Genomic DNA, 144,179 nt, shown 5'->3' with positions numbered 1-144,179 from the left:
TCCTGTGAGCAGATTCAGCTGTGAAATTAATTCTCTCCCTGCATGTCTTGACCACCTTGAAGACATACTGCTCCAATTGCACCTTGGGGGAGCTCTGCTATCACTCTAGCTGGGGTGGAAGGAAGGAAGCCAGGCAGGGAATGTTATCTGTTGGGTTAAATAACCCTTTCTTTCTGGGAAGGATACGTATAGAGGACTTCATAATTCACATGACACTTTATGAGGCAGGTTTTAACTAAGTTAAAAGTATTGGCTGAAAGTATAATAAGAACTCACGTGTAAGTTGCTAATGAAGTTGGTTTAAAATCCTATTGAGTGGCCACCATCGCAGGTAACTGTTTGGAGGGTCACACATAGCCTGAAGTATGTTGAGCTATGCCCATCTTTTGTAAGCACTCAATATATTGTGTTTCAGCTTTGGTCCTTTGAGCTAACATACTCCGACACCTGCAAATAAAGGAAGTCAACCTTAAGAAGGTTATCGCACTCCCTATTGTCATCCCCTTGCCACAGATGTGTCTGTGTGGCGGTACGTGAGATGACTTCTGTGGGGGAGAGGGAGCAGGGTTTGTGGTAAGTCTTTGCTTGGAAACCTCTCAAGCGTTCACTCCTTGTGGCACATAATTTCTTATGTGATTCTCATGTTCTTGCTTGTGCTTTTCAACAGTTCTTTTATTCTGTGTGGGGGGGAAAAAAGGGTAGGTTATAACCCATGAACTTCTGCAGTGTATGTTGGAAAACTGAAGGACCAGGAAATCGATTGTCCTATCTCTAGGGGAAAAGGATGGTTCTCTGTTTCTTGCTAAATTCTGAAAGTCAGAAGTCTAATGAAGCCACCAGAAAGACAAGAACAGGAACTAGAAAAAAAGGAAAGCTTTCCCTTGCTGTTCTCACAGGAGCTGTTTTTACTTTTGTTTTAGTTCAAAACATTTTATGCATAGAGTCCAAAAAAGTCCAAAAACACAACCAGGAGAAAATATTTGTATTAGCCAAATGCTAAAGTTAATGTGTTATAAGTAAAGTGCCAGAAACTTTCTGGGAGAACACACCCTCCAATTTCATTTGGCCCTAGCTATTTCCCAGCAGCCAGGAAGGATGCAAGAAGTAGTTTGGCTGTCATGAGCTAGGTCTCTACATGTTCTTCCCCCCGCCCCATCCTCCCCTTTTCTTGCTTGCCCAACTTTTGTTTTCAATAAAAATATTGAACATCATAATGTATCCTGAAACTTAGGCTGAATAATTGAGGGCTATGTGGTTGACCTTTAATCATGGATGTTTATAAATGTTGTTTGACATTGATCAAGAATGCATGCAATGAGAAACTGAATTTGCTCCTGACACTTAACATTCATCTTGAGCAGATGGGGGTTTGAAGCCAGTAGCATTCTTTATGTAATGGACTCCTCTCTAAATTAAACTGTTCTGCTTCCTTCTTGGAATGCTTTCCCCTTCCCTGTCTTGCAATGCCTAGGTACTGCTGGCAATTATTTGTACTAGTTATCTAAGTTTGGGGATGGTGGGAAATGATTCAGGGTAAAACCCACCAAATTTATTTATTTTTTCCAGCTGGATCAATTCCTACATCCTGTTCACTAGGCAGCCTTACAAAAACTTGTGCCAGCATAACACAAGAAGCACCAGGCAGGAGAATAGAGAAGGGAAAGGATGAGGACTGCTTTTTTAGATGAGTGTGCCAACTTTACATGTGTGTTATATTAGTTTAAGAAAATTATTCATAATAATGCTGTTTGAATTCAGGAGTCCTAGCACTGGCCAAAACTGGTGTATTGGCATGTTTTTCATCAACTTGTGGACAACTATTAATATTCTGCATTTTCGAGGCAGAAGTTGAATGTTCTCCTTCAAATCAGATATTTGTATGACAGAGTTCAAGTCCAGCCTGTGCCAGAGAATGTCTGCACTAGCTTCCTATTCATTTCATAAATGTTAATATATCCAGTCCTCATTAATTCAGAGTAAGCCAGAATTAGAGTCAATGTGCACTTTACAGGCAGTGTGGATTACACATCACAGTGGATTGCTGACTCTGAAACGAAGGGATAGGGATAATAGCATAAACCATTCCCTTGCTGAGCATTTTTACAGAAAAGTTCAGCTAAATCTGTTACTGTACAAATTAAACTGCTTCTTGTGTTCCTTGACTAGAGGACTAATCTCCAAAACAAAAGAAATGCTGATGTTTAAGGAATGAGAAACCACAGTCAATGTTGTGAGGAAAAAAAAAAAAAAAATAGAGGAAGCTTAGCATTTGCATACAAAAGCCAAATTCAATGCTTAGCATAGGAATGTTTCTTTGATTGGTCAAATAACCCATGAGAGATCCAGAAAATACAATAAATATCCGATTTTGAGTTCTGTAATCGTGTGAATGCAAACTTGTAAATAGTCTTGATGAAGCTGAGGGAGGCAGCAATGAGCCAGAAAAGGCACGAGAAGATTTGTTATGGTGGCAGCTACTTAGCAACACAAGCTGCAGGTTTTCTCGATCATTTCTCAAGACTGAAATAAGTGCGGAAGACACCGGGTGCTTCCAGTGCTAAGTTTCATCTTCACATCTGTCAGAAGTGGTTCCAGTTGGTTAATTGTGGCAGTCAGCTCCCTGCGGTGTGAATTGGGGCTGGGATCTCTGTCGCCTTCACCACCGAGTCTGGAATTACACGGTGGCTATGTACAGAGCTGAAGAGGGAGCCCTGTTATTTCAAAAAGTTTAAAATCAGACCCAAGAACAGCAGCATACCTGCTATACGTGAGAGGAATGTGTCGGGAACACTTAACCCATTCCTAGTTACTCTGTGCTGGAGCGACTGCCATCCCCCTGTCTCATTTGTGTTGTCTCTTTGGCAGCAGAGATACAATCATCAGAGCTCTGCAGATGTTAGACAGTTTTTAATGATTACCGATGAGCTTTCTTTGATGAGACGCAGCTGAGCAAGCAGCTCAACCTCTGGTGCACGACTACGGAGGAAGTTTTGGTGCGGCTCTTCCCGGGAGCCAGCAGCCCCTGTCCTGGCTGCCAAGAGCTGTTCCCTCGCGGGGAGATGCAGATTGCTCACAACATGCAGAGCCTGGGGGAAGGAGGCTGAGCCTACCTCAGATGGGAGCTTTAGATCTGGCTAGATAGGTATGCACGTATCCCTACCAGAAGTTGTTTTGCCATCATGGTAGGCTTTGTTCTTATGACTCAGTCAGCACGGGTTCTGCCACAGAAAGGCTCTTCTGGGTCAGTGTGAGGTGCAGATCACAGAAACAGAATTGTAGGGGTTGGAAGGGACCTCCAGAGATCACTGGGTCCAACCCCCCTGCCAGAGCAGGTTCCCTAGAGCAGGCTGCCCAGGTAGGCATCCAGATGGGCCTTGAATATCTCCAGAGAAGGAGACTCCACAACCTCCCTGGGCAGCCTGTTTCAGTGCTCCGTCGCCCTCACCGTGAAGAAGTTCTTTCCCATGTTGGTGCCGAACTTCTGTGCTCCATTTTGTGGCCATTGCCCCTTGCCTGTCCCCACAAACCACTGAGAAGAGGTTGGCCAAATCCCGCTGTCTCCCACACTTCAGGTATTTATAAACATACAGATCATTAACTCCCCCAGGAAATACAGCAGGTTTCACATCCAGCGTATGTATAGGTGACTCTGAAGCCCTGGGTCTGGACTGGAATTGAGAGGACTGTTGGTTTTTATCACCAATTCAGCAGGAGGAAGGCCAGGGCCTGCAGCGTGGTTGCTTCTGTAGCCACAACACCTACCTGAATGTTATTCCCAGGGGCTGGGACAAGGATGTGACAAAGTTCCCCCCCTGTTCAAAAGACTCATGGGTGCACCCATGAATGTGTATTTTCTCTGGTCTTTCCTCAAAGCCTCTGTTTCTGTGGTCCCTGAGGCCCAGTTTTTCATCTATAATAGTGAGTTTCCTGCTTAATCTTAGGTCCAAGACTTTTTCTCTCAAAGGACCAGGTTTCTGGAACCAAGGCTCCATGTGCTCCCTCCCAAGAAAATCATTCTGCACTGGAAAGCAAAGCACACCTTTACCTCACAAGCAAGTAAGGCTCCATCAGTAGAAAACCCCAATAAAAACATGTTTACCATACTAGAAGGAAAAAGGAGGCAACTCTTTAGATCTGGTGATTACATGCTTCTACCTACTAAGCATGGCACTTCCGTTTGTGTATTAATGTCTGGTTTTAATTAACAACTAAACAACATTTTCTATTTTTTATTTTGAACCTAACACTTATCCCTTATGGCAAGAAGAGTTTGATTACAATGTGCTTGGACACATGGCAGTGCAGTGTGTGTGATTGCCATCTGTGAAGGAAATGGGCACATGGTATCGATGTCTGTGTCTGGCTGAAGGAGACAACACTGTTAAAGAAATATGTCACAGCTGTTAGATTCCTGTAGCGCTGTGACTGGCTCACATATTGTTTCTGAGTACACAGGGAAAATGCTTGGCCTAGGTCTTCTTCTGTCAAAATGGAAGATGGCCTCAAGTTTGGTACTTACCAGTGAGTTGCTAAGAGCTCCCTTACAGCCTTGGACCAGTGGTTTGCCTGCTCCATGAGAACTGACATTTTTCTTGGTATGCACTATGCAAGAACGTGTGGAAATACTCCTCCATGAACTGCACTTGGCAATTCACCAGGAACATGAAATGCCCACTGGTGTTCCTCTCCCATAGAAAAATTTCCCAGCCTGTCCTTCTGGAAAACCTATTCATGGCTAACCAAGGGGAGCTCACATGAAGAACACCATGAAGGTTCTCCTATGTCTCGTCAGCTCAAGCAAGTCACAGCTGCAGAGGGAAGGCAATACTCTTTTCCCCTTCACCTGCCAGAGCTGGAAGTGAGGAACAAGGTGCCAGATGCCAGTCAATTTCATCTGCACATCACACAGATGTCCTCCAGATACTACAATGAAAAGGTACCAAGTCAGCACCAGGTTTTAGATTCAAAGAGGTAGCTTAAAATGTTACAGTAAATTTGGTACTGATATTTAAAACAAAAAATAAGGTTTTAAGGTCGATGGATCAGCCTGTCACACAAAAAAATGACTGTTGTTTGAAAACTTCAGCTTCCAATTAATGCTGTCCAAAATCATTCTGCTCTAAACAGGGTAGAGAAATCCAATTTAACCAAAAAGTACAGGTAGTAATGAGGCGTTACGTTTATGAAGTTTGCTTACAAATTGGCTCATAATTTGACAAGTCATCAGTACAATACATAGCCTGCATGTAGAAAATGTCCTCCTGTAAGGAGTTTCTAGGTCTCAGTTAAATGTAGCAGAAGTAGCTAGTATTTAAACCAGCACCTTGCAAACTACAATCTCTCTCTCTCTCTCTCTCTCTCTCTCTCTCTTTCTTTCTTTCTTTCTTTCTTTCTTTCTCCCCAATCAGCTAAATTAGATGTTTTTTTTTTTTTTTTTTTCAGGCTTATGGTTTTGAAGCACAATATAGTCTGGCAGGTATGAGTGCTTGATGAAAGCCAAGTAATGGTGGGCAAAAGGCCAAGAAATGAAGATTTAAAGGAGTTAATTTCCTGCTGACTGAAGGTTGTGTATGAGGTCACATATTTATCTTCCATCACAACTCTGTATTTCCTCCTGGAAGGAGAAGGGAACTTGTCTTCATGGCATTTCTGTGCTGCTGTTTTAATTTCAGAGGACCCCGGTGTAAAAGAAGAACCAAGAGTTTAAGTGATCCATGGAAGGGTCTTAAGTTCTTGAAATACTTAATGTAGTATGAGATGGAGACTGCACATAGAAAAATGTGATCAGCTACCTGCTGTCAGCCTAAATATCAGCCCCCATTACCACTGAGGCACCTAACCTGTTCCTTCTGTGCCTGGGTTGGTCTCACAGATCAGAAACCTTCCTCAGAAATCGTCTTTCTCAGAAATCACATTCCTAAATATTCTTTTCATGAGTCTGCAACTGTAGTCATTTGGCACTCAGTTATTTTTCTCCAGCACTGGCAATTTGTTGTTTCTCTCAAATGTTCATCTGGCTCTGTTTTGTTTAATCGTGGTGTCTCCCAAAGGTCTGCGCTAATGAGTTTCTGCATTCATACCATATGCTTTCTTTGCCATGGAGTTTAGCTGTATGGAAAACAGATTTTGAGACTCTTTCTATTCCCTTCGTCCTCTCCCCTCAAATCTGAGCGGTCTTCTAGGCAGAAAAGTCTTTGTGGGCCCATTCATCCTGCTAGTTAGGACCAGACCACATCTTAAAAGTGCTCCTGCATAATTTAGATATGTGGCAAAGCTTTGGAAGGAATTGCCCGCTTCCTTCTTGACCTGGAGTTAGGTTAACCAGCTTTTCTTGGAAGCTTCGTTTTAAATCCCAAAGGCCAAGGTCATCCACAGACTCAAAAAGTATTTGAGCAGCCCCTGGTGATTAAAGCAACCAGCTTGTTCCTGAAGGAACTGTGGTTCTCAGGGTGGCATTTACAGCCAGGTGGGCCGGAGAAGGACTGCTCCTGAGGAAGGGGAGGTGTCAGGGGGTTTCAGGAGGTTGCAGGTGGCAGAAGGTCAGTGCTGGGGCCTCTCAGGCCTTTTGGCCTCCCAGGAAAGGCCAAAAAAGCTGCCTCAGAGATAATCACAGCTAGCAAAGGGAGTCACCCAGACTCCTCAACTGCTAAAACAACCCATAAAAGCTAAATATCCTAGACAGAGAATTTAAAATCTCATTTAAAATTCTCCAGATAGGAAACTGCCCAGCAGGGAATGTTCTTTACAAGAAAATCCTTGGAGGACTGTTTTTCCCACCCTTTCTGGCAGTCGCTCTCTCTCCACTATCATAAATTCCCATCCCAGGGCACTTCTGGCACAGATCTGCTATCAACAGCAACGCTCAGCTTAGCAAAGCATCACAAATTCAGTTCCAACAGCACAGAAGAGTTCCCTCCTGCATTTTCCCTGCATAAATAACTTTATTTCAATTTTTTCTCCTGTAGATGCAGTGGAAGCTGAGTACAGATGACGTCCCACTTTTTCAGAATCTGCTCAGATTGTCCATTGAGTTGAAAGTGTACATGAGTGGTGCTTGCTTAGCTGGGTGCATGCAGGGCCCATTCCCTGCTAAAAGGACTACCCAGTGGCTGGAGCTCCAGGACATATGGGAGAAGCTGGTGGGTGCCAAGGTCCTAAGAGAAGCATCAGGAAGGAAGACAGCTCACTGCAAGACAGCTGTTGTGGGACACCTCCTGCACAGGGAGCTGTTCATGCTGTCAATGCATCAAGTGTGGGATGCACCTGAAGGGCAGAGACGAGGGCAGTGTTGCTGACACACAGCAGGTTTTGGCAGAATTGTACAGAGGAGTTCATACTGGTAGGCACTGGGAGCAAGTGGCAAAAAAAGGTTTGTTCAGAAGAATTTTGGGGAGGAACAACAGGTTACCTATAGCCAAGGAGCTTCATAGGTTTTCCCTTTCCCTTTCGCTTTCCCTTTCCCTTTTCCTTTTTTTTTATTATTATTATTTTCTTTCTTTTTTTTTTTTTTTCTTCTTTTTGTTTCCTTTATGGCACCAGGCTAACAACGTCCCTTCTATCCTTCAGATAGAAATGATTTCCTTTTCTTTTCCTGGAGGCCGTCATCTCCCGACCTGTTTGTTGCTGGAGGCTGAGGCAGGTCTGACATGCTTTGTCACTATCCCAGGGCAGCCAGCCCGCCTAGCAGTGGTGCCAGTTACAGTCCATCACAGGGTTCTGCTGCATATCTACCTTTGCATCCCTTCATGATACTGAGATGGGAATCTCAGACTACTCTTGGTGGCACGAGTCCCATCTAAGCATGTCCTGCCCTCTGCTTTACAAGCCTACTGCCAAGTCAGAAGAACATTAACAGCCGTGGCTGACATTTTGGTCTGAGACATTAACTAACTTTCAGGCAGTGGTATCAAGTCCTAAACGACTATCGAGGTGTTGCCAGAAGAGCAGAAGACAAGACTGTGATTATGTATCCAAGACGCCAGCTCCACTCTGTCTGCTGACGTTACTGCTGCTACATTATTTTCCAGCATTTGAGTGTTTGCCCAGATGTCTGTCATATGCATTTTTTTTTTCAGTTACTAAGGATTTTCCAATTGTTTAGTTTTATTTTCTTTTGTCTGGTGTTACAGACACTTCCCAGGATGCTTTAATGTAAATATTGAGCTTACCTGTAGGATGTCTCCTGATAAACTTGACTGTCAGTTATACAAGCTCAGATTTTTCACCAGCTGGCCAGACTTCTTCAAGCAGCCCAAAGAATGTTGCATTAGTGTAAGGGAAGAGGCTTAATCTACTTTTATATCCTTTTTCAATAAAACACAATTTTCTCCAAAAGATCTGCCTAAAACCTTTGTCTCCCAGCTTGAAATATATTTCTGAAAGTAATAAAATTTTCCATTACACCAGCAAAGTAGATATTAAATTTTATTTCTGTGAGTATCAGAACTTCCGATCCCTCGAGGGGTATCTTCTGTGTATCATTGCAAAACCTGATAAATGAAGTACAATGAATCCAGCTGCTGTCCCACCTTCACAGCAGGGTTATTATAAAGTGGGGGAAAATGTTCCTACAACACAATGTTCCTACAGTAAAAAGGTCTCATTGCATTCCTAGGAAATTCAGAAAGATCTTGCGAAAATTAGGACAAGGTATTTTACTCCTCTCTGTGCCTGTAACTATAAGAGGAGCTTGCCATACACTTCACTCATTTAGGGGAAACACCCCTATGATGGATGACACAGCTCTGTAAAAAATAACAGCCTGGTGATAAATTCATCATGCAGCTCTTACCTATTGTCTTCCTAATACCCCATCTCCACGGGAGTTTCTCATTTCAGGTCTCCTAGCCTCCTCAGCTGTTGCTCTGTCTTCCTCTTTTATTTTTATTTTTTATTTGTTATTATTTTATATTATTCGTTTTTATTTTCATTTATTAAACTCGGACCACGGGACAAATGGAGAAGTGTGATGTCTTGTCACATGAAACAGAAATTGGTTGAAATGCCAGCCACGCTGAAGGGAGAGGAAATTTCCCTTTGGATCTCGGTGCAGTCAGGGCTTCACCCTGGGCTTTGAGACCACGGAGCTGGGCTCCCCAGGGGACACCCTGGGGAAACGCTGGGGACCATGTCCCTGGGAGCTGGCTGTGTGTCACTGCTCTCTCTCTCTCACCTTTGGTGCTGGAAGGAGCAGAAACGGTGGCGTGGCTGCCCACTCACTTGGGGTTTCACGCGCTCCTTATTCCTCCCAGCACCAGAGAAATCTTAGTAATTTAATCCTGATATCCATCCAAGACAGCATCCGATGTTCCTCTTGAAAGGATATTTATACACACAGTAATTCACAACAAGACCAGCAAGTGACACTGTGAGAAAACAAAAAGCTGTTTTGTCAGGATTAAGGGAACTGATGGATGCTTCCTATGCTGAGAAAACACAGTTAGCATACAGGCATTACCACTACACAGCCACGTGCCAATTTGGTCAGCTAACTCACGTGCTGCCCTTTTGTTTTAGCTTTGTTTTGGGGCAGACCAAGCCAGGGCCTCCTTGCTTGACCCATGAGCCATGCCATGACTGCTCCTGGAAGCAGGAGCACGCAGAGGTTCCTCTTTCCCCTGAAACAGAAGCCTACCAAGTAACACAAATGATTGGAGCAACTACAACAGCAGTCCAGAGAAGGAAGATATTTTTTTAATTTTTGGCAGATTGAACAAGATAGTTGGGAGACATGGGCAAAGAGCTTGCTGAAAGGAAGGTTTGGGGAGCTGGGGGTCAGCCTCTTCACACAGGTTATAGGACTAGAGGGAATGGCCTCAGGTTGTGCCAGGGGAGGTCCAGGATGGAGATGAGGAGACATTTCTTCTCAGAAAGAGCAGTCAGGCATTGGGACGGGTTGCCCAGGGAGGTGGTGGAGTCACTGTCCCTGGGGGTGTTCAAGGACAGGTTGGACGTGGTGCTTAGAGACAGGGTTCAGTGGGTGACATTGGGGGTAGGGGGGTGGTTGGACCAGATGGTCTTGGAGGTCTTCTCCAACCCTAATGATTCTGTGATTCTATGGTTGAAGGGAGAGATTAGCTGCCAGGTGAGCATCACAGCTCAGTACAGACCACCAGACAGTTATCTTGTTTTCTTAAGGGTTCTCTACTATGTTTCTGTCCTCTTCTAGTTGTCTGCTAGCTGTTTCCATGCCCAGTTACAAGGTTCTCAGTTATTCTCTTCTCCTCTCAAGATATTTGATGTGGTGAAGGAGGACAAGGAGGGCACCTACCAGAAGGCTGTCCTCAAATCCCACACTCCAGATATCTTCTGATCAGCCCTGGCTGTGCTTGGAAGCAAGGTATGGGACCGAATGAGCTGGGGTTGGGTCTCCTTCTCTTAAATACCCTTCTTCCTTCTTGAAAGTCATCCTGCTCCCATCCTCCTGCCCAAGCTCCAGCCCATACCTCAGACCCTGCCTCCCAGCACCAAGCCGGGGCTGGCTCAGCTGTCCCATCTGATGGAAATGTTTCATTATTCCTGAAAAGATTTGATGAACTTGGAAGTGGGGTGCTTAGCACAGGAAGATGCACGGCAGATAGCACAGATCAAGCCAAGAGGCATACCTCACACCTACTGAGAGGGAGTCAGGAAAAAACTGCCCCTTTCCCTCTAAAATGTCTGCAGGTAACAGGGACAGGCAGCCTGAATTGTGATAGTAGTTGGGAACATTTTAAAATCCATTTGCAGGTCAGATCTCGCAGGCAGGCAGCCTGTCATCAGCTCTGGTCTTGCCATTTCATTTCCACTCGCTCTCATTCATGTGGAAAGATCCCGGAGCGCCTTGGGCTGTGATCTGCTCGGTTCTATTTTTGGCCGTCTCCTTGCTGAAAGAAGGTGATTTCTCACATGTGCTTGTTTTCCAATTATCACTTGTTGAGACATACCCCCTGGCCGTATTACAAAGAGAATCATGCGGCGAGTACATATTTACAAGCCTTTACTCGGAGGCACAGGGATGCCTTATTGATCTGCACTTCGAATCAAAGCCTTGGGGACTCTCTGGAATCACATTTTTCGCGGCTGAGTTGATCCAGCCTCCTCCTCTCTTATGGGAGACACGGGAGATTAAGGATCACCCAGTTTACTGGGTGTGTGACCAGAGGAAGGACGGTCCATTGTATAAGACTTAAAATAAGCGTCTCCTACAAGACGCTGCAAAGATCCCATTGTATTTCACATTAAACAGGCTTTTTTCCAGTTGCCACTCATGCACTGCACACTGAGCTGCAGCCCAGCTGCTTCCTTCATTTCAAAAGCTTAATCTTTTGGGTGTATAATATTAGTTTGTAAAGCACTTTATCAGGAAAGCACAGATTTACAAAGGGATGAGTGGGTGAGCTAGCAGGGCTGTGGCCTTTCTGTTTGCTCTGTCCCACTCACAAGATGCACGGGATTACCTCTGAGCTCTTTCAGCAGCGTAAGTTTGAAAACTGGGAAAAAGCGTGACGATAAATGAAATACTCCCGTTAGCAGAGAGCAGATGGACTTGTTCTGCATCAAAAATTAGCTCAAATATTGACAGTATAACATGCCGAACACAGGAAAACAAAAGCCTGCCGCTCCAGCTTCTGGCAAACTAAGCCACGGGGGGAGCAAAGGCACCTCCCTTCCTGCCACCCCTTGTCCCAGCACGGTCCCAGTGCGGATCCCACCAGTTCCCAGCACATCCCAGCACCACAAGCAGGGCCTTGTTGCGAGCAGCCCTGCCGGTGGTGGAGGATCCCTTCCGTGTGGCCGTGCAGGACCAGCATGGGCTCAGCCTCCCTTTGTCGAGCTCCCAGCAGTGGCGAAATTCCCAGTGCGAGCCGCTGAGAGGAGAGGATCTGTTTTGCTGACGCTGTAGACGTTTCATGGCTCATAACCTTTGCCTTTTCTTGGCAGCCACCCTGTCCTTTGCACCAGTGTGGTCAGCAGCTGTCTTTTCTCCTTGAAACTTGAGCGAATTTGACATTTTTTTTTTTTTTTCTGCAGTTTCTATTACTTTGGTGAGCAATTTATCCCAGGCTCTGGGATCTCTAGTATTTCTACCAGCTGTTTTCCTCTCCCAGCTGTTTACACCCATCTGAGGGAATGATTCCATTAGAGCAGCTTCAGGCTCCCTGCAGTCAATGACCCAGTTTCCTTTACAAGTTGTTGAGTTGCAGTTCGTTTTCTTGCTTGCAGTTTTGGAGACTTAAAATGAGCTGCATCAACATTCTGATAATTTCTGGTGCTTTCTTACCCTTCTTTTTCATTTAGAGACAGCCTACTTTTTCTAGGCAACCAAGACACTCGTTATCCCCCTTCCTTGTATGCACTGTTTAAATAAGAAAATAAAATTTGTGAACAATCTCATTGAGCTTTAAATCTACAGATTTACATTTTCAGCCTATGGTGACTTGTTTTGTTGCTGGTTCATCTAAGCAAGAAGACCAGATGTAAATATAATACCGGTAGGGCAAGGGAAATGGAAGCAGAACAGCATCTTCCTGGCAGTGCCAGGAGGCACACAGCAAGCGCGGGAGCTCTCTGTTTAAGAGGTGGGGACAATAAGAACAGGGGTCCTGGTCTGTGCAGCCTTGTTTTGTGCCTGTGTGTTCGGTACTGGAGATTTCTGTGAACAGCTCTCAGAAAGCCTGCTGGGAAAGATATACAAGGGATGATCACGCTGCAAAAAGCACGGGCAACTTGTTGGAAAGTTCAGTAATAGCACCAAATAGCCAGAATGGAAAATGCCCTAAAAATGTATGATTACTCTCCACACCAGAGGCTTGCAGCTGAAATTTCAGTACACTAAATGGACTATTTCCTTATCAAAAATGACAGAAGGCAAAGCAGACTGTAAGGTACTGTAGAAGTATGAACTATGACCACTATTTTAAGCCACCCTACTGAATAGTCTGATACCTGGAAATCCATCTACCAGTAAGAACAGTTATTTTATCCATGCCTAAATCATATTTCTGAGCATTTTCAATCTGTAAGTAGTTAAGTTAGAAATAATTATATGATTCAACAGTGTGTTTCTGGAAAAAATAAGCAGCATGAGAAAACAGGTCTTTTTTTTTCCCCGTTCAGCTTTGTTTTCCGTGCTCCCTTCTGTGCTGCTTTCACTCTCCAAGTATAATGTGAGGGATTCACACTAATCTGAGGGAAGAACCAAGAGGCCTGCAAATACCTTATTTTAAATTACATGTGCACTTGGGTTTCTGACCCGTGGTGCAGTCTGACAGAATATCTGGTGTGGTGGATTTCACTTAAATGGTTTTTATTGAAAACAATAAGCAAGGGAGTACATTCTTAAGGCAGCAAGGGTTAACCTGCTACAATTTTGCTAAGTTAATTAAAAATGGAACAACGCAGTGATTACATCAGGTTTCCAATTAGGGCTAAATCAATAAACCAATGGATTGAAACCATGGCATTGCTACATTAATGCAGCAGGTAATCAGACTGGAGTACGAGGCTGGCAATGCAGGGAATCGCGTGGTGCTAGCCCTGTTTCAAGCTCTCTTGAGACAAGAGACAAAATTCAAGGAAAAGCCAGCTTCCTTTCCATCTAGGGCTGCAGGCTGCACTCTAACCAGCGCATGAAATAATTTAGCCATTGAAGAATCATTTTGGTTTGAGGCCTGTGCCAAGGAGACGTGGTAATCCCATCCTGTTTCATTTTAAGGAAATGCAATTTAGGAGGTTCTCAGCGGTTCCTCTTCATGCTTGGCTGCTGCTAGCAGTTACGGGTTAACTGCTCTCTCTGAGCAGCACAACGGCTAGAAACTTCTCGGAAAAGAATCAAGACTCCTTCCATGAGCTGGAGAAGAAGGGATACGAAGAGGAGCCTGCCTCCCCCGGACCAACAGCTCTTTCCACTCCCCGGGCACTTGTTCCCATCAGCAGAAGGCCAGGTGGTGCTCGTCCAACCCCCCTGCCCTGCGGGGAGGCTGCCCCAGCACAGAGGTAAACAGATCCTGCACTAATTGCTCCACTTGGGTAGCTCTGCAATGGAAAAGTTACTTGAGATTAAAGATGCTTTTCTTTTGAGTACATCCACAACTCAACACAAATTACTCGGAATTTGTTATTCCAGAATAAAACGTCCACCAGAGTGCTGCTGGCAGACAGAAAGCCCCTCGTGTGGATGTCACGGTGCATCCTCCCTCCAGACCTTTTGGACCAAGTGCCACTGCTCCCTACCCACTAATCAGCCAACTAAGCGAAAAGAATTCAGGAGAGATTGGAATAATTATTCTGTGTTGTTGCTTGTTTTACTTAAAGTCCCTTTAACTTCAAGCTGTCTTGTTTCTCAGAAGAGAGACCACAGCCTCCTCGGTGTGGCTGCGGCTTTCTCGCTGCACTGCCTTTATCTGGGCAATTTCAGGGGAGCATACCCTGCAAAACTAAATGCTGTGCTATTTTCCAAACTCTCCTTTCAAGACAAAGTAGTACAAGGAAAACTGAGCTTTTATCTGTGGAAATTCAGTTCAGGCTTCACCCGTGAATTTTCAAGAACCAGATTTTTAAGGATGCTTTGATGCTTGAAGATACTGGCAAGAATTGCAAGACTTTTACTACTGACTTTATGGGTGATTTGTGAACTTTTGAGTTTCTAGCACTCACTGGGATCAGTGCCTTTAGAAATCAGGTTTAATGCCTAATGACTGGGTGCTATGACCAAGTGAAAAAATTGTTATATGGATTTCCCACTGCTTATAGAATATATCTGGTACTATGCAGCTAGCTGCAGAGTGGCCAGGTGGGTATCTTTTCCTATGTTTATCCATTCTGATGTACTGTTTCAGTCTACAGGGTGACCATCAGACAAATGTGGTCTTTAGGAATTCATTAGGACACTACGATAAGCACAGGATGTAATATTTTTTCTCACACAGAAAATATATTTCTGCCTTTATTTCCTTGTGCATAAGGCAGGGTAGGGGATTGGGGCCCTCCTTTGCTGTGGCTCATCATCCCCATCACACGGCAGGACAGAGGAGAGGGGCAGACCTCTCCTGGTCGAGGTGGCCCCACACGTGACGCAGCACCACAGGTAATCAGTACAACCCCTGTCTCACTGCAGGGAAGCTCCGTGTGGTCACCAGGCCATGCAGAACAGTCGGAACGGCCAAATGATTTATTCCAGCTGAAATATTTTTTAGTGTGTAATGACTGGGAGCTAAGACTGCAGAGCATAAATACATCCTATCTGGCAGGGCAGTCGGGGTTGTGCCACCACCCAGTAACTCCTGAGGGCTGGGCAGGCAGTGATCTCCCTGCCATGGACTTCTACGGGACAAGTGAAAAATACGCAGGCAGACTGGTGTGCTTTACTGGATTCAACATATTTTTAATGATTTTTTTTTTTTTTAAATCCATGGTAAATTCATTAAGGCTTTTCCATGGGGCCTCTAACCAATGTCCCACAGCCAGGATTTAAAGGTCCTGAGACAAGACGTAGAAATTTTCCCCTTGGATGAGGCCCAGAGAACGTACTGGTAAGATAAATGCACACTTCTCTCCGCATCTCCTTTCCCTCTCTGTAAAACATTTAGGCTTAGATCTTCCCTGGAGATAAATTGGCATAGTTTCACTCGCTGCAGTAGAGCTGCAATGATTTACAGAGGGCGTATGCATTTTAAATCATGTCAGTTACGGCAGAGACAGAGGGAATATTGCAAACCGCGCTCCCTTCTGGACCATCCCTTTCCCTCCAGCTCCCGGTCCCCACCTGAACGTTCTCCCCTCCTCACGTGAACACCAGGCTCCTCTTACATTTCCCCATCCATCCACTGGCCCATCAGTCCTGGCCTGGGGACAAGAAGTCCCCTGGGGAGCAGAGCTGCAAGCCCAGTTTGGGAAGCAGCGCGGTGCTTCACTCCAAGGCTCCCTGCAAGCCTTTGGGGTTTACATGTAGCAGGCCTCTGAAGTAATTAATACGGAGGGCCGTATGCTGATTCTGCAGAGCCCATTAATCACTTTTGCAGAGACAGAGGGACTATTTGCACAGAGTTCTTGGAGATTATCGCCCTGGCTCCGGGATTTGTCATGCTGCATTACAAATGGCATTTTAGTGAGCTCCTCAGGTCCCAGGGGGCCGTAACCTGTCTGAGGCAAAGTCAAATGCTGTTGAGCAGCAGAGGTTTCTCAAGAAGGAGCTTATCTGTTCCAGATTGCTTGATTATATAAATAGAACCTAGATATGAGATATAAATGCAATTAATTCCTCAAGGGTTACGTTTGATAATGGCACTGAAATTAATCTTCAGTGGCAGAAATAACACTGGGCGTTTCATGGAGTTTAAGTAAAAGCCTGTAGAAAAAGCCACTCTCCCACCAAAAACATTGAAGTATTTTCCCTTTTAAAAGCATATGATTTTATATTATTATTATCCCTTTAACCTATTGATAGTTCTTAATTTAAGATGTTTTAACAGGGATTAATTCATTAGTGATTGTCCTGTACAAGCAGCAGGCCGAGCCAGGTTTCCCAGCTTCCAGATTTGCTCTCCCAGTCCTAGTTTGGCAGAAGGATGAGCCAAGTTTGTGTCTTACAGGGTCCTTTACCATGCCTGAGTCCTGCAACGTGAGTTAGGTGCCCAGCACCCTTGGGGAGCTCATCCAAGGTAACATAACAGGTCATCTCCCAGGGTGACTGGGAAACTCCCAGGTCATTCTAAGAAATCTAAGATTCTGAGATTTCTACAAAAAAAATGCTGATCACAAAGCTGATTCTGCAAAAGTTTACCAGCTAGACAGCCAGATAAGGATACTCAAAGCCAAGGGTGTTAGGGAACAGTGAATGTTTTCAGGCTACACATTTTTCAGCTGCTTGCTTTGCTCCCAGCTCCCCCAGAGAAATTCCACTCTCAGGATTTAACTTAGCAACTGGATAAACTTACTTAAACTTAGGAACTGTTACTGTTATCAATTAATTTTTAGGTTAGATCTTATTTTCATGGCCCAGTCTACCTGGACATGTAAATGCACCCAGTGCCACCCCCAAACTTTCATCTCTACCGGGTAAGTGCTAGCTCTGCCCGGCTCACAGCCCATTACACCTCGTACGTCTGTGCAGAAGACATCTGCACCTGAATGCCACAGGTTTCTCTGTGGCTTCCAGCCAAGAGAGACCCTGGTAGGGGAAGGAGGAAAGAGAGGGGAAGAGGGGAAAAGAGATGTAAAGGTCAGGGGGATAAAGCTTTGATACAGTGATGCTGGTGCAGGGGTCCGGCCAAAGAGGAGCAGTGTTCGTGTTTCTCAAAAATACCAAACAAGTGGTGGTCACCACTTTGGAATTGAGGAGGATATGAAGAGAAATGAGACCAGGCACTGGGACACGTAGCCTTGGCTGAAGCACAGTAAAAATGATGAGAAATCCTTCCTGGGGGGGGAGCATGGCGGTGTGCGTCTAACAGAAAGAAGACACTAAAAAAAAAAAGAAAAAGGTGGAAGTAGGGCACTAGTCTTCTTCAGTACAGAGGTACCAGGTGTGTTTGTGGTGGAGGTAGGTTTGTGTACAGCAGGAGGGTGGCTGAGAAAGCCTTAATCAACTCATGAATGTAGTTTAAAAAAGCAGACATGAAAGAAAAGTTTTGTTATTAAAAAGTTTGGAGATTATGTACTTTGAGCAATCCTACCACCTGCAGCTTGAGTCAGCTAGCTACTTCAGAGACTTTGGAAGGCACAAGTGAACAGATGGTATGTTTTTGACACCATCAGGTAGTGGGCAGTGAATATTAGTAAACTGGCAAGTATCCACTAAAAATTACTCCAAAGCAGATAATTAAATAAGTTATAAATAACAAAAAGAAATCTCAACAGTTGAAAAGGAAGGAATGAGGGGAGGAAAAAGGATTTTTTCAGATGAATTATACAGCCTCATTTCTTACCTTTTTTCTAGCCCATTACACACAGAGACCAATTAAAAATCTAATAAATTAAACATCCCTCAGATATTCTACATAACTGAAACTAATTATCTACCATTTTGATATGGTCAAGCATATGTAATAACGATGTTCTAGCTCACATTAGCATTAAGAGCATAAATACAGACATGAAATCAAGTTCTCCAAGTATCACAGAGCGGTGATTTGTATGAATGTCACATCCCCATTTTAGTTTTATTGTCTTCAGTGCAGAAGCTTGGCTGGCCTGCCTGGGTTCTCGTAGTATCCTGGTCACTGATTCTGGATTTCCTGTGCAAGTTTATCTCTGTCTCAAGCTTGACACTGATGGTATTTTTCTTGTTTAGGACAGCTACAGATCTGACTTTTTTCTGCATGATGCAAAAGGAAATGCTACAATTCTGTATGCATTCTACCGATGCTGCAGAAACCTTATGTCAACCTTAAGTAATTAATGGTTAATTAATAAAAAGTATCTCAAGTAAACAAGCAGCTCTAATTCTGAAAGCTCGTTGTGGATAATGAGAGGTGAGGTCTATAAGTGGAATAGGAATACACTCACAAGACTGGGGGAAGAATTCTATTCAAACTATCATTTAAATAATAATTTTAGGATGGGGGGTACAGGTGGTAAGTGTACAGCTGAGTTTTATCAAAGATTTATCAATTGTTGGATGAAGACTGGTCTCTTACAATAGTGTTAGTCGGTTGGCTTGTGTATGCTAGTGTTCACAACCTCTGCAGAGCCTGGGAGCTCAGGGAAACCTTTACACCATCATTGCACAGGTGAGGAGCCAAGACACATCCCCAGGCAATGCACATCCAGGGGCGTACAGCTCAGGCCCCCAGGTGGCTCATGGCAAGTGAAGAAGTGAATGCAGAGCTCCTGTCCTGAGCCTCTTCTCACAAGACTCTTCTTGTCTGTGCTCTCACTCAGAGAATATCCAGCAGAAAGCAGACATGCTGGTCTTTGGGTGGGCTTGAAAAAGATGAAACTTGTTCTGTCAGGTGCTGCTGTTTGGTGGCAAGAAAAGGAAGATGCTCTGTCTTCATACCAGGTTGAAGAAGACACTTCAACCTGGAAAAGAGAAGAAAGAGGGGGAAAAACCACAGAGCTCTGTGCAGTCATGAGTAGCACGGGAAGGATGACTAAGGAATGCCTGTGTAATGTTTGATCTATTATAGAGGCTAACTAGTAAGTAGCACACTCAAAGCAGACAAAAAAAAGGTATTTTTAACAAAATATGCTCAAGTTGTGCAACTCCTTACCACAGAAAATAATAGAGGTTAAACCCTGACATGGTATCACAAGGAAAAACTGGACAAATTAGTGAAATTGAAAGCTTTTGTGTGCTGTTAAAAACAACATTTTTTTCTGGGTCAGGAACTCCCTAACAAATTGTCAGAAATTTGGAAAGTAATCTGGGGAAGTACCAAGAAACATTTTATCTGTTTTCATCCCATTCCCGGGGAACGGCTTTTGGCCACTATTGGAGGCGTGATGCTGGGCTCAACAGATTTTTGGACTGTCCCCCAGCAGGCATGCCTGTATTCCTAGGAGCTGCCGGAGGGGTCAGAGGTGGAAAGAGGGAGCCAGGAAAACTAGAAAACCGCTCTCTTCTTTATTTTTTTTCTGCAAAGCTGCCTGTCAAAACAGGTGCCAGTTCACAGAGTGAAACATATCCACGACATCCCAAAAGAGAAGCCAGCCCATAGAGTCAGACCAGTAGCATCTTTGGTCCCCATGGGTCGAACATGGCCAAAAGATCATTCTGCATCAGCGAGAAGTAAGGGCTGCAACGAAAATCTTCGAAGTCTCCCGTGGAGTTCCTGGAAGATCAGACTTTAAAAATACATACCATGCTCTGGGTCATGATTTCTGTGGCCAGAGAAGCCTGCATCTCGCTGCGAGTATCCTCGGGAGCAGTTAACTGCATAGATTCACCCCATCAGTGGTGGCACGGAGAAGGTTGCTCCTGGACATCGTATGTGCCTGCCGGGCGGCGAGCCACATGCAGCGTCAGGCTAGCTCTACACAAGAAGGATTTGGCTGCAAACCTGCCAGTGCTGCAAAGTGTAACACTGAAAAACCATAAAGCCGAGGTGCCTCTGGCACCAGGAGAGGCTTGTTCTGCTGGAAATCCAAGGCCATGAACGTGGGATCTGTGGCAGGGCTGGTCACTCCAGCTCCCTCTTTTAAGGATGCAGGAACTGAATCAGAAAAGGCAACGACTTTTTCCTAAGGGAATCAGAAAGATTTTATTATTATTATTTATTTATGGTTTATCATTTTGTTCCCTACTCTCATCTACAGCTAAGCCATTTCTGGTTCACTTTTCCCTCCTGACCAATCCTCTCCTCGGCTTAACGCCCGGAAAGCTTCACATATACATTTTCCTCTCTTCCTCGGTTTCTTTGAAATCCCAGTGACTAATTCACCGTCTCTTCTCCTCCTCCCACATCCTGGCTCTGGGTTGTTTGTGCCTGGGCCCTCGTTAGCTGCCTGGTTGTTCCCCCGCTCATGCACACAGCTGCAGACGGAGCAAGCAGGCAGCGCAGTCCCCCGAGAGCCCAGCCTCTCTCCTCCTTAACAAGCTGAAGCAACTTTTTGAGAAATGTCAGCCTCCCCGGGCAGGCGGCTGAGTTCTCCAAGATAAATTTGGGACTCGGAGTGCACAGACACAGTAATTACCCGAAATGCATCCGTTAGTCCCCCCTCAGCCATCAGGTGCCGTCTCTCTGCTGCCGCCGACGCTCTGGGTGCGAAAACCTTGCTTTCTGTCATCCTCCCTCCCTCCGCTGCGATCTTTCTCCCCGAAATTGTAAATGATAACACCTGTGGGGCTCTTATTTGTTCGTTCCCCGTATCTCTGGCTGCTCCCTGGGTGAGATATTACGCCCACGCGGAGGTATGAAATATGCTGCAGCGCGTCGGGGACCTTCTGCACGAAAGGCGCAGGGAGCGTAAGTGATGGCGGAGCGCTGGCATTCCTCATCTCGCCCCTGGCAGGACGTGTTCGGGAAACTACAGGAGCACACTAAAGATGATCAAGAAGTCATTCGCGCTGTATCAGCGTAGCTGAAAACAGATGAGCGGGACTGCTCTGGACATCCTATTTTCCTTTCAGCACCGGCGTGTGTTTATTCTTCAAGTCATGCTATATTCATATTTACTTGAATGATTCATAAACAGCCCAGGTTCCAGAAGCTTCTAATTAACTCATCTATTTAGTGCTGTTAACAGATGCTCAGGGAGTGATTTATTGTACAATACCGCATCGCACCAATGTATAAATCCAGCCAATTGAATTGGCAGGCAGGCTGGGTAAATACCTTCGGCTGCTGGTGGATGAGGCTCTCCTAAATGCAGTATTAATGCTCTGCAGGCTGTGGCTAAAGTGTGATTTTCTTCTTCTATTGCTGTGCACACGGAGCTGTACTCTGCAATGCTGGTTATTTCTCTCTTTTAGAATAAAAGATTTAGTGAGGTACTGCAGAGGATGGGGGGGTACGTATTTATCTTGTCTGAGAAAAGAATAAATCAATAGCCCCGAAGAAGTTTTTGCTCAAGCTCCTTTTCATTTACCTCTAGCTTTCTGTAGGCTCAAAAACAAAAGCAGTCTGTCCGACATGCTGCAGCAAAACAATCCTAATCTTTATCAGAAAAGTCACACCAGGGACCCTGTCTGTAGGGGAGATGCGGCCAGACCTCCAGACCATTTAAACAGCTAGGGGAACGGACCGGCCACCGTGCCTTCGGGCAGAGCACGGCGCTGGGGAGCATACACCAACTAGATGTGAGCAGCCCGACAGATTCCTCTACAGGGGCATTGTACACTGCAACTAGGGACAGTCCCAGTGATTTGCACAGCTAAGTTAGTAGGGGACCCTGGCACCGTTTCCAGCCTGGACGGGCCCCAGCCCCACCAGACCGCGCAGCCCCGCCAGTTTGGGCTGCGAACGCCCAGTACGGGCCAGTCCCTGCCAGCAGGGCTGCCTCACAGACTGCTTGGAGCGCTCCTGGTTCAATAAGATAAATACATCCCTTCGGTTTTGGCCTGGTACGCTTGTTTTACTTGGAAACTAAATTTTTTTCTTTCAAATTTCAAAATGGTAACAACACAAGGCTGACTGCCTCTGCTTGCTGCCTGGGCAGGAGCTCTCCTCCAGAACTGGAAGGCGCATTATTTACCTTGCTGGTCGGGAGCTGCTGTTATGCTGCAGACAAATTTTACAGCTTTTCTCCTAAGAGCTCACTCCCTTTTCATCCCATTTCTTCCCAATGGCATCATGACTCAGTCTGTGTTAACAAAATACTAGGGAAACAGAGATAAATATTTGTTTAAACTTCTTAAGGTAGGAGTCATTTGAGGACTGTTAAAATATTCTTTTTGCAGTAATTATGTTAATTTTTTTTTTTTTTTTGTCTGCCTAGTCTTCAAAAAGGTGTATTTAAATTTTCTGGTCCAACTGCACTGAAAGGGACTATTGTAAATAATAAGAGTGTATTTTCTGCCTTTTTTTTTTCTTTTTTCTTTTTTAAAATAAAGTTTATAGCAAAGCCATTGTTTTTAATATACTTTTTACTCAGAAGGAGATTTTAAAGATGAGCCACCTCTGATGTCTGCTCCAAACTTTACTTAAAGCAGCGCTTTCTGGAGCTGGGTTTGGGGAGGAGGAAGAAATACAAACAACACTCAAGGGGAAACAGGAAGCAAACTACATTAGCGTGGCACCGTGCCCAAATAAATGAGGAAGGGAATAGGACAGCTTGCAAAAGGTGATACACATTAAATAAACATGCTGCACTAAGGAATTTCTAGGAATTGTTGGATTTCTCTTCAGCACTCACTATTAGCAATCTGTGGAGGAACAATACCAAGATGAGTGTGACTGTTTTAATTAAAGCTTTCATCTCAGGTACATTAACCTTCCTTGCTGTTTTGATCTCTGGCAGCCAGTTCCCAAGGTGCACGTACTCTCTCATACGGAAAAATAAAAGGTGCAATGCATTCCTAACGGGAGCACGCTGTGCTGTAAGCAGAGCACATTGATAAACCTCTCCTGCATGGCCTTGAGGGAAATCTGCAGACTCCAGGGACTGACCTTGCAGTTTCCAATAAGACCGGCCAACTCCCATCACTCAGGCTGGTTTCTTAAACTCCGTGAAGCAACTGCCCTTCTGTTCTCAAAAGCCAATAGAAGGCATTGTCTGTTATGGCTGTGTGCATGTATTTAAGGATCTGTGCAGATAATGCACAGGTGAAAAATCTTTTACAAACATATGATGCACATGTTGAGGGATTGTTTACAAACATGCCTTAAACTCATATAGGGGAATACACTTTTCATTTTAAGAATTACGTATCTGTTAAGTAGAAATGCATGGAGAAGAGTTTAACAACCGATAAGGGATGGCTGGCAACAACGTAACTCTGCACCCATGCCACAATACGCATTATATCAGTACATCATATACAGATCCCTGTACTGTGTCATCTCACTTACTTCTGCCTCCTAACATTTCCAGTATGCAAGATACAGGAAAGAGCTACCCAGGTAAGTCAGATACTCAAAACATTTTTGGCAGTTCCCTCCTCCAGCGCAGTTCTGTTCTGGTTGTGACCTTACCGAACAGTGAAACAACGGCAACAGCACACGAGTCCCATCAGGGCCAGCTGGCTGCGTCTCAGGGCTCCTCCACAGCCACGCTGTGCTGTGATGGCACTAGTTACCAGTCAGAGCTTTGGTTCAGCATTTTAAATTTGCATTCTTCCCATTTAAAAATGGAGGATAAACTAGATGCTATTACAATATGTCAGGTATAACAATGCAATCACATGCACTAAAGGATCCCCTTAATAAAGATGATGAACAGACATACCAGTTCACATGGAGCTTACAAAGTAATTCACGGCCGAAGAAACTTGTTGAGGTCACCTAATCATTTTGCAGAAGTGTTAACTTTAGTAAAAGCAGATCTGCATTCAAATAATACTGGTAAATAAGGAAAGGTTGGACTTGGTGCTTAGGGACATGGTTTAGTGGGTGAAGTTGGTTGTAGGGTGATGGTTGAACCAGATGAGCTTGGAGGTCTTTTCCAACCCTAACGAAAATACTATGCTCTTCTAGGTCAATTCCACATTCTGTAACAGAACAACTGTCAAAACTAGTTTTAGTAAGAATAGCAACTTAGATTTAGAAAGAAGTCTAGTATCCTACCAAAAACCCATATGAAGTCAAAGAAATATTTCTAGAAATTGTTAATGATCATGTGAATGCTCCAGCAGGAATCACGAAGCTGGAGAGAACAACGAAACTCAAGGGCCCCTAAATATTTTGTTGCGCACCCAATTTCTAAACAACAGAATAAATTATTAGGACAATAACCTCAAAATGTTTAAAATGCAATAACAAGCAGTACCATCTCATAAAAATAAGTTTTAATATTAACAACTTAATTGCAATTATTACAGTTTAATCTCGCTTTTTGCAAAGTTCAAACAATGCTCTAGTCCTGCGCTGTTGCACAAACACGGATCTATTCCCCCTCGTTCTTCTGCACTGATTGCACAGCTTTTGTTTTAACCCTATATCGCTTTCTTCTTCTTTTCTTCTTTTCAGCCGAAGGCTCCTTGCTCTCCTGTGTTTTCTTCTTCTTTTTCAGACAGCTGAGAGGATTGGGGCCTCCTGCCCTTTTGCGTTTTCTTCTCTTTTCACCTTCTTGCTTTGTTAGTCCTTCTTTTTCTTTAAGTTGCACAATGCTTTGCTTTTGGTGCTCTGGAACAAGCTGACTTGTCTGCAACGTTTGAACAAATGCCAAAGACTTAGGAGAAGGTTTGTCTAGCACCATAGTGTTCTGAATAATAAAGAGGAGAGGAACGCCAGCCTTCTTTTTCACTTTGTTTGCTAAATCCTGGTCCTGTAAAATTAAATACTTTAGTCAATATTTTGGGATTAAACAGTATTTGCAATTCAAATACACCTACTTTTAATACAAAACTATAAAGATAAATTACATTACAAAAAAGATAAGAAACCTAATCTAGTAGATATAACTGGCAGAGTCTTTCAGAGCAATTTAAATTTAAATCTTTTGCCGTCTGATTAGCTGTACTTCTGGTGGAAAATTTATTGTTTCCTTTTTTCTTGCATGTGTAAGCATATATGGACTTTTTGAGAAAAATTCCCCGTTCACTGGTATTTAGTTCATGATTTCACAAAGAACCAACATAGGTCACTCTATACCAAGTCATTTAAAACTCTCTGTATCTTACATAGGGATAAAGAATTTTACTGTAAATCGTTTCATATCTTGCATAAATGTTACACCTACAGTCTCAATACCAGTTCTAAGGAAAAAAAAAAAAACAACAACACTTGGCTTTCTTACTTGTACACAACTTCTACCTTTATTCTTTAGTTTAAAAAAAATCCTTAAAATTGCAGTTATACGGTGTTTTAACACAGTATCATTTCACTTTTCGACTACTGTGCACAGCACTTCAGGGTTGTGGATACACACATAAGCAATAGGAAAACTGACATTCAACTTTTTTCTTACATATCCGTAGGTAGTCAGTGCATTTTCTCCACTTTCTGCTAAACTAAGTAATATGCTACTTGGCTAAAGCAAACAAGTTGTTCAAGTAATATGAAGTAATATAGAATATTCTCTATTTCATAATTAGCAGTTACATTTAAGAGTGAAGAAGGATTTACAAGATTCATTTCCACAAGCTATTTAAAGATCTCATAATTGAGGTTTCTGTAGATTTCATTATCCTTAGTTATCAAAGGATGACTTCAACTGAAATGGTGTTACGTTTCCCACGAGAATTTACCTGGGTAGCAATAAAGAAGTGATGAGGGTTGCCTTCTTCAACCATGGAAAGTAAACAGGCTGAGCCGCTCACAGGATCCTTATGGTGAGAACAGTTTTGAACTTCACATCTTTGGGCAATTAATTTTGCTCCATACAGAGGTTTCCCCAGTGATTCCAATTCTTTCAGAACACATCTAAAAAACAAAAGCAACAGTGATTTCTAAAAAAAGAAATAGCTTTTTTTTTTTTTACTACACTAAAAGGTTGACGTTATGAATTGTCACATGTGAGTTAATATGGAACGAGCAATGCCCACCTATTCAGGCTCTCTGATCTGTAAAGGGCACCCAGTAATCTGAAAGGATTAACCACCCCAAATGCTTCAGTGACACTTCCTTGGTTCCAAAGTTCACCAGTTACAACACTAAGTTATATTAAATGGATTTTAAGATATTTTGTATCAATGACAATGCTAAATCCTAACATTTATACACCTCAACTACTACTTAACAAATAACATTATTTAAATCAGCACAAATTGATTAAACATTACATGCAAGTTAAACTGCATTGGTATCCATCACCTTGCTTCAAACTTGGATCAGAATCTAACTGATTCACGAAAAAGAAGATAAAAGATTCTCCACATAATTCAAAATCTGGAAGCTTATGGCTTCACAGCATTCCGATAATACAATAAAATGCAAAGCTGAAGTCCTCCTCTTCACTCTGCTTAGAACTAATGTGGACACAGGTCAGCACAGCAGTCTATAAGGATGCTTGCTTAGATCCTAACTACATGAAATTCAGAAATGAGCAGGGGATGAAACCTAACTTACCTAACTCACTTTGGCTACTGAGTCTTACTATTACATGTGGAAAGAGGTAGGAATGTATGTACGGCCTTGACATACAGCTTTAAGAATGCGGTACCGTAGCAATTCATCACAAGCGGGCATACCAAAATACTTTTCAGATCTTTTATTTATTTTACAGTTATCTGAGAAATAACTCCAAGATATTAAACAAAAGTATTCTTCTCTCCTGAGAAGAAATTTTATCTGTTGGGGAAAGCATGGAGATTTCAGACTGTTCTTTTTGTAAAGACTCCCGCACTGAGCAAGATCATTTCCTTAGGGAAGCCACAGATGCAATAGATGTGCTTCCTCACCTACTACAGTGTGCTTACAGTAGAAGAAAATGAGTCTGTTCAGCTGTCCTAGGTAAAAACAGGTCAAAAGTACCCATATATATTGCTTAAAGAAGGACTAAGTGATACTTAAACAGTTGGAATAGTTTCAGTCAAAGTGATTTGCAAACCTGTAAAAGCTAGAGGTGTGACTTGATACTTTCAACTGTTTAGAAGCACAGGGAAGTTCTGGATGTGCTGTAGGATGGAAGAGTGGTTAATTTTTTATCCAAGGGTATACATCTTACTGATATTTTCAGTACATGCCTCTGTGATGGGCAGCGGGCTATTCCATCCACAGGTGATGGTGACTTTATAACATGCAATACTCAAAGTCAAATAAAAACAATGGCAACTTCAAGGCAACTTAGGTACACGCTCTGCTTCCACATCGTCTAGCACACCCTTGAGAGCAGCCACTCTGTGGAACGGGTTGCCCGAGGAAGTGCTGGAGTTCCTGGGGATATTTAAGGCAAGCTGGACGTGGTGCTTAGGGACATGGTGTAGGGGGTGACATTGGTGGTAGGGGGATGGTTGGACCAGATGATCTTGGAGGTTTTTTCCAGGTTTATTGACTGTATGATACCGGCAGGTTGAAATTCCAGTCCAGCACTACTTCCAACCCTCACAAGAGGCTCAGTTTGCCCTGCTGGCCTCACTTTGCCAAAACCACGCTGGGCACTAGGAGCAGCTGACCCACGTGCCACGGACACAACGGGTTACCCCCTTGCCCTCGCATCCCTTAAACAATTTCTGCCATCGGTGCGGAAAAACAAAAACAAAAATCACACAGCTGCTTCTGAAGGAAGATCCCCCCCGCTCCTCGCCCTGAGAGCAGCCCCCCGCCCTCCCAACATGGCGCCGGTGCCTGAGGAGGAGCCGGGCGCGGGCAGGCACCACCCACGCCGCGCATGCGCCGCGCTCCCCGGCCGTACCGACCGTGTGGTGCAGAGCTGCGTGGGGCCGCCCAGGTAGCCGGGCAGCTGCTCCCGGATCTGGATCTTGTTCTGGAGCGCGGCGTGGCAGAAGGTGCCGTCCAGCAGCACCTGGAAGGGCTCGCGGAACTGGAAGTTGTTCTTGTAGAAGCCCATGTTCTTCTTGGCGTGCTTCTGCCGCCGCAGCTTCATGGCGCCGCCGGCGGAAGCCGCGCTGAGCCCGCCCCGCTTCCCCCGCCCCGCCGGGTGCCGCCCGCCTCCGTGTCCGTTTTTGCCGGTTCTTCCTTGTCGCAGTCACGGAGTGGCAGAGGTTGGCAGGGACCTCTGGAGGTCACCTAGTCCAACCTCCCTGCCGAGCAGGGTTGCGTAGAACACGTTGCTCAGGATGGCGTCCAGGCGGAGTTTGGGTATCTCCAAAGGAGACCCCACAACTTCTCTGAGCAACGTGTCCCAGTGCTCTGTCACCCTCACAGTAAAAAGCGCCCCCTCGTATTGAGCCAGAACCTCCTGTGCTTCAGTTTGTACCCACTGCCTCATCCTGTCTCTGGGCAGAACTGAAAAGAGACCGGCTCCCTCCTCTCAACACCCTCCCCTCAGATATTTATACACATTGATGAGGTCTCCCCTCAGTCTTCTCTTTTCCAGGATAAACAGGCTCAGCTCTCTCAGCCTCACTTTTTCACTCCCATGTGTCTCTCCGCCTCTGGGAATATGCTGTGCCACAGGTGTAGCTGAGGAGAGCCAGCTGGGTGTCATGCCTGTGGTGCGGGCCGGCGTTATGAGGCGAGCGAGCCGCCTCAGGCACACAGCTAGCCCCTCACGCAGATTACCTGTAAACTAGTTCATTAGTCTGTGTTTTGGGGCGTTGTTCTAGCACCTACCATTTGTTAAGAGCAGAAATACGCAATATATATATATATATATACATATTTCTAAATCAGTATAATGGTTAAATCATAATTACAGTCCCAGAGAATTCAGTGTAGTTCAATCATGCATTGGCATGATTTTAGGCAGGATTATTCAATTCCTACCTATAGTGTTTGGCTGTAGTAGATATGCTTATGTATATCAAGTTCTGCGTGCACAAAATTCAAGTTGAAAAGCATGTATTCTGCATTTTAAGACTTTTTTTTTTATGACAAATAAACAATGTCATTTGACTGTGGCATGGGGAAACAGCTGTCATTCAGAAAGCTAGATGGCACAAACCTCTCCCTGTTCATCTGAAAACCTCAGCGCGCTAGACATTTGGCAGTTAACAAACTGAATTTAACGCCAGTATTTTAGGGATGCAAAGAGAATGTGATATCTTAACACCGTCGAAATGATAATTAAGAGACATCTGGCTCGGTGCAGGTACAACAGGAGACATCTTAATGCCAGGGACAACTATATTACAAGCAAGATACTGCAGGTACCTGCCAATTTGCTCATTGTAATCAGTCAGTCTGCTCTAAGGTCATTTAGGCAAATACCCACCTGTGTTGTTGTTGTTTCTGTGTTAACAAATAGGTATTGGGAACGTCTGCTTCCCAAAAAGTTACTTACTGTTAACAGAAGCTGAAAAGCAACACAATTGGTTACTGTTCTAGAAATTAAAATATTTAAATCGCATAAATTGCATAAATAAATAAATAAATAAAGTGCTTGCAAGATGAAAAGTACAAAGAACAGGTTACTGAAAGTATTTTCCATGGGATATGACTGTGCTGTTGGCAGTACTTTGCTGTTAAGTCCTTTCCAGCAGTATTCAGGGAGCAGCGCCATGTGTTCATGAGTGTCATGAGCATACATGGGTACTTGCCCTGTTCTGTGAGCTAAGTGATACACTGAATTTGTTCTTTATTACATTTAATTCACGTTGCTGACCTATTCTCATACTGGCATGGTATCACAGCTCCTCTAATTTCTTAGTTTCATTGCATAAAAACAAACAAACAAACAAACAAACAAACAAAAAAACCAGACAAAACCACTCAGCAAGAGTCCAAAGCAAAACCTTAGTAGATGAACTCTATTTTTCTTGATGTAATCTCCTCCTCCTCCTCCTTTTTCTTCTACAAAATTAACTGCCAAAGACAGGCAGTTATTGCTCATTAGGAACACTTTGCCAGCACATCACACACTAGAGGTGTCGGCTAGAATACAGAACTGCAATGATAACAGCTGCTAATACACAATGAGATAAAAAGAAAAAGCAAGTAAAGGAGAGCTTGAACTAGTCATAATTTTGAACTAAATGCAAAGGGGGATATAATCCGGAGTTGGCTGTTAAATACCATTGCAATGAGATATTTCCCACAGCTCAATTGGTAAACAGTATCATCACAGACAAGCTGTAATGCAATTGGTATGGTAAAATATGTTCAGAAGGATGGCAGGCACACCAACAGCACAGATTTCTCCTTCATTGTGTGGAAGATAGCGTTAATTGCGTGATAGACTACTTGCAATACCATTCAGTGAATTGTAACTTCAGTGCAATTATTCTAAAATTTCATTTTTGATACATTTTAAATGTTAAAAGTAGTGTTTGAAGAACACTGTAGCAGTTGAGTACTACATTTTTTTCTTCAACATCTTGATAGTATTTTATGTATAATAAAATTATATGTACAATAAAACTATATGTATAATAAAATTCAGCGTTTTCCTTTTACATTCACTTATTTTATTATTCCTGCGAGTAATCCATAGAGTGGATGTTTTAACAAGAAGCTTAAGGATCTCGTGGGAACTGCTGAATCCCGTGGTCACAAGGACCTGGGGACTGTTTCTTCCTGGCTGCTGTAGTAAAGCCATGTACATTTTGTAGGAGATGACCAGGTGGTGGACAAGTATATACACTTGCATGCACACAGAGGGGACACTGACACAGTCAGCCATACGTACAAAACTACCAGAAATCGTATATAACATAAGTCCAGATAGCAAAGTCCTGTTCTCCCTGTCTGGCTGCTCAGGATTGGAATTCCCAATTCACACCACATTGCAGATCCCGCGCACAGCGGCACAGTCCCCCAGCCCATCCAATATCCTTGCCTAGGAGAGTGAGTTTATATAGAAGAAATAGTTAAGAAAGGGTTTTAATAAGACCCTTTCTCCTCCCAATTTTCCCACACTTCCTCCTGGATCCACCCCAATCCTTCCGTTCCCTGCCTTTGGCCATTTCTGTGAAGACCCCACTGTAAATTTTACATAATCTTACAAGTCCCTGCTGATACCTCATAAAAAGTTTTGCACAGTCCCATATGCCCTCTCAAATATTTTGTAATTCTTGAGATAATAATGTTTTCCCCTTTTTATCAATGACAAAGGCTGATGCTCTTCCGTGTGTCTTTGGGCTGTTCCTTTACTGGCCCATCAGTTTATCCCTAAACAGTGCTGTTCTTCACTCTTGCCTTTGTTATCACCCGCTCAGCTGGTAATTTCTGTGCATCGGTGTGTGTGTAACATGCCACTTAAATTGTTGTTATTTCTTTTGTACTGAATTGTCCTTAACCACATTATTTAGTGAACCAAGCGCTCTCATTCATATTCCACATACTCTTAGAGAGGCTGTGTGTAGCACAACAAAACTTGTTGTAACGCTTAGAGGAAGATACCTCTTTGAAATTACTTGCTATTGTAGTCGCCTGGTTGAGAAGCTTCATCAAATATCTGTCTGCACCACTATAAGACTAAGAGCTTTATTTATTAATTTCCTTATTTACTTACTTCTTTATTTTAAAGTGAGCATTTTATTGAAGAACTGACAAATCACTTGCATTAGCAGTAGCCTGCCTTCCAGAAGTATCATTGTGGAAAAGAAGGTGAAGAGAGTGGAAGGTGCTGAGGCACTTTGTAGCTTTTGTAAGCTTTGTTAACTCACAGGAACTGTTTCTGAAAGACAGAAAACAGTCTGAAGTGTGGAACTTCTTTGTCTGAAACACGGGTCCCTGACTGCTGCCAGAATACTTGAAATAATATTAATTCCCTATGGGTAAGTATTTATGAATATACAGCATTTATGAAAATAAGCTGTCACACTAGAGTGGGAGATCTATATATCAAAAATGTGAGCAAAGCTTCATACTGAACTTCCCAAACCTGAGCAATGATAAACCCTGCTTCAGAGGGAACTGAGCTTCTCCGCTTGCACACAGAATTATGTGCACCAGAAGAGCAATAGCTCTTTGCAGAGAGGACTGTCTCTTGGCATAAACGAGTTCAACTCTTGTTTTGAGATACGAGGTAAGGCAAGAGTAGAATTAAGTAACAGAAAATTGCTGTGACATGTGGATTACTTGAAGCTATAGTTGTTCTTTAGCTGTTCGTTATCAAAAAAGCTTTGATGTAGGCCTAATAACAAAGATTTGCCTTAATAGCTGGCACTTGGCAAATGCTTGTAGCTTGGCAAGAAAAAAGATCTCAGCTCCTGATTCTCCCAAACTTGTCCTGTGTCAGACCTTTTTAATCTGAATGTGTTGCCTTTGGGCACGTGTTGTGCTCTGTGGTTATCTGCAATAAGTCCTAGCACCAGACATACTTAAATATGAAAAATGAACTGATTTACAAAAATGAAAGGGGTAGGGTTTTCATTTACAACATTTGGAATCAAAACTATCATAAATAAACACACGACAGTAAAGCATGGTTGGAATATGTCTGAAAATACTTTCCTAGGGGTATTTTAGATTTTTTTTTTTTCCTGAGGTATAAATAAGCCACAGAAGAAGATTCAGCAGCATTTAATATACTAAATTATTATTTGTCAGAATGTTTATTATTCATTGCTAGCCGCTCCTTTCATCACCTTGGGGCTGGTTTTGAGCTTTTGAATTTTACCCTTCACCATGTACATTCATCTTTTACAGTCCCTATTTTTCTATTATCTCTTGGGAATGCAGCATCTGGATTTATAATAAACACGGCTGTGACAATCCCTGTTTTTTCTTTATGGATTGGTATGAACTCAGCAGATGAGAATTTTGCATGTGATAAAGCTTTCAGAACCCTTCTGGTCCTACGGTTACTGTACTCCTTAATTGGAAATTACTTCTGGCTTAAATACCCTAACTACCCATCACAGTACATCCCACATTAACGATCTCGTAAACTGTGTATCATAAAAAGAACACATTTAATGCAGAGGTTAGGATATTTAGTTTCACTACATACTGGTGGCTTCCATGGGTAAGAAAAAGAATACAGTGGACATCTATGTGGGCTTTTAAGTGTCTGCTTAGTAGCAAATATGTGGAGAATGCTTTGGAGAACAAAGATTTCACAGGAAACTTCAGCTTTCCTACTGGGGCAGAAATAAATTAGAGGGCTGAAAATAATCAGTGGAATTCTTGACAGTTTCTCAAATGTTATCCCAGCCTTTTTATCTCTCTCTCTCTCTTTGACCTTGAGCTAAATTTCCATGGGTGCTAAACAAAATGGGTTACATCAGCTAACTAAATCTTTTATCTTTCTGAATAGATACACTAAAACACATCACTTAGGTTATGCAGCATTTTTGGTTGACGGAGCTTGTTATGATGTACCTGTACATACAAACAAAAGTTTTCATGCTGCTGCAAGTACACACGGGCATCCACTGAGAGCAGCCTTTCCTGCCGCACCGTTCAGCAAGACGTGCACTTGTTAGTTGCCATTCTGCTCCATGCGTGACATTGCAGCACCGCTCCCTCTGCACTTGCAGAGCTTGTAGACAAACTTGAGCTAAAGTTTGATATCAGAGTGGTTCAAAGTGGTACAAAGTGGTACCTATGAAAGTACCCATTATTTCATTTTGAGAAGAGCATCCCTCTTTCAGTTTTTGTGATAGAAAATAAATGTATCTGGTCCACTGTAGTTCTTTTGTACCACTGCACTCTTGTAGTTTGGAGATTGGAGGAAGTTGGAAGACATAAAATGTTTTGTATTTTTGGTATGCTTACTTCAATTTATTTCCCGATTTCTTGTTCTTCTTGAAGTTTGTTATCTTCTGCATGTGACAGCATGCGTGTCATCAACAATCAGAAGGTAGATTAGTTGATTACAAAGATAAGGCTAAACAAATTGACATCCAAAGTGAAATTATGTGGTTAATTTCTTTAATTTCTTACTTGAGATGAGGAATTAATTTTATGGCCAAAATTCTGATTTATCCGAGAGAATTCAGTTCTGTTGCATGAGATATTGAACATATCTTTTCACCCTTTCATTGATTTCAGATAGAAATTGGAAAATTGGAATCTTTAAATATGGAGAGAAATGATATATATTCCCCATACTTATATAATTTTCTAACTTGGCACTGTAGTGAGAGTTTGGATCTGCTTAGAAACTTCCAATAAGTTTGTGCAAATAACTATTTTCTTTGCTTTGCAGGCCCAAATTAGCAGTTAAAATGTCAAAGTCTTTTTTCATCAGCTAGATTTTCAATTAGGTAATTTCATTGTTAGTTTCTCTGTCATTTTTTGTATTTGTTAGTTGTATGCTAAAGGTTTTGAGGCGCTATAGTGATGATCCATGAGTAATATCACAAAGTAGCTATAAACACCCTGAATATAAAAAGAGCGGATAAGAATAGAAGGTAACTGAAAACAGTTATTGGAAAACAGTTATTGAAAGAAAGCAGAGAAAGAGTTGAGCAGTGAAAAAAAGCGTTCCAAGAGAAGAGCTCGTATTTTAAAAATGTTTCCTTCATGGGCAGAAATATATTATTATGCTACTGCCCAGAATAGCTGCTCCATTATTATTTTTTAATGTAATGCTTTTACATTTATTCAAACAAATGCTAAAAGGTTATCTGTGAGAGCATGGCTGAAACCACGTATGACCTCTGAAACCTCCATTCTTCTTGAAAAGAAATTGAATTTTCAAAGCTCACATTCTGGCCCCGGAGTTCCTTTATTGCATTTGATGTTTGTCTCCAGGGGTTTCCATGTGGCTGTAGCTCCCACCTTCACCATTGTTCTATCACTGCTGAACCTTATTACTTTCCATTTCTTATTTCAAATAAAAAATCCAATAAAACCAATTTCTTCACTTTGATTCTCTTGAAGAAAATTGGAAAAAATATGGAATGGATTTCAGTATTGGCACCAATAATGTCTAAAATCACAATCAGCCCCATGACAAGTCCTAGTATTTAGAAGTATTATTCTCTGGGACAAAATGCCTATACAATTACAGAAAGCGATGTTAAATTTTTGCATTGAGCTCCTCTGTGGGCAGCAGTAAGCACTGGATGAATACCTGACCCTTCAGAAGATTATTTACCAGTGAAACAGGCAGCTGGAGATGCTGCAGACGTAAGTATGCAAAGGGCCTGACTTGGGTGAAGGGATTTATATCTGAACACAGGGGGTGGAGAGCGCTACCTTATTTATCAGCGAGAGCCTCTGTGGAGTTGGTGTGCCAGGGAATATTTCCTTAGAATGGAAATGCTGAGGTCGGCAGAACACAAATGGCTGAAAACCGTGAATTACAGAGACCGTGCCATTTAGCACGCGGTTACGCGGAATGAGCTCTGCCCTTGTACACAGCCGCTAAGGACAGCCTTACGGTCGCTGCAGCGCTCCCAGGTACAAACCTCGCTCCACAAAGGGAAGATGTTAGATGCTGGCTTCTCTTTCAAGTGATGTACGCACGACCTAAGGCAGAGTTGGTGTTACATGTAAGGGCACATTGAAAGGGGGCAGCAGTCTGCTGGGACGTGCCAGGTGCCTGCATTCCACCGCGCTTAAGAGAAGAGGCCCGAATACCTCATCTCCTCCAGATAACTGAACTGGAAACTTCTGTGAGGGTACGAGATATTTCAAGGCAATTTTAACTCGGTGTTTGGAGAATCTGTTGCCACCGAGCTGCGGAGATTACTTTAATGCACAGTTTCTGTTTGTAGATAATTAATGTTGTTTTAGGCAATTGGAGCTATTAATGCCGCTTTGTATTCGGGGTGCTGTTGTGTCTCAATGCAAGTACAGACTGCTATCTGCATATCCTAAGTGATTTTTTTTTGTATTCCTGTACACTTTGTGATAATGAAATTAAGGCATTCATTATGCTTAGAAATATTTGGAATTGCTGAGGGTAGGGAGGAAAAAAAACAACACAGAGAATTCAGACACAACTCATTAACCAACTGGTAACAAGTCATTGCAGGCTAGCTGATCTCTGGTAACTATTCATGTGGATGGTCTTCGCCTGCAGCATGCACAAAAGTAATTCAAGTTGCTCTAGCCCTTAAGGTAAAGCCAGTCTGACGATTTGGAAGGGATTACATCTTTGAAGCCTTAATCAGATAATTTCCATTTAGCAGCGCTCCTGCTCGTTGCGCTGATACGGTGCAGCGAGGCTGTGGAGGGAGATGACACATCTGACTTCTATCAAGGTTCTTACTTAGGCAGGAGTGAGGAATAAAGGGGCTTTGTTTGGTTCCGTCTGCCTTCTGACTTAGACTATCATTTAAAAATGACTAATGGAGTTTGGGCACCACTTGAGTTTTCTAAACTATTTTGTGATGGAAGTCTTATGCTTGTGGTTTTCCTGAGTAGCTTGGGTGATGCTACTCATTTTTTTTTTTTTTTTTTTTTTTTTTTTTTTTCAGTTTGACATCCTTTTTATGTCCTCTTTTTCAAAAAATGAGTATTTTCAGTGGTGAAATTTTCTATGACCTCTTGCCTCCAGTGATGTGATGAGTTCTACATAGTAGGAAGTTGATATTTTTTCTTTCATTCTTCATGTTAATTGTAATTAACCAAATTGACTGAGCTGTTCTGGCAGTGCACTAAATAATGTGAGCCCTGTGCATGGATACGGCTATTTTATATGCCCACAGCAACGTCTTTGAACATGCTAATATTCTGTGCTGTAGATACTTTTATTTTTTTTTAATTATGTGGACTTTCTGCTTAAAAACTGATAGGCATGGATAATGAATCACATTTATGTTATGCGAGGGGTTTTCATTTCCTTTTCAGATCCCTAGGAATTTGCCGGTGGTAAAGCACTCTGTGTTTACCGATATACCGATAAAAAGCATTTGCGTGTTTTTTCTTTGTAAATACCTTTCACCAACATCTTTGAAGTAGCCCACAGATCTCCAGGAGTCCGAAGGCTGGAGCTGAGAACCACTACATTACCATAATACTGCTTCTTAATCTTAGTTTTCTTTAATTAAAGCTATTTGATCATATTTCTAAATTAAATCTGGATATGCATGTGTATGTAACAGCACCGTGAAGTATTAATATTGAATCAGGCGACTTTGTTCTCTAGAAAAACTTCAAAAGGCAATGCCAGTGGGTGTGCAACAGTCATGGAAAGCTGCTACGGGTAGGACTCCAATCTGCAACACCTACATGATGGTTGAGCTCACTGGCCACACACCACCACCGTGAAACTCCGGGTCGGTATTGCATCAGCCCTCGTGCAAAGCGTATTTTTTTCAGAACAGCACCCTAATCCTGCTGCACACGCACACTTCAGTCTCTTTGGGGCACATTTGACCTCCTTGATGCTGCAAATTCTGAACTTCACCCTCAAACTCCACTTAATGGATATCCCCCAAATGGGAAATCTGAAGTGGGCTTCTTCTCACCTACCTTCAGACATCTATTGTGATGCGCTCATGGCTAAGCCAGGCATCTATGTCTGTTGTTATCCTCAATACAGACCTTGTCAGTGATATCGGTGGCATTTAGGTTTTGATTTCCCCAGTGGGTATGTTTATTAGACGAGATTCTTTGCTTGAATCTGCTCTAGCTCTCGTGCGGGCAGCTGGTAGGAAGCATTCTCGGTGATGCTAAGCCCGTTTTATTGGAACAGACAAGTGCTGGGCCTGTCTGCTGGAAAATACAGGAAAATACAGGTAATTTTGGTATTGGCATTGGTATGTTCCCCTTCCCGTTAGAAGTTAGCGTCAATCACGCTATTGAAAAGGCTCACGGGGGATTTTTATGAGGTTACGTATCTGGCATAGCATCTGGAGAGCGTTGGGGTGGTTGGTACACCTACCTTTCACAGACAATTTAATTTTTCAACTGAATGCAGGGTTTGGAGTACTTAAAGAGGGGAAAAAAAAAAAGGCAAATCAAAAGCAGCAGTTGACTTTTAATATATCACTTAAACCCTCTCTTGAGACTAACGTGAGACGTTGATATTTCAGGGCTTCATATGTAATGTAATGTTTTTGTATCCTGCCTCATGAATTGTTGTTCACACTCAAGACAGCTATCCATGGAGCTCCATTTTTTTAAGCTAAAATCCTACACTACCAGGCCCCTTTTCTCCTGGAGGTGCTTCCCCCCTGTACTAAGCGAGCTCGCTGGCTGCACACCTTCCCCCTCAGCACAGCCCCTGCCCAGCCAGACACACAGGGGAACCTCTACGCCACCCCCAGCTCCCCGAGCTGCCCACGGGGGTGCGCTGCGAGCCGCCCCGGGTGCCCACGGAGGATCCCCAGAGCCCGGCGGGAGCCCAGCGCCGAGGAGCAGCGCCCAACGCCCCCCTCAGCCCCCCGCCGCCCGGGGGACACAAAATGGCGGCGGGGCACGCCTGAAGCCAGGCTCTTTCCCGCCCGCGCATGCGCGCCCCGCTCCCCTCCGAGGTGTTTCCGCCCGGAGCCTTTTCGCTGCGCACCGCCGCGCCTTAAACCTCCGCTTCCGGTGTTTCGGTTTTCTCTTTCCGGCCGGGGCTCGGCGAAGATGGCGGCACGCAAGGAAGGCTCCGGCGCGGCCGGCAGCGGCTTCGGCGCCGCCAAGGGCAAAGGCAAGGCCGCCGCCGCCGGGGATGCGGCCGTGAAGCAAGTGCAGATCGACGGGCTGGTGAGTGCCCGCTCCGGGGACCCTGGGGGGCAGCGGCGGCTTCGCGGCCCGGGCTCGTTCCTGGAGGGCAGCGGCGCCTCCACGGCTTTTAACTTTTCCCTTTCTCCCTTCCCTTTCTCTGCTCCAGAGCTCTTGTTTTATGCTTCCTCCTTGCGTACACAGCGCTGGGGGAAGGTGTGGGAGGTGTCGGCAAACGAGGTGGAGTTTTCTTTATCCCTTATGACTTTAACCGTCTTTGTCAGACTGGCCGGCACTTACCGTGTTTAATTAGGACGATATAAAATGCCAGAGTGAAGTTATTTAGTAGAACTGACCACACAGACCTTGGCAGAAGTGTCTGCTGAAGTTGGTTCTTGGTTTTGCTGTTGGCACTCTCTGTGTCGGTTCCTATCTCTGCAGTTGGCAGCGCTCTGAAATATCACAGAGTGGGGAGAAAAAATAATTACTTGAACGTTTAAGAGCATAGATGTTGTTTACTTCTTCGTTATCTTTGCCAGGTGTCACTGGAGCACGGTGTAGGTGAAGCACAAATGAGCGTTGGTATAATAGTAATGAGAGCAGCTCATCGTTACGGGACAAGCATTGGAAAGCTTGCTTGGCGTTAATTCGGAATAGTCCCTGTTGTTATCCCAGAGGTACAGTTTAGTTAACGCTTGGGAAGAGGAATAATGATTTATTTCTCTATACAGGTTCTTATGATTGGAAAGAGAAGATTTGAAGTAATGGCTGAGAGTATTTCTGCAGTACAGCGTTCAGTTGTTTACAGCTTTGGTGCGCGGGGCTTACCCAAAGGGGTAGCCAATACTGACCGGTCCTTATGTTCAGCCCTGAACTCAGCGGGTGACAGAGGGCTGCTGCTGTTGCAAGCAGGCTGGAACCAGATGGACTTCAGTTTGTGTGTGTAGCTTTTTGTTAACAAGTTTGAAGGAACCTTAAGAAAAAAAAAGTGAGCAGGACACAGGTTGGCACCTTTAATTCCATTTCTCTGAGTGTAGAAGCTATTTTGTCGATTTTGGGTTTAATAATAGCTGTTAGATTCAGTTTCTGTTGTCTCTATCTTAACTAAAGAGAACAGATGTTTCAAAACTGTTCTCTCTCACATGTGTAATCTGCTTCGTGAACTACTATCTGTTCACAGCAGATGCAGGTGGCCCTGGTGGTCTGCTTCTGACTGTCCAGCACATGTTCGTGAGTGCTTCTTATTTTTTACTCTTGTCTTTGTTTGTCACTCAGATATAGCGTGTTGGTGTCTCTTGTCTAGAGGTGAAGGTGGCTTCCTGAAACCACTGGAAAGCTTTCACCCTTCCACCTGCAGATGATCTCAATGGATCTTACACAGAGCTCCCTTGGGATGCTAACAGCGAGATTCAAAACCTGCAGTGATGCCTGGGGTGAAGTGAAGCATAAACTTACTCACCTTGTAACTAAGTGTCTCCCTTTGCAAGTCTTCAGAGTGTTCTACTCAAATTCTGCTAAAACTTTGCTAGCCTCTTACTGACTTAAATGTCTCATCTGTGCTCTCACAAACTAATGGGGCTTAATTAGCCTTGACCAGACTAATGACATGCCAAAACTGGGGATGAATTGGTGGGAGTCAGGCAGTCAGTGATCTATTTCCCTCCGCTGGCGCCACGTCTCCTGGCGGTGACATCAGTAATGCTGTCAGATGGAGCCGCTTTGAAAGCAAGGCACACCACGTAGGTTGGTTTGGATTTGATTAGGCAAAATGGAAGATGCATCAGTCTCTTGTGTGTGTGGGAGTAAGAAAGTACTTCCAGAAAGTAGGATTTCAGGGGAACAGTAAAGTAAAAGAAAATAGTATTAGTATTGGAGAAGTTCTAAATGTCAGTGGATGTTACCTTAAAACATAATGATGCAGCAAAAACTACTTTTCTGGCTTCCTCTTAAATTAGGCACAAGTAGGGCATTGTGTAGTTAACTTCTTTCTCATTTTAATCTGATGATTTCCTGATTTTACTACACAGTGGTGCCATTTGGATTTAGATAAGTGCAGCTTTGTTTCAGGTAGTGCGAGAGTAAATCAAAAACCACTGTCATGGCAGAAGTAAAAGCTAACAGTGGAACCCTGACTTTAAGATGGGCTAAGTCCATATAACTTTAAAAAGTGTTAACACTTGATTAGCGTGCTTCACAAAATAATGGGACAAAAGTTTAGGGAGATTCAGGAAGGTGTCACATTATAGACACTTGATAACTTGAATGAAGCACCTGAGTGCTTTTTTTACGAAGTGCTTCTGAAATGAAATGTGAACGTAATTTTCCAGCCTTCACAATTTGACAGGAAGGAGAAGAGCTCAAGTCTGTACCCTTTTCTATCAGCTTTTCTGCTAGTAGAGCCAAGAAGTCAATCGTCAAATGATAAATACGACTAGCTGCTCTACTGCAGGATGATGAGATCTAAAGTATTTTATTCTGCTTTGTTACCTTGAGCACTTTTGGTTTAGTTTTTCTTTCTGAAAGAGTTAAGGTCACCTCATTACCATTTATTGCCACTTGAGAACTGGATGCTAAACAGAACTCAGACCTGCAAAGACTAAAAATGGCCTAGATTTACGATTGGCTCTGGCAGTTGTGCACACCGTCACCTGCGGGGTGATAGCTCAGGGCAGCCAGCTCCAGATATCCAGCTGCACTTGCAGCTGATTGTAACTGCCTTTAATGGCAGGGGCATCTCTTAGAGATGGGAAGAGATGCAGTTGTGACCAGACATCTAGGATGTCTTGCCCCCTTGTAGATAATTACATGTCTCTGCTTGCCAGTTAGTGGAAAGCATGGATATATGACATGCTTTTTCTAAGCTTCATGCGTGGAACAGGAAGGGAAGCACAGACCCGGGTAGTGCATGTGTGAGGGAAGGAAGGATGCGTGGAAGAAAAGGACAAAGGCTTTCCTCCCAGTTGCTTGTGTTCAACAGATAGTCTGATCCCTTTTTTCCCTGCTGAATGGAGAAGTAGCAGCAGATGCACCAAATGTGCCGTGTAGCTTAGTACGGTTGCTGGAGACCTCTGAATTTTTGTGTAGATCGTGGTGTCCAGATACACGAGCACCGTATTCGAGCTTGAACACTTGAGTATTTCTGACAGAAGTTATGGGTGTAGTGTAGAGAAGGTTGTGCCTGACCTTGTATACCTGTATTTTTCCCGTGCTTCTAAGCTTGCTAGCTTTTCAGTTCCGTGGGTGAATGGCTCTTTGTAGCAAAGACCTCAGGTGTCACTCATGATTTGACCCCAGAGGTGTAGTCATTGTTACACGCTACTTGAAATAAATGTAAAGCAATGCCATAACTTGTTTTTTTCCTCCCCCCGAAGAGATGATGCTGGACTTTCGTTTACTGCAGCCACTCAAATTCTTTGGGGGTGCTGGTCTGAATTCTTGGAACTCAGCTGCTGTAATTAACCGGATTTGGTTCACTGACCTGATATTCTTTGCTTCCATGAGGTGCAGTAACCTTCAAGCTGTAAGCTGATGAGTTTTGGAATATTGGTAGTGCTTATTCCTATATATGGAAAGAGGCTTTTGGGCTAGCTGAACAGAGCTGGCAGTTTTCTGGTTACTCACCTGTGCAATTAAGTGGCCGATAGAAGAGATGTGTGGATGTGGGGCTTAGGGCTGTGGTTTAGTGGTGGACTTGGAGTGTTAGGTGATGGTTGGACTTGATGATCCTGAAGGTCATTTCCAACCTAAATGATTTCTAAATCTTTGTTTCCTCAATGCTAACAAACGTCATCTATCCTGTTTTTGCTTTAAGTCCTGTACTCATTTGGGATCTTACTTTTTGGTAAATTATCTCCATGACACAATTCTGTTCATGTTCAGTGTTAGGACCATACCATGAAACACTGTGTTGTCCAGGATTTCAGGTGTAAGTACAGTTGTGGAACATTGCTGGCTTCTTCAGAACGCTGTTACTGCCTTATCTTCAGGTGAGCATTTGAAATGAGAGAGATTGACAAGGAAACGCTGCATTACTGTTATGCCCACTGGGTTAATGATCAAGCTGCTTTGGTTTTCTTGACATTTAAATAAGAGCCATCATAAAAAAATAGTGTGAAGAACTGCACTTGCAGGATTTGTTCTCTCTTAAACTTTCTTTCTCAGAATGGGTGTTTTGCTCTTGCAATTGTTATTTGGGGCATGCGCTGGAATACAGCCTTTTACTGTGCGAGTGCCAGCCGTTTGCTCTTTAGGGCCTTGGCATCCTTTATCTCACACAGCAAAGTGAGTAAATGAGGCAAAGAGGACAGAGAAACTCAGGTACTAAACCAACTGCACTGTGACCGTGAGAGCAACTGGAGCAAGTTTGTCGTTAAGAAGTCCTGTGTTCCACTTGGGCACATCGCTGCAATGGAAGTCTGCAGGTGAACCGTGTTTCAAGTTTGTGGTAACTCTTCAGCATTTGCTTTGCAATATATATATATATTTAACAAAGTAATCATATGCATGCTGATATTATTTAGGCTCAATATAACACTGCTTTCCTGCCGGTAGCTAGCTGTTGGGTGACCCTGTGTTTCTTTGTTTGCATGCTGGTTTCGCATCGCTTCATAGCCTCATCTTGTGAACTTGCACTCTTGGGTAAGCTTATACAAAATGAAACTTTCAGGCATTCCATGAAGAAGCTTACAGATTGCCCAGTTTTTAATTTTTTCAGGAAGTGCTGTAGCTTTAATAAGAGATTCCAAATTGCCACCAAGTTTTGGAGCCTTTTCTAGAATGCTTTTCTTAGCAAAACTTCTAATCCTGTTCAACTAAGATTGCACCAGGGGCCTCCTATGTGCATTTCTGCACATCTCACAATTTCAGTCATAGTGTCAGGCAAGGTGCAAAGCTGCAAAAACAGGGAGAGCTGCTGTGCCACTTGGAGACATGAGATCAGGTAGCATGAATAACATTTTTGCTAGATAAGCAGGAAAGCTGATGCAATGTAGAAATTGAACTAGTAGTAAGAAACATAGTTGCTCTGTGGTTGGCTGTGGGCCGTGTCTGACCACTAGTATGGGGATAATGGGCACGTGGAAGCTTTCTTCTGCAAAAATAACAGTTGTGGGTTGGGCAATGGGGATCTTTTAGTAAGGCAAGTGTCCTGGCTGCTAGACCAAAGTGCTTTTTATTTATTACACTTACCTTCTGAGTAGTCACACAGAAACACATTGTCACTGGGAAGCTGTTTCATTTTTTGCATATCCTGCATTATGTGAGGATATTCCAGGAATAAACATAACATGAATAACAGCAGAGATTGTTTTTGCAGAAAAACAGCTTCTCAACCAACTAAATCCTTAAACGCCAATATAGGACTTTTTAATCTAATTCTAACCCACTGAATAGATACATGCATTCGAAAACTATATTCAGAGATACTTTTGGAGAACATTGTGGACTGGACAATAAGGTTTTCTCGTTTATTGCTTCTGTGTAGCAATGTAATTACAACCATAACAACACGATAATGCATTAAAATGCTAGTTGCTCTTATTACTTCATTAAAAGAAATGATATTTCCTTTTTTATTAAACCATTGTGTAGGAGTCATTTTCGCATTTATGGCCATTGTACATAGATTTTACATGTTATAGGAAGTAATAAAACTTATATAGACTTCTCGAAACTACTGTAGGCTTCTGTTCCTTTATCTACGTAGCTGTTAATGTAGAAAACCTTAATATACTAGTAACAAATTGTTACGCTGTAGTTAGTGAATATTGCCAGGGCTTTCAGCAGAAGCCTTTATGGATAGCAGCAGGTGAGGCATGCCTGAATCTTTAGGCCATCAAACTCAGAGATGAAGTGTAGAGGTACTACTATTAATACTCCAGGTGATGTTCCAGTGTCAGGTAATATTCCATCTACTTAATTTTCTGAATATGTATTGTGGCACTTTTTTTTTTTTAATTTGCATAGAACTCAAGCTAAACCTTCAGATATCCTTGTCTAGTTAAATAAAACATGAACACACGTTGGCCAAAGCGTAACTTCTAGCCATTGTCTAGACATACTTGTAGGTTTGTCTTTGTGCACTAGTGTGGCTGTAGTGTAGATGCAAGATTTGACTGATTTACTCCAAGATCGTTACTTTAAGCTTCATTACATTATCCCTGATTTGGTGATGTAGTGTGCTTAATGGTTTGTGTTCTTGTCTGTGGTATGAAGAGCTTTATTTGTTGTTTTTATTTTCTAATCTACATAAAAGCTTGCGAGTCCATCTTAAAATACAACTAAAATTATTGAGCTGTTTTTTCCGTAGTTACTTTACTTGCGGTCATGGTTTGTTTGTATCTTGTTTTCTTATTACTGGTTATTTTTGTCCTGAAAGTTTATGATAAACAGGATCATGTTCTCACCTGTTGATAAGGAAGGCCTAGGAAGTTTCTGGGGTAAGGGGCTCCTGAGGATTTGTCTGATCACAGTAAACGAAAACACAAGATCACATATTCACTGGAAAGTAGTTTTTGAGACTTATCTTCAAGCACTTTTTTAAATGAGAGCTTTTAAGATGCTCAGAAGGAAAGCAAAACACTTCCATAGCATTTGAGTATGTTTCATTTAAAATTGGTAATAAACGAAGCCTGTATTGAATTGCCTTAAAATCTTTGACAATTTATGAAGTTTTGAAGATTGTACTTTTCTGTTTTCCTTCTGGTTTCTTCCTCTCTCCTTATCCCACTTAAAGTCTTAGCAAAAATGCCCAGGCCGTGTGCTCTGCTTGCTGCTCTCTGTACAGCTCCTTGATGTTGCACAGCTGGAGGAGGGGATTTTAGGACCACTTCAGGCTGCATTTTGTTTTCTGTGTCCTTCCAAGGAAGTCCAAATGGTATTTTAAATTGACGTTTGGTCTCCTGGACTTTTCTTTGACCTGTTTACCTTAAAATGTAGGTCAGATTAAGTAGAGACAGAGTTAGTGTGTGAACTGAACTCTAGCCAGATGTCTTCCTGGAAATTTGAATGGTGAACATGCAAATGATTGGTGTTGGTTGGGTGATTTTATATATCTGTATCTATACACACACACACACTTTGTATTAATATTCAGGGATGATGAATTGCATGAATATAACCCAGAGGGGAACTGCTGACATATAAGCAGTGCTCCCATTCAGAAGGGAAAGTACTGATGCGTAGTACTGATGTGTACTACCAAGTTGAAAAGGAAAGAACCTCACTGGAATATACCTTCATTTTTTTTCAGGCTTAGTGGAAGTGTCAGTGAAATTTGGAGGCTTTTTTCCTCACCCTTTGTTCTCCAGCTGGCTAAGTTTATTGGTGACACCTTGGTAGCACTCTGTGGAAAACATTCCAAAGTGTCTGACGTGTTGGCCTTGAGAGTCAATATGTTGGGTTTCTGTGGCAAGGTTCTGGTAGTGCAGGCCTGCGGGGCTGGCCTCTGTGAGCGGAGCCCAGCAGCTGCCCCATGTCAGAGCAGAGCCAGCTCCAACAGGACCTGCTGCTGGCCAGAGCCAAGTCAGTAAGTGATGGTGTTTGTGCCTCTGGGACAGCAGATTGAAGAAAGGGGAAAAACTGCTGTGGCTGTGCTTCTGGGAGAGCGAGGAGTGAGAAGCAGCCCTGCAGCCCCCCAGGTCCAGTACAGCAGGAGGGCAGGAGGTGCTCCAGGCACGCAGCAGCAGTTCCCCTTGGCCTGTGGAGAGGCCCCTGGTGGAGCAGGCTGTCCCCCTGCAGCCCATGGGTCCCACATGGAGCAGATCTCCACGCTGCAGCCCGTGGAGGAGCCCCCAGTGGAGCAGGTGGATGTGGCCTGGAGGAGGCTGCGGCCCATGGAGAGCCCCCGCAGGAGCAGGCCCCGGGCCGGAGCTGCAGCCCGTGGAGAGGAGCCCACGCAGGAGCAGGGGGCCTGGGGGGAGCTGCCTTCCATGAGGGACCCGTGCTGGAGCAGTTTGGTCCTGGGGGATGGACCCCGTGGGATGGAGCCGTGTGGGAGCAGTTCCTGAAGAGATGCTGCCTGTGGGCAGCCCCCGCAGGCTCAGTTTGGGAAGGACGGCATCCCGTGGGAGGGACCCCACGGGGAGCAGGGGCAGAGAGGGACCGTGAAGGAGTGGTGGAGACAAAGTGTCAGGGACTGTGTGCAGCCCCCAGTCCCTTGCACCACTGAGAGAGAGGTAGAAGATGATGGATGGGGGGGCAAGGGGGAAGATGTTTTTAGTCTGCTTTTAGTTTTCCCTACTCTAGTCTGTTATTAATTGGTAATAAATCAAATTAATCTCCCTTATGCTGTGTCTGTTTCGGCCATGATGGTAATTGGTGAGTGATCTCCTGTCCCAGCCCATGAGCTTTTTCATTGTATTTTCTCCCCATCCTTCTGGGGAGGGGGAGTGAGAGAGCGGCTGCATGGTGCTTGGCTGCCTACCAGTGTGAAACCACAATAGCTAGCTTTGTCTGTTACCACAGTAACAGCCATATAAATCAAAGTGGTAGAGAGTTGAATGAAGTGTGCCAAGAATATTATCTGTGTTCTTTATTCCCCTTTTTATGTTGGCACATTCCTATTTAAAACAAACAAAAAATCTTTTTTTTCCTTTTTGTTGTTGTTTAGCTAACCTAGCATTCCTCCAGTCCTTGGTCTGTGAGTGGTTTCTTCTAGCATTGAAGAGACTTTTTCTATTTATTCTAAGCTGTTGCTCTTGCTATCAGTTTCACTCCTAAATACAGACATTATCCCCTTTGATCTTTCTTAATTTAAAATGGCTAAAGCACCTACACTGAGGTGATTTGAGGATGAAAATTTCTCTTCTCGATGGATAACAGGTATACTTGCTAACAAAGCACAAACTTTAAATGATTTGTAAGAATGCATTGGAGCACTCAGCATCTACTAAATGTCACGGTAAGTATACTCCAGTGAGGCATTTAGAACTAAAACATCTGGTATCACTTCATACTGTGAAACTAGCGTGCTGACAAAAGGAGTTAATCTAAACGTGGAGGTGGTTTAAATGTGTTGAACAGTGTTAGGCTTCAGACTTGAAGGGGAAAATATAATTTCAAAACAGCCTTTTTTTTAATGTGTGCAAGGAGAAATAATATGTTGCCCACTGTGCTACTGTCATTTACAGTCTAACTCCTTGTTGTTTGCTGTTCCTGCTATGTGCGCACAAGTCTCTTGCCTTGTACTTGTGTATGCATGGCTCTTGAAAACAGTGTTTGTGCTCTTTTGGTTCCTATTGGGCTGATTTAATATTAAGGAGAATATTGCCACCAAATATCTTGCAAATAATTCACTGTGTTTAATGATGAAGACGTTACATCAGAAACAAAAGAGCTAGTAAGCATTACCTTTGTGTCTTATTTTAGGTGTTAGTTTTGACTGAGCTGCCTAAGACCGGAGAGGAGACAGTAGCTGGGTTTGTTGCTGAGGCAGTACATTGCCCTCTTACACACTGAAGTACTGATAAACATATTCCTTTGGTCTTTGTTTTATTGTATTTAAATTAGATCTTTGCAGTTGTCATGCAGCATGGCATATAGTTTAGGGTAACGTAGAATACACAGCAGGCCATTGGCAGGAGATAGAGATGCTGAAAGGCCTTTTGTGGTATGTATAAAATGTACATCTTTTATGCTTTATTATGTGATAGGATTTTTTCTTCCACCCTTTAAACAAATCTTACAGACTTTATGAGATCTTGGAAGAAGAGGAAAAAGTCATGTTGTTTTTTTCTTGGTCTGAAAAAAGATAATGTATTTTCAATTTATTGTTGCTGGCTTCTTTCCTGTTAATCTTTCTTTGCCACAGATGTTTTTTAGATATGATTCCTGTGCATATTATTTTTCCTTGTTTACATACACACTCAAAATGTATCCTCAGTGATGGCACAGTTTGAGCATGCTTTTTTAAATCTTCAGGAAGTGTTAAGGTTACAGATGTCATATCTGCTTTAACAACAGTGCTTAGCAATTCAATTGTTACTGCATGTTACATGGTAGTGTCTTAATGGAAAGTAAATACATTTACATGTAATTGGAAAATTTCATGCTTGTGTGGTTGTCTTGTTAGTATTTTGTAGGATTATTCAGTAATCCAAAATCAAGAATGCAAAACAAAGACAATATAAGTTATTTAGCCTTGATAACGTCTTTGGTAACATGCATGTTCAAGATTTAGGAATAAGCATAGGAATACTCTCAAATTACTTCTGTGTGTATGCTTGTTTCAGATAAGCATTTTATTCATTTTTATGGCTTAATCTAATTTTAATGTTAATAAAGACAGACTTGTTGTTCACTGGAGTTTGAAGATGCACCTGAATTTTGTTGTGTATATGCAATAACAGACTAATTTTCTGCTATAAATTTTTGGTCCTTTACTGGAAAAGGAGGGTTGGGATGTTGCTTTCAGCATATAAAGCTTGTCACTTTCTGCTGCTGTTCTGCTTTAACATTATATCCTGCCTCGCTCTTCACTTGCTGTACATCCTTCCTGTTCCATGGAGCCCTGTATCTGTGCAGGATGTAATAGACATACTTTTTTTTGTTAAGCAAGTGCCTGTTTGGTGTTCAGGATCTTTTTTGGAGGTATAAGTTGCTTTTTGTCAGTATTCTTTATATGTGCAGATCTGAGGACAATAAGCAACTTCCTTTGTTAACATAGGGCTGACTTCTGAGCGCTTAGCACTCAATTATTTTTTGTTAGATTATTGATGCTGAAAATCAGCGGTCTTAGAGCTTTTAAAATTATTTTAAGATGGCATACAGAGTATTTACTTCAGCTATCATATCACAGTTCGGGGATAATACAAAGGGCCGTACTACCTTATCCATTGGTTCTCCTGGTGAGAAAATGAGAATGGTGTTTAATCTCCCTGCTATTATTAATAATATTAGCTAGTATTAGAAATGAGCTCCTTTGGAAGTGGCTTTCACACGTCCTTGTTCAGATGGAGGTACAAAAGCAAGTCTGCTCTGAATGATGGGGAAGCTGAAGGTTATGAACAATACCTTACTCTCGGTGGCTTTTTTCCTCCTGCAATTTTGTGTTTTAAGTCCACGGGAAAACTGAGTCTCAGTCCAGTCTCTGTTCTCAGGATTGCACTACCTGTTAGTAGGACAATCTTTTTCAATCTCAGTCCTTTAGTGCATAACCAAGCATTTGCCCAAAAGGGTAAGTGCTTGAACGTGGAAAACACGTTGCACGAAAGGTTATAAATGATTAAAATGTCATAAAAGCCATGTCCAGTAGGGATTTTACTGGCTACTTGAAAGCATCTGTTGAATGCACGTGGAGGTCATCTGTTTAAGACACTATCAAACAGAACTTATTTTCCAGCAGGTTATGGACTTTGCAAAGGTGGTGAAAACCGGCATGCTCTCCCCCAGTCAAGTTCTGCCCCATATCACTAGTATTTGAAGGCCAAATAGATAAGGGTGACTTGCAGTTTTTCTTCAGCTTCACAATGATAATAGTTCTGCACAATTTGATTGAAAATATTGATTAATAAAATTGGCCACTGCTGCTCGTGGCTGTCATCTTTAAATCTTTTAATAGGAAACAGCAGGAAGTCGATGCTTAAGAGTAAGTCTGCTTGCAAATGCACTGCAAGTTCAATAAACACTCTAATAATTCAACAATGGTGGTTTACTAATACACAGAATATATACGTATTGCTTGTGTGTTGAAATATAAGCGTAAGGCTCCGGTGTATCAAGCCTTGGAACTGTGCCTGCCTTCGCTATTTGTGTGTGTGCTCTACAGGAGCATGTTCATCAGCTCTCACTCTAAAAATGAGGGTTGTGTATTGAATTCATTAAAAATAATGAGTCTAAACTGTGGGGGCAGTTTAGAAAAATTGCCTAAAATACTAAATTTTCAGCTTTGAAAAGATTAGTGTCCTGTGAATCTCGTGAAATAGGAGAAATAATGCACTAAGTAGTGCTGGTGGAACGCTCTGTCCCACTTGTAACTAGTAGGATTTGGGCCGTTTATCTTATTACAGCCCTCTTGCTGCCTCCTAACAGCGTGGTAATAACATCTAATGCCCTGCTGCTCCCACGATTGAAATCCTGGGGCTGTGTTAGAGAAATGTTTCCACAAGAAAGTTATTCTGCAGTGCCCATGGCCCCGGTGGTTTCCATGGAAATGAGGATGGATCCATGTACTGTGAAATTTGTTATGAAACTTTGCATTGCAGAGAAATGTCTTACACTAGCGTGTGAACAGGGTGATGGAGGGTTTGAATGCACAGACGTAATGGTGCATTTTTACTGGCGGTGAGGCAATAATTAAAGTATACTAATGGCTTGTGCATAACCACGGGGATGGTCGTTAACCCCAACCGTTGCGCAGTCAAAAAATAAATGAAAATGTGGCGGGACAAAAAAGTCAGGAAGAGACTGGTCTATTAATTAAAAGATGCCTTGATTTACATTTGGTATGTTCTGTTTTTAATACTATTATTTTTTCCACTGTCTAATGACCGTCTCATTTGGTGCGTTGCAGTTTGTGTTTTAACTTCTTCCTCTTGCAGGAACAAGCAGCTCACTTGAACGTAAGTGAATGACTTAAACAGCTCTTTCATGGTGCCTACAAGACATTACCTGATTAACTCAAGTTCCTGAGAGAGCTGAAGAAAACCACAGTGTATGACAAACTGACAAGCCTCTACCCAGCGATCTCCCCTTCTCATGTTGTATTTGTACAGAAACAGAGTTCGTGTCTGTACTATTTCAGTTCTTCAAGCCAAATTCCACCTACCTGTTTATGTCAGCAGCATGTTTTTTTTATTTTATGTTTTAGATATTTACCAGATTTACTTCTAGATGCTAACTAATGTTTTGTTTCATGTTATATGTCTGGTTTTGAATAGAATCAGTTATTTTTATAATTTGGAGCAGCCTTTTTTATAGGCTTTATAGTCTTAAATCCCTGCAGTTTCTGAAGTGGCTGAGTAACTGAATGAGAAGCTAACACATGTGAGCAGCGGGTGGGCGTGCTTCCAGTAAATGGGTGTCTGCCAGTTCACCTGCCAGTGCCTGCAGTGAGCCCGACTTGCTCTGGGTGAATGGCCACCACCTTCGGGAGGCTGGAGGTAGGAAGGTGCAGGCAGGTTGTACTTGATGTAGAGGAAGACCTGGTTTTGTTGGCGTGGGTGTCTCCTCTTGCTTGCAGGGAAATTCCGGAGCTCCTGTACTGCAGCAGTTCGGAATTAGTGCTTGCTAAAAGGAGAAATAACATAACTGGAAGAGTGGATGCTTATTAAGTGTTTTATTTGGGGTGTTTCTTGGTGGTAGTTTAACCTTTGGTTTTCATTGAATGTGTGTGCTGGTTTTACCCAGCTGGGCAGCTGAACTCTACCACAACTGCCATCCCACTGCCCCTCCTCAGACAAAGAGGAGGAGAAGAAAGTATGCTGGAAAGAAAAAAAAGAAGTCTCATGGGTTGAGAAAATAATAATAAAAAATATTTAAAGGGAGAAGGAAGAGGGAGAAAACAAGCAAAGGCCATGTGGAAGCACAGAAAAAAATATTTCTCTACTTCCCATCAACGAGCAATGTTCAGCCATGTACCTGAGGTGCCTCAATACACGTAGTGGTTCGGGGGTGCAGACATCTTTGTAATGAGAGCCCCTGCTCTGCTTCCCATTCCTACCTTTCGTTGCTGAGTGTGACACCACGTGGAATATCCCTTTGGCTGGGTTAGGTCAGCTGCCCTGCTGATGTCCTCTCCCCACCTCTTGCCCACCCCCTGCTGGCTCTGGGGGGGCTGGAGGGAGTCCTGATGCTGTGCCAGCACTGCTCAGCAGCAGACACAACGCCGGTGTGATACCACTGCTGCTCTAGCTACAAGTGTACTGCAGCACTGTATGGGCTGCTGCAGGGAAAGTTAACATCCCAGCCAGACCCAGTGCAATGTGTTGCCGAGAGGTATTTAATCTGTGACACAAACTCCTTACGGCATGTACAGAAAGTGAAAAAGAACAGAACACCTACTTTTTCTAGACTGAGCTTCAGGGTAAATAAGGTACAGTTTTCCAACTAAGCCCCAAGAAGTTCATCTAACCAGTTAATGTAGAGGAAGAACTGATAATGTCCTTGAACTGCCACTGCTTTTGAGTTGTGCTTTGATTCAGCCACTTACTGAGGAAGTGGCAAGGTAGATTCTTCTCACTTGATGCTATGTATGGACGTATTCACCTTTTCTGTTCTGTTGATGGAAGAATAAAAGAACCCCCCCCCCCCCCCCCAATAAACAAACCCACAGGAAAGTGTTGTTAGAGGCTTTAAGCACCATATGGGGCAGGAGACGATATGGAAAGTCATCTAGATTCCTCGGGTGCCCTGTAATTCCACAGTGCTATGGTTCATGAACTACGCGGAAGTGACTCAAAATAACTGACACCAAATCAATAACCCATTACGATCTAGGTGGTTTCTTCAGCCCAATGTATGGATTATGCTGAAACTGCACTCCTTTCTGAAGACTACCGATGCTGTTCTGTAGTTAAATCTTCTGAGATCTTGAGGTTTATGAACTAAGCAGGTGATGTGGTACCAACCAATGTAATAATGCGCCCAGGGAATAAAAAGCTTTGGATACTCTTCATACATTTCCTAGTACCCAGAAGTATTCAAATAGTACAAGAATATTTAAGGTATTTTTTCAAAACCTACAGCTCAAGATCCAGTATTTTTCCATCCAGTTTCCCATCGGATGATTTGGTGCTGAGGACCTACCTGTGTGAGGCAAAACCTGCAGAGGTCTGTGATTCATAATTTTAGTATGAAAACACACGGTATTCCCTGCTTGAGGGCCACCTCTGATCAGCGTGCATTGTTCGTAGCAGCTGAATTCCAGCTCAGCTCCAGGAAACTTCCAGTCTCACATCAAAAGAGAGATTTTGATATTTGCACCTGACTGTGATGGTTTGAAATGGCACGCATCGCTTTGCTGTGCCTCCTGTGGAATTACTGGTTTAAGCACCAAATTTCTGTCAAGTTCAGAAATGAGGCTTTAACATCTGGTATTTATTAGCTGCTGAGTGACAGAAAATGCAAGCTTCCAATTCCAAGAATTGCATTTTCAAAGGCTTTGTAAATGTTGGTATTAAGGCTTTAGTCAGTCAAGATAAGGGTAAAATGTGGGCTTTTTGAGTCCTTCGATCCAAAGGACAGCTATTATGCTTCACTGTACAGCGAGGGTTGATCTCATTATATCTGAACTTGTTGCTGAACAGCAATTCAGAAATAATTTCGTTTTAAAGCTACCTTGGTTTTCAGGTCTTGCCCTTTTGGCCTTAGATTTTGTACAGTCTAATCAGATCAGGATTTTTATTTGTTACTTCTTCTAAGTTAAAATTGTGGTCTAACTGTTGTTAGAGCTTTTTATACCAACATTAAGATGGTGGAGTGGGTGGTTTCCTACCGTTCACGTTGGAAACACTGAAAAAATCTGCACTATAGAATAAGATAGTTAAAGAAATAAATCAAAAACTCTACAAATGGTCTAGAATATGCACTTAAGTGAATTTGAGGTTTGATTGTCAATACAAATAAACATTTTTCAGCATTATGATATGGAAAAATTAGTTTCACCTCACCTTCAGTTCACCTGATGGTGGTACATTGTAGTGGCAGTCTCATGTTGTGAAGATTCATGTACAGCAACTAAAAGGTCAGGACATCAACCCCTTGAGTCGTGCTTTTGACATGGTGTCTGTCCGTGCCTTCGAGGAAAAGTTTGTGTGGACTGCACAGATTAAGTTAGAGTTTTTGGTGTATGCACGTAAAGATCTGTCACCTTAACCATCCAGGAGGGTAGCATGTGTGTTAGACATGTATTGTTTTTTAAACTCTTATCCATTACAGTGGTATCCTTAATTTCTTCGGAGTTTTGCTCCTGGCAGGAAAGTTGTGAGCCTTTGTTACTGTCTTATCAAGCAGTGCCACAGCCAGGAGACTAATGAGCTCAAGGCAAGTTTCAGCTTGGTCACCTTCCAGAGCTTGTATTTTTTAAGTGTAGTATTTTTTAAGTGTAGGATAAGCACATAGCACATTGGTAAAAGCCTCAAATGACGCTCTTCAAAAACGTTAATGCTGCCCATGTTTCGCTGTATCTTCCTCTACTTTTCTCTTTATACCAACCCCCTGAACCCTCCAGGTCTTTGTTAAAGACAGTGCCATTCCATTATTACCTGAAGACTTTCAGAACTGCTTAATTAAACTTCATTTCTGCATAGCTATTTGGTTTCAGCACAACACAGATTGTGGATTTGCTACTGGTGTTGTGTGTACAGAAAAAGCAGGCAGGGCCATGAAGCTAGGGGTATGTACAACTTGGTATGTCTCCATTTGGGCATTATTTAACACATCAACTAACTCTTTTCCAGAGGTGTTATAAATTCATTTAACAGGTGTTAGGTAGGTGTCTAAATTTTAGCTTCACTGCATCACAAACATCTTTGAGTTTAGGACAGTTGAAACTCAACTGCGTGAGTTGTTAGTTTTGTTAGTTCAGATCTATCCATTTACAAAAATGTTGATGGTTTGCTCTCTTGAACTTTTTCCAGACTAGGAGTTTTAAGTCAAATTGCCATTCCTGTTTTGTACTGTTTAAGTGTAAAGGTTCATGGCTTGAGGTTTAAGCCATCATGGTTTATCATGGGGAAGGCTGCAGGACTGTGGTAGATAAAATGCATTCAAAGTAACTCAGACACTATTAGCAATAAAACCTTGTAAGACTCTTTTTTTGCCAGGCTGAATGCTGATTGCAGTTTACCTAGTGTTAAATACTGAGAGGATGGACATGTTGTGGGACCATCTGTACTTGATGACCACCTCAGTTATGGTTGATTTCAAAACAGCTAAGTAATAAATTGTTATTTACACGCTCTTGCCATCCTCTTCCCAGATGTTGGCAACTGGTGCTAGTGGTTGTGCTGATAAAGCTTTCTTGAGTGGGAAGCACTGTTAAGCACTCAAAAAGGTTTAAATACTTGATTTAAGGATGTAAATCAGCTTGTTTCATCATGTATCCAGAAGCTCTGTTTTGTTTGGTTTCATAAAATGGTGCTTAGGGACATGGTTTAGTGGGTGACTGTGGTAGTAGGGTAATGGTTAGACCAGATGATCTTGGAGGTCTTTTCCAACCTGAATGATTCTGTGATCACCAAGTCCAACTGTTAGCTTAGCACTGCCAGGTCTACCACTAAACCATGCCCATCAGCACATTTACACGTCTTTCGAAGACCTTCAGGGATGGTGACTCAACCACTTCCCTGGGCAGCCTGTTCCAGTGCCTCACAACCCTTTCAGTGAAGAAATTTTTCCTAATATCCAACCTAAACCTTCCCCTGGTGCAACTCGAGGCCATTTCCTATAGTCCTATCTCTTGTTGTGTATTTGTAAGGCAAAGCTCAGCAAAGGTATTGGAAATCTGAAAGTTTCCACATTGAATCCGTGTATGGGCCTTCAGCACTTTGATTTGGTGTTTTCTCTTTTTGGAGAAACACAAAAATGGGCATCTTAGCAGATTTGTCATTACCACTGAAGGCTCCTAGGATCTCCACCGGAGTTTAAGATGTTTTGGTTGACAGTTCGTGTTATAGTAATTTCAGTATTAAGATACAAACTTCTGAAATTAACAGCTGTGCTATTGGATTATATCCAAAGATAAAATTTGGCATCATACAGCTAAAATATGCGCCTTTGAGCATTTTAATAGTTTCAGAGTGGTTTTTTTTTTCTGTTGTATGACTTCATTTTTAATGGTTGAGCAGTGCTTTGAAGATTAGAAGCGCTGCTAAATTGCAAGCGTGTTTTTTTGGTTAATTAAGGATTAATGACTGTTAAAATCTGTCAAGTTGGCTGCTCCAAGTGATTGAGTTGCTTTGGTATTTTTGAAGACTAACTTTATAAGGCAGGGAGGACTTGGGAATATGATTTAGTAGTTTTTTGTATAACCTCTTCTAAAGAGCTGTTGTATGCCTAAATGTTTCTTACACGCTAATTGTATTTGTGAAGTTAAGCACGTGACTTGTATGTTCAGAGGTATCAGTTGAATTTTTTAAAATATATGTATTTTCATAATAAGTCAAATTACTTGATGTGTTTTTTACTTGAGTATGTAGCTGTTCCTGGCTGGCCCTGCACGTACTGTAGCTGCGATGCAGTGGCAGTAAGAGAGGTGGCTTGGTTGCTGTTTGTTCCATGTGGCCATGGCAAAGCAGTGGTGGGTCTGAGGGTATTTAAAACAGATTGTACAAAGAGGCAGCACATCTTATTGGATGAGTATGTAGATGGGAATTAGAAATAGTATTTGGAAAGTGAATCAGCATTGGATGAGAGATTGTTCATTTGGATTTCTTTGGGATATTTCTGTGTCAGTGGAAGAACTGACTTGTAGTTCAGTGTGTTGTGTTACTTAGTGCACTTCTTTTCGGACCAATTAAACCGTTCTGTTTCTGTTCTGATGAGCATAACATCGTTTTGGGAAATACCTAGGTATGAGTTAGCATTCTTTGAGGCTTACTCAATCTGAAGCATTTGTTTGTGCAGTTAGATCATGGCATTGCTGCTTGTACAGTGATCGGCTCTGGGTTAGCAAGCTTTGCATTTGGAGGGCTGCTCTTAGGACTGAAACATTTTGGTTCCTGTTTCCACATCGGTCATATGGTAGTATTTTAATGGCAGCTTTTTCAATCCAAGTTTAAGAGCATGCTCTACTAAAGGCTTGTGTGTTATGTGCTAACTGAAACTCTCCAGAACAAAGAACAAAATGAAAACAAGGATGATGTGTCATCGGGTGCATTTCTCAGACTTCACCATCATTTATCGTTTCATAAATGATTTCAGTAGCTAATGTATTTTCCAGGGCAGTCATAAACCGTAACTTCTGCAGCTTGTTAACGGGTGTGAAATCCAGAGAAGTGAGCTCATGAGCTACTTTTTTGCTACCTTTCTTAGACTCCTTTAGAAAACAACCCTGTAAGTGAGCCTAATTTGGGGTCTGTATCTGCCTGGATGAACCTAAATTGGGGTCTATATCTCTGCTGTGGTCTTCAGGTTGAAGATGGAAAACCGCTGACTTAGGTAACAGCTTTATTGTGTATGGGAGTACTTGGTTAGCATTTGAATGCCTGGGTTTATCTTCCTGAAAAATCATTGATGCTCTGTGACAGCCCATGCGCTTTTAATTTGCTGCTGCTTTCTGTGAGCAATTATTATCAGAAATGCTGTGATAAAATTGACATCATATAATGCTTCTGGAGCCGAATCAGTGGGAAAACAGGAATTATAATAATGGGGCCAGTCAATGCGCATAGAAAACTCAAGAACGAATGAAGAGAAAATCAGTGGAAAACATGAAGCTTACAGGGTAATAAAGATATTGAAAATAGTTATTCAGTAGATAGAGAGCATGCTATGTTGTAATTAATTAATAGTCTAGGATTATATTTTGGTATGGATTCCTTGACTGGGGAAGAACGAGCTTGTGCCAAATACATGGTAAAGCTTAGCTAATCTATGCTAAATACAAGCTGAATAGTTTTTATGTCAGCTCAGTGATAGAAGACATTTGGTAGGTTGAGATGATTTAGCTCATTTGCTGCTCTTTTTTTCAGTGTTTTTAAATTCTGTATCACTTCATATTTTACACCAAGAAGGTGTAAAGAATTATTTCTAATCACTTTTGATCTCCCATTTATCCCATACCGTGGCACTCTGGTTCATTAAGGGTGTTTTTAAAATTGTGATGTAGTTGTGCTAAACAACAAAGTAAAAAGCTACAGGAGAATATATAGGAACAAATATGTATTCCTGATAAGTAAATGGGCTCTCCCCCATCAGTAAATAGCACTATTTGCACCAAATCTGTTTTCAGATTGATTGAGCTGAAGCCCATTATAGTAGGGGGTTTACCAATGGACATTAGAGCAGTAGTATAACAACAGTGTGGACATCAGACATTTTCTGGTGCGTTTTGCTTGGATGGATTAGGATACAGTGAAATAAAATCCACCTATGCTGGACCAAGTATATATATATATTTTCCAAGTCTGATTTTTGTAGTTAGTGTATCTTATCTTGTTCTAGTTCTTGTTAAACAAAATTTTACTGGTGTAAAGCATTCCTAGCAAATGACTATTTTGGAGTGATGATTGTTCATACTGTTCCAATTTACAGTATCATCTCCTGGGAATCATTCATCATAGAGTTCAAATTTAGGGAAGGAAGCGAGAAATACATTATTAAAAATATAAGTAATTTGTGCTCCTATTTGCTTTTATCATTCATTATTAAATATCCTATAAAATGCACAGTTTACCGATTACAAATTACTTGAGCATCTGAGATAAAATTGCAATAAGATGTAATTTGAACACATGCATTTTCTGCCTTTTAAAAATTTCCTACTAGTTTCTGCATAATTATTTTCATGATGTTTTGGTGGTGTTTCTGGTGCAGTGTTTCCCTCAGGAGGGAGCTTATTGCCCCTGCAAGCAGCTTTTAACAGATACAGCAAGAAAGTAAAGTTCAACCCCCCAAAAAAAATCAATATTTCATTTTAGAAGGTGTTTCAGAAAATTGGTTTAGAACTGCATTTTGACTGTTCATTTAATGGTCTTTTAAATTCCCCTGTAATTTTAGAATGGCTGTTCTTTAACCTGTATTGAAGTTGCTTCTATTTTAGCCAGTAGCTTACTTGGTGTGCAGCTCCAATTTACGCAACACTTAAGACTTTATATTTGGAATTTAAAAATTGTTGGAGGAAAAAATGGTTACATATTATGAATTTCTTGTCTTTGTGTTTTTAGGTTGTGTTAAAGATCATCAAGCATTACCAAGAAGAAGGACAGGGGAACGAAGTGGTCCAGGGAGTGCTGCTGGGTCTTGTGGTGGATGACAGACTTGAGATCACAAATTGCTTCCCTTTTCCTCAGCATACAGAAGATGATGCAGACTTTGATGAAGGTAATGTTACAGTTTTGCAAAACTTGAGGTTAAAAAAAAAACCACGTGCAAAATAAGAATTTCTTTTTCCTCAGCAACTAGAAGCTTGTATGTGATCAGTGTTTTTGTCTGACTTGAGGTATAAATATCAAACCCCATCCTACATGTCCAGCTGCAGTATAAGGGAATTGATAGTGCTACTGTATTATCTTCACACACCCAAATTTTAGGGTAAGGCCGTCACACAGGAAATTATCTTAGTTTTCAGTATAGAATTCATACAGACTTCACATCTTTTTATGGAGATATCTGTGTGTTTGTGTGTGTATACACATACATGCACTTATGAATGTAGATTTCCTGCCTATGGATTTATTTGTATGTATTAAGTACTAGCTGAAAGCCTGGAGGGCAGGGTTTGGTAAGTTTGAGAAGCACCAGTTAAAATCTGTGTGTTGTTTTGCTTCTCCAAGTGAGCTAGAAGTAGCATCAGTGGTTTACATCTGGCTCAGTGTTTCCCTGCTGGCCCAGCAATGTTTTCTTATTGCCAAAGTAAGTTGATATAGTTGACTTGACAGAGAACGACATAAAATTTATAAAGTAAATTTCAGAGGCGTACAATTCTAATCTTTGTGTATGCATATCTAAGTAGAAATGCCTCTTTGTTAGAGCTTAGACAGTTTCTCTTCAAGAGTAACTAAAGAGGCAATATAATCAAAAGTAGTTGTGGTTGGAAGCTTGATTCTATCTAATTTTGGTAATTCAGTTTGAGTAAGATTACTTGATTTTTAAGTATAAACTGCTTTTTCTTGCTTGTAATAAGATTAGATATTATTAAATTAATATCTTATTTCAAAAGAATCTTAGACTCTACCTTTAAAACAGAGATTGTTTTAAAACCTGCAGCTTGGTAAGGTTTGTTAGCTGTTTATTGCTTTTGTTGTGAGATTGTACAATTCACAGTTTCAAGAATAACAAAACAAGGAAATATTAATTGTTCTAGAGTAATGTGTTGCAAGAGCTAGAACTATATTTTATGAAAGCCTAAAAGATGTTTTAAAGGCTATTTCTCTCTTCTCCAAGCCTTTGAAGAGCTATAGTAAGCTAAATTTTTAATTGCAGACTGCTTCAGTATTTTTCCTGAAGAAAAAAAAAAAAGGCTGAATTGTTTCTGTGTAGCTGATAGATGAGCAAAGAGTGAAATAATTAGTTTCTGAGATGGATTAATCTCACCATAACATGACTACCATACTGAAACTGTATGCCTGTGATGTTTCATGCAAGGTTTAGTTATTCCTGCTTGGAAGAAACAAAAGTGACTCATTACCAGTCTTTGTGTTCTCAACAAGTGGGACTTGATGATCTTGGAGGTCTTTTCCAACTTAAGTGATTCTATGATCGCCTAAGTAAGCAATGATCCTGGCATAAAGTGCAAAAGGCAGTGCTTGTGGAGCTTCCCTCACCTGGGTGCCTTAGCTTGGCAGACTTCTGTTTCCGTTTTACAGGCACAGGAAAGAAAAGCAGACTCGAGCCAGCAGAGGAAGTGCACCTATCCCAGTAATGCTGATACATGTGTCTGACAGCAGTAGGGAATTTGCAGCCACATCAGCGGGGCTTGCCTGTGCTGAACCCTATAAGGGGACAGAGAAGTTCTCTGCCTTCTTGGTAAAATACTTAAACTGACCTAACCATTCACACATCACTCTTGTTCAATCTGCATTCCCTTTACTTAGGGCCTGTTCAGCCCTTTGGCCCATGTAGTAGAGGCTGGGGAAGATGAAAACCAAAATAAAATGGCTCTTGAGGTAACCAGTTGAGCGTTTGGTTCCTTTTTAGCCTCAATATATTCGTCTTCTGTCTTGCCAATGTGGAAAAACAGCGATGTTTTGTAAATAAGCCTTGTTTGTTTTCCCTGAAGCTATGATTTCCTATTCAAGCATCCTGCCAGATCAAAACATTCTTTTTTTTAGGTGCAAATTTCCTAGCAGGAAAATCTCTTGTTATCTGCCAGAACCTTGAAATTCAGGATGTTCAAACCCAAACCAAACAAGCACCTCCCTCCCCTCAAGACTTGTAAGTTAAATCAGTGCTACGACAGGCTTTATGTCTGCACAAATTTAGGGCCAGAGATACCAAGGGAAAGAAGAAGAATCCTTTCACTTAAGTGCCCCATCACCCAGGAAGGTTCTCAGCTTTTTATTCTCGTTAGTCTGAATAATGTTACATTGTCCTTCCCTCTTGCTTAGTGTATCTTTTGAATTTTCTCTTTTCCTTTATCTAAGATACTGGAATAGAAACAATCCTATTGAGTGTGTGTTTCTGGGCCTGAAAAACATTTCCTGGCAGGCTTCAGCCATACTTGATCTTGTATTAATACAGGGACTGTAGCACAGGTTGAAGGGCTGTGTTACTCCAGCTGACCTCCTGCAGGAGGAGCAAAGAGGGTGCAGGTATGTGTTGGCAAACTCCTAATCTGCTGTGGTGAGAACTGAATTAATGCACCAGAGTTTTTCTTCTGTATCATTCTACAGGAGCTCTAGGAATGTGTCACCTGAAAAATACTCGTTTACCTTTTGGTCTTGAGGTGATCATTGTTAGGAGTATGAACCTTGCACACAAGAGGGTGATACTTGAGCAAACAAATTGTTGAGAATTTGGCAAGAGACATTAAAGCTAATGATTTGTTTTTTAAACTGAGGAAACCTAATATAAAGCACATTTATGAAGCTGCTAAGAAAATGGCCTTAACTTAAACTTGAAATAGGTACTTAAATATATAATATTTAAAAATCAGTTGGAAGAAGATAGCTGTTACTAACAACAGTTAGAGATCTATTTCTTCAAATATGCTTTTCAAAAATGGTGGCCTTTTGTCTTTTATGGCTAATGCCTGAGCTGGTACTAAGCTTTGACTATTTGCCTCAACAAAATTCCTTCAAAAATGAAATTTTGGATTTAAAAAAACACCAAAATAACCACTTTTTCTTTTGGTGTAAGAAGATTTCTGCAGAGCAGCTTGGACTGGTTCTGGAAACTGCAGAAAGCAGGACAGGGTTTTTTTTTAGGCTTCATTTCTTATAAATTTGGAAGGATTGTTTAACACTTAAGAATCCACAGTTATTTCTCATCTTAAAAGTTTCTCTTATAGTGTTATCTTCCTGAGATTCTTTTTTACAAATGTCTCTATTTTTTTTTGCAAGATTCTTCTGTCAGGGAAGTCTTAAGCGCGTACAATGGCCTGCTGTAGCATATCATTTTCTGGGGAGAGTTTCAGCCCAGCAACCTGTGTTAGAAAGCTGTATGTGAAGTTCAGTTGATGATGTGTGAGCTAATGGAGGAAAATTGCAGAACTGGTCGATGTTGTTGAGTCTTGAGCAAAATAAGCTTCAGCACAAAGTTTTTCATGTTTTGGGGCTGTACTCTAGACTCCTGTTCAGCCATTTACTTTCAGATAACTTTTTCCTGATTCCTAATGTACTTAAATGCTACCAGGTATTGAAATGATTTCTCAAAGCAGAGATCTCTTAAGCTTGAAAAGATACATACGTTTGTGTGGTTTCCCTCTCCCTGATTCAACTGTTCAGAGAACATCAGATTTCTGCTCTAATTTTTGGTGGAAGCACTTCAGTGAAATGATGCAGTACCCAAGCATGTCTTTGTGATTCTTTAGTTTTCTGAGAACTACTTTCACTTCAGGGCACTTGAAAGCTTTTCTTTGAGTGAAGTTCTGCTTTTCTTTCAGTTGAGGTTTACACAAAAGGTGTAATGCATGAGAGATTTTTTTTTTTTAGGAAGAAAATACATACTATTCTTGACTACAAATTGTGTCTCTAAGGGGCATGTTATATTCAATGTTCTTAACCCTTGCTTTTCATGCAAGGAGTATAAATTTTCTTTAAACAAGAAAAGGTACTCAATAGCAATGAACAGGAAAATGATGTAGTATACATCTTGTAATTCACTATAAATTTTTAGACATTTTGATAAGGTAGTTTGAAACAGATTTTATTTCAACCTGATCTATTTTACTACCTTAATTTATCTTAACTGTTAAAGGAAGTGCTATGGTAATTGTGCCAATAGCAACTTCGAGACAATTGTATAATTGTATAATCAAAAAAAGTTCTAGAAGTTTATAAATTTTTCTCATTTTATAACTATGCAAGGCTTTCATCAGAATCCTTTTGAAATGCCATAGATGAAAAGGTAATGCCTTCTCTACTCCCATGATTACATCCTTACCTGAAAAGGCTAATTTTATCAGTTTTCATAGTAGAAGGAGTATGTAAAGATTCTAATACTTGTATTTATCTAGTCTGTGCTGTAAGTTGTATTTAGTTGCATCATCACTCTGTAACAACTAAAAATAATATAGTGAGTGTTTTGTGGAAATGTTGCACTATTTCCTTTCTATGGTTTCTGTTTAGCCTCAAATGAGTGCAGTTGCATATAGAGAAATGTGTATCTTCTGTACAGAGTTTTTTTCGGGGTTTTTAATCAGACAATGATATCAGCAGTTTATACTGCTGAGCCTTACCTCCAGTGTTGCCAGTGCAGTGACCTGCAATAACGTGATCCTTGTGGAAGCAGAGGACTTTATGTAGCTAAAAGAAACATGGCTTTAGAAAAGCTAATTTAAGATAAAATGATGGACTGAATGTGTGCTTCTGAATTGTTGGCAACTGTGGTGAGGCTAAAGTAAGTGTTCTCTGTATTAAGGTCCTTCCTGCCTTGTTGGAGGATTTGTTCTTGATGTTACATTTCTTGAAGTTAAGCCTCTGGTTTGATACTATAGGGACTTCAAGATGAAAGCCGTGAGAGTTCTTAAACTTTTCAGAGTACTCTGTCACAGTGTGCTGTTTGGTGTTTGGTGGACTGGCTCAGGTTTTTACAAACTGCCTTAACAAAAAAAGGCTATTGCCTTCTAAGGTTGTAATTTTTACTCAGTTAATAGTGTAGGTCCACAAACAGTCTTGTGAGTACAACTGGAGAGGTAGTATGAACCCATAAGCTGTTTGAAATCTCCGTATTGTCAAACCAGAGTCTCCCAAACAGTACGTATATACCTATAAGGACCTGATGGATGATGTGAAGGATAACTTCTTTTGCTACTAATGTTGTAAAAATCCTAACGTCATTAAGTCATAGCCAGCTAGCTGTGTTGGTCCTCTCTGTAGAGGCTTCTGTCAAGGCTAGATTTTGATTGATTTATTTGTGAAAACAACTTCTGGTTATTCCCATTTTAAATCTAATAGTATTACTCAAAATATCGCTGTGGACTGACTTTGTCTTGTGTCTGCCCCTGTTGGCAGGACTGAACTTGAATGTGCCATAGCTGTTCTGAATAGGCAAGTATAACTTAGCAGACAAGATTTCTGCATGTAGGTATAACAGCTGGCCAAAATAGAAAGGGTCATTTGTATTTTGCCTCTTATTGTAAGAAAAGAGAATGATTATAAATAAAAGAAATCCATGGCAGAATATATGAAATTTAAATGTTGTTATACTAAGGTCAGGACAGATGACCCCAAAGCTCCTACATCACAACCTTTTGTTCTGGTTCTGTTTGTTTACCTCAATTCTTCAACCATGTTTTTCTGTAAGTACCAACAGTATTTTGTGAAGAAAGCTACACCAGGTAAACATTGAATTTTCAGTTACTAAGCGCTGGCAAAGGTACATCAGGTTTGTGCATACATTTATGAACGTTCACATTGTGCTCTATGTAGAAAGGGTATTGAACTGCAAGTTAGATTTTTTTTCTTTAGTATTTGGATGCACAGAACTATGAAGCTGTTCGTGGGCTTGGTGAGGATCGGCGAGGACAGGGCTGAGGGCCGCTTGGGCGAGGGGCCGCTGTTGTTGCACGCTCCCGGCCTGAGGGGAGCCGCCGCCAGGGGGCGCTGCGAGCCCGCGTCGTGTCGGGGCCGCGGCCGAAGGGACTGCAGCGGGGCGGCCGCCCCTGCCCTTCCTTCCCTTCTCTTCCCTTCCCTTCCCCTCCTTTCTCTCCCTTTTCCTTCCCCTCCTTCCCCTTCTTTCCCTTCCCCTCCTTTCCCTTTCCCGTGCGCGCCCGCGGAGGTGCCCGCTGAGGAGAGCGGCGGCCCCGCGGGGCCCCCGCTGCCTTCCCGCTGCTGGGGCTGCGTCCCTGAGGGGGGCCGTTCTTGGGCTTGCCCCCCGAAGCGCTATGTTTGTCGCCCTTCTGGGGCTGCAAATTGATTTTTTTAATCTGTTTTATACTTCAGCAGCACATAAATTCTTCTGTTCAACATCTGACTTTGTATCAAAACACAGAAATCATTTCGCTCTTTAAAGTGACAGATGTTAAAACTATATCTCAATCCGCTTCCAGTAAGATTTTCCTGCGAAAGGAGGCAGTGCAACTTGCCTTTAAGTGCAGACGTGCCGTGCTACCCTTTATCGGATTTTACACAAACCTACTGCGTGACACTTTTCCTTGAGTGAGTTTAAACATGCAAACCTTAGGGCTGCCGACGTCCTGACAGCTTCAGTTTGCCTGATTTCTCCAAGCCACATACGCACGCGGTGGATGTTATTACCACCCCTAAGAAACTTTTAGCTTCTTGTAGTTACGCTGAAATTTACTGAAAATTATGCTTTCGAATGCTCATTTGGTAGTCCTAAAAAGGAGGTTAGAGAAGCATCTCCTTTAAGCAAATAATTTGTTAGTAGCTTGCTGCAGGCAGCTGTCTTTTAGCAGCACTAAAAAGAGCTGGAAGATTTGTATCCACCTAATTTTTTTCAAGTATTTCATTATATGCAAGTTCTGAACTTGAAGTCAGAAGATTTTTCTTCATGCTTTGTTTGCTCTTAACTATGTTCTTTATTTATAATCACAATATACAATTGTTTAGTGTGCTACATGGGTATTTCATATTGCTTCAACACTTGCAGAAATACAGCAATTTTTATGTAGTCAGCAATATGAAAGCCCGATTTCTCTCTCTTAGTCTCTTCAATTTAGGTAAAATACTGCAAATGACATATTCTGAATTAGATTTTTCTTTCTAATGCAATAGTCTCAACTCTGACTAAAGAAATCAAATTGTGCAAAAGACGATAAGCAAGTAAGAAAAAGATATTTAGATTTTTAATATTTTTTTAATTTCAGGTATTATTTTATGAATTTTATGTTAGTCATCTGAAAATATTCAGCCTGATGCTCCTTGTTTATTAGGGGAGAAAAAATGTACAGGTTATTTTCCCTGAGTACTCAGAAGGTTTTTTTTCAACTCCTTGGTGAGTTACAAGGAGTCTGAAGGTTATTTGATTTTAACAAATTCATTTAATGTATTATTTGTTCAGTTTTGGGTATATACAAATTTAATATGAAAACATCATATATTCTTCCACACTTCAGATCACCCAGGTACAAATGACCTCATGTTTATATTTTATCATTAATTTGTTGAAATACTGTGGTAAAGAATATCTACTGTGGTAGTTCCTACTGAAAGCAGAGTCCTGGCTAATTCTTGTAGCTGCTTTAGTACAGATCCATTTGTGAAACATAATTACTCTGAACATATGGCAAAGGTGAAACTTGCTTTTTTTTTTTTTTCTTACCAAGCATTTGAATTTTGCTGTACCATGAAAAAGAAGTCTGGATACAGCTATTTGTTTTAAGGAAAAGATTTTTTACAGGCAATTGCTAGAACATACAGACGTCGTGGTAGACAGGCTTGTATTCATCTCTCAAACAGAGGCAGGCGCCTTCCTGGGTGCCGAAAAGTGAGGAAAGTAGCAGCTTTAGGCTACCTGTGTGTTTGGTGGAAATAGAGCTTCATCCAGAAGGAAACCCAGACCATGTGAAGACAGCGGTGTCCATTGTGGTAAAACTTTTATACTTCATCTTTGATTATGAATCTTTGGTCTTAAACAATGCGCTCCAGGAGTGGAAATTTCCGTTCTGTTTGACTGCCTGGATTGCTCTATCCCTACTTTGTGCACAGTTTGTTTTGGTCTCCAGCAGGTCCTTTCTTAAGAGACTGATTTTTTTTCACATTCCCTATGTTCCCATGTGCCTTTGGCTAGGTATTTTGACTCTCAGCTCATTTGTTCTTTTGGTAACACTTCTCCCAGTGTGCCTGGACCAAAAGGAAGAGAATGATCTTTTAACACCTTCTTGCCTCTTTCCACCCCCCCCCCCCCCTTTCCTTTTCTGCTAATGCAAGTATTTAGCCATTTCCTTCCCCAAAGAATGCTGTAAAAAACTTGAGGCAGCTGAAGAAAGCACAGCAAACGGCACAAACCCCACATGCCAGGATCTTATCCCAAGAGTCAAAATAAAGGAAGTGCAGGTAGTTCTATTGAGCAACCATTCAAAGCAAGAAATATTGGTTAAAAAATAATGAAAATGGGTTGAAATAATCATTAGTAGTAAATATTAAAAAAAGAATTTATTTTTTAGTTATCTTCCCGATCAGGTGCATTTCTGTTTTGTGGCCAGGCACTAGTGCCATTCTTCTGAAGTTACTACCTGAAATAGATGCTTTCTTATGAAAACAAGAGTGTTGTTTGGGACATCATTTGCATAATTCGAAAAATGTAAAAACGCATTGAACGGTGAATATATTGCAAAAATTGCATGTAACTTCTGCATAAAACTTTTTTTTTGAACTGACAGTTGCTTCTTGTAACAGCTTAAACTGGCAGCGGTCCCTCCTGGCAGGTAGGAGTGCACACAGCGATGCTTTCCTCTCTTGCTCTCAGGGGCTGGTGGGTGATGGTGGGTGGCTGTGCTTTGAACCCCACGGGTGCTGAGAGGCTGCCAAATCATGGGGCTAGGAACAGCACTCAGGTGTGAACTGAAACGACATGAATCCCTCCAGTTTGGGGCTGTCAGAATAGTAGCTTTTTATATGAACTTCATTATTCTATTAACTCTTTTTTTTTTTTTTTTTTTCCTCTGAGGAATATACTTTTTATCTTGCATTGCAACAGAGTTATCGTGATGTTTTTTAAAAGATCAGCAAGGATGTTTTAGCGAGCAGGAGATGGCATCAGTTGTTCTTGTTTCTCGCTTAATAATGTTTTATGGATTTTTTACAACTGCATAATCTAGAAAAATTAAGTATTACTCTTTTCTAGGAAAAAAAAGGCATACGTTGTCAAGCTATAAACTGCATTAAACCCAGGTCGTCCCCTTTTTGTGCATAGTGTTTGTATTTATTAATAGACCAAGATATGTTACTGGCCCAAGGTTCAGTACCACGTCTTGAATTGAATCCTCGAGCAATAGACTTGGTTGAAATCTGTCTTCCGAACAGGAAACCTACTGACGCACTGGACTTGAAGGGATAAGAAATCGATTCAAAGATTACTGAACTTAAATGATTTTCTAGAGAAATATCAGCCTTTGATAGAAAGGAGAAAAATCCTCAGAGCATAGATCTATATTTTATCATTATTTTTGATTAATAAATTCTATTAAATCCAATGGTGCAATCAAAAATATGTGGAGGAAGCTGAAAGAGCTCAAACTGAGCAAATCATGCTTTTTGCTGTAGTGTGGTGAGTCAATGTGCAGAATCTTTTATAATGGCAAAATTAGGGAAATAAAATTTTATTTTAAAACTAAGAGCTAACTGGGGCTGCATAGCTGCAGATGTAATGATGTTAAATGTATAGAACTTCTCATCAGCTGTACGTACAAAATTACCCTTGCTGGAGATAAGGTTCTTCCTGCCCATCAAACATAAAGACATTTGCTTTATTTTGGTTTGTGGTGTATTGGTTGAGAAGTTTCTATAGTATGCAGCTTGTCTTTTGTTTCACTGTTTGCTGAATACACAGTTTGATTTCTTTTATTGGATTACATGCCTGAGTTCAGCATAAATTCATGCAGTAGAAAAATCCACATTAAAATGGATTGTTTACTCTTCAGTAAAATACTCTTACATTCTGTAGGTCTAGTATGATATCCTCAATGCAGATATTTATAGCCGACATGCAGCATTGTGGAGTTTTATGCAATAATAGAAATGGAAAGATTCCTTCAAACTTTTTTTAGGGGAAAAAAGGCATGTTCTTTGTGCGATATATTTAGGTCAGAAGGGACATCTGCTAAGGATAATTTTTTAACACTTGCTAACAATCCTAATATAATATGGCCTATTCATCAGTCATATTGTTCCTGACTTGGCTGGTGTGGATTTTAGTGATTCCCGATGTGCATTCAGACTCTCTTAATTGCTAGTTTCTTGCTGTTCTATCTTATTGTTTTGGAGGACAATGCATAAACGGGCGCAGAATAATCAAAATGGTTTCCCTGGCCATGTTAGGCACCTAACAGAGAGATGTGCTGAGCAGCGTGTATGTGTGTGTGTTTGCAAGTGGAAGTCTTCCTGAAACAAAGTAAATCTTAACGTGGAAACAAAGCAACAGATTTGAATGCTCTCTTCATTCTGTGTGTGTGTGTGTGTGTGTATGAATAAATAACTCCTGATATATCTTGGTGCTTTTATAGCCTACATTTATGCAGGAGAGAAATTAGAGGGGTAAGGCAGGGAGACAGAACAGACACCGAACTTCGGGATTTTAGTGTTCTTGATAACCAGTTGTATTGTGCCAGTTCAGTGCCTTTGATTTAGAAGGGAAAGCTGGTTCGGAGATCTTTGTGCTGTAAATGAGATCTAATCTTACATTTGCACGAAGCCAGAATTGCACTCAGCTGCAAGGCATTTGACTGCTGAAGAGGTGCATGTAATATTCCTCCAACTTGCACGCGCAAGACAAATAGTGAGATGGGCAATGCGAAGCTGAGTTGTTTGGGGGGCCCCCCCCCCCCGGTTATGGCAGGCTTCTGTGTTTTAGGTTTTAATATCTGAAACAGGAAAAGGGACCAGCTGAAAGACTGGCAAAATTCCTGAAAGGGACTTACAATTTGACGGCCCCATGTAAATGGAAATAGATCTCCCCACCATGTTTTTCATGCAGGAATCTTGACTTTTAGTGGTTTGTATTGCTCTGTACTGCGGATTATCTACTGATAAATTAATATCTGATGCTTTAGGATAATCATTCTAATCATTGAGTGTTTTACCTTAATCCAGTTTGTGTAACTCTCAACTGTTTGTGATAGTGCAGGAACAGAAGTAGAAATCAGGGCTTTTATAGCCAGCTGGGGGAATCTTTCTTTATAGCTTGCTTCAGGTGTTGAATCTCTTTTTAAGTCTTATCCCTCTGATTTTAGGAGGAAACAAAAGGACTTCATTTGCTAGGTTTGTCACACTCATTTTTAATCGGTTGTCTTAGCCAAGCACAACAGGTCATCTTTTAAAATCCCACATAGCTGCAAAACATGAAAGCATTTTTTTTATAGTTCCTTAGGTGATTTTTTGTTCTGCTTTAACAAGACGTGTTTAATAAAATTGGTTTGGGCTATTAAAGTAGTAACAGTGAGTGGGAATAAATCATATTGTGACTGTTCAGTCACTTGCTGAGTATACTTGAAAGACCATGGCGTAGGCAAATGTTGATTTTATTCCGAGTCGAAATCTGTAGCTACATAGCTTAATTAAATAATTTTACCAGACTAGATAGTTATTCTCTGTATGAAATAGTTTAAAATTTGATTCATCTATGCGCTGTTGATTAAAAACAGTTTGGTAAAAGCTTCATGTAAACTGCTTTAGTTAAAGTGTGTTTTATGCTTAAGCCGTGCATTTCACAGAGCTGCTGATTTTCTGTGGCTGCAGTCGGGGAGAAAGGAGTGAGGGAAGACGGCTTGAAAAGGAAATTGAAGACGGTGTTGTAAGAATGCAGTTTGGACACTGGGTGCCACTCCTGGTACACACAGAGGCTCGGAAGCCTTTCTCGTACAGTGAAACAACGAGTGCTCTTAAAAAATGGAGGTCTTTTTTTGCTCATAAAATTCTGAAGGTCTCCGTCCTCTGAGCCAAGTGGTTCATCTGGTTGGAAAAACATATTCTTCAGTCCTACGAGGAGTAACAAAAGCTTACAAGGGCAAGGCTTTTTTTTATTATTATTATTTCTTCTGTCATCGTGCTGGGGATGATTTTCTGGACTTGATGTCTTGCTATCTAGTTACATAGCTTCCATCATGTGCAGGAAAGACAAGATTACAGCACCAAACGTCCAGGGGCTGGGGAACTAGACCAAATACAACAATTCTCCTCAGAAGTAGGAAGAGTAATTTGGAAGTAATAAAGTAGGAATGTAACACCTCCCTCAAATTTTATCATCTTTGTGTTATTTTTTTCATAGGCTTATTGATGTTAAAAGAGTACAGTGTTAAAAACAATCGTGAGGGGGTATGCAGCTGATGGAAAACGGCTTTGAAGGAGACCGTTAGGGATGGGTTAGGGGTTGATCAGCTCACAGAAACTAGAATTAGGCATATAAAGATCATTTTCAGTAAGCACCAAGTGCTAAACGTAAGATGAGTGCTGAGGATTGGGAGCAAGGAGAAGCATGCAGATGTAAACTGGAAGAAGGTTACTGCTCCCGTCCTGAAAGCTGTGGAGCTCAAGCTGGGAAGCACACCGTGATTAATGCCTTACTGTGCTCGTGCCTGGAGGCATCTGCTGGCTCCGGGTGTCCTGAACGTTGTACAAACACATACGTGCTCAAACTGTTTAGAAATGACACAGGAGTGGAGGTGGCCAGGTCTCCTGGTGGAATACTGGCCTGTCTGTAACTGGCTAATTCGGAAACAGAAATGTCAGTAATACTGACAGGTAAATGGGGGTTTTAGAAGGCTGAATGGCATAGCATTTTAAAAAATGTTAGACTTCTAAACCCATTTTCCATGCAAAAATCTTGCCCGCTGTCTTGTTTGAAAAGGAATTGAAATAGTGGCTCAGAAATTAAAATGTGCATGGAAGGTGGGGGGAGGAAAGCAAGACACTACTTGAAATAATGAATTGCAGGGTGAGGGTTGAGGGAGTTCTTTGTAAAATTTTACTTTGATACAATTATGCAGAATTAAAAGCAAAAAGTCCCTCCATCCTCAAATGTAGAAATTTGAGCTTTTGGTTTCGCTTTTCAAAATGACATTTGAAAACAGGCTCGTGTTACTTGGTGCTCCAGTCTGTGCTGTTTGAATCTTCCAAGCCACTTTTCTTGTAACGATGTTCCAAGTGAGAAGTTAATCGATGTATTTGGGTGCATAAAGCACAAAGCTAAAAACGAATAAATTTCAGATTGTCCTATTTCTTTTGTGTGCTTGCTGTCAGAGCTTATATTCCTCCTGTTAAAAGTAAAAACTTAAACAAAAAAACAACAAACAAACAAAACCTAAGTGTTTTTAATTGAAACTTGCAAGTTAAGTCTCACAGTTGCCATTATTTTTTTTTTTGGAACTTCCCAGGAGAAGCACAGTGGCCTGTCAGAAACTATGGCAAACGTGAGTCATTTGGTACGTCTTTTGCAATTAGCTTAGCTTTATGTAGATAGTGAATAATCCAAAGCCACATTGGCTTCTGCGATTTTGCCAACTGTGGCAAAAAGCCTGACTTTTAAAATAAGGTGGTGTTTTTTTTTTTTTTAAGACCTTCTTATCAAAATGCACCAGACACATAAGCAGAGCCAGAAATGAAGGCATTGGCAGCAAACCTTCTGTTGACACCTGGAAATCTAATAAATGGACCAATTGAAATGAGGAGTACGGTGGGTGATAAGCTGGAGCCACCTGGGTTTTATGGGCTACTTGATGCTTTGATCACAACTTTATTTGGAGTTGTCCACTGATATTGTCAATGTTCCTTGTCACTGCTGTGATTTCAATTTTAATCTGACACAATAGGAAGAAGGATTAAAAAAGCAAGATGCTACTCAGATCAGAAATGGGTGTGGAAAGATGCTAGTTCAGCATGCCCACCTCAGAACAAAGCCACGTGTTGGACAAAATTTGGGATTAGGAAGTGGAGCGGCAGATGACTTTCAGCTGGGCCACATCTGCATCGTGCCATGGAGAGCATCCTAAGAAGCCCTCGGAGCACAAGGGGGCTGTGAGCAGACAGGATTTCTGTGCTGCCATTTGGGTGAAGGTCCTAGTGGGGCTGGCTGTAGCGGTGTGTTTGTGTTGGCACTCTGTGCCTGGTCCCTTAGGGGCTGGGGTGAACAAGAGTAGCCCTGGGGCTACTCGAGGCAGCGGTTGTGCAGCTCCCCATTGCGCTTTTGGTTCCCAGTTCTGCACTCTGTGATGCTGGCATGATCCTTGTGATTTTTCTTTGCTTTTCCCTCACTTATTGAGATAAGTCTAACATGAAGAAAAGGATGCTTAAATCCATTTGGTAACAAATTCATAAAAACCGATCCAGGTTCCCAACTTGAATATGGGAAATACCTGTTTTTATCCTTTCCCTTAAAACATTTTTTATGCAGTTTTAGGGAGATGAAATAAAACCTTCACTATACCTGAACCACCTAGGTGGCTGTAATTTTCTGAGGCTTTGCTGACTGGCAGAGCTCTGAGATCCACCTTGTTTGATAGCATCTGTGCATTTGGTAACAGATACTTGAGCATATTATTCAGACTCAAAACTCAGCAAGAAAAGTAGCGTTGTTAATCAGTTGTTCAGCTCTGTTACTAAAAAAAAAAAAAAGGCTAAGAGGATAAAGGCCAACGTTTAACGCTGAGGATGACGATAATTCTCAACTGGTATTTGGTTCGTTTCTCTTGGGTCTTTGGGATCTTTGCAGCAGACAGCGAAAGACGGTTGGCTCCAGCAAGGAAAAGGTTTCTACAAAAGAAAAAAACTCTTGCATGTCCAAGATGGCAACAACAAAAAGCAGTGTTTAATTTTATCAAGGGAGGGGAGTCGCGAGGAGGAACGCTGCAAGGACAGTGCAACACTAGAACGTGCTGAAGGAGGTGGGTAGGGGTGAGTTAGCCAAACCCTCACCAGAAACAACAGTTAGTGGTACCAAAATGGGACGAAATGGGTATCAAATGACTTGCAGCTCTGTCTCTGTGATTTCTCTATTCTATTTATCCTGAATTTGAAAGATTTTAAATTACTTGTAACATCTGTAATGTGATCAACTTGTGTGGTAATCTTTTCCATACCCTCCCACCCCCGTGTGCTCCTCTTCCTTTGTACAGCAAGTGATGGGAATGTAGCTTGATTTCACTGAAAATATTTGGTGTCGTGAAATGGAAAACTGTACTTAGTGTGAAAGTTTCTCAAGCTGTATTTCAAGTATCTCTGAATAGTACAAAGAAATAATGCTTCACTTTTGATTTGGCTTTTTACTCAGTTGTATATATTGCAGGGTTTTCCCTTTTGACACAGAGGAATGCAGTTGATGCGAACATGGTAAATAGAGTATAATGTCCTAATGACTTTGAGATACAGTGCATGAGAAACTAATGGGTCATTGGGGAAGGTTATTTTAGCGTGTGTGGGGAAATATGGTAAATTCTCCCCCCCCTTACTAAAAAAAAAAAAAAGATTCTGTATTGTTTTTCCGTTGCCTGTTTACATAGAGAAGTTAAAGCTGTATGTATTTTTCCTTTATCATGTTTAGTAATTTGAATGTAAAACTCAGGTTGGTTTGATATAAGCAGCTGTTTCGCTAATCCATGTTTTTTCTTTCAGAGCAAGTTTAGTTTTGAGACTAATTTTTAAATTAGTTTGAATGTCATTTCTTGCATTCAAAGCAATGCTACAATCCCAGCATTTTCAGCTTAGATACATGCAGTGTGTACATCTAGCTTGGTTATTTCCTGTCTCCTTTCTTCAGACATTCATGAGTTTACTAGAGTTTGACTTGCTTGCAAGGCTTAAGCGAATCTCTTTCAACACATGTCCACGGAAGGCGCTGGGCTGGCGTGGGTGGCTGTAGATCCTCTTGCCTGTGCTTCGTGAGTGCTGCAGGTGGCACAGACGGCAGATCCCAGGGAAGCCTGGGGAGGTCTGTGACTGACTGTGGGACCTGTACCTAGCCGTGTATTTGAGAGGCTTCTGAGTACCTCGTGCAATGCCTGTGCTTCTCTCTGAGTGCTTAAATGTGACACAATGTTTAACGCTATGTACATAAATAAATTGAGCAAATAAAAATTATCCTCTTGTTTGCTTTCATCTAGGTCAGCTACACAAGAGGCACAGACTTGTTTAGCTATGGAAACCAGTTGGTTAAAAGATTTGTTTCTTGTAAACCTGGGTAGGTTGTTTACTGGATAGTGGTAGTTACTTTTACCAGCACGCTTTTGTGTAAGCCATTAGTAGGAAACTTGCTGCCGAATTTTGGGCTTCCGAATCAGGTAGATTTTTTTTCATTGCTTTCCTTTCCTAGTAAAATTTTGAAGCTCTTTGGCTCAGATAAAAGCCCTTCCCCATTTCTTGAAAATGACAGGAAACTGTTAAAGGAATGAAGTATCTTGCACTCTCGTGAAAGGTAGTGATCATATGAGAAAACACGAACATCTTTCCTGGTTTTGTCAAGAAACAGCTAAAATGTTTAGAGAATTGTAGGCATGGTTGAATAACTAAAGCTTTCATTAAATTTATTTACTGATGTTAATTGTATTTTGTCTATAAATCAATTCAAAGTCTTCTAAATTAACAAATGATCATTTTTGTTAGGTAGGAATAGAATTAATGTATTGTGACACGAGCAACATAATAGATCAGGTGTTTTTAAATACTTCAGCACTCCTTTAATTAAAAATGTATTCAATACTCAGAAATGCAGTTGGTATTTTTCTTGCAGAATACTTTTCTCCTTCAGTAAGGGCTTCTGTAAATGTATATGCGTGTTCCTTTTTGTTTCTGCATGGCAGAAAGGTGTATAGCGCACTGAACATCTATAAAACACTGTTGCTGTTGGCTCCATGGAAAGGGAAAAATATTCAAAAGAGATTTGGAAGAAGAGAATGGAAATGGACTTCTGCCTCAGGCCTGGGGAATGGCAAAGCATTTCTGAGCTGCTGGAAGAAAAAAAAGGCTTTGTTTATACAACTAAATCAGAAGTCAAAGCTCTAGTGCATGCAGAACTAAAGTGTATTTAGCTGGTGTCGTGGAACTTTGATCATCACCATGGTTTGTTTTGCACTTCCTTGGTAGTGCCCCATCAGGCTGTCTTTGAATCGGCTTCCTTGTCATCGTGTCATCCACACGTGCAGGCTCTGAAACTGTGGCTCTTCCATCCTATCTGGAACCTTACAAAATGCTGCATTTTCTCTGACTTTCTGAGTGAGTTGCTTTTTCTTCTGTCTTTCCTACAGAATACCACTTTGTGCTAAATTCATTTTTACTGGCACCTCTTTGCTGAAGTCTCTCCCATCTCCCATCCCGATGATGGCACGAGGGTAATAGCTGATTAATGACTATTTTCTGCTCTCTCCTTGATCTTTCTCTTTCCCTCAGCTTCTCCTCTTAACACAGAGCAGATCTGCCCTCGCTTGCACTGCTGCTCTTTTTTTTCTCTGCACTTCCTCCTTTGAAACGGTTTTCTCTGTCTGATACTCTGACCTGTTGGCCAGGCTGGTAATAGCTCCCTTTGCTGCACTGTCCCTTTGGCTGCCTCTGCTGGATCCCTATCACTGGTGAATCTCCACTGTGAATTTTCCAGTGTTTACCTTCTTGCCTGCTCTGAACTTCAGATGCTTCATTAATTTAGAAGGAAATCTTCTTCAAATATATTATTTAAAAAGCATTACGACGAATGAAGGGTAAGTGTTAAAACTGGTTCTAGACCCAACGGGTAGCTTGAAAGGTACACAATTAAAAGCCAAACCTACAAAGATGGCCAGTGATCCTTGTGCTCCCCCTACGCTACAACTTTTATGCAAGCTAGGTGGTGTCTGGCAGCATCTCCCTTACATGCAGCTGACAGAAGTTGCATGGGTCTCCTCGCCTTGCAGCCAAAAGCCTGATGTCTGTATGCAGCCTGCAGGCTGCGTGCTGGGGCATTCAACCCGAAGCTGCAGATCTCCTGAACCAAATGCCCTCTTTTATGCAGCAAAGGGTAGGTAGCCGAACCACAAAAGTGCACTGTATCTAAGATGCCTGCTGCGGGGCACCTCGCCAGCCTGTGTAGTAGAGAGTTTAAATGGTTGTAAAGCTGCCAACACGAGGTATAAGGTGGGATAAGAGAATGATTTGTACCTAGAGTGTGAGATTAATACCCTGCACTTGCATAGCACCTTTCATTTGAGGATCTTGGCACGCTTTATGATCAGTTAATTGCCTCATAACCTCTCTGTGAGGTAAACTATCACTAGTTTACAGTCAAAGAAAACTGATGCATAGAAGAATTTAAGTAACTTCTTTGGGATGCCTGGGTAGTTGGGGGGAAACGTGTGAAGTTTTTCTCTCGCTGATTCTGGAATGCTGAACATCACAGCGTTTAATTTCCCTAAACAAAAGGCAATAACTCACCCTCGCTTTCTTATTCCTCCAGTTCTTCAGCTGTGTGGGCTCCTTTTCTGTGCTTTTTCCCTCTGTGCTCCTTTGAACTGTGGTCTTCCAGGTGGCAACTGAAGGGAGCTGCTGGAAAGGGAAACCAAGCACGTTTTTAGCTGTGAGTTACAAGCACTGCAACTCACTAAAAAAGTCTTTTTGAGACCATTAAGAGTGGAGATTTGCTAAGAAATGACTTTGAATCTTTTTGCTTTCTTCCCGTTCTCAGCATACAGGTGGCTCAGAGCCTCTCTGTTTGTTCCCCTTGTTCTTGCCACTTTGAGAGACGATAAAACAGAAAACAGCAGTGCCTGATTTATCCTGCTCCTTCGCCTGGGTGAGGGTCTGGCAGCTGATGGTGAGGCAGGGCTTTGTCTCTGCTAGACCTTGCAGGCATCAAGTCGTGGCAGCGCTATTCAGCATAGAAACGCACCTCTCCGTGCTCCAAAGAAAACAACTTTTGCAGTTAGTTTATTCCTAATTGGCCTTTTCCACCTTAGGAATAAAACAATCGGAGCCATCTTTTTAATTGTTTTAAGCACCCTTGTATAAAATTCATTGTCTATACTGGCTATAAAGACAGGAGTAAGGAGAAGTTACTACGTGCCAGGAAATAATATATGGGGTATTTAGTTGAAGAGGTGTTGGAATATGAAAATTAAATTTGTCTTGTAGGGAAACTGTGCTACAGGCTGCGTCCTTTGTAATACGCACGGAGCACTATCTTTAGAAACGTGACTGAGTATAGTAATGCTTAAGATAGAAGAGTGCCTAAAAACGTTTGGAGCAGTGACAGTTTTATTTTGGTTCGAAGTACACGTGGATAGAAGCTGGACACTTGCCCCGCTCCCCCCGTGGAACGTGATTGCCTTATTCCATGTACCAGTTCTTGTTAGTAGTGATTTTTGTCTATTTTTAAGACCCGGAGTGAGAGGTGGTGAAAGAAAGCTGGTACGAGCCATGCGCTCAATAAGCAAAACACATATTTTTGACCTCGGCATTGGAGAAGAAAAAGAAATAAGTAAGCAGGACTTTCCCTTAAGATACCGTGGGCTTGACAAGACTGATAATTGGTTTTAATCGTTCATTTCAGATGCTGTTGCCTCACAAGAGAGAACATTTCTTTTTTGACTACTTAATAAGTAGTAAAGCAGCTCACGTTGCAAGGCAGAATCAGAAGGTCAGGCATTCAAGATAGACAAAGGTTTTTTTGTGTGTGATTTATATGTATTTTTATCCCAACCCTACTGTTTAATCGTTCTGCTTTTCTCATCTGCATCTTAAGTAAAGTTATATGGTAACTCCTCATTGAAATGGGAGCAATGGGAGCTGAACATAATTTAACTAGTTCTTAGAGATCATTTCAAGAAGAAAAAATGAGATGTGTAGAGCTTGTCTCTGTTACTAGAGACAATTTTAGGACCTTTTATGTGGTACGAGGATGACTTGTGATTGGGAAGGTAATATGCTGTTTTCAGAGAGTAAACTCAAAAGCTTTAGAGTTCAAAAATCAGCTGAGTAGTTTCGTGCTAGATGCATCTGCTGACAAAATTTTTGAAAATGATGCTTTGATATCTGTGATGTACTGCAAATATGTAATATTAACCTGCTCACTCTAGCTTATCTTCCTACCTCCAAGGAAGCTAATTAGGGTCACATTAGGTGTGTTACACATTTTAGAGGTTTGTACGGGTACGTGTTCAAATTTGCATGAGTGATAACTGAGCAGAATTAATCCCTTGTCTTGTAATTATACCTGCAGACCTTTTGATCATAGCTGTTTTCTTCTGGAGTTTAATGGTGGTATTTTTGCATTCAGGATGTAATTAAAGAGCAGGCATTATTGGAGTACCTGTTGGTGTTAAGTTATGGTCTTCATCTGAAGAAAAACACCTTTGTTTGTTTTCTTCTTTGTAGTACAAAATATATGGTATTGTGGGACTTTTATTCACTTAAGTGCTCCTTCTGCTTGGGGTTTCTCTTCCCCATCGGTGCATTTTTCACTGCTAAAATGGTACTGATGCATCACCCATTTTCAGTGCTCAGTTAATTTGTCACACAGAAGATAACTGACTCTACTGGCCATAAAATTTGTTTTATTGCCAATACATTTAAACACTTCTGATTAACTTTTATTGGGGCCATTTTATTAAATCTGATGCCTGTGAGTATCATGCTGAGTTAAAGATTGCTACTTCAGATGCCACAAATTCTATTAAATTGTTATCTGAGAGCATGGTGGTTCTTTGTTCCTGGCCTGGACATCGAGTTTATTTGGAATCTGGCAAAAGAGTATGTTGTTTCCTACTTTTAAATTGGTATCATGCTAAGTAGTAGGGCCTCCCAAATGCTTTACACAATTATTTTTAAAAGATGCCGAAAAAAACACAAGAAATATGAAGAGCTCACTTAAAAGCTTGGAGAGCTCATTTGAAGAACAGCTTTATTCACTTTGTCCCTTTTACAAAAGTGTTTACAAAATAATAATGCCCATTAGAACTTTTTGCAGGTAGTTTTATAGTTTTTTGCAGAGAACGATCCATCTGACCTAGTTGAAATGCACATTTGCTGTTTCTCTTCGCAGTGGGCTGGAAATGAAGTTTTCGGTAGTTAATGATTCAGCCCTGGAGGAGCGTGTGCGTGTGGGGGGTGGCTTTTTTCAAACACCGAACCGGCTACTTCTAGTGCAAGTTAATTAGATTTTACCCCAAAGAGGAGTAAAATAGTAGGCTCACAGTGGCTCGGTATCGATTTGAAGATTATACGCTATTAATTTAGACTTTAAAAATACATCAATACATTTTCATTCTTTAAGAAGCATCTCTGCTAGAAATAGATGTTCATATTTTTATCAATAACAATTCATTCTGATGCCATGTAATAGAATTTATATCACGAAGACTTTAAAGTATGTAGGAATTAGTTGGTACCATAGCAGTCAGTGGGTATTACGAAGCCCGTCCTGCTGAGGAATGGATGCGTTCCAAGCTGTTGGAACTGGCCAGATAGGATATTAATTTGAAACAGTAAATGGGGTACTAGGCAATGTTTACCTACAGTTCATAGAAGGAAAAATAATGACTTCAGCAGGCTTTTGGAGGAAATCTTAAATGGATTAGCCCAGGTAGCCAGCAGGAAATAGAAAGACAAAGGAGGACTGGCAGAACATAGCGAGGAGCAGCACTTGAGGAAATGCAGATGATGGTTTACTACTTTTATGTTTACTCAGTCAGAGTTGCCCAAGAAAGTAAACAGGCAAGGCTTAAGCAGCAGGGACAATGGAAAGAAATATAGGAACTTAATTGGCAAAGAGAGATCACAGCAATGAGTAGAGGAGAATTTATACGCGGAGAAACAATGTGTTTACCGTGGTGCGAGCTGTAATTTGGGGTTACTGGGAGGGGAATGATTACGGGAAGTGGAATTTATCAGGCAAAGTATTAGGCTTTTTGAGCATGGTCTTTCTGAGCATAGTCTCTCTCTTTGTAAAGATAAAGGCTAAAAATAGGTAAGTTGATTTCCTAGATTGTAAAAAATTGAGGGATTTAGTTCGGTGCATAAAAACAGCATTTGAGAAATTTGATGAACTGCATGGGAAGTGATTATTTTACCTCCGCGAGGGACCCTGTGGGCCCTCAAGTTTTTGACGCTGAGGTAAATGTGTAATTCTTTAAAATAACTCCTGCTGCTAACCTAAGTAAAGAGAGAACTTTCATATAGAAACCTAATACACATGTTCCTTTAGTCATGCCAACAGCGCAGACGTGATGTTTCATAGAGGCTTGTCTGCGGCTCCCAGTAACACAATTGCCGAACATCTGAGAGCAATGAACGCGTTTCACCATAAACCTGTAATAATCTGCTCTTCGGGAGAGAAGAGGGTAGTAATCCTCTGCCTTGTGTCACCTAATCTGATTTTTAATTCTTCAGTTACATAAATACTACAAAATCAAAATGTGGGCATCTGCTCCGGAACATTTGGTGACTTCTTTTTTAGTAACTTATTTCTGTTTCTGGCGTGCATCTTCTGTTAAAGATTTTTTTCAGGTTTTCATAGACTAATCTCCCTTCACGTTAAACCATGTCTTTCCTTTTGTGTATTACTTTTAGAAAAGGGAAGATAATAGCTGTGAAACGCCTCATTTCTTGAGCATTAAGTAGTTCTTCATGTGAAGAACTACATTCCCCCCTCCATTCTTTCAGAGGAACATGCTTTGTATGACTTTTTTAATTATTAAAAACACTTCATCATTGTGTGATCAACCACAGAAGACAGTGTACTTGTACCTTGTGTGTGTTTACCATGAATTACAAAGGTTTCTGTACTCCACATAGATGGTAGTGGAGGTGACTTGTGGTAGTGGAGGAAAGATGTTTGCTTCTACTCAAGAAAGCCAGATTATTTTCTTGAGCAAGAGAGCTGTTTATACAAAATATTGTCACTTTGGGATACATATGAATTTAATGACTAGATGAATCTGTCTGAGGTGCCATCAGATGGTGGTATGTGTTTTTGGCACACCATCCTTACTAGTAGTCTGATGCTTCGGGCCAGATTTTTAGTTTAAACAGATAATTTATCTGAAGACTGGGCATGTAAATAATGCTGCCCTTCCCCCAACTCACACTTGATTTTTAAAATCTTTGTCTGAGATGTTTAACTGTGTCACTGTAAAACCCACTGGAGAAAGAGACCTGAACACAGGAGAGGGACAGCATTTGAATTTTGGTCTGCCCACTGTTCTTGGTAGGAATATTTGACTTGATATGAAAGCTTACAAGTAAGAAGAAAATAAATTGCTGTAAATTACAATACCTGGATGGCCTTCAAGGAAGTTAAAAAAGAAAGAAAAACAGCTGACCAGCTAATAGATTGTATAATTTGTTATTGGAAAAAAATGAGGCTTAATAGCTGTTAGAAGACAGTAGGCAATCTTTCAAGCGGCTAAAGGATAATGATTTGTAAGTCAATCCAAAATAAATAAAGCTGGTGGTTCTTACTGTGTGATACTGAAGGGGGACAAAGGGAAATCTTACATTTTTTAGCGTGTTGTTTTTCTAGGTGCAATTAATTAATGACTCCTAAGTTGGTTTATTTTTTAATGTAATTTATGTAATTACAACTAATGGGAGGGAAAAAAAGGATTTTCAATTATTTTATATAAAATTTCACAAAAGATGAATTAAGTCTGGTAACAGCGCTGTTCCTTGCAGAGAGCAGATTGAAGTATTTTTGGGGGGGCAGGGAGGGGTGGAGAGGAGTGGGGTTTGGGTGCTTCTCTTTAGAATAAGAACAAGACCTATGTAGTTTTGCAAACTTTACCAGTCTCAGATAATTAAGGGACAGGACACTGACAAATTGATTTGACCCTCGTCTAGTCACACTAAATATTTATGCTGTGAACTGAAGGATTCCTACATAACATAGGCTGCTTTGTGAGTTTTTAAAATTTCCATTAAAGTGATGTGTAGGTTTCCTGGTACCTTTAGTCTTTTGGATATGTGGTAGTTACAGCTGCCATGGAAGTGATGAGCAATTGCAGACAAAGGGAGAAGTTTCCAAAAGAGTAGGAAGGATGGGGTAGTAGCTTGTGAATGTTCTTCAACTCTATATTAGGGGCCAAATTTAATCTGTGGAGACAGATCTTCCTAGGCTTGCTCCTCATGTATGAGAGGGAGAAGCTCAGAGTAGTTCATAGGGTGTCTGGGAAGGTCTCAGCTCAACTTGGTCCCACACTGAGAAGGCGAGCATCTGATCTGACCCTAATAACGGCATAATGCCGAAGGCAATTGAGCAACAAATAGTAGAAATAAATATTTAATGCAGTGTATAACTAACCAGTTCAATGTTCGCGGCATTGCTGAAGGAAACGATCACTTTTCATTCCAAACTTGTAAGGCAGTACGACGTTGCACCTTCACAGAAACGTGCAGGCGACGAGAAGGTGAGGTGAGATATCCCTGTGTTTCACTAGACACAGGAATTATTTCTCAAAGTATAACAAACCTTCAGTGTAACACTTCTGTTAAAATAAGGTACTAGCTTTTAAGCACGTTCATCCGTGCTTTAGCTGACACAGTTTGATCATTTTGCAAAAGACCCGGTGAGATACTTCTCTAAGCACATTTTAAACTGTAACTGCACTTACTGTTCTGGTGAAATGTAGGGGACTGTATCTGTGATTAGGCTTTTCATTACACACTGAAACATACTTTATGCATCAATAAAGGCAGATGTATTCCAAGGTGAGGGGTTCTCATGCAAAGAAGAGCTTGCTTGGATTGCAAAGAAAAGCAGTAGGGCAGGTCAGATGGAGCAGGAAGGCCAACTGGGAAGAAAAAGAAAATATACTTGTAATTTTTATCAGCTATGCTATTTTGAGGGGGGGTTGAGAGGCTTTGAGAAAAGGAGAGAAAGTAATTCAGCCTGTTGGAATAAGGCCTGAGCTGGTGAAGTAGTGTTTGTTCAGTAGGAAGATGCTTGAAGATGTCACATCTCTAGGAAGGCACAGAGTGTTAACTGGTGCTCTGGGAAATCTCATGCTGTTATGATCATATCTGAAACCATCAAACTCAATTTGGGTACTTGATCCTGCATTTGCTGCAGAATTATATACATGCTTCGATTCTTTTAATTGTTTTGCTATTTTACCAGTCTCCCAAGGATAGAAATCTGTAATAACACAAGAAATGCGATTCAGCTGCAGTTTAAGTAGTTATCTTCATGATTCATCTTGTCTGTATAGCCTTCTGCAGAAGGGGAGGGTGTAGGATGAAATACAATGTGCACCATTATTTTCTCTGCCCAATTTGATCCTACTTGACCTGCCGGCAGCACCACAAAACTGTGCTTGGGGGGGGAGTGGTTGGATGCACTGGGGGATCAGGAGAAGGGGCAGAATGGCTTAGAGCAAGGTATGTCACTGCTTTGAAGCCCTGAAATTCTCCTTGGCTATGTAAGTTTTCAGAGCAACTATTTCCTATTAATTTATATAAAACCACCCAGATCAGAAATGCTACTTCCAAGCAGTAGACCTGGAGAACTAACAAAGTCTTCTAACGCATGGATTTCTATTTCAAATGGTATTGGAGCTGTCCTTTATCATTAGAGCGCTTTCTGTGTTAATACACACTACCCCCAGAATACCTGTTCTGGTTGACAAAGCAATTGCTTACTCTTTACACAGAAGACTTTTCTTTTTATATAAAAGATTTATTCCTTCAGAATTCTGACACTCCTTTTTAATAATTCGCTGCATAAATCCTGTATCCGTATGTAGGGCGGTGAATACAGAATTGTCTTCCTTTACATTTTAAACTGTAGTGAATTACAGCCTTAGGTTAACATCACAGGGCTTTTGTTTTGAGTTTTACAATCCTTTTTTCAATTTCTCATGTGCAAAACAAATTAAGGCCGTGCGTATATATTATCTGATTAATTCTGTAAGTTTTGGATTACTTTAAATAATTATGCTATTTTTTTCTTGCGATTTCCCCAAACTGGCTATAGTTCTTGTTAAGCTTCATATTACCAGACAAGCAGATCGCTTTATTGCGCTGCCGTTTCTGAAGCAAATGACGGTTGTTACAGGGAGACTTTTGTAGGTAATGTTTAATTTCGATGTGTTCTTACAGCAGTCTCTCGGCTGTTAGATTTTGTAATTCAAGCGTCTGTCATTCAGAGCTCATTCCCTGGCAAAGCAAAACTTAGGTAACAGAGGTGTTTATAGTGCGGCCTGGAAGCAGTAGGGTATTGATTAAGTTGGATGGTTTGGAGAATGGTAAATTAACCGTAGTGTGTAATTTACCCCTTCTTTGTTATTTTAGTAGGACAAGGGGTTTTGTCTGATGTATACCAAAAAAATAAAATCGGGTTGTTTCTGGTTCCGGTACTTCTTATTCTAGGAGTGATTTGTTGTCTGCAGGTGAACTTCCACAGGACGTGCAATCTAATCTCCCAGCTGAGGGTGGGAACCCCGCCGTTCTCTGCGCACTTGGCTGCCTGCTCCTGCCTCCTCCCTTGCGTAGGATCGAGCGATTGCATGACCACAGACTGACTCAGATGAGTTTGTTGATCCGCAGGAGAATGAATCGAACAAGTTGGATGAGCTGCTACATGCGGCTCATGTAGCTGAAGGAAGAGGTGGAATGAGTAGGGACCACCCATTTTAGCAGTAATTCGTGGTAAATAGGATTGAGCATAACGTGCAGCAATACCGTTTTTGTTCCTGGTTTATTTATTTGTTGTCTGTTAACACAGCGTGGAGTTTATCATAAAATGATTGAGAGATGTAAACATTACTGGGGTGACTTGTTTTTCTCTTAGCTAAATATCTAGATAATGCATTAGCCACTACTGTTCAGAAATAAGCTTGAACAAGATATCGTATCACAGCCAGAGACACATCAGTCAGACCACGTAGAAAACCTGAGCAGTTATGTTTGTCATTAAGGAGAGAACGAAATTTGAACTCGCTGACAGGTTAGCCAAGTATGGATCTTTAAATGATACTTACCATGAGATTCCTCCAAACTGCTCTACATGGACGAGGCGGTGTAAGCAGATAATGATTTATAGACCCTAGCGTACCAGTTTCATAGGGGTGCCTTTATCAGAATAACGTTTTTCTGATTTGTACTGTTTTTTTAACAGCTGATCTTAGTTACAAAAAGCTTTTGCATCACTGTTGTCTTCAAAGTGTTTCAAAGATACATTGCAAGGTAGACTATTTGCAACAGTTATTTGGAACAGAAGTTGAATCTTGCTTTTCTTTTTTTTTAAGCCAAATAAACTCAGGCTGCCCTCTTCCTGCCCCCTGGCTTGCTTTGTCAGAGGTGGTCCCTTTCTTTATCCATTCTTCCCCTGGAACCTTTCAGCACATTTCTTCAGGGTGTCAAGGAGCAGGACACGAGCCCAATATCAACACCTAATAATTTGGTATGCTTGGTATCACATCTCTATTTCTGCATGATAGATTCTTGGTATCGTGCATGATTTATGTCATGACGCTACTGGCTTATCCACATATCTTCCATGGCCAGTTCTTAATCTCTGTTTTCCCTAGTTGATCATTTTACGTTCATCTGTTCCTTGTTTTTGTCTCCTGTCTTGCATTAAGTACATGTAAAATTTCTCGATTAGTATAATGCAGGCTGTTATGCAAAGGTAAGTAGGAGAGGAGGGCCTTGTATGGAGAGAGCTCACTGCAACAATTTGTGTTAACGTGTGGTCTGTTCAGTAGAAAAGTTTTGGTGTTCCTGTGATGCCATTAAACATTTTAATCACGTTCATTTCTACTATGAAACTTTTATCCAGGAAAAATAAGTTTGGGTCTGGATATCGTTTCTTGATCGTCTAAGTTGGACTAACAAAATGCCCACTAGAGTATTTATTCTTCTGATTTTTGTCCCAGGCTTGATGTTAGAATTGTTTAGTGACCAAGCTCTGTTTCCACTGTCAGTAATGTTCCTACCATTTATAACACTGTGTAAAATCCAGTCTCTCTTTCATCAGTACTAATGGAAGTGAATGATAGTATGAGGTGATGGAAACATTTTATTTCCTAAACACTTCTCAGTTTGCCGTTGATTTCGGTTACTCCGGAGGACTGATCTTTCACAGCTGTTGCAAAATGTAAGTGGTTTTTTTCCCTGCTGTGCAGATATCTGCCTTTTTCTAAACTCTCCGTGGCACAAAAGGGTCTTTTTAAAATGTCACAAATACAAAGCAATTTATGTTGGCATTAAATGTAAACATTTTGCTGTGGTTGTTTATGGAAGAAATTGAAAGTTTAGGAGTGAATGGGTAAAAAAAGATAAATATTGAGCAACCTTCTTATAGAAACAAGAATGCGAGTTACACATAGTTTATTTCTTAAGAAATATCTTACGTTTGGTTTTATCAGTTACTGTTGGAAAATCCTTAGGGTTTTGGTTTTATATAATTACAGTAGTGCCTTTTATTGTGTACTCCTGCTTTTTGAAAGTAAATTTTGTCAAATGTAGTGGAGTATGGAAGAACTAACTGTTGAGTGCTTGCTTGTGGTCTAAGACTAGTGAAAAGCAGAGAAAACGACATTTGCACCTAGATAAAATTACATATATAAATAAATATAAACATGCTTAGATAGCCGCATACGAGTAAAAACTGCCTAAAACTGCCTGTGATATCAAGTGTTGGGGTAGGTTTTAAGTGAGAACTTTACTTGTAGGAATTATTTTCCGCTGAGGGTTAGCTCTGGACATTAATGCATACATATGGAAGCACAATGTTGATTCAGATGGAAGAGGAAATATCAATTTAGATTGAGGAATGTGTTCCTTATAATCCTCCCTGTTCTCAGTTATTCTTATAGAGCTTTGCATAGAGCTTGTAGCTATTGGTGCGGGAATACTAACTTCAGTAGCAGATGTGAGCCTGAAGCTTATTACATGTTTCACCAGATGTTTCATTTATCTTTAGGGCAACCTTCTGGTTTGTTTTTTATATCAAACACTGTGAGAAATCAAAATTCAGAATGTATTTTAAACATGTTATGGGCATTGGAGATAAAGGAACCCTTTTATAAGCTAAAGAAGCATTATGATGTCTCATATTTAATACATTTTTCTTTTAAACTGTATTTCAATAAGATACTTTATAAGTTCACGTATTGATCCGATTTTCTTTACATCAAGCTTGTTTGTAAAGAAAACAGTCGTAAACTGAATGAGTTTTGTTTGTGAACGCTTATTGTCTACTTTTATGTTTCTATAGTAATAGCTCGTTCTAATATTTTAAATATTTGTTGTTAAAATTTGTTTACAGTTTAAAATCTTCAGGTTGAAGAAAGCTCAGTGTTTTCAGTAATAACTTTGAATTTCAAGAAGAGGCACCACAGAGAAGGGTGATTGATTCAGTTGGTGGTTGTGGAAAGGAACTTTTCTTTGGGACATTTCTGTGGTTCACTGTCCTTGCATGATGACCGCTGTATCAGTGCAGAATAGGAGGTCAGAAATTCAGCTTCTGTGTTCCTGCGCCTGCTCACGTGCTTAAACCACGTGCCATCCTAGCCCTGAGTTACGAGGCTGTCCTAAAGCTGCTGTCTGTTTGGTGTCTGTTAATGAAACGCTTGAACTGCAAGGCAGGAGTAGTAAGAGTAGAACAAAAGCAAATTTTGGAAAGTCTTACCGGTGAAAACTGTAGGGGACAGCAAGCCAATAAAATCAGGCACATCTAGGAGCTTTGCTCATCAGCCACTTTCTCTGCCTTCTGTCTTTACTTTTATCGCTGTTTTAGATCCCTGTAAAAGAAATATCCCACTTGCAAATTTAATGAAAAAGCAGAGTGAATTATTAGCCAACTTCAACTAAAAAGCAAGTAGGAACCAAGTAAATATTTTAATCTGACTGTGAATATTATACGAGTTCTGGAGAAAAATAGAAATAAAATGTTGTCAGTTTGCAAAATCAAACAGATCAAGTGTAATTCTTCTCTTGAAATGAAGCACTGGAAAACAGCAGATCTTTTTTGCTCTTGTCCTTGAAGTGAGAAGTGCAAGACAGTCATTGCTATAACACTTTGGATCAAGAGTTTGTGAACTCCTGTGGAACGTGGAGCAGATCTTAACAAAGACTGCTCCGTGCCTGTGATCCCTTGTTCGTTGGTCCCTCGTTTGTGACCGTGCAAATGTCTCTCTCCTATGGGACTTAATTACAAAACCTCTCCATAACCACAGCGGTTGCTCACCTAGAAAAGTAATATTGGGAGAGTAATTGATGTATTTATAGCTGTCTTTTAAAACAACAGCTGACAACCCAGAGGCAGTGTGGTGTGATCAGCAATTGCTCCCCAGCACAGAATTTGGAAGTCTGCTGGAAAAGCTCCTTGGTGTACCTTGAAATCTGGGGTGGTTCCTCTGTTCCTCCTCATGCTTCCAAAGTAACCCCTAGGGACGTGAGCTGGGAGGATAGCTTTTCAGTGCTGTGTGAACGTGTGGGGGTAGGGAGTGCTAAAGTGAACAGACTTGGCTTGGCTCCTGCTTTAAACGATGGTGGTGGAACAGGTAAATGTTTGGTTTGAAAATCTCACTGAAGGGTTGTCCATTGAGGAAACGAAATTCATTTACTGTTTCTGAGAGACTCATGGAAGCCTGAACTGTTGCTGTGGATTTAGCTCTTCCACACCTGAGTTTCTGATGTTTTTCTGTCAGTTGGCCGAGCGCTTCTAACCTGCAGGACCCTGGTGGCATCTTCACGTGGGGCCTTCTCATCCACCCGCCGAAGGGGTGGGATGTGGTTTCCCCAGCCCCTCCACCCTACATGTGAAAGCTCAAGGAGGATTATTTGTCAAGAGTGTCTTAGGCTCTTAAACCGAACAGTAACTGGAAAATATGATTTAACAGTCAGGAAAAAAAAAGTCTCTCTTCCTCATGCCAGTGACCAGTGTGATGTAGTCGGTGTTTTTTTGCCGAAGGGCTCTGTGTCTGTGTGCATGCACCAGTGCTCTTTACTAAGCAGAGCCGTGGCTCACTGTCTTCCTACAGAAAGAAGGGCTTTTTTTGGCAGTCCCCTTGGGTATATTCTTATGATAAAATACAGAGGAGGTGTTAGAAACACAAATTGCAGTTTTTGAGTAGGTGTTTGGAGACTGAGAGCGACATAAACATCGCCTTCCTCTGAGGCAGAGAAAACTTCTGATGAAGTTTGCATATTTCCTGCTAGCACTGGGTATTATGATTGTGATACATAAAAATAAACTAAATCGGGAATTTTAAAATAATTATTTCAATTAAACAGAAGTTGAGCTTATTTTTACTGAGTTATCACCTTTCCAGAGCCTTCAGTTAGCACTGTTCACCTCATAAAACTTCTTTATTCTGAGCTGCTTTCTGATATGTGTATATATCTGTGACACGTGTAAATGTTCATTTTTTCAGTGAATTACTTCAGAAAATAGCTTTCTTTGTAATATTTTTCCAGAGAAAGGTTATTCAGCAGTTTATCTAGATTTTAGACTGACTATAATATTTTTCAAGGGAATTTACTGACTTTGCTATTGATGGCTGCAACAGTCTTCCTCAAGTTTATTGATTTAAATGCAATTTTAACCAGTGGAGCTCACAGTCAGTGTATTGAGATGCTTTTTAATTTGTTATAGCATATTTCTTTCTGCCCTTTTTCCCTGCCTGTTGAACAAAATGAATTCTCTAGGCCTCTCTTTTCAAGTTCACTTGACGTTGCAGTTCAGTGTTATTCAGTCCTTGGCTTTGTTTCCTTTCTGTCCTTTGACAGTTCTGTATTTTCGTGTTTGCCTACCATATTGAACTGCAGTTGCAAATCTAAGCACTGTTTGTGAAAAAAATATTTTTGGACTGTCTTAGCCATGTTAATTTTTTGAAACCATTTCTGTTGCATTTTTGACATTCATTGAGAGTGAATAAAATAAATATAGTATGTGGCTGTTAACCAAAGATTTTGTACCTATTGTAATGAGTGTCTTGTTTGCATTTGAAAAAGTATTTAGGCTGAATCCTTTGAGAATTATATAGTGCTCTGCATAATTGCTTTTAACGTTTTCAATAACTAACAAAAAGATGAATGCAGAATGAAAATAACTGCTTTTGAAACAGAAAAAGTCTCCTTTGAAATTTCACACTATGGTTGTTTGTTTCTAAAAGCCTGTATTTTACTCAAACACAACTTGGATCACCATAATTTTTCTCTAGTGCATAGCAGAACTTTTGTGAACTTGGTCCATTTTAAAAACATCAAACAATGATATTTTGTGACTTGGATTACTGTTTGGTGTTTTTCATGTTTTCCTTCTCCCTCTTAAGGTTCTAACTTACTAAGCCATCTTTCCAGTCACAGATTCACTGAACTGCTGGGGTTGGAAGGGATGTCCGGAGGTCTTTGGTCCTATCGCCCTGCTCAAAACACAGTCAGCAAGGGCAGGCTACTCAGGGTTTTGTCCACTGAGGTTTTGGTCATCTCTGAGAATGGAGACTCCACATCTTCTTGGAGCAGCCTGTTCCACAATTCACTCATCCTAATAGGAAATGCGGCTTTTAAGTTGAATTTGCTGTGCCCTTGACCGCTGATCCTAGTGGTGGGCACCACTAAGAAGAGTTTTTATTTTTATTTTTATTTTTATTTTTTCCTTCTTCATCTCCTCACCCCCTTCCTGCTTAAATACTTAGACTGGTAAGATTCCCCTGGGACTTCTCCAGGCTGAACAGTCCCAGCTCTCTCAGCCTTTCCTGCAGTCCATTAATCATCTTCATGCCCTTTTGTTGGACTCTCTCCAGTTTGTCCTTGTCTCCCTCATACTGGGGAGCCCAGCACTGGGCACATCACTCCAGGGGTGGCCTCACGAGGCTGAACAGAGAGGAAGGATCACCTCTCTTGCCCTGCTCATGATGCCCGATGCAGCCTAGGAGGCTGTTGGCCCTCTTTGCTACAAGGGCATGCTGCTGGCCCAGGTCCCGCAGGAACTTCTCTGCAGAGCTGCTGTCTAGTTGGTCAACCCCAAAATGTGTTGGTGCCTGGTATTATTCCACCCCAGGTGCAGGTCTGGTCACAGCCCCTGTGCCTTTTACCTTGGGTCTGTTTGGGCTGTATTAATCCTGAACTTTTTAGAAATCCAGCTATTCTCTAGTTAGGAAGGCATTTTGGCAGCCTGGGAAAGTAGAGGAACCACCAGGTGATGCAGTGATTCATTTTTTCCTCTAACTGGGGTGTTGCGCTCTTTGGCTGCTGTCAGAGTAAATGGTGAATGCTGTCTCAAGAGCTTAAAGTCTTCAGAGGAGAAGCACAAATGGAAGGTATTGATTTGTCTAGTGCCCATCAGAGGGTCCGTCAGCTGAGCAAGTAATGAAACAGCAGCCTCTTGCCCCCAGCTCCAAAGTTTCACCATGCTTTCTCTTACTCATTAGATAACTGATTGTTGTCGATCCATCCGTGTACTTCCCAACTTGTTTCCCGTGTACAAAACCTACTTTAAGTTTATAACTTCCTCCTTGGCACAGAGTACGTCTTCTGCCTGTTTAAACAGGGTGTGAGTTTAGTTTTTGGCTACTTTAAAAGAACAAGCCACACTTAGATATAAAAGTTGCAAGTGTTATGTTGCTGAAATACTAGCTTTGGCTTGCAGAATTGTGCTGTATGATGTTACAGACCCTAGAAAGGGGAGAAATTCACCCTAGCTTTGTCTTACAGCTCAGTCTAAAAGCCAAGAGCTTTATTTTCTAAATTTGAGATTCTTAAGCTTTTGAGGGTCTGAGTTTTGTTTAAATTATTTGGTAATCTTTGCATTTGATTATAGTGTGTGATCCCAAGTTGTCAGATGACAAAGGCTGCTTGTGAGAAGACGTGACTGTCTCTCACCTCAAATATCTAGCCACTCCTGTTTTTATTGTTCCTCTTGCAGTGCTATGCAGAAGGCTTTTTGAAGCTTGTCTGCGTTGTCTGTAACATGGTGAATTCATTGTTTGAGGACTCACTGAATGTTTGAGGACTCACTGAAGAATTTGCACTAACAATAGGGCATTTCTGGTGGTAGCCTGGGCTTTAGGACAGGGGAATGCCAATGTTAGTGCCGCTCAGTAGGTACCTTGCAGTGCTAAAGCTTCTCAATGCGGCAATACCATGCAGTGACGTGGAGGTTTCTTGTAGTATTGAGTTGCCTTGGTCTAGGTGTCCTAGCTGTCAGTTTACGATCCGGGCAATGCTATGAAATCATAAGTTTTTTGGTTTTGTTCTTATTTGCTTTTTAGTAGAGATAAATGTAACACTGCAAATGATCACTTGCAATGAGGTTTCTGTCTTGTTTGTTACTGGGCAGTGCCCTTTTTGTTACTTATTGTTGAACTTAAGTGCAGTAGTAATAGATATATTACAGTTTATTTCAAGGCATAAGGTATTTGCTGAATAACTTGCTTTACAACACCATTTTTCCATGCTTATAAAAATATGACCATGTGCATTAACATTTGCTATGGTATCTTGATTCTTGGTTTAATGCTTGTTAAAATGTAGTATTTTGGTATATTAGCTCTCTGCTTCCTTCCTTCATCCTCTCTCTCTTTGTGCATGCACGTGTGTGTATGTGCACACACAAGTGAAAACAAGGAAGCAGTAAGTGATAAGCAATCTGATTTCCTTGGGAAGAAAACTTGACCTGTAACAGTTAATAACTCGGGTTGTCTAAGACGAGATTGGAAGTCTGGTACAGAAATAGTTCAGGGATTTGGAGAATGTTAATGCATTGACACAGTTGGGCTGGATATGCTGTGGCCAGTTGAAATGTCATTTAGTTATACCAGGTTTTACTTTCTCCACATCTGTGTGGAAAGCCTCTGAAGACTCAACAATGCTTATTTAAGTACTTCAGTGATTTTTGCATGTTAAAATGAGGACTGGCTCTTCCTTTTTTTTTTCCCCTCCCAAGTGTGGCATGCTAGAATGTGTTTCTCTGCCCCAATTAAGGAGAGAGCATTCTTGTTGAAAGGCAGCAGGGGCTGGAAAAAATTGGTTTCCACGGTTCTTGTGTCGGAACGGTGAAGCTCTCCAGTGCCGGCAAGCCTTTCAAAGCTTTACCTGCTGGCTTTCCTTGGCATCCGTGTTGTAAGTAGAAATCTGTACAGTTATGCCAGAAAGCTTACACTTAAAATGTTAAGTACCTTAATGATGATTCACTAATTAAATGTTGCACACACTGCTTAATCAATAGATGTTGTAACAGCAGTGATGTAAGGAAACAGTACAGTGATGTAGCAGTGATGTTCTCCTTGAACATCTCTGTGTTGGAATTGGCATAAGGTCAGGGCTTCACCTAATGATGCAGAAAAAGTTTTTTCAATTGATCAGCTCCAAAATTCTTTAACACATTGCTTTTCTTTATCCCGTCAGTGCTAAGCAATGATGTTAGAAGTGTCTTAAAAAGGAAATGTGAATGCCATCATTCTGTATGACACTTCTGGTAAGAATATCCTATTTTCTCATCACTGTAGGCTATTGCTCCCTGCTAGCATCCATGGTCACTAAACGGCATTTTGCATCTCCAGTTCACTGCTGATGCTTTTGCCCATCATGTCAACATTCGTGTAATATTATTTGGCTTTGGGAACTGGAGGAGGTTAGTTTCCACAGGCAGGAAGGGGTTGCCCCTGTCGGAGCTTGATTTTACCTGCTGTTTCATGGTGCAGCCAGCAGCTTCCTAAACAACCATGCCATGGCTTCTGGCAGGCAGGACTTGATTTAAAAAAAAAAAAAAAAAACACAGATTTTCTTGAGATGTGAAAGTGACTTGTCATCCAACTGCAATTATCTAGAAGACTTCCAGGCAAATTCCTTCACAGTTTTGGGACCACTGTCCACTACCTACTTGACTTCCAAAGTAGTTTATTTTTTAACCTCCCTAGATGTTAATTGGGGTCTTCACTGTTCAGCCCACCGACAAACAATTCCCTTTGTACTGTGTCACAAACTAAAATCTATCTTAAGAGAATCAAAAGACCTCATGGCAACCAACATGCTATGATAAAATACCAATGTAATGTATATTCCCTGTGAATATTTTATTATATATATTAAAAAGGGCAATTATTTCTTATTCTCAGTTCTGGCTTTCATTAGGCATCAGCTAAGTATGGATCCGCAGCCTCCACATGTGCAGCATGAGCCTTTCATTTCATCTATAGAAATAGCTGGAGGGTTGGTTAGTTATCCTTTCAGAAACCTAAAATATTTTTGTGTTAGCATTGCGATAGTAAAAGTCAGCATTTTTTTTCTCTTTGATTTAAAGGATTGTCCAGGGATAATAAGTGGCATAGGTGAATGTGTCCATCTCCTCTGGGGTCGTTGGGTCTGTAGTCTGAGAGGGGCTGCTTTAGTCCTCAGACCTTTCTGTGTACAAAGTAAAGATGAATAAAGGTTTTTCTTGTGATAGGGGTGGCAAGCAAGAGGACTTCATTAATTTTTATCTGAAAGTTGGTGCTTGACAAAGGAAGGGGCTGACCCCATGTCTCATAGTGGAGAGGTGGTTTAGCACCTTTTGGATTCAGGCTGACTCGTACCTTGTGTGAATGGCAGTTGTGTTGTGTAGGGCTTGGCTGGTAGAGATGAAGAGTGTTCATGGACGGCGGTACAGCTGAGATCCAGACTTAGGACCCTTTGGCTGGTGCTTTCGTGGCTCTTAATCACTGTTCTCTGACATCTGAATGGGGTGTCTTGGTGTTTCTCTGCATGGTGGACAGTGGAGTGGCTACATGCTGTATGGGATGTGTTACAAAGGGGTCAGATGTTTTAAGAGTGTCGTAAGAGGCGTGCTGTAACATCCTTGTGACTGTTTGTTCATAGAGGTATTGTACAGAGCTCCTATTGATTTAAAAGGAAGAAACCCTGTATTACCAGCAAGTAACAGCACGTGGACCATATAAAAATAGGAGGCTTTATAAGGTAGTGTGAATTTGGGGGGGAATTTGTGTGGGGGCCCTGGGCCCCTCCCTTTTTCCTGATGGGAGCAGTACCTGATAACTATTTCTGGTCTGCTGGCATGTGATGGGATCCTGCTCCGTGTGAATGGGCCCCCAGTGGAAGATGCTGTAAGCCCGAGGCTGAAGACATGCTTGTCTCTTTTTTTTTTCCCTCCCAAATGCACTTAACACATTTGAAAGCTAGATACTTGTGTAATTTTGATTTAAAAGGCGTGCTTAAGGGGGTATCAACCACGTTCTTCCTATGCTTTGCCAAAAAATAGAACTTTTCTTGACTGATTCTCCCTGCCAAATGTTTCAGCAGTGTTATCCCTGCATTATGGGCTGATGGAGGTAACAGAAAACAAATAGCTTGTGTAATTTCCAACTGAAGAAATAGTCTGTAGCAATGTTTTTCTTTTTAATAAATCCTGTTTTATGGTAAGAACGACCCATGAAAATTGTTGTGTGAGTGGGGTGTCTGCCCAGTGCCTGGACCACATTTTGTAAGCTTGAAACGTGAGAACAGTGCAAGAGATTCTTCAAAACTAGATGTGCGGATGCTTAATACCCAGCCGGCAGAAAACCCCTTGCTTCACTGTGTCGGTTAAGATGAGATGGGTGATTTGGTTGTTGAAGATGCCCCTATTTCCCGTATCCGCCAACTTTTTGCAATGCAAGCACGTAATGGTACAATTTTCACAAGCTAGCAAGTCTTACAAAAATGGAAAATCTTTCTGTTTTTCAAGGGGAGGTGGGGGGATTTAAAAGCCTGAAAACCTCTCATGTGAAGTCACCGTCAATTTTCTTCACTTACTGAGAAGGTACTAACGAAATGAGACAGTCCTCCTCGTGATGTATACTGCATGACACCACAGATTTTTAAAATGCAGAGGATTGTTGAGTAGTTTCCATTACGCTGTCTGTCCTGATTTTGCTTGCAGACTGTCAGACGTGAAAATCTGTGTTAAATTAAAAAAAAAAAAAGTGAAAGCTATCATGTAATTCATTAGTCTTAAAACATTTGCATTTTTTTCCCCAGGTAATTTAATAAGATCTTCGAACAGTTTTGTGATAGAAAATTTCATAAAAATACATTGGGTTGTATCCGTTAATCTTTTCGGTACTTGGAAAAGGGGTTAGATTCTCACCGCACTTTGTTTTATTGTGTGTGTAATTGCTTTGTAACTTGTAGCACTAAGGTAGGTATGTTGATAATAATTTGTAAAGAGCGAGCTCCTTTGACTGTTAACACAGCTTCGTGTGAGTAAACAAGCAAAAATCAATGGCCAGTAGAGAAACTAAAGAAGTTTCTTTGGGAATTTGGCCTCTTAACTACGCTGTTCTTAAAATTTATTTTGTAAAGGAGGTGCTCAATCAAATAAGTTACTGTACCAAACAGTTAGGCTTGGGTTTTGACCATGCTGGCTCCCTTTCGTGCCTTTAATCTTACTTTGCATTTAAGCACCTAGAATCATACTCGCTGGACTGAAATTGTATAAGTAAAGGCTTCAAGGTGCTGAAGTTGATGGGAATGCTTTCCTAATAGAAAACATTTGATGCTTTCGCTAGGAATTTGATTTTTATTAGGAAATCAGATTGCATCTTCTTGCTCTTTTACAAGGAAAGTAACAATTAGGCTGTCCAGATGGCAGTTCTTAGTAGTATAATTTACTGCTATCATGACAATGTAGTGCTGATTGAAACTTTTTTTATTGATGGAGATTTCAATATTATACTAGATGCATCTCCAGCCAACAGCCAAAAATTGTAGTGTAGTAAGCCAAACGGACATTTTAGATATCAAAAATGTTTACCTGCCTTATAGAAGGAGATTGAGGATTAAGTGATGAGTGTTTGTAGAATATGTGAAGATGTAGCTCTATATAAATGTCAAGAAAACTACTCCAGATATATGGTGGAAAACATTCACAATGTGTTCCATTTGTCTTATGACAATTCCATCTTAAAGATCATTGTTAACAAACTAGTAAAATTTGTATGGCTTGACTTCAACTTTAACTTCAAAATGTTAGTTTAGAACAGGTTTCTGGGTTAAAAAAAACTTTTTTTAGAAGACTCAAGTGTCTTAGTATTTTTGGAAGTGGTAGTATCATGCTTCTATCCTTTGTAATGCTGTTGCAAACTTCAAAGGACAATTTTGGAAGTCATCTTGATAGTCGTGCCCAACTCTTCTAAGCTCTTCATGAGGTTTGTGTGTGTTTGTTTAGAAACAGTACAGGTTTCCTTTACCTTGAGTTGTGTAGGGAGTTGTGTGATCAGGAAGATTTATTTAGCTTTTCCAAAGGCTTATCTGAGCATTCACTTATGTTTTAATAAAATTACTCAATAGCTTGATTGGTTTGATTGCCTCCTTATTCCGTGGTTATGCTCTTAGAGTGGAGCCCCAAGCTTGCTGTCAGTGAGCACTGGGCGAGTGCCAGCACATGTGCAGGAAGTGGTGTGCTTCCATTTGCTGCTTTACGTTGTCCTGTCACGCACATCCCCATGTTCCCCATTCCCTCGTTTTACTCCTTTCCTCTGAAAACTCGTCCGTATCCTTCTTTATTCCCACCACTGGCAGCTTTCCCTTCCTGCCTTGCTTCCCCTGGTATGAAGTGCGGCCTTGTGGTGGGCCACGTCTCGGAGCAGCCTCTGGCAAGCACTGAGCTAGTGGTTGGGTGACCACCACCTCTCTTGGTGTGGTCCCGAGCTCCAGGACAGCCACCCCTGCACGTGCAGTTACTGCCAAGCCTCCCATCTTCAGTTCTGGTGGAGAGTGCGCATGGGCAACTGCTGTCTGCATTGGTAATAAAATAGCCGTCCCGTGTCAGGTGCTTACACCGGGGGGACTATCTGCCATGAGAAGCACTCCAGACACTTTCTATTTTCATGCTGCTGTTCCTTGTTGCCATTCACCTATGGGTTAAGATACCTCCTCTAGCTATCATACACTTTTTCTGCACAACTCTCACTTGACATCGCTCGGTGCTGTGGTAAAATTAAGGTTGAATTGTGATCAGCATTAAAAATGAATGAGCTTGCTGAGCCTGCACAATTAATAGTTAATTTAGTTTTCCCTCTTTTGTTCCTCTCCCCTTCTTTCTCATAAAATGAAGGTCTTCAGGCTTTAAAAAGTGTTGAGAAACTAGCAAACGATCATGTACTCAGAAGACAGCTGGGATTGCTCTTCGTACAGCAGCAGCATCAGTGTCATAAATGGAGGTGATTGCTCCAGATTTGTTTCAATTTATCCCTTACTCTCTATTAGAACAGAAGAAAAAAAGAAACGAAAACGTGTGCTTTTCCAAGAGCATGCAGCTTTTTCACCAGAATTCCTAACTTATTAAAATGTAACAATTCCTTAAGAAAAACTTAATTCACTTTGGACAAATTTATTCAGCCCTTCGTTCTTTAATCCATGAATGTAGCAAATGAAGTGGAGTTGAATTAAGCCTTTTGACTCACTTTTGTTTTTGTGGTCTTGTGATTGACTATGACTCTTGGACTTTTGCCTATTTTCAGGTGATTTTTTTCCCATCCAGCTATTCACAGGCCCTGGTCTGCTTAGCTTCCAAGTCTAGAGGAGATCAGGTGCTTTCAGCCTGCTATAGCAAAAATGCATAAAATAGAGTACTGTTTTGTAACCGACTTGATATTTCAGAGGAGGAAATGAATATTATTGAGGAAGGCAATATTTACTTTTAATTTTTTTTCTCCCTGAATAGGTGAATTGTTGAGTTACTAAGCTTGTGCATTTGTCTTGGGAGAAGCTGGGGGTTGGATATAGATAAAAATCTGCAAATACATGCATACATGTGTGTTGTAGTCTTAAGCTGAAGAAATATGTTTCAGCAGTATCTAAAGGCTTTTTCAGGTAAAATACTGCCATCGCTGGAATTAACTGTTTTCTTATTTCTCGTGGCCAACCCCACCTATTTTTTATTTTTCAGAATAAGTTGGATGTTGTGACACACATTCCTATTTTCACAATTTGAGTTGTTATCGATAGAGGCAGTCTGTGTGATTCTTAGTTTTTTAGACGATTAATTGAGATTGTATGTGTGGAGGGAAACAAATTAATTTGTTGTCTCCATAATTCTCTGCGCTTAATTAAATTAAATAAATCAATTTTCCTTCTTTTCAAATGCATACGCTAGTTCCTTGAACTAGCATCTGCTAACTTGTTTTAGTCATTGAAGATACTGTCTGAAGCATACATGTGGTTTGGCAGAGCTTAATATGCATAGAAAAAACAGAATTTTTGTGCTGCTAAAAAGTACCATGGAGTGTATAGCACTTGTTTAGAATGCTCGCTACCACATGGTAGCACTTCAGAAGAGACAAATTATTGCCTGAAAAATACTAGCCATCTTAGAAGCAGTGCTACAAAAGGGATGTTTTGGCTGGTTTTCGGTATAGCTTGACCAGAATAACCAAAATGGCCATGCCCGTGTTGTCGGTTAAATTCAGAGAAGTGTTGGTACGGAGGTCGGTTACTGTGTCTTTTGAGAGACTTCAGTGTATCTGTCTTCTGACTGCCGGAGGTTCTGTGAGGCAATAGTATTTATTCATTCTCATGTAGGCCGGGCAGTCTTCGAGGAGGCCCTTGGGGGTGAAGGGGCAGGAAATGTCTCAAAATTGTTCTTGAAATCACTTGATGTGCCCTCATGAAGACACATGTAACTTTTGCTGCTTGAATTTGTAGTTGAAGCACCAATTTGCTGAATGTGAGTCAAGACAGACACTAACAGTGTGAAATCCAGCCTGGAGGTTATGCTAACAGCCGAGGTTTTTAGTTTCTTTGGTAATGCCACGGGTGTTCAGTGGGTGCTGCAGAGAGCTGGACAAGCAGCGGCGTCAAATCAGTCCACAGCAGGTGGTACTGGTACGAAGTTCTCTTCTGGGGAGACATCTTGGTTGCCACTCTTCAAACCAGATTTCTTAAGATGTAACAACTTAAAAATGCATTGGTCAGGATTGCACATCTAGTATTTAGCAGTAGTCTGAAGATGGGCAGCTGGAAATGCATCTCACTGGTAGTAACAATACCTGTTTCAGAACTGAATTTTGGCAACATGCGCATTGCTATGTGACTTCCTAAGATCTGGATTTTAATAATTCATTTATAAAGAACTGACAACAATACAATTTTAGAGTGTTGAATAAATATGCATCGTGTGTCAGGCTGCTACGCGAACACTTGTTTTGGAAGAGCTTTAGAAATAAGCTGTTACTTAAAGGATGTGAATTTGCCAATTGCTTGTGAACTCCGATGTCTGAAGTTGTTTGTATTTTAAAATCACAGCATTGACTTTTTTTTTTTTCAGTATCTCAGCTGATTTGGCCTATTCTGAAGTTGAGTTTTCAAATAGTGAAATTACTGACTGAGGATGTTTTATGGTGTTTAAGGAATATGGTTGAGTTGTCCCCAGTGTTAAATGGGTCACCACATCACCGATGAACATATTGGTGTTCAGTTCGTGGCCTCATCTCTGTTCTATTATATAAATTTAGGTATGTTATTTTCGAATTTTTAACATAAGGGGTATACCTATTCTATGTTAAATCCTAGATAGTTTCTAATGTTGCCAATATTTTTGGAAAAGGAGAAAGCGTTGATGTTATTTTAATATTTTCTTTAATCTTGTACAACAGGTTTGTTAAAACGTAGTATAAATCAGGGAAAATTACCCACCAAGCTACTTCAATAGTCTCTTCCCGTTTCTCTGTTCAGTTACGGGATTTTGTTAGTTCAAATGCACCCAAGTAGCAGTCAGATTTGAGCAAAGCACCCATTCTGTACAGTTTTGTGCTGTCTTTTCCAGCTGTAGATAAATTCTAACAATGCTTGCTAGCTGTATTGATTTTTCTCCTTCCCTTCTGCCTCCCTGTTAAATTTGCTTGCAAATACGCAAAAAAAAAAAAAACAAAACGGAATTTTAGGGGAAGAATCCTTTTCTGCCATCATTAAAAAAACAGTTCAAAAAAAATACAGAACACCCTTGCAGGTGGTCAGGAGATGGAGGCAGGGTGCTATATTATGGTATTCCCATTCTTAATGTGGGAAGCACAGGAAAGTGCAAACGTGACTGATACCTTGCCTCATCATAACAAAGCTTCTGAACAGATAATTTCCTTAAAATACAGGTTTCACTGTTTAAATGAAAACAGTCTTCTGGTCTGATTGACTATTCCCCAGCCCTTTTCCTTGCTCACGTAAGTCCTGGACATTCTCAGTCTTGGTGGCACTTTTTGGTGGCACATTTGCAGCGTGGCTTGGGAAGGAAGAGGGCACCCACATCAACAAATCTTGTGCTTTGAACCAGTGAAGTCCTCGGTGAAGTGCCTTTCTCTGATCCTAGCAGAGTGGGGACTGGATAGGAAAAAAAACTCTTGCCTAAACTGTGCTTAAAGTGTAGGTAGAAAGATGATGTTTTGTAGATTGGGCAAAAAGTGTAAAGAAAAGGTGGTAACGATATCAACAAAAGCAACTTGGGGGCTGTTACCCATTTGTGCAAGTTGGCAGCTTGTTGGAGCTATCTAGCAGCTAATACGTGTTATAAAATATATATGTTTGGTTAAAAGAGTTTCCATTTCTCTCTGGTGGGGACTGCATCATGTTTTAATTTCTGCAGTTGTTTTCCCAAGGCAGAGATGTTAGCTATTGATGCTTTATTGGTTCTTTGAGATTTTTCCGCTATTGCCTTCATTATCATCTAACTGCTAACAGTCTTCAGAGGAGGAATTGCTGACTTGAATCTGGATGGCTTTCAGCAAGTCCTTTTTCTTCTACGTGATATCTCTCAAACTTATGTTCAGTCACACGCTGCTGGTTGTGCTGTGTTTAGAAAAGAAGCTGTCCTGGAACTTAATTTCAGGTTAGCTCTCAGTGAATGCTTTTAAGAGTGCGATATGCCTTATTCAGGTTTTTAAAGTTTTGGATGTTTTCTTAGGGTGTTCCCTGTCTTCAGCATCTCCTTAAGATCTCTTAAGGGAGAAATTATCTGAATGGGTCGACCGTAAGATTTCACAGGAATCTGTATGTAAAATACCTTTTTTCCATCACTCTGTGGCTACCTGTACTTGGTGTCCTCAATTATACGAGAATCTCCACTGCCGGGGCGGTATAACTCAGCTATCTAAAAATCCACATTAAATTTAATCCACATTAAATTTAATTCTCAAACGTTTTCTCTCTTCCAACTGCTTTTGAAAATCCATATCTTTTTTTTTTTTTCTTTGCATGATTTCAACTAGCTGGAAAGCATTTAGCCATAACTTCATGTCTTAGCATGTCCTAGCAAGTCATGTGAGAAGCAAGTCTTTTTTTCTACACAGAGAAACTTTAAAAAACATTTTTTTTAACCAAAGAAGCCTATTCCATCTGAATTTTCCACTTGTATTAAATACATCATATGCTTTTTCCGTTCAAAATCATGGTCCCTGCAGTAATCTCATAGTTCTGGGCAAAGTTTGTGTTTAAAAAGTTTTACTTCTAAAAGGGAGAGACTTAATACCCTCACCCCTGTTGCACACGCAAAAGAGGAAACAACAAAACTTAAATGTAAGGACTGAGATACTCTGACAAGCTGGATCTTGGCTTTGCTTTTGTGAGAAAAGGGGGAAATATCTTGAGATACTACGTGCTAAAGCAGCACGGGCTGCTGAGTAAGGAGGACTTTTGGAAGTGGCAAGTATTTCTGGAAGTTGTGCGATGAAAGGGGGATTAAAATTTATTTTATTTCTGTCTGGCAAGGGGAAAGGTTTTCATACTGACTTTAAAATAGCTGTTTTGATCAGTTCAGGCTACTTAGCTGTTTGTTCAGAGGAGTGTAGTGGCATCCTTACATCTGCCTTGGTTTGCTGACAGCCAAGAGGTGCAGGCCTTTTCCCTGCGTGCAGCACCTGGGGTTTCAGGCTGTAGCCTGGATGGTTTTGCATGTTAGATTGGGGTACTAGAGTATCATTGGTGTCCCGGGTGAAACACAAATTGTAAGTCATGTATGTTAAGAGATTATGAAACAGAATGCAAGCACCAACATATGCTGATGGAAAAAGTCTGGAAGTGATCTTGTAAATGTATGTAGATTACTTTAAAAATACAATTAACGAGATATGGCGATGTAAAAGCAGGCTGCAGAATTTAGTTTGTGTTTTCTGTGATAGATTGGAAAATATTTGGCCATTCTTGAAAAATCTCTTTATATCTTTAAGGAATATAATTGCTTTTCTTCTGGATATGATACGAAGTGGGGTCTGAACACTTAGCACGTTCTGTCCTCTAATTAAGTTCTTGCTCTCTTTTATAATGAATATCATATTTTCATCTGTGCAAAGAGAAGCCATGGGAAAAAATATTACAAAAATAAATGCATAGGATCGAGTTGGTTTCATATTTGTGAGTTTGCATGCGAACAAAACTTCAGGATTGTGTAGTATTGCATCTGATTTCCTATGAGTTGGCTGTGAGCGTAGGCACACGGAAACCTGCCCTTATGTATAAAGAGCAGGCACAGTGCCTGTCTAAAAGGTCTGGTAAGTGATAATGTGTGTGGATCTGCTTGTTAGTATCACGTTAAGCATTGCTTAATAGAATACTCTTCCATCAAGGCAATCTGTTTTAATGAGGCATGTGATAGAAACAGGATTTTATTCGTTGGTACGATAGAATATTACAGCTATTGGTGTAAAAATCAACACAATTTCTCTGCTGCTTAAGATGTTTGTGTTTTATATACAGTGTGTGTGTATAAAAAGAAGAAACGGTGTTAAAAAGTTGAAAATAAATGGAATCAAAACTATCTGACAACTATAGCTGGTGCCCCGAACTATAATACCAAAAATGTAGTTTTCAGTTTTGATCAAGACACAAATAAGTTCTTTATTTCTTATATACATTAAACAATTTTCCTTTAGATTCAAATAGATTTATCTATTTTCTGATAGTATTGTAACTTGTTTTTTTTTTTTTTTTACAAAATGGTAGATTGCTACTGCTTAATGAAACCCAGTATCTGATTTTTTTTATGAATGAGCAAAGTAATAGACACTGTAAATGACACGTAACAGTTTGTTGATCATGTTAGCAATTAAGTCCAGCTGAAAAAAGAAAAAGTCTGCTTACTTAGGCTAGTCTTACTCTCTGAGGAAGCTCTGGATTCTCCTGCAGATAGTCCAGTAGTGAATAAACAAACTTCTACGCAGTTGCAACAATGAAAAAAAAAAATACGGTTCAGTCATTTAATATTAAACTCTCTCTAGAAATAGTGCAGGTTGTGTAAGTTTACTTTTCAAGCATACTTTTTATTTAATCTAGTTCAATACCAGATGGAAATGATGCGAAGCCTTCGCCACGTAAACATTGATCATCTTCACGTCGGCTGGTACCAGTCCACATACTATGGCTCTTTTGTCACCCGTGCCCTCCTGGACTCCCAGTTCAGTTACCAGCATGCAATTGAGGAGTCTGTAGTTCTCATTTACGGTTAGTATGAGGTTTCCTTTATTATTCTTTTCCCCTCTTAATATTATTACTACTATTTTTGTATTCTGTCTTTTGCCTGTAAGAGTAGCCTGGCAGGCCTTTTCAAGTAAATACCAACCCTGTGTCTACGGCAGCCTCAGCAGCAGCTAAGTCTAGACAGGGTTTCCTTCTTTCTGTTTATTTTTCTTGCTATCAGAGCCCTGATGTGTACGTTTTGGAATGCTGGAGTAGCTGCTTCATTTTTATTCCTTCATCTCCCCTCCCTCGTTGGAGGGGCTGGTGGAACTCGACCAGATGTCTAACAAACCCCGATTGCTAGCGTGTCTGGCTCTGTACGTGACTGACCAATCATGACACGAATTGCCAAGTTTTTTTATACCTCTGACAGAAGCATACAAAACCTGGACTGTTTCTTAGCACAAAGATTTTTTTCTTTTCTGCCTATTTAATGGTGTTTCCTCAAGCTCTCCAGACCAGATGTTCTGTGCTGTATCAGAACCGTAGGCAATTTAACAGCTTTATAGCCTTCCCCCTCCCCAAACACTCACAGTTTGCCATATCTGGCAGACTTGCATATAGTTTCCAGCTGAGAAGTAAATGTAACGTCCTGAGTATCTGTCAGAAAAAATACTAATGAATACGATCAATCTTATGAGCTGCCCCAAAATTGTTTCAGTATGTTAACAATTGGATTACAGTAAAGAACAAGTTGTTAAAGTATACTTATATTGGCTGGAAACATTGCATCATCAGACCTTGATGAATTTTCCACTTGTTTCAGTCTATTTTGGTTTTCATTTTATCACCGATTGCTAAAAGTTTTACTGTGTTAAGTTTCAGACAACATGAATGTTAACACAGCTTTTATTCTAATGTTGGCATGCTTCAGCCGTTATCATGCAGCAAGTGTTAAGCTTCTTTGTCCTAGGAATGTAACAGTTTGTTTAGAAAATTTCCCCCTAAGTTCCGTATAGTGTGTCAAGGCAAAATTAATCGTTCTATATACCGGTTACATTGTTGTGAGTGAAGCACCAGGGCAACTTGATTTGAATTGGCTTATTGCAATTCTAAAATACTTTTTTTTAATAAAATGCTGCTTAACGAATATTTTGATTTACTGCATAATAACTAGAGGGAAAAATATTTATTTAAATGAGGTAGCTCTTACATGAGTTATGTAGATAGTTCACGTGAAGGAAAAAGAAAACGTGAATTAGACTATTAATGGGGAAATAATGTTACAGGTAGAATGGGTCTGTATCCCTCTATGTTCACCAAGATATGTTTATTAATTAGCCTCATTGTATATAGTTCAGCTGTATTTTACATTTCAGTACAATACTCTGTCTTTGGCAATGGTCTCCATTGTGTGTTGTCTGAAATTTAAAATTAGATTTAGATTTTTTGCCTCCTGTTTGTCATTCATATACTGAAATAAAAAGCAGTCTGGGGTTTGTAATAATCTTCCTCCATTTTTGATTACAGATCCTATTAAGACTGCCCAAGGGTCTTTGTCACTAAAGGCATATAGGCTGACTCCCAAGCTGATGGAAGTTTGCAAGGAAAAAGACTTCTCTCCAGAAGCGTAAGTAATTGAGAAGAATGTTTTCTCATAGTTTTACCTGGATTATTTGGTAGGCAGGAAAGTACGTGGGGTGATGAAATCCTGTATTTTTAAAATCTCATGTAATAGCGTGTGCTGGGGAAACTGGATAGATTATGTGTAGTGATATGGTGTGCCAAGAAGGAACGAAAGTCTATCTTTCTGCATTTAAATAAAGGCAGAAGTGGGGGAACTTGGACTAATTTTGGAGATGGCCAGCGGGCCAGCTGTAAGGAACATGGTGAAGGTAGCTGTGTATGGGAACAGAGTCAAAAAAATACTGGGGAGGGGGGGAGAAGGGGAAATAGCTGGTCTGTCTTTGAGCTCTTGTATTCCAGAAGGAAAATTGAACAGGTATTCCAGAATAGATGGTCTTTTATATTTATTCCAAATTAACTCCCCCATGTGGACACAATCTTCTGGAGTAAAAGTAGGATAATTACTCTGTTTCAAAAGAGTAGATGCTTGTAATAGAGGTAGAACTGAGTTGTCTTCTTTTTCCCTGAACAGCTTGGTGTTCAACAATTAAAGCACAAGCACTTGTTAAACTTTATTAGTTGAGGAGAAACTAAATCATTTAATTGTTCTATGTCTAAAGATAACATTTGCATAATGAACAAACAAATCTGGTGCTTAGTCAAAAAAAAAAAGGGCAAATGTTTTTGTTTCAAAATTCCCTATGCATACACAGAAATTAAGGATATATTTGCTTAGAAACGTATATATCATGCCTTTATTTCCAGATTTTATGGAAGGTTGTCAGTATCTACTTTATTGTAAAAGAATCAAAATATTTTATATGTATTTTAAAAAAAATACCAAGTTACATTTTAATATCCATCATAGAATTTAATTGTTCCCAAACATACTATTCTGTCACTCTGATTTTGATCAGTAAAATTATTAATTATTTAGGTATTGGGGAAAATGTTTTACATCGTAGTAGTTACAACTTTAAAGCTATTTCAGTGTCATGTGGTAACTAACTGTTCCCTTCTATTTAAGAAATCCTGATGGTAGGGAAATCAAAAAAGCATTTTGGAAGGGGCAGAGTTAATCCTGTCAGTGCAGTCTTTTGCTGGAGGCTTTTTCATGTAAGTAATGTATTAGCGAGCAAAGCAGCTGCTTGACTTCTGAGAATTTTTGCTAGAGCAGCTTTTCCTAGTTTTTGTAAATGTGAGGTTTTGCCATGCAAATCTTCTCTTACCAAAAGACTCGACTCTTGCTTGATTCTGGAACCCTGAAAATCGGGAGTTTTAATAAAATTGCCTATTTAATGTAGCTGGAGCAACAGTTCAACAAAATGAACAAGGCAGTTACTGGTTATTTTAATAAATATTTTTAACTTGTTTCACAGCTTGAAAAAAGCAAATATTGCTTATGAAAACATGTTTGAAGAAGTGCCCATTGTAATTAAGAATTCATACCTGATCAATGTGATGTTGTGGGAACTGGAAAAGAAATCCGCAGTAGCCGATAGACATGAATTGCTCAGTCTGGCTAGCAGGTAAGTACTTGTTACAATAATGGATGTATTTTTATTCGCTTTCCCAAACCACAGTTTAACACCTTGGGTGAAATCCCAGTCTCATTACAGTCCATGGAAGCTTTGCCTTGACTTTAATAGGGTTAAGACTTTACCCTTCCTATGTTTTTGCTGAAGGAAAGCTGCGTGGTAAAACTATAGCATTAAATTCAAGGACTAAAACCAGTCTGCAGTCTGTATTTACCTGTACTGCTAGAAGTGTATTTCTTTCAGTAGTATATACTTCTTCACATCAAGAAAATACCAGCATTCAGAAAATTAAAGCAACTAAATCTTTTAAATATTCTTTAATAAATTAAGTATTTCTTAGGTAATCCTGTATATGATTTTAATAAAAAATCACATTTGTCCCACTTTAGTTTGCAGGATGCACTTAAAAAAAAATTGTCTGTCTGAAAAACTGGCAAACATGCTCAGTTTGATTTTTATGACAACCAGCATTCATAGTGTCAGAAATCAAGGGTTTTTAGAATGGTCTTCTCATAACTTTATCTAAGAATAACTCTGTTCTTGTAACACTTTGTTCCGAAAGTCTATTTGTGATAATAAGGTAGGCGTGGCCTCTAGCAGTACAATCAGAAATTTGGTGGTACTTAAATCTTACACGATGCTGTATAGTTAATTTGATTATTATTGGGCTGATAAAATAAACCGATGCACAAAATGATGCAGTATCTTGTTGCATAGAAACTGGATTTATTCACTAGTATGTTTTCGGAGCATAACACTTCTTACCTCAAGGTATTATCTGCCAAGGTTCTGATCTCCTCTCTTGACTCTGCCAACTGGATTAGCTGAACACGAGCAACCTCACCACGTAAGGCTGTTGTTAATGGTTCAATATTGCTAGCAGCCCATGTACTGCTAACTCAGGCAGCAGTCTTCCACTCTGTTTCCTTTTCCAGAGCTTATGTGCATGTCTTGAGGTGCCTGATACTCAGAGAATGTGGGCAAGAGAATGGATCTAAGGTTGAATGCTGCCTGGGAATTTACTAATGTCACGGGATATTTAATTAATAATTTTGTTCAGTACAGTTGTTGTGTCTTTGCACCTTGGAATTAATTGATTGGAGAAGTATTTTTGCTGAGGTATCCAAGCTGCCTAACTTCCAGGCTTTATCAGGCTCTTTGTTTTGTCAAAGATCACAAAGCTTTTGCCGTCTGAGGAGAGGGTGGGTGCTAGATGTGGGAGATGAGTGGGCTCTGTCTACCACTTCACTGTCAAAAGGAGGACCATGCTGAGCATGCACCAGGTTTCCAGGTGACAAGACAGTTTTGGACTTGATTGCTCCTGGGCATTTGTTCCTGTTGGGAACAGGAAAGGAAAAGGGTTGGGATTCCCAGTGACCTGGGTCCTAACACAGGCTGCTGCTAGTCGCATAACACAATTCCGGAAATTGAAATGGGTTCGAACAGATCACAAACCACAGGCAAAGTTTTTCATCAGGTTATCTTTTGTAGAACTGTGCTGTACTGCTACCCAGACTCAAGTCAGAAGATAACCATACAGATTACTTTTCTTTCTGGAATGACAGTGTAGGAGTTGTGGCCAGGTACAAAACACGCTTTTGTGTTGGTCCTCGCATCAGAGATGAGAGAGAAAAACATGAGTCCAAGAGAAAAAGGGAACTCTCCCTCATTTGTACTTAGGAATCCTTCTCAACAGGGAAAAAAGGAGAGCTTTTTCTTACTGAATTAAAGTTTCTTTTCAATAGGTGTTTTCTTAGACCAGTGCAACACTGTTGTTGACAATGACACACGTGGAAATGGATTATTGATAAACCTGGTTGAAAGTGCCTTTTCAATTAATTGTTTCTCTGAATTTACACAGTTACTATCCCATATACTGACAGTAATTTCTTCAGCTTGCCAAAGTCTGGAACTTCCTAATAACGGGGAGTTCAACAAATTCATCAGTTTTCAGAATTACTTCTCTTGAACTGACTCTCCTGGCAGCATTCCTTTCTTGCTCACCTGGTCTATTGGAGGAGCTTAAGGTGCTTAGTTTGATTTGAAGCAAGCTAAAGCTTTGGAAATTACACCAGTGGGTTTGTGTGGAGGCTATTGTATGTGTTTTTTTAAAAAATTCCTCCTAGCTGCTTTTAGTTACCACGCAGGTTACCTTCAGTGATATCTTACATTGGTATGACTCAACTGGCAAATTAGAAACATTTTAATGCTCATTTACTCTTGTTAGGGTGACTTACGCTGCCTGCCTAAATATTTAACTCGTTTTTACTTGAATTCAATTACCAAGATTTCTCTATCAAAGAATATATTGCCTGAAGTAGGGGAGTTCAAACCGCTGCTATTATGAAGTTCTTGTTTTCATTTTGTATTTCCTTATTTTTGTCTTCGGATAGTTGTGGCTGGAACATCTCAGATACCAACTTTTTTTTTTTAATGTTGGTACGGGTCTTCTCCACTGAACTTTGCAGCCGCTGTAGGATTAATTGGCAATAACTTTAAGGCTACTTTATTTTAGGGTTTGGGGTGGATTTTTTTTGGTCCTTTGGGAGCATCCCTGAACCTTTTTTAATCTTCTGAAGCAATGGTTTTGGCAATGAAATTATTTACCCATGGTTATTCTCCTCTGGAGTGTTTGTTTCATCAAGATCCTCACATGTTCAGCCACCCACCTTGTCTGAGATCGGAGCTGTACCTATTTGAGGTACTTTGACTGCACCTTAGTACTTCTTCCTTTTGAAGTACGTTTGTGATAATTGTATAGTAGTAGTTTAGTAGTTCACCTTTTGAGCATAAATCTGTGTTTCTCTTCTGAAACGTGAATTGACTGGAATATTCTAGGGAGAGAAGTTAAAGGCAGAAAGCGTACAGCTAGCAAGTAATAGCAAGTAAAGGCCTTTTGCTCAAACTGTTATCCTCCTGCTACCCTTAAGGACCAACATGTCTTGAAGACCTTGGAGTACTGCCAGTCTTTTGATAGAGACTCAAGAATTAAAATCCTGTCAGATAATGTTCCAGATCTTCAGAGAAATAATTACAACCAACTTTCCCATTCTCATCCATCTCTTCCCTATTCTATTGATGATCTAGTTTAAATTAAAAAAAGCTTTTTTGTGGTCTAGCTTCATAATAGGGTTGTTCTATAATATCTCAATTTGTCTCGAGCAATTTTTCTAATAGTGTGCGTCAGTAGAAGTGAACATGTGCTGAACATTGACTGCAGTAACATCTCCATGGCAGATAGATTTCTCAAACATCAGATGCAGTATTTTTGCAAAAGTGACATAAGGAGGGTTACTTTGGCTTTCAAAGGCAATACTAACCTTTATACATTGTACTGCTTATTCAGAAATCTCAGTGTGCTTAACGGATTATTAAGATAATTATGAAAATCTCTAATTTGCAGATGGGGGAAGCTGACACAGAGAGGGTGAATGCGTTGCCCAAAGGCACACATCAAAGTCAGAGTAGAAAAGGGAATGGAACTCGAGACTCCTGACTTACATATCTCATTCAAACAAAATCCTCTTAAAAAGAGCACGGGTTGCGTTCAGGCTGAAATGCCGAGATGTAAACAAGTTCTTCTGCTAAGCGGTGGGAACGTTCCTTAGAAATATTTAATCAAAAAGATGTGCTTTGCCCAGCAGTACCTCTCTAATCCACACAAAGCAGCTCTTCCCAGGAGAAGAAACGCTGTGCAGGGTGGTACCTTTCCCAAAAAGCAGCGACTGAGAGGAGCCTCAGCACGACTGATGGAAAGTGGAAAACGAGAGCAGCAGATACAGCATGTTCTTGGTGCTCGCTGTTCTCATCTTCTTTAGCCAGGGTGCCAGCAAAATAACCAGACCCTCTCACCTACTTTATCTTAGGGTGACTGTGGGTGGTGCTGCAGGGTCATCTTTTTTTTGGATACCTCCAGCTTCAATATTTCCATACTCCAAAATAAGGTCAGTGGATCAGCATGGTTACTGATACCTGAGGCTGTGTACCTCTGCTCCCTCCTGGGCCAGTGCATGTAGGTGGGCTTCTCTAGAAGGGCAAACTGAGGCCCACAGGCCCTGTGTAGAGAAAGCTAAAACTGATGAGCAGGACACGGGAAGCTGAAAACGATGGGAATTGCTGCCTATTTTTTAAGCTTTGGTGTTTGACTTGAGGGCTGTGTTTTGGATGTTTCAGACCTTCAGCAAGTACATCTGAAGTCCTTTCTCAATTAAAGATGCTGAGGGAAATGTGGGCTTCATGTGTAGCTCCACGCTATGAATCCTACAGAAGCGGAGCCAGTTGAGGTTTCAGCCCCCAGCTGCTTGCATCATTCCTCCCCACTACCCCTATTTCATCTATACATCCCTCCCACCCTCAAAGATTTTTATTCTCTCATCTGTTTTGGAGTATGGCTGCACAAATAGCTTTGTGGAATAGTCTGGTGGAAAAAGTCAGGCTCCCACTCTTCTTCCCTTCCAGCCTTTCCCTCAGTCTCTCTCACTCTCTCTCTCTCTTTTTGAAACCCCAACAGAGGGTGTTTTTGCATTTACAGTAGACTATTTCACTGAAACAGTTTAAAGTGTGCCCACGCAAACAGCTGAATCCATACAGCTGAGAGTGCTGTAATCCTTGGGCGAAGGGAGAGGGAGAGGCAGGAAGATGCTGATGCTGGAACCTCTTAAACTGGCTTTGCTGGCAAGAGCAAACCGCACCTTTGCTCTCTTTAAAATGCATCCATAAAGGGAGGCTCTGGTGGTACGAGCATTCCCGCACGCAGAGGGAAGCTTACAGCCAGGTCTTTGAGCCAGATCTGTATCCTAACAGGATGCACTCATGCGGTGAGTGATACACGAGTTGAGTTAATACGTAGGTGATATTTTCTTCCTCATGGAAGCTGGACCATGACACTGCCTAATGCAGTGCTCATCAGCCAGAAGAACAAGAACTGTGACTGCTACATAGGGATTAGGGTAGTACAGTCACAGGTTTCTACTTCTCACCCTCAGAATCATATGACCTTTGATAATCCTTCAATAAGGAATCGGAAGTAATCTGTGTGTCAAGGCCCTTTTTGTTGAAGGGTATTGCGTATAAGGCTGTTACAGAAGTGCACAGCACCAACGATTACTTTGCAGGCCATGTTTTCTAGCCTGTTCTCCCTACAAGAACAAGACTTCCCTTTGACAATTTGTATGTGCGTGCCCCTATTCCTCATTTTTGATGATGTCATCCAAACCACACAGATAATTATCAAATGATAATTTCTGGAAGTTTGATAGGTGACCAGGGATAGGTGATCCCACCTGAAACACATATAGCATGGACATTGTTTTCTCAGCACCAGCTGTTTTGCTTTACAGGTCTGTTACTGGTCACTTCTTGCTAATCTAAATTTAATCTTGATGGAATTGACTCACGAAATCAGCTGACTGAATTGCATCTATTGAAAATGCAGTTTCTGTATGACCAGTGCTGTCAGAACAACTTGTCACATGCATGTGCAGAATTGGTGTCTACCTTTCACTATCACAGAACCTCGTAGGAAAGTTGAGTCTTTATGGTTATGCGAGCAGCAGTTATGTGCACTGCTTTTTTATTGCATTAAAGTGTAGGAGATGGTTAGGTACTGAGTAGTGTGATTATTTTTTTCTTTGAGATTTTCTATAGGAGTGCGGAAGGTAAGGAGATGCCTAAAAGAGCTTTGTGTGTATGGTGAGATTTATGGACTGGAGCAACACAATTTAACCTTCTAAATCTCACCAGAATAAACTTCTGCTAAATAAAAGTTACCTAAACATTGCACCTAGAGATTTTTACAAATTACTTTCTATTTGCTTTTATATATTCTTTAAGTGACAGAATGAAAAAGGGTATCGTATCAAGCACATGAGAACTGAGGAAAAAGCTTGTCCTGTATTTGGAGCATACTTATCACTTCATGTCTCAGTTCACATCTGTTTAAGTTATCTGTTCTTAGCTTTTTGTTTCCCTGGCAATGAGAGCAAACACTATATTACTGCAATGTCTAACAATAACTCCCTGTTACAGTATTCTGCTGTACTAAGCTGGTCCCAGAGAGATTCACATAAAATCATTCTTTGTAACCAGCTATATTTCATACAGACACTATCTGTAAAATAATTACGTATTCCTGATGTCCACATACCCTACAAGGCCATTCATGTGTACCTACATAGGCATTTCTGATAATATCCAGTTCTTAGGCTAACTCGCTATAATATAAACTCTATAAAAACCTGAAAATATGCACACCCATGGCCATGGCAATATTCCACAGTTCTAAATATCATAATACTTGAAATGTTGAACTGAAAGGAAAAAGTACTCTAAGAAGTTTAAAAATAATTATTATAGTGGCGCCTTTCTGCTGTGTGTAGCTGAAGTCCTCGTCACCATTTGCCCCTGTAGTCAACTGAAGGTGTAAAACTCTGGCTTGTAAATAAATTGTACTTGGAAATTACTGATACACCCTTTTGTTGGGTGAGCAGGCAGCTCAGCTAGTGAAATAGCTGTTCCAGTACTTGTAGATGATGATAAGTGTTCTCAGCAGGTATCCTCTAGTGCCTCAGTACATTACCAGTGTCTGTCTACAGCTGAGAATTTTGTGGACTTGGTGAGTAATTTGCACTTGAAAAGGGATGCGTGTAGTATAGCACGTGTGGTTCCCTTTCACATTATGCCCCTATTTCCTACTGGCTCTTCCAGTTAGTTTTCCCAGTCCGTGGGCTATAGGATGGTGGGAATGCATTGTAAAAGGCTTAGGAATCTCAGATCATGTGGAAAAGCAACAACTGAATGATAGGATTGTGACATAGAAGTGCACCAAACAGTTTTTATTTGAAAGAAACTCCACGAATACTAACAGATAGCAGTTGAGGAGAAAAATGGAGTTCAGCTGTTCGAGTCCATGGTCTTCAGCCAAGTAGTACTGGGTAAGGCTTAGATTGGAACCAACGAGCTAGGTTCTGGTCAAAGGGATCAATACAGCACAGTGAGTATCCTTCGTTTTACCGCACTACCCTGTAAACACAATTTAGGATGAATACTGTCTCCATGGGCACCAACCTTAGAAGTTCCAAAACTTAAGACTTGGAAGCTATACCTCTAAGTTCCTGCAGAATACCGAATTGATTGCTAAAAATGGCTACAATAAAAGTCGTTTAACAGACTGCATTTGTCTGGCCAAGGCTGTAGATCGCATAACTGGAACTGGACGCGCCCAGCCTAGCTGCTTCCATCTTGCCTGTGGTATGGAATGTGGAGTTGGCTGGGCTGGATGCAACGCTCCCTCTCAACAGCGAAAATCAAGTGGTGTCTGCTGAACTTCCAGGCGTAGTTTGATAGTTTAGTGAATGTGATAGAGCTCAGAAGAATATTTAACTATCCCTGCTGCAGGCCAGAAATACTGGGGAAAGAAAAAGAAAAACTAACAATAACTTGAAACAAAACATCTCCTGGAACGTCGTTCAGTGTTGCATGTCACCACAAAAGCATCAGACGTTTACTTTTAAACCTTTTACCTGGATCTGTAGTATCAGTGAATTCATGCAAGGCTCTTCATAACTATGAGGTTCATTGCAAAGACCGTTTAAATGTGATAATTGCAATGTGGCAAAGACACTGGAGGAGGAGATGCTGGGTAAGATATCATCATATATATATAAACAAATATAACAAGGAACTGAAAAAAAAAATTGCAAACTTTGCCACTAGTGCAGAAAAGCTTCCCAAGTAACTTGAAATGAATTTTCAATTTCAGTATTTTGTGGTTTTTAATGAATTCAGTTTTTCAGGAATGTTTTTTGTTTCAGTAATCACCTAGGGAAGAGTCTGCAGCTGCTGATGGACAGAGTGGATGAGATGAGCCAAGACATTGTTAAATACAATACCTACCTGAGGAATGTAAGCAAGCAGCAGCAGCAGAAGCACCAGGTTGGTAACAGGGAAAACCTGAATAAAGGGACTTCTTCCAAGGAAGATCGTTTTGAGGAGTGTTATGCGAGACAGTTGGTTTGGGTCTGGATCTAAGCAAGATAAAATTCTTAAAGAAACATGTCCATTAAATACAGTTATAAAACATTATAGCCAGTGGGGAATCATGAAATGGATTCAGTTCTGCTGACACAGTGTGGATTTGCTTGTCTTCGCTATTTTATGTGTTTGTTAGTGATGTATGATAAACAAAATAATTGATAAATGTGCTGTGGACATGAGGATTAGTGGATTAGTAAGTGTACTTCCTGCTCTTTCATCTCAAGTGAAGTGTTCTAAAGCAAACTCTGTTTTAATACCATCACAGTCATGCATCTAGGAGTAAAGAAACAGTCCAGACTGAAAAGACAGCGGACTGTCCTCTTCCCAGCAGTGACATTTCAGTTGTGTTTGTATCAGTAGACAGTGATACTGATCTGGTGATGTTGGCTTTTAATTACTAATACCAAAAGAGCTGTTTAAAATCCCAAAGAATCTGATTAGGGAATACTGAGTGTGGATACCTGCTGTAGGTGGCCCTGCTTGAACGTCAGGGTTGGACCAGATAACCTCCTGAGGTCTCTTCCAGCTTTCAACCATACTGTGATTTTGAGACTCTATTACTTTATTTGCTGTTGCTGCATTTGATAAAGCAGTACTGTGTCTAATTATAGAAGAATGCTGGTAAATTGGAAAACAGCTCTATGGGAATGATTTAAAAGCCTTGAAAGCAGATCTTAATGAATGCAGTTTGCTTCCTGTGATAAGTGAAGTTATGAAGTGACCTGCTTACTCAAGAAAAGAAGTACCTATGTGAAAAATAAATTTGAACTCTTTAACAGACAGATGTGACAAGATTCAATGTTGGCCAACTGAAACTGGGACAGGCCAGTTTGCAGATCAAATATTGCAGGTATTGCTGTAGAAAGTAGCTAATTATTAAAGAGAGTACCTGTGGTTCATGTGAAATGCTTCATCACTGACTACTTTAAAATCACAATTGGCTTTTTTCACTTAAGTATAGCTTGAATAAGGAGCATTTTAAGAAAGCAGTACTTGATCAGTTGTTTGTCCTGGCTCTGTGATTCCTGAGGACAGAGAAGCTTCCTGCATGTTATCTTCAGAAGATTTATTTTCTTTTGCTGCCTAATTTGAGTAGAAAGATGGCATACACTTCAAAGGCTTTGTGAATAACAAGAGGTTCTATTTATTTGGAAAAGCAGACCCAAGTAGGTTCCATGGTGTCCCATTTTGTTTCTTTACTAACTATAACTGCTTTAGTAGTGGCTCATTGCAGCATAGTTAGTGGTCTTAACTTCATTTTTAAAATGGAGCAATTGTGATTAAGAGCAAGCTATTTCAATAGAGAATAATAGGCAGACTGCTGAGAAGTGAATGGGGTAATGCAAAGAAAGAAGAAGCTGCATGAAATTCACATACAAATATGGGCATTTAAGATTTTATTTTTAACAATGTCCAAAAACATGTATTTGTCACTACTACTGGAAAAAAAATTACTTCATTTCAGTATGCCACCAAGTATGAACTGTTCTCAAAACTCTTGTGCACAGATACATGTAAGTAAGTGAGAGAAAACACCCTGTACAATTTGATTTGTTTATTTTAAAGATTTTTTTTGTGTTGAGTATGAGGATTCTGGTGGACAGAGCTTACAACTTTAATTCCTGGCTCTGACATTCAGTACAAAATCTCACATACGTGTTTTTGAACGTATGTTCTTCTGCAAGAATAAATGTTTATCTAATAGCTTAAAAAATGATCAGCTGCCATAAAAATTGTTTGAATAATCTACATGGAAAAGGGAAGTGCTGAAAACAAATCTCAGTATTTTTTAATAGGTTAATTTCTAGAAACTGCTCCTTTAGTATATCCTGTGGTAAACTACAAAGAAATGACATGGAAGTGGCAGAATATCTAAATAACTCAAACGGAAAAATGATCCGTCTAACTTTGTTTCAGCCACCACTTTGTTCTCAGTTTAGAACTGATATTTTTTTGGCTTTAAATACCTTGTTTAATCAAGTTCTCTTCCCCTTTCACATTAATATTGTTTTGACCTTTAACTTGCATAAAATTGGGAATTTCTATCTTTATATAACCATTTGAGATAATGGCTTCTTATACCTTCGTATTCTAACCTTGTTTCCTTTTTTTTTTTTTTCTTGGGGAGTTTTTATCTACTATGCTGAAATCTTCCCGTCAGATACAGTATTTACATCTATGAAAAACATTAAAAAACAATCCATACCACTTCAGTACTGCACAGTTTTCTAGTGCCTCACTTCTTAAAGGTGCTGACGTGACGGTGGTGGGAGGGAGAAAAAAACAAACCAAACCAAACACTTGTTACCAGTGAATTGAAATAAACTGAATTGCATTTGGGGTTACCGTTTAGAGGTTGAGCTACTTTTTCACTTGGTCATTTTGTTTCTTAAATTAGGTAAATAAAATAAAGTGTGTAAAGTAATTGTATAAATAAGTAAAATAAGTGTATAAAAAAGTATATAAATAAAGTGTATTTGCAGTACACTTGACTCTTTACCCTGCATGAATAAGTGCAATCTTAAAAACATACTTGCTAGTTGGGCAAAAAGCATCTGAAAATAAGTACTTATCAGTGCTTTGGAAGTCCTGTTGCATTCTGTTTCTGTTGCTTTATTTTCAGTACCAGCAGAGACGTCAGCAAGAAAATATACAGCGCCAAAGCCGAGGGGAACCCCCTCTTCCTGAAGAAGACATCAATAAACTTTTTAAGCCACCACAGCCCCCTGCAAGAATGGAATCTCTCCTTATTGCAGGTAATGTCCCAGCAGTGTCTTTGACTCATCTTTTCATGTATCAATGTTACCTGGGAGAAAAATGCAGTTGTTGCCCTAGAAAGCATCTTAATTGTTCGTTACCTTTGAAGTTACGGTGTGATAATTTGGTATTAATAGCATTCCAATACTGTCCTTCATTTGGTGATTTCAGTAAACTGATCCACAGCCCTGGTGTCTGAAGTATTCACACACACACACAAAAAGTAGCTTAAGAAAAATAACTTTACTGCTAGTAGTCAGTCCTTGCCTCTGTTAGAAAGTGAGCTTCCACACACAGAACAATTTAAACCATCTAGGGAAGTAACTGCGGCATGTTACAGATACCGATAAGAACATAACATGTTTCTGTAAAAGCAGGCTGCTGTGTTTAAACAGAATGGCTGTGTAAAGCTCTAAACTTGATCTATGGAGACTCGTTCTTTGTATTTCTTACTCAGCCATTGTAGCTAGCTCCTGCTTGACCATCTGTGCTTCACGGGTTGCTGGGAAAGGGCAGGAGCAACAGCAAGAGCCTCTTCCTGGCTCCGTTCTGAGAAGGTGAAGTGGGATTTGAAAGGAGAGCTAGAGAAATGCCCTACGGAGCATGGCTTTCTGCGCAAATGGGTGTAGTGACTGCTGCAGTCAAGCTGCTCTCTGCGCTCAGCCCAGCTCCTCCCTCGACTCCAGAAGTTATGGGGCTGTACAGATGAGAGGTAGGAGTAAGCTGTTTGGGCTGGAACTATTGAGTCAGAGCAGAGCATTTCTCTGCCTCATTTTCTGCAGCACTAAGTTACTGTGGACATCCCTAGGTGTTGAACTGGTTGTTGCAAAAGCTGAGAATTCTTCTTTTTAATTTCCCATAGAATTGAGCTAATTTCTTTGATCTTTATGGACGGAGCTCTAGGGAAACTGTCCCCCATCTCTACAAACCCCAAGGTGAAGGAAAATGTAAATGAGAACAAAGCAGAGGTATTTTTGGTTGTCTCACCCCTGAGTTCCTGCAGTTTTCTGGTGCGCTCCATGGTGTAGCCACAGTTTGTTCCAAAACGCCATGCCTGCCCCTTACCTCCTGGAAAAGCAAAAAACAGCTGGGACCTCACAATGGCAACAGAGAGCAGAAAACCTAGATGTCCTTCTTAAGTAATCTAAGTTTGGAAAATGTCATGAGAAATCAATTGCCTTTCTTTAAACTACAAGAGGCATTTTAGATCAGGTAGTTATTACCATTGATTTGCACTGAGAGAAAATTAAACAGAAGTCCTGGTAGTTTAGAGTACTCAAAGAGTAAGTAAATTGACATTAAAAAAATAATAATTAGATTAGTATTGATACTTTTTCACACTGCTAGTAAGAGCTGCTTTTAAAAGAAATACTGTTCTTGATTTATTATTCTATCCAGAGTCTTTCAAAAAACTATTGTCTCAGTAGTTTCTAACGGTGAATGAATCCTAGCAGCAGTAACATATTCACTGCCCTTGGCTTTAGCATAGCTTAGAATATGCAAAATAGGTTTGTGTGCACGTGTGTGTGTTATGGTAGTGTTGATGTGCTTAAGATGAATCATCTCCTGTAAGAGATGGAATTAAAAACTATTATACTTCAAGGAAAAAATCAGTTTTCAGCCAAAGGTTCATTTGTTCTTTTACTGTAGTCAGGGGAAGAATTGAAAGGATCCACTTCAATTCAGATGAAGTAAAGTTTGTGGATAAAGAATAAAACTTAGCTCTTTTGTCTCTGAGGCATCAAAAAACTTTTTAAATAGAGCATTAGATTGAGAGTTTATTGGCCTTCTAAAGAGTCTTAATTTTTGATTAAACTGGCTTCATGTTTTGTTATTCCTAGCTAACAACGGAAATAACTTGTAGCAGTTCTTGTATAAAAATGTTTTGATGGGCACATTTGATTTGTATAGCACTGACAAGTCTCCATACCCTGATGATTTTTGAAATAGCTAATAAAAGGAAATATTAGGTGAAAAAAAGGCTAGCAAAATGCCAAAGAGGAGTACCACAGCTTTCAGTCTGCTAGTGGAAAATATTTGTTATAGTATTTTAATAGGGCAGCAGATGCATAGGAAAAAAAAAAAACTGAAAATCAGCTCTATAGTACTTTTAGAGCAACGAAGTTGAACAGTTGGTTAATGTGATTAAGCTTCTAATACAGTCACAAAAATTGTTTGTTCATTTTATTGTCATATGTCTTCTCTGAAATTGTAAATAACAAAATAGTAGGAAAACTGGGGGGAGGGGAGTGTACAAGTTTACCTAGTCTGCTAATTTAGTTTATTTTTCCCGATCCTATTTGGGAATATTGAAAAATGTGGATTCCAAAGTGTAGAGTAGTTGAGCTTTTTTTGGTGGTTTCTCTTTGCAAATCCCATATGATTCACTGACGTTTTGGAGGGGATTTTTAAAAGTAATGTTTTAGAATGTCTTTTCTGAATTTCAGAACTGATAAAGGTTTATTCTTCTTTCCTCTTGACAGGTCAAATTAATACCTACTGCCAGAATATTAAGGAGTTCAATGCACAGAACTTGGGCAAGCTTTTCATGGCTCAGGCTCTCCAAGATTACAACAACTGAAGAAACTTTGCTATGAGCCTCAACAGAAAAAAGTTATTTACAGTTTTACACTGTTAATGATCCTTTTGAAAATTTGGTATATTGGGAAAAAAGTCTTGTAAAACAGTCACGTTGGTTTGTGCAGAACTCTCCTGTAAGAAAAATAAAAGGCAAATTTTAATGATATTTTAGTATTTCCTTATTTGTTGGCCATATTGGACTGGAATGTTCTGTGGTCACTCTGGTTTGCTAAGTGCTTGGCGGTTATTCGTGTTTAGTCATAGCAAATAATACAGGTTTAACTTGGAATCTTAAATAAAAACAAGTTATTACAAATGTTCAGTATAGCTGACTTCACAGAAGAAATTTAAATTTTCCCAGTTTTGATTGAGAACTTAGGGCTATAATAAGCCAGTCACTTGGAACAGTTGCTTGTTCTTATTTTAATCTGTTGGGACAGTCTGGCGCATTGGATCTTCCATGTTGCAAGTATTTCATAGGCCTCACAGTTGCAGCATACAAAATCAGTATTCTGTGGAGATTGATCCCCACCATATCATGCTAGGCTGTGTTCCCATTTCCACTGACACCACCAGCTGGACTGAAATCCAGTGATACGCTACTGATGTCTTCATGAAAGAAACGGTAGAACCTGGAGTAGCTAGTGTGGAGTAAATGGACACTGCATTAACTTCATCCTCTGCACCTGCATTTATCCCTCAGCTCAGGCTACTTTACTTTCTAAGAAGAACATTGATGAAAGGGTTTAATATGCGGCAAATTGCTGATGTTACTGTCATTTTGAAAAAAATTATTGCATGTTACGATGTGATGAGTTCTGAGAGCCTAAAATGGCTGAAGGAATTTTATTTCTGTAAATGAATAACATCCTCTAAATGCAAGCCTAGTATGGAAAATTTCAGCCTCCAAGGTGAACATTTTGAAAGTCAGAAATGTGTGAAAACTGGGGGTTAGAGCAGGACCTTGTTTTTGTCAGTCTTACCTATAGCGATTGTGGTAGTTATGTAAATACGTATGCAAATTTTTTTCAGCCCTCAAATATCTGGCAAATTTCCAGTCCTTTTTTTTTTTTTTTTTTTTTCCTTGGAAACTTTGGGCACTTTTGGGCACCCTTGTGCTGACTTTCACACAGTAAACTTATCTGAAAACAAAGATCTGTTAAGTATCCTGCTGCAGTGCCACGTGATCGTTGTTTCCTATACAAATAATATTGAAACAGTATTAATCTTCTAGTTTTATGAAGGACCAAAAAAATACCAGGGAAGAGAAGTAGGAGCAAGTAATTAGAATAAGATGGGACATTTGAGATAGAAATAAACTATCTTCTGGATAACTGGGAATAGAGGAGTGGCTCTGTAGTGGCTGTGTGTGGAAGGAAGCAGCAGTAGCATACATACTAGGTCTGCAAAAAAGGTGTTAGCAAAATAAATACCTGGTATAGGTTAAAAACCAAGTGCATGTTTGAGTCAGGTCTTTGATTGTGGATGTAAATGTGAGAGAGTGCAGTAGTTTGCTGTGTTGGGGGTTAACAAAATTAGTGAATTTAATATAGTTAAACCGAGTGTGCTTGATGTCAGTTAAAGCCTATGAAGAAATATGGAAGACTTAAATAGAGATCTGTGGCTTCTCAGGGCAGGGATTTGAGTCAGATAGGGAAATGAGATACAAAAGCAAGCAAAGCATAAGTAGATTTTTGGAGGTGATTTAACTTCCGAATCATACTTTGGTCATTTGTCATGGTGAAAAAAAAATAGGGGAAGTCTACCTGAGCCAGGGAGGTGGACTCCAATTGAAGCTCTCAGTCTGTAAATGTTGCGGGTGTTAAGAATTAAACGGGGCTGTGCGACCATGCTGGGTTCTGTGTCAGATTTCCCCACAATCTCTGGATTCCTGGAACTTGGCTCTTACACACTCTCTACCTAAAGTAAGTGAGCTTGGCAGCTCATTCACTGTAAGACACGTCCTTCCCATTTCTAATTACCACAGCACTATTTTTGCACATCATTGGCTGTGGAAGGCTATTCTTTATACTAATAAATATGCAGTGACATTAAAATCTTTAAAATTCTACTTTAAAGAAGTTAAAGCTTCTTTTTCTTGACCAGCCATAGAGAGTTCAGGCTTCAAAACAAACAAAAAAACACAAACCTACGTACTTTTTTTTTCCCAGAGTACCTGCTCTGCCCTCTCTTTCTATACTGCTCGACATTGATAATGAAAGGACTGAATTCTGGTATCTGTAGGGAGCTGCAGTACGAAATCTTTTTGTTGTTGCATAAAGTAGCTCACATGTTTGTAGGTTTTGATGCACAGGGAGTCACAGAGAGAGGAGCTGCACAGGAGAACTTCCCTGTGTTGCACATGGTAGTCCCACAGAGACGGCAACAGTCATTTACTGTCAGCACTGACTTTTTTTTCCATCAGTGAACCTATCATTGTTCTGGCCAGCAAGGCCTCTGCATGAGGTCCCACCTCCATCACCTGTCCTCAGGTAGTGCATGTGCACATGGAAAACAAATCTTTCTTTTGTTTGGCTGATGTTTGGGAGGGATCTTCACATGTGTATCTCCCAATTTACCGTGACACTACTGCCCCAGTCCCACTGCTGCTGCTAAGATCCACTAATTGTGTGTAATTGAGCCGATGTGGGAAGGGCCTTTGCCCTTAGTGGCAGCACTAGTTCGGTCACATCACTGGGACTGCCTGCTTATGGGGTGTGCTCCTTGGCCCCAAGGTTTTGCTGGTGCAAGGTAGGGTGGGTGCGGCTTGGTGTTGCATGAATCGAAAGTTCCTGTTCCTGTAGTTAGAGGGAACACCCTCCCTGAGGACTCACGTAATGGACTGTGTGCTCCTACTCTTACGCAAGCACAGAGTGGAACAGGATAATCACTGAGTCTTTCTAACGCTCTGAAATGTGTCTGATTATGCTGACAGCTCTGAAATTATCTTCAGGACAGGCAGTAGGAAAGGATGCTGCACTTTGGACCATCCTTTGGTAAACTAAGAAAATACATGCAATTCCTTAGTTAATTCCACAGTTGTTATCAATGACTAATCCCTAACATTAATATTTAAGGAAAATGAAACCAAATGGGGAAGAACTTTTCTGTAATCCAAACATACTTGGCATGCCCTTAGCCCTACATCAAATTATGAAGTTATTCCATGCTCCTTTTGGAGCCACTTCCATCTGAGTCGTAAGTATTCTGCAGCAGACTGCCCCCATGGAGGAAACCACAGCTTCCCCAGTTACTCTATATACATTATCACGTCCATTTTCTTCTTACCTCCACACAATATTCTTCCAAATGATTAAATGTTCTAGAACCTGCGTTTCTGCATCCTGCTGAAATTAGGACTCCTGTGCGGAGCTGAACAGTGTGACTGTAAGGTGCTGCCAGGTAACGTTTGTGGGATTTTTGCAACTGCAGAGCACACAGCAGAGGAGGATTGGATGATGCAGATTTCCCACTTTGTACAAGCAAATATGTTGGATGGGGTTGGCAGCGGTGACCAATACACATATAAACAACATCTGATATCTCTCTGTTTATGCTCCTTTTGCTGTGTGAGTTTCTGAGCCTGGAGTCATTCATTAATCTCGGTGATTCTTGCCTGATTTTTTTTGCCTTCTGATGACTTTGCTGTGACAAATCACCAATGACGAGCAGAGACATCTTTAAGTAGCAAGAGGCTATGTAATGGTTCTCACTTGATAGTCAAAGGACTGAGAAAACTCTTGGTGCTCCGTTAAGAAGTCATTAGGAGCTGGTGATGCAAATAATATCACCAGCGTAAGTATGTGCAATGTGTGCAGTGAGAGAAATTGAATTGCTCTCTGCAGAACTGCTTCTCAGCCAGTTTGCCAGCCCTGGGGTGAAAGATAGACGGTCCCTTGTGATTTTCCATGCCTGTGCATTTTCTTCCCTTGACTTTTATACTTGCTTCTAATTTTCTTTAGATTTTGCCCACAGCTTGTTGATTTTTAAGTAAAAAGAACATGCTGCTCTAAATCCACTGATGGGTGTCATTATGTGCTTTACTTTTGCTTGAATTCTTCTGGAAAGCTTTGTCTGCAATTGGAAACGTACTTTTATTTATTTATTTACTTATTTATTGAGCAGCATATCAAATTCACAGAGGAAGTTTTCATGCTCAGGTGTCAGATATGCTCCTGAGTTCAGCTTTCTCATGACCCTAGTCTTCAGGTGTTAGGGGGCTAAACGTACTGGCACTGCTCAGAAGATGGTGGCGCTGCTACCTGGGACTTGTCCAGAATGAGTGATTCAAAAGCTTTTCGCACCAACTTTACAACTGGAAGGCAGTTTATACGAAGTTGGGCTTTTTTTTTTTTTAATATTTTAATTGACAGAACAGATTGCTGTTGACACAACTCATCATATGCTGAGCAGTAGCAAATTGTGCAGAGCTGTAGAAGATGTCTTTAAAAACAGCTTTGGCAAAAGGCTCCTTAGCGAGAGAAAACTTAATGTCTTATTTCAATTAAAGAGAACATTTATATGTGGGAAAAATAGCCAGATCCATTTTACAATGATATTAAAAGGCATTAGAGTGTCAGTAAAATAAACAAGGAAGGGTAGCAATGTATTTATCCAGCAGAAACAGCTAAAGACCTCAAAAGCTTTATAAAATGAAAAGAGTGCGTGCAATGAGGATTTCCATTCTGTTTTAAATGATCAATTTATCAATCTGTTACCATTACTGAGGGCGGTGTACCTTAAATACAGAATAGGTACATCAAGATTCCCATGTCTTTTTGTCTAGATCTGAGCAATGCAATGTATGGTTTCAATTTTAATGTATCAGTAAAACCGATGGATAGCTGTACCCAACAAGTTAGAAAGCTGAAAGCTGATGGAAAGATCTGGGGGGGTCTCATGCCTCAGCTGGTGTTTGCATGCTTGCATATCCTGACATCTGAAAGCAAGTTGCTGAAGGATGTCTGCCACAATTTTTTTGTTGTTTTCCCCAAATCTTTCACTTGGCTTTTAATGTTAGTCAGCTTCGTTTTTAGCTTGCAGATTGCAGATAAGGCAGGAAAATATGTAACTGGAATGTAGCAGTGGCAATATTCTTGCCTGTTTCAAGCTGTGGTAAAAAATATGCCCAAAAATAGTCTAGATAATAATGACCAATTTATATATTTTAGGACAAGAAGTAAACAATATGATGATCAAGGCTAGCCTGTACTACACCAGATTGTAACACTTGAGCACTTTCTGCTTTTGACCAACTGTGTCACTTCCATATGGATTATTTTAGTTTACCTTAGGCAAAAAGCACAGTCATATTAATTGCTATGACATTTAACGCCGTAGTCAGGCACATCCAGTGTTACTAGCTGTGAAAAATCTTGTTTCCAAAAGGATTAGCAATTACGAGGTCCACAAATGTTAACGACTTGTTGATATGGACCACGAGGTCTTATTTGATTTAATCATTTTCAACGTGGCTCCTGATGCCATGTTATAAGATTATCTAGGTTTCTAGTGCTATTAGGCTTTCAGTCAGCGAAAACAAAATAATAGCTTGCTGTTTATAGAAGAGCACTTTCTGCAGTTACATATATGAGCACAAGCATTCATGGACTTGGTTTCTTGTGGCTTTTTGGTCTTCCTAGTTCAACCACAAAAAGCTGTTCACAATGACTCCCACACACGACCGCCACATTATCTGCAGCTCGCTCCAGGAGCTGCTGCTTCTCCCTCTCTTGAGCGTGTTTGAGTCCAGATTTAGTCGAATTTGGCCAATGAGTTCACAATTTGTCAGAGTGGAGTTCAGACAGAATGACTGTATGTGCAGCATTTCTTTGGAAAAGCTCGGCGTAAGCCTTTTTTGCGCTGATAGCAGCAGCTACACGTATCGTGGTGGATGTGTGAGGTGGGCAAAGCAGGGGAAGCTGTATGGACCTGGGGTCACACAGGCCACCAGCATCCATCAGGGGCTGGATAACAGACTGCAGTGCAAGCAGCCACTTGGAAGGGAAAGGCTCTCTCGGTTGCTAATTGGTTTCTGTAAGTCTTTAATGAATCCTTACTCTGAAAGGAAAATTTTCTTCTTGGGAAGGATCCTTAGACATTTTAACTTTATATGCCTGTGCAAGGGAAGTAAGGGGATCAATGAGGAGAGAAGGATCCTTCTGGATCAGGCACTAAACCAGGAACACACTCAGGAAGTGACTGGATTGTGGCCATCTACAAATTATGTGTGTACATCCTATAGCATTTCTTGGTGTGAATGTTTCTTAATCACAACATTATTAGAAGAAATCTCTTTGTATATTTATGTTATTAAAAAATAAAAAATAAATTACTAAAGTGGCAGTAGTTGGGCATTTATCTGAAATTTCTCATCCACTCCATGTGCAGCTGCTGCTGTCTGTGTTTGGACAACTGAATCTGCTTTTCTCTGACCCAAAGTAGGAGGGCTTCCTTCGTCACAGGCAGCAAAAAGGACTTGGGTTGTGGGCTGAGCAGTCCCGAAGAAGGAAACCACTGCTCCTGGAGAGAAGCTTGTCCCTGTGTTGTGGCCTACCAGCCACAAGCCTTCCTCATCACCATCTCCGCCTACCTGCCGGACAGTGGCTGTGGAGTTGTCACTAACTGCTGGAGCGTCATAAGTCGTGGTGTTGGTAGAAATAGGTGAATAATTTATGTAAACAGCATCTCTTCCTGGTGCAAAACACAGGCTGCTTCGTAACTTGCACCTGCCTGGCAAGGGGAGCATGAACCTAGCGGGGAACCCTGTGTCTGAGCCGGGATCCGGCAGATCTGTGTAAATGACCCGAGCGGGCCCTCCAGGCCCTGTGCTGCAGACCTGCAGTGCGCTGAGGATTGATTCTGGCTCTTCTGTATTTTGAGAGTGTAAGCTCCTTAAGATTGATGCCGTGTCTGTCATATTTACTTGAAGTGCTTAATGTGCTCGATCCAGTCCATGCTCAGCAGGTCCTTGATATCATTTGGTGAATTTAAGTGTAATTGCCTGATTATCACATCCTATGGAGAAAATAATACATGATTATGCCATTAAAGGGTTGTATGCTGAGTAACTGGATGAAGATTGTACTGACAATTCAAATTTTTCCCATCTCTTGAGGGCTCACGTTTCCAAAGTTTAGCAAAGCAGGTTTTGTTGAACAAAGCCATGTAGCCTACTATGCCTGCTCTGTTTTGAGGCTGTCCTGGGCACACAGTTATCCTCTCTTAGAGCTAAAGAACCTAAAGCAGCAGCATGATGCTGTATGGATCTGACAGCAGGGAGATGTTAATGGTTTCTTTGCTACTTGATGAGCAGCAAAGTGGTGCTGAGGCCAACACGTGTAGGCGTGGGCACCCCTAGCCTTGCAACCCTACCAGCCATGCAAGGTCATGCTGCTTAATCTCTTCTTAGCACCTGCTTTTAATTTCTTACATCTCTTCATTCTCCAGTTAGCACATCACTTTATTTTCAGCCATGCCTTGTGCTTTTTCAGCCTTACTCCTCAGTCATTGCTTGAATTTTCAGCAGTGATTACCCAAACTCTTGTTTTACTTCATGTGAGCACCAGAGCTTTTCATGTGAAACTGTAGTTTATTTTCTCTCTCTCTCTTTTTTTTTTCCTTCCCTCTGTAACCTCAGTCTTGGAAATAGCTGAATCCCTTGAGCAAAAGCTTCCCAAAAAAGATCCCATTAGTCAGACAGCTAACATCAGGAATGCTTAGCCTGAATTGTTCAAAGTTATCCTGAAGCAGAGTATTACAATGGAAAATGTTAAGTAGCCTCCGCATAAATGCGGCTACTTGTGCTGCCATTAATAACCTTGGCCTTGTAGAGAATGTTCTTGTGCTGGCTAAATTAGATTAACCAGTAAATTTTCTCCATCTTTAATGTCTATCAGATTTAAGACTTCTGGGCTTAAGCCTATTGCCACTAAAGCTGATGGTAAAACTCTGCTGGATTCTGTGTGAACACCAACTTTTCAGGAATGATGTCAGAATTTCGCACTGCTGAAATTGGTGAGTGTGAACAACACAAGAATATGAACATTACAGTGCAAAATAAAGGGAACAGCTTTCAGACTAATCCTAAGTGAGAATGAAGATGTATCTGGCACTTCAGTCGGTATTAGCATTAGCTTGTAAAAATCTTTAAGTATATTAAGAACATAGGAGTCCCCATGGCTTGTGGTAAAATTACATTTTTAATATTGTAGGAAAAAAAAAACCTGTGTGATGAAGGGTTCAATTCCATTTTTCTGAATGCTTCATATATCTGAAAAATTACAACTCTTGGGAGAGCATAATATCATATCTAAAGTCATATTAGTATTTAATGTTTTATCATTGTAGTTCTGCTTGCGGCCTCTGCACCTTATTCCATCACTCTCATATATGCTGTAGTATTATTCAGATTTAAACAGCTTTTACCATTCCCTGGCAAGAAAGCCATTTCAGAGATATTGTCTGCACTGCTTGCTAAAAAACATGATAATGTAAGCTGCTGCCCTTTTCAACTGGTGATCGTTGCCAGGTGAAATAGAGGGTAAGCAAGTTGCATCCCAGGGTCTCAGCCAGCATAATGCCACTCTGGCGTAGTAATATATGCGGTACTCCTAAGTGGAGGGGAGACATTTATGAATTTAAAATACTGAGATACATTGTTTTGTATTTTGTATGTACTAGACATTTTTTTGTCCCCATCTATGCCTAGGGACTGGATTCAAGAGTTTTGCTAACGGTGGAGAGCTGGAGCACAGTCCCAGCAGAGGCGAGCTGACGTCCCAGCAAGTGTGGGGGGACAGGGGTAACATCTGACCCAAAGCAGGCAGGGTGTCCACATGCTTGTGTCTGTAACACAGAGGATTCACAGCTCAGAAATGACCACCCTGCAAAGCAGTCAGACCCGCTACAAACGAGCCTCTCTGTTCTGGAGCGCTCTGCCGAGCTAAATGGGAGAACCTCTCTGGAGCTTGCTCATCGCTGATTTTAATAGCAGCATTCTCATCTTGTTGTGGGGGGCTTTAATTGTGCACATCCCATTAGTGCTAATGGAGTTCTGCACCTGAAATCCTGTGTATGGAGATGAGACCATAAATCTAGGGTTACAACCTCATTAAAGTTGTTTATTTCACGTGTAATAGCCCCTTTGCCACCAGGATACCTTTATTCATGACTTTATTTGTCCCTTTGAATAAAGCCTCTGCATCTCAAGACTATAACTGCCTCTTCTGTGCTGTGCCCTGAGATGACCGCTCATACTTTTCCCCACCTCTATTGTGCAGCACGTCAAAACAGCCAGGATCCATCTCCAGAGAGTTATTGGGAGCATGATGCAGAGAGATCACGAGTGCTGGAGGTTGCTGCTAGGCTATGCTGTTTCTCAGCAGTATTTATCACTGCTTTGGGGGATGTAGCTGTACTCGGTGCTTCCCCACCGGCAGCGGCACTGGGTGCAGCAGTAGCTGGGCTGGAGCTGGGGAAGGTGCACGGGTGCACCAAGGAGTGAGCTGCCGTGGCATGTAGTGGGGTGGGAAAAGGCTCTGTAGTAACAGCAGGGAGAGAGCAAGGGTGGGAAAGCCAGGAGAGGGCTGGGGCTGGCAGAACTGAAGAGGGAAGATGCTTCTTAAATGTCAAAACTATGCTTAAGCCTCATGAAGATGGACCCCTTGGTCATCTTCTTATGGTCTTCTCTGCCCTGAATCCCGTTGGTGTTATATACAAGAACAGCGAGGCCTTTTTAACTTCTCACAAATAACAGATGACAAAAAAAGAGGTGTTTTATTCTAACAACTTTTGTTCTGAAGTTTATTTTTTCAGCAGAGTTGATTTTGTTCAGACTGTTCATGGAAAGATTTCCCGTCTCCAAGCCAAGACTTTGTACAGGTGTCAGTAAGCTTTGTGCCCGTTACAATTTGTCCCCAGAAGCCTGGCTTGCCAAAGAAATTAAGTGAAGTCTGTAAGGGGGTGTTTATCAAGGTTAATGGTCATTTGAGAGTATTGGTCTTTTCTGACATGGAAGTGTTAAAGGAAAAATCTGCTTTTGGCAGTTGGATTTTCATGACTGTTGTGCTCTCAGCAGCGAGTGCTGAGGCTGCAGGGAGGACGGGGAAGCGAGTGCCTGTGCTTTGGCCAGACCAGTGCGTCTGGGGCAGCAGAGGTGGGGGTGAAGAAGCCAGCCTGCAGGCAGGCTGTTTCCAACACACAGGTGGGAAGATGCTAGCTAAAATGATAAGCAAAGGGTGGGTTGTTTAAGAAACCCTCAGGTAGGTGAGATGAAATGGGAGGATGAGAGTTGCAGAGCTTAATTCCTGCCCTGGCAAATTATTGCTGGTTTTAAGAAATGCCCATATATGAGGAAGACGTAAAAGGCAGATGCAAGACTGGACTTTCTTATTATTGTGTGGGGAAGAGTCCTGCATGGAGGAAGCTGAAATTAGGTAGAAAATCACAAATGTGAGCAGACTGGAGGCAATGATGAGCAGGCTGCTGCAAGCTGTTGGCCAGTGTTGGTGAGCTGGGAAGAAGGAATAGAGATCTTAGCTGAGATAATTCTAGATGGAGATGAAATTGGTGGAATAGGAAACTTTTTCCCAGGTTTTAGTTATTTAGTTCACTGACATTCTGGAGAATCAGAGTGTGACCCTGCAAGTCAGGTCTGCAAACCAGAGCCCGACCCCTTCACCAAGGCCCCATTTTTGTTGTACACCCCTGCAACATCCTGTGCTGGCCAGAGACTGCCGCTTTTGTTTGTGTGTCCAAGTCTCTCGATAAAATTTAACAGCACTGCACAGCTTCCCCTTCACTTTCACATTTGTTTTTCAATAAGTTAACTCATGGAGTTAATTCACAAAGGTATTTAGCACAGTTTGAAACACCTCATTTGGAGATGGATCCAGACGAGGCAGCAGAAACTATCGAGCTCCTTGTGCATTGAAATTATAACCAAACTGGAACTTCTTCCCCCAGTTCCTTCCACTTCCATTTTGTCTCCTTGATCATTTAAGTGGATAATTAAGATTAAGGTTGCCTGCAAGCACCTGTTTCACCTGTAGGTGCATGGTACCCTGGGCAGCTGAACCCACAGCAGTGACCTTAGATTTGCTTTTAATTGTTTTCCAGGCTTGGTTATTTGAGACAGCTTTGAGATTTCGGGTGTACCAAATGTATTTGTCTGCTCTGCTCTGATAAAGGTATGCCTACCGCTGGCACTTGCTCAAGCTCCAGCATCACAAACACAGGCAGCATCCAGGCACAGCGCTCCCTCTCCCCCTCCCTAATTGAGACCATCATTTTTCAGCCATCCCTCGGTGCCCTGCTGGCACAGCGAGCAGATAAGCTGTCCTTGCAGTCATTCAGTTTGTGCAAGCCTAGGGAGAGAGTGAGGGCCCTTCAGTTGAGGACCCTTCAGTGAAACTGCTGGCTCTACCCCTTTTGTGATAATCACAGACATTTATCTATTAAAAGAAACAAATTCAGACACTGATTTGTACCAACTTTCTGTTCTTCCGCACTCATCTGGTTTGTTGCTCCAGAGCTGTGCAGTTTTTTTGTTGTTTGCAAGGGCTTTTTATTTTTGACCAAATCAGCACAAAGTTGTGGTGGTAAAAATCAGGCATTTTCATTTTTTATTTTTTTTTTTTAAATCTGGCAATGAGTAATGTTTCACATTCATAGGGATTAAATATATTTATAATATAACATAAATATAATATATGTTATATAAAATATAAATATTATATAAAATATATTTTGTCTATATTTATTCGTAGGCAATAAATATTGTTTCTCAGTGCAATGAGATTTTTTTTCCTGGGTTTTTAGGTGTATACTGTGCTCTATGAAGAGTGTATCCCATAGCTCCTTGTGAAACTTTGTTGAACATTGATCCTACCTGGCCCACTGTTAGGAACTGACCTGGCAGGGGAAGCATTGCCAGGAGCCTCCACCCGCTCCTAGACCAGATCCTGCAACACCAGTACTGGCTGCCGTGCCACCCAGCTTGCTTGTTGGTGGCTGCAGAGAGCCCTTTGGTGAGGCCATGCAAGCTTCCTGGAGGTGGTAGCTTCTAGGTGAAGCCCTGGAGGCCACCACCTGCAAAGGGCTCTGGTGGATCGCTGGCCCCTGGTGACATTCATCTCAACCAGCTCCTGCTGCCTGTGCTGGACACGATCATCAGGGCAGCTCAGGGATGTGTGTGGTGGTTGGGGGACCAGTCTCAGCACCTACTTTTGGTTGAGATGTTTGTGCCCTGAGCTCCACTGTTATGTATAGATGAGGTCCCTCTCTTCATCCGTGTGTGCTACTCTGAATTTCTACTTGTAAATGTGTGACCCTGCATGCACGGAGTGTCCTCGCTGAGCATTGCCACCCTCAGCTGTGTGCCACCAGCAGGTGCTGTGTGTGTGCGCTGATACCTGCCCTGAAAACCAAGTCTCCACTGATAATCAGCCTTCAAAGTGCAGCGTGCACCCGTCCTGTGGAGAGCTTCATGTTGCTTACATGGACTGTATCACATTGCCGGCTTTCTTGATGTTTTTGAATAGCTACAAATATTTTCTATCGAGTTTTATTAAGTGAGACCCACATACTTCTTCCAGCTGTGACCGCGCGGTCTGTTTCTACATAGCTGCTCACCCCGCCCTTGCTCAGCAACACTTCACAGTCATGCTGTGGTGCAGATGAAGAATTTGGGTTTGAAGCTGGCAATCTGATTCCCATTAAAGCTCTATGGAAATTTGCCACACACCTGCCTAGAAAGCTGGAATAAATAATTCAGCACTGCTGACTGGATACCTAATGGCAAGCAGATAACTTGGATACCCTTGTACTGGGTTAGGCTCATCAGCGCTGTCCTTTCATGACAAGAGAAGGAGAAAGAAAGCAACAAAAAAGAAGCAAGACAGGCGTGGAGAGGTTAAAAAGGGCTGGGGACTTTTTCTCTCCTGGAATCAGCTTTCAGCCCTTCTGAAACGAAGGAGCTGACATCTGGTCCAGCTGAGGAATGCAGCAGTGAGAGCAAGCTGCTGGACCCGATCACACTCACTGTGGATAGTCAGCAGCAACGAGAACGCGGCCGAGTTAATTGCTCCATGTTAATAGCCATACAAGGTAAAAAAAATAGAGAGAAAAATTAAATCTTCATGTGTGACACATTTTTGGAAATACCTTCAGACTTCAGGAGCGAATGTTGTAAGTAGAGTTGAGACTCCTCGTTGCCTGAATCACTCCTGCAAGTAAGGCCACTTCATCTATTAGCCACTGGCTGTGGGAGCAGCTCTCCTGCGGGCATGATGGATTTGCCATCGCTTGGATGCAGCCACAGAAAGTTATTTAGAAAGCAAGGCTTAAAGGAGCTGTGGGCAGAAATTTCTGGGTCCAGGTCCTGTGCTGCTTAGGAAGTCGGTTGGTTGCCTGGCTTTCTTAGTGCTGGAGCTGCTGTCATCAGATGTAGCTGCCATTGCTTTGTCTTATATTTTAGAGCTGTGAAAGGCTCATTTTGCATGAGGTGGTGAAACTATCATGTTTTATTTTGCGGGGGGAAGGGTTCACAAACTTATCTATGAGAAAATAAACTCAACAAATACTAGTTCACTTGAAAAAAAAAAAAGGGCAACATCCTATGATTTGCATAAAATCATAGGTTTTTTTTTTTTTTTTTTTGGTCTGCAACACCTTTTAATTATTGCTGTTTCTTATTCTTGAAAGTGTAGTAATCCTTGCCCCCAGGCTGTTGGTGATCTATAAATTACAGTGGAGGCGATACATCTAATTTAGCAAGAATGATGCTCTAACTCCAATACGTGATGCAGCTTGTCAGAAAAGATAATCTAATCTTGCATTAGATTAGATTTATGTTAATTAACATATTAATAGATTATGAATGTAGTAACAGTTGCAGTTTGACTTTGGCTCGTGGGCTTCAGTGACAGCTCTCCCACTCCTGCCCCATTGCCAAGCCCACAACTGCACCTCATGCACAGCAGATTGTTTCAGTTCGTTCTCACCAAAAGCTAAAACGATATCAGCTGCGTGGAAGAGACACCTGTTAATCCTCTGCAACCCTTTCACCTATGGACTTGTCATTGCAGGCCTGGTCTTGAGAAAGAAAAGTAAAAATACTGATCTTGGCTTTGCACACCTGATGCTATCCAAGCTGCCGAGCAGCCCCATTGCAGCCCTGTTCGCCCTACACCAGTCGTGGTGGGGGTCCTGACCCAGGACCCTTGGGGGAGCACCCACCGAGCTGGGGGTGCAGCTCTGCAGGGAGGCGAGGACGCTCAGGGCAAAAAGGAGATGCAGACAGGGGGGAGATCTGCTGGATAGGAAGGTGTCATTCTCCTAGAGCTGCTTTCCAGCACTGCAAAGTCTCTGGGCAGACATAAATAATATTGGTGAATTAAACAGAAGTGGTTTCTACTATTACGTAGCTATTGTAATTATTTCCAAACAGTATGGCAATGAGATTTTTCTGGTGTGTCTATGCTCAGAGGGAAACTCTAGGTAGGTCTGTATGCTCAATTTCAGCATTTAATCTCAGGACAAGTAGGTTAACAAGTAGTCTCTCAATGACATTACAGTATATTGTGTTTACGATGTCAAACTAAGGCCATTCTGATTTTTTGACTTCTATAAAACACCCCATATACTGTACTAGGAAATAGTCACTTTCTTACATATGATGTGCCAGGTTGGTATAGCGAGACAGTTTTGGTATGTTTCCAAAGAAACTAGACTTCTGGGATTTTTTTATTTCATTCCGCCCAATGCAACCTGATCTACTGTGGGTCCCATGTGAAGTCAGTTTATGTACCTTTGGCCACACAGCCCCGCATGATTACTGGCTGACTTTCTTGGCTCTTAGGAAAAACTTTCAGGCAATTTTTGATGTTATCCCCAAACAAGGAGAAACAGGGAGCTTGCCAGTCCTAGTTCTGCACACAGACATTGGGGAAAAAAGCAGATCTTCTCTTCAAATAAAGGGTTTTTAAAAACAAACAAACAAACAAACAAAAAAACAAACAAAAAACAACAAACAAACAAACACAAAACAACTACCCTGACCCAACCTGCATTCTTCTTATGTCTGAGATGACTTGTTTATCAGGATGAAACACCATTCTCACATCCCTAATTGCAGACTGGAGCAGATCTTGAAACAGAAAAATCTACTTTACTAATAAGATCTATCAATCAGCTAAACATGCGTGCCCAATAACTTGCAGTAGGTCACAGTAATTGTTCCCTGGAAAACCCTTGGGGTTTGTAATATTTAAAAATACATGTTATAATTTCTGCATATTTGTTTTCATTTCGTGATGTCAGCGTGCCAAATTTATACATAATGGGATCCTTTCACCTCGTAGTTAACTACCGGACAAGCCTTGTGCCCCTGGCTGCAGTCTCCCAGCTATTAACTCTGTTTCCCCAGGGAAGCCAGGGCATTCTTCGCCCTGCTCCCAGACGGGACAGGGATTGGGATGATCCTGCAGGAGATGAACGCAGCAGCATCACTGCTGGAGCAGTAACACTGCCCATCGGGCTGCTCAGCTCAGTGGGGTCTGGTGCTGAACCCTACTGACGTTGCCCACTAAAGGATTTGGGAGCAGGGTGGGGAAGAGTTTCTTTTAGGAAGTTTGACTCAAGATGCAGATTTTCCAGCCTGAACCTTTTTTCTGCTGCCAGCCAGGGAGATCCCTGCTGGTAGCTTCTGTGTGAGGGATGGACAGTGGGGAGGAAGTGGCATGCAGTCGAGAAGATGCAGGCTTTGGGAGCTGAAGTGACAGCTCTGCCCTCTCTCACAGAAGCTAAATGAGTGTTTCTCAATCTTCCAAAATCAAAGGACCAACAAGCCTTTTTGATCTGAGCACAAGCAGCCAGGGAGTGAGCTGTGCCTGTGGGCAGGCGCTGACACAAGTGCCTGCCAACTGCGTGGGATGGTGTGTGTGTGTTTCGGTTTAGTTTCTTAATTATTTTTCTGCAATCAGTTCACGGACCACCTTCTGGTATCTTATGGATTGCCTGTTGCCCATGGGCCCCACAGAGCAGTGCTGGCTGGATGACTCTTATTAGCTCACATGGGCTGCACTGGAGGCATTACAGATGAAGGATTTATGTGCTGTTACATATATTCACTGAAATAATCGCCTGTCTCGAGTACTTTGATAGTGATAAGTGACTGTAGTAGAATCTGTGTTCCTATCTAGTCTTACATGCCTTGTTTTGCAATTATCCGTCTTCACTCAATAGTTTCTTCGTATAGGCTTAAATTTAGCAGTTATTTCTTTGCAATGATCTATATTAGTTCAGGCATCACATCCAAGAATTTAATGCAATGTGTGCATTTCAGGTCAAATGTTAGATACTTCCCAGTATCTGTAATAATCTTTGTATTTTAAATGGAGGATTTTTTTAATTTTTTTTTTTTTTTTTACTTCAAAAAAATTACAGGTCAGCTTTAAAATGGTTGAAGATGGGAAATTGGAAGATGGATGCTCTCTTCTGAACCCATCTGAACATAGAAATAAAGTTGCAGAGGAGCTTTAAGGCCACCTCAGGGTGGTCTTGTTTTACTGAGCTCACTGCTTCACAACAAGCATGAGGTCCTAGGTGAGATGAAAATCTCACAGGAGGCTGGCAAGCACCTCTGTGGGACTTTTTCCTGGAGAGGAGAGCTGTGTGCTGCTGCCTCATGTGGTAATCAGCTGGGGTCCTTCTTGGGGACACCTATTTCTGATGTGTCAAATTATTGAGGCTTGGTGGGTGCTTCTTGGTGGTCACCAGCCCACGCTGTGCTAATACACAGCTCAGTGAGGAGTTTCCCACACCATGTGGTGGCTTCAGGCTGAGCCCTGGTGGTGGTCTCAAGCAGCCATGGCTTCCTGCTCCTCCACCTCTCTCTAGGGCTGTCCCCAGAAAAACAGGGGGTGCAAGGAGCCCAGGAAAGTTGGGTAATGATATGGTAATGACAAGGTAAATCAATTACTGTGTGTGAAAAGGGTAATTAGCGAGCAGGTGATGTTTAGCAGCTGGGCTTTCAACCTGTTTGCTCAGGCCAGTTTTTTTCAGAAGTGACTGATAGGCTGCAGTGCTTGATCTTCTGGGTAAATACAGCTTGTTTTGTGGGTAACGGGCTGAGGTGATAAATCTGGCTACTCTGCAGTAAAGCTTAACCCTGCTTGTGAACAGCCACTGTAAAAACATTTGGGGCATGTGCTGCATTTTAAACACTGTTGGTGTGGCTGTTTTTGTTGCTGTTGCAAAACACTGGAAGAGACAAGGCAACAGGATTATAGAGTTCTCTGTCTCTCTTTTGCTTGTTCCTAATCTTAAAGTGATTTTTTCAGTCATAAATAGCATTCTTTTCATTTTCTTTTAATTTTGTCTGCCGCTTTGGATGTCAGATCTGGTTTATATGCTCAGCGTACACACACATTCCTTAAAATAGAGGGATCCTGCTATTTTGCCTTAGGCACTTCACAGCCCATTCCTGGTTATAGCAACAGCAAATCTACTCGAGGAGCAGCAATACTTTCTGCCCTGCCAAGTACACAGCTCTCAGCTGAGTTGCTGCAGACATTCGGCCTCTTTGCTCTCTTCACACCCTACCTGTCCCATAGCTAAGGATAACTAGATATGCCCTCACAGATGAGCAATTAGGATATTCTTTGGACAAAGGAGGGGATAAGGAGGAGGAACACCTGCCCCATAGAAATGTGAACTCTCCTGTATTGACCTTTACAACATGGAAAAGCGGTGGTGCAATGATTTTCTTTTGTGGCTCTTGGTGCCAATTATTTTCTTTAAGTGTCATTTCCTGTGAGCACAGAAAAATCTCAGGTTTCAATTTGTATTAAAGAAAGTAATTTTCTAAGCATCCCTTAGTGTTTGTTGAAGAAAAGCCTGAAAGAAAAACTTCAAGGCTCGAGATCCAAAAGGTGAACAAGGAGAAACCCACAGGGTATTATTATGAAGACAAACAAGCCAAGCAACCTGACAAACGCAGGGTGCTCCTGATCAGGGCTGGCAGTGCTGTCTGTTGTTACACTGACGTTGTCAGTCCTCCTCCTCCTCCTCCTCCTCCTCCCCCTTTTCTTCTAATTTTGTGAGCGGCGTTTTTATAAATGTTGCTTCTTGGACGGGCTTGGTGCGGGTGACGAGGGCCGTCGGGAGGAACGCTGCCATCCGACCCGACCCGTGCAGGGCTCCCTGATCGCTTCTGTTCTGGGTCAGTGGGTGTCAGCGGCTTGGGAGGGCGCCAGGTCCTCGTAAGGCTGGTCTGCTCAGTCAGGACGTATTTTACAAATATGCCTTACATTGATCTAATTGTCCTCTGCCCTGACAGAGCTGACAGCCGTCAGACCTCCCAGGATGTCCCCTCCCCTGCTTTTTGGCTTTCCCTCCATCGTTTTCCATACTGCGGCTATCTTTGTCGCTGCTAGAAGAGCTCAAGGCTGAGCTGGAAGCGGAGGTAGTGTGGCTTTACAGAGAGGATCTGGTATTGTTATTTACTTTCCCCGTTTCCTATGTTAATGGTCATTGCAGCTCATGTTTTATTTCAGTTTGACATTTGACAATTCATTTAAGACTAATGGATGCTTAATTTCAAACTTTGCCTGGAAATATCCACAAAGCTTACGCTAGAAGTTGCCAAAACCGGTAGCCCCGTAGAGGGAAGGTTGCTCTGGCTCCGTGTCCCCCAGCAAGACTGAACGCCTGCTCTCCACAGACACACAAATCCTTTCCCAGCCTTTGATTTCTTCCCTAAGCATCCCATAATAAGTACTGCATGCAGTCCCAGGATCCTCTTTCTTGGCATCCCATAATAAGCCCCATCTCCCACAGCAGAGCCCCCGGGGGGTTCCCCAAGGGGCTGGGTCTCACCCGGCCTGTGGGGCTGGTGCTCTCCTGGGGCAGGCCGAAGAGGCCAGGGTGGGGGCTCCTGTCTCTGGCAGGGGCTCTGGGGCCTCCCAGTGCTCTTCTGTGTGTGGGGGGGTGAGCCTTGCCTTTCGTCGTGTGGCTTAACAGGTTGTTTCTGGAACAGGAAATTATCCAGAAACTGTAGAGATTACCCCCAGGTCAGCCATGGCTTCAGCATGTCCAGAAATGCCTGAAAGATGCAGCAGCCTCGTGTCCTTTCTTGATACTTAGGATCATAAAACTTACCACAAAATGGTTGCTGTTTGTGGTCCCAAGTTGCTTCAGAGTGGGGGGGGGGGGAGGGGATGAAGCTTTTTTCCTGCAATATTTACTCCTGTTTTGACTAGTATTGCACAAGCCATAGATTTTTTACTATGAAAACTGCTCCCAACGTAACAATTTATGATGAAACTGCAGCACATATTTTAGACAGATAGAGACTTTTAGTCAGGACCGGATAAATAATGGAAAATGTATCACACCATTTAGCAACGTGTTCCAATAGCAACTTTGTTCTAACAGACGGTGATTTGTCAAAATCCACTATGTAAAACCTAATTGAAATGGGTTGTGCTGATTGACAGAGTCGTAGTCAAAAACATTCAGTGTCAAAATAAGCAGGATATTTTCTTCCCTGTGTGCTTGTTAGATTAAAGAGCTCTCAAGGATCAGAAGACATGTCTCTGTCTAAGGAACAGAGGCATCTGTGAATGGTAGGAGTGTAATTTCCTACCCACCTCCAATTACATTCTCTTGTGATCCATCTGTCTGGGAAGCTATCAGGTATTGTGTTTTATAATTGCTGCTTGTTAAAAATATCATCTTAGATGGAAGTTTAAAAAAGGAAATCTCAAAAGACCCTCAAAAAATGAAAGCAGAGCTACTTTTAGAAAAAAAGCTTGTTATGAGAAATAAATTAAAAATGAGAATACTTTGCACAAGGATTTGATTTGAAGAAAAACAACCCAAAAGCACAAAACCACAACAAACCAACCAACTAGTACAACATGTAGGTCATTTCAATGATAAAAGAAATGTATCTGTTTATTAAAATATTTTCTGTCAAGAAAGTGCATTAAAATGTTTAGGAGAAAATGTCTCAGTATAACTGTAGGATTGCATTGAGAAGTGTCCTTTGTCTATTCAGGTGCAAGACTGAACTCCAGGTTTGATCTTCAAGGCAATATCTGCGCTCAAATCCCTTCATCTGGAAGCTAAGTGATACATCTAAGTGACAGGAAAGATGGATGTATAGCTAAATGGATCTGTGTTTCCCTAAACAAGTGTCTGGTTTCCCCATAGAGCTGCATTGAGGCAGGTAGAGAAGGTACCTCAGAGCACTGATTTTCCCTTCAGCTAGGTGAGATGGGGTACTGCTGTTCTCAGCCTCCATACCCAGATTTCCTTTCAGCAGAAAGGAAAGATTGTGGCTGAGATACACATCTGGACCTGGGACCTGGAAACTCTTGCTAGGTCCCTGTTATGGATATAGCCAGGATTCACCCCCAGAGGTCTCTTAAGCACTTCATTTCCATAATTAATATATAAGGAGCTTTGGCAGACTGTTACGTTAAGCATTTGAGAAGCCTTAATTAAGTGGGTTTGATCACTCCTGGACCAACCTTCACCCCTGTGCCACTGTGAACTGTTTAAGCAAGAAAGAGCGTTAGCAGGTAGAAGGAACTGAAAACTTATTCATAATCATAATGACTGCGGTGGCACCACTAGGTATATACACTGATATAACAACAGAATTTGGCCCCCACTTATTGATGAAATTATGGCATTTTGATCGCTACCCCTTTCCTTACCCTTGTTCTGACATCACCATTTGTATCTACAGAAAAGTAGAAGTCCCCAGCCCAGATGAACCTTGTGTTTGAGAAAACCAATTCCTTTAATAGTTTCCTCTTCCCAACTTATTCCTAGTTGCCTCCTGACCTCCTTTCTTGGAACCTGGTCACCCAGACTAGGAATCAAAGTTGTCTGGAATTGTGGAATTATGCTATTTGCTTGCATTACAGGAACTGATCCATCTTTAACAATAACTGCTTGGGAAGCCACATAAATCCATCTGTATTTGCCCCTTCCTGCTGTGGTACACACCAAGGATGCTTGCTGGGCGTGATGAGCTTGCTTCTCAAGGCAAGGCATATACAGACAGACTGGAAGATGCTGGTCCAACCTACACTGCAGCAATGCAGTCTTGGATCCGTGTATGCAAAATTGGGAACCAAGAAAGTGAAATAGTCATTTTTGGCTCTTGAACATGGACTAATTGTTGTTTTGGGCCTAGGGCCATAAACGTAGATAATTCATGTCTTCAGCGTGGCACCTTCAATGAAGACATACCCATTTCTGTGAGTTGATGATGTAGGTCAGTAACTGTCTAGCTGTTCCTTCCCCTGGTGTGTGCAGATGGTAAACATGAGAAGGGGAACACGGGATGGATTTTCAGACTGGAGTTCAAATAGACTAGTCAGGGTTACGGAGAATAACTCTAAGCCTGCATAGGAAGGGAAAGAGTTAAAAACTGGAATTCCACTTTGGAAATAGAGGGGAATCATGACTTTTACTACATCCCTCTGCCCAGCAAGTATAGTAACGAACTGGGTGGATGAGGATCTCTCTTTGTTTGTAGAAACTGAAAATTATGGTATTTGCACAGCAATAAACTGCATTGGAAATAAAAACAGCTCTCAGATGTTTACTGCTGGCAAACAGGGGGATCCTGAAAAAAAAAGGATCACGTAAGGATTTATGTTTTGTGGTGGAGACACTGACAGGAAAAAATATTTTTAAAAAGCCAGTATTCTTACCTGATACCACAGGCAGGCTGTGCTGCTTCATGG

At 41.1% G+C, this 144,179-nt stretch overlaps 2 protein-coding genes across 2 annotated transcripts; one reads left to right on the top strand and one right to left on the bottom strand.

Moving 5' to 3' along the window:
* Positions 1-24,350: 24,350 nt before the first annotated feature.
* Positions 24,351-28,104, bottom strand: UTP23 (UTP23 small subunit processome component). Its single transcript, XM_035319305.1, has 3 exons — positions 27,878-28,104; positions 25,769-25,943; positions 24,351-24,846 (listed from the first exon to the last, which is right to left on the bottom strand). Exons 1-3 carry the CDS (start codon positions 28,063-28,065, stop codon positions 24,466-24,468), a joined length of 744 nt encoding a protein of 247 aa, XP_035175196.1. The 5' UTR covers positions 28,066-28,104; the 3' UTR covers positions 24,351-24,465.
* A 10,413-nt stretch (positions 28,105-38,517) lies between these two features.
* Positions 38,518-122,578, top strand: EIF3H (eukaryotic translation initiation factor 3 subunit H). The gene is made up of 8 exons (XM_035318205.1): positions 38,518-38,675; positions 59,456-59,612; positions 105,755-105,922; positions 107,408-107,507; positions 108,883-109,032; positions 116,853-116,973; positions 119,699-119,831; positions 122,316-122,578. Exons 1-8 carry the CDS (start codon positions 38,556-38,558, stop codon positions 122,411-122,413), a joined length of 1,047 nt encoding a protein of 348 aa, XP_035174096.1. The 5' UTR covers positions 38,518-38,555; the 3' UTR covers positions 122,414-122,578.
* The last annotated feature ends 21,601 nt before the right edge of the window (positions 122,579-144,179 follow it).

Source organism: Oxyura jamaicensis, chromosome 2 (genome assembly GCF_011077185.1).
Source record: "Oxyura jamaicensis isolate SHBP4307 breed ruddy duck chromosome 2, BPBGC_Ojam_1.0, whole genome shotgun sequence".
Classification (NCBI taxonomy): domain Eukaryota; kingdom Metazoa; phylum Chordata; class Aves; order Anseriformes; family Anatidae; genus Oxyura; species Oxyura jamaicensis.
The sequence above is the reverse complement of the archived record's forward strand: the minus strand, read 5'-3'. Positions and strand labels throughout refer to the sequence as shown.

Excerpts from the sequence above, each read along its gene's own strand:
- UTP23 (XM_035319305.1), bottom strand. The coding sequence starts at position 28,065 with ATGAAGCTGCGGCGGCAGAAGCACGCCAAGAAGAACATGGGCTTCTAC. Across the intron at positions 25,944-27,877 it reads ACGCAGCTCTGCACCACACG|ATGTGTTCTGAAAGAATTGG; the intron begins GTCGGTACGGCC and ends TTTGTTTTTTAG. Across the intron at positions 24,847-25,768 it reads ACTTCTTTATTGCTACCCAG|GACCAGGATTTAGCAAACAA; the intron begins GTAAATTCTCGT and ends TTAATTTTACAG.
- EIF3H (XM_035318205.1), top strand. The coding sequence starts at position 38,556 with ATGGCGGCACGCAAGGAAGGCTCCGGCGCGGCCGGCAGCGGCTTCGGC. Across the intron at positions 38,676-59,455 it reads AAGTGCAGATCGACGGGCTG|GTTGTGTTAAAGATCATCAA; the intron begins GTGAGTGCCCGC and ends TTGTGTTTTTAG. Across the intron at positions 105,923-107,407 it reads GTCTGTAGTTCTCATTTACG|ATCCTATTAAGACTGCCCAA; the intron begins GTTAGTATGAGG and ends TTTTGATTACAG.